The sequence below is a fragment of the Geotrypetes seraphini genome, chromosome 11 (assembly GCF_902459505.1).
Source record: "Geotrypetes seraphini chromosome 11, aGeoSer1.1, whole genome shotgun sequence".
Classification (NCBI taxonomy): domain Eukaryota; kingdom Metazoa; phylum Chordata; class Amphibia; order Gymnophiona; family Dermophiidae; genus Geotrypetes; species Geotrypetes seraphini.
In genome coordinates this window covers 102031412-102175590 of record NC_047094.1, presented here as the reverse complement: position 1 = coordinate 102175590, position 144179 = coordinate 102031412, and the positions used below count along the sequence as shown (strand labels likewise).

At 46.9% G+C, this 144179-nt stretch overlaps 1 protein-coding gene across 7 annotated transcripts; it reads right to left on the bottom strand.

The window, feature by feature from the left end:
- Positions 1 to 33794: 33794 nt before the first annotated feature.
- CTCFL (CCCTC-binding factor like) lies at positions 33795 to 131972 on the bottom strand. 7 transcript variants are annotated; one of them, XM_033915083.1, is made up of 10 exons: positions 131875 to 131972; positions 129035 to 129607; positions 120221 to 120413; positions 112953 to 113123; positions 108796 to 108929; positions 98247 to 98367; positions 88372 to 88521; positions 68355 to 68515; positions 50825 to 50930; positions 33795 to 38005 (listed from the first exon to the last, which is right to left on the bottom strand). In XM_033915083.1, the coding sequence occupies exons 2-10, from the start codon at positions 129596 to 129598 to the stop codon at positions 37851 to 37853; spliced, it is 1755 nt and encodes a 584-aa protein (XP_033770974.1). In that variant the 5' UTR covers positions 129599 to 129607; positions 131875 to 131972; the 3' UTR covers positions 33795 to 37850. The 7 variants fall into 7 exon arrangements, with proteins under 7 accessions (XP_033770974.1, XP_033770972.1, XP_033770976.1 ...); XM_033915081.1 differs by lacking the exon at positions 131875 to 131972 and adding an exon at positions 131597 to 131740; XM_033915085.1 differs by lacking the exon at positions 131875 to 131972 and adding an exon at positions 131489 to 131506.
- Positions 131973 to 144179: the final 12207 nt, after the last annotated feature.

Genomic DNA, 144179 nt, shown 5'->3' with positions numbered 1-144179 from the left:
AACATTAAGAGTAATATTTTAAAGGTGATACGGTGATTTATTGGAAGCCAGTGTGAATGGATCAGAAATGGGGTAACATGGCCATATTTTTTACCATTATGAATTAGTTTGACAGCTGTGTTTTGTATGATTTGAAGACGCTTTTTTTCCTTTTGCGTAATGTTTATTAATAATGAGTTACAGTAATCAAGTTTAGCAATGACTAGAGAGTGGATTAGAATGTTTATTGATTTTGGCTCGAGAAATTTAGAGATTGAGCGAATCATGCGTAATCTATAGAAACAAAATTTGACGGTGTTACTTATGTGTTCATGATAGGAGAGCTTATCATCGATGATGACACCTAATATTCTTAATGAAGTTACTAAATCCAGATGGAGAAACAATCCTTTGTCATTCTTTAGTGTCTATCTCAACCTCATTCCTTCCATCACAGCATTCTTCCATGCAAGGCTTGAGGGTCAGTGGTTGAGTCCAGTCATACTCTGATTCTTAGGATAATGAAGCCATTGTGATATCACTGATGAGGTTGACTCTTAGGCATTGGTGGAATGAGGCATTATGACATCACAATATCTGCTCTGGATATCAGATATTGTCATTCTCCAATGTCTATCTCAACCTCAGTCCTTCTACACCAGCATTCTTCAATGCAAGGCTTGAGGGTCAGTGGCTGAGCCCATTCATACATTGTGACATCACTGATAAGCTTGGCTCTTATTGGTGGAATGAGACATTATGACATCACAATATCTGCTCTGGATACCAGACTGTCATTTTCTAGTGTCTATCTTAACCTCAGTCCAGCAGTGAATTACAGCAGGAGCGACCTTCCTTCACCCTTGCCCTTGCAGAGCTGCTAACTGACCCAGTGCTCCTCTACCGAATATTTAATCCTCAGGCTGACTGGCAGCAACAGCGAGGTGAGCCTGTTGCCATTGGCCTGCCCCAGGAGCCTTCATACTGCAGCAACTTCCTGTTCCCATGTAGGCAGGACAGCTGCAGAATGAAGACTTCCGGGACAGACCGATGCAGCAGGCTCACTTTCCTGCTGCTGCTGCCACTGCTGGCCAGCCTGAAGATTAAATATTCGGGGGATAGGGGAGACCCGGGAGAGGCATTCATTTCTGGGTTGGGCCAGGGTTGGAGAGACAGAGAGAAGGAGAAGGAGAGAGAGAGAGAGAGAGAGAGAGAGAAGCACCTGCCAGAAGGAGTGTTGGAGGTAAAGAGAGAAAGAGAAACACCCTCATGGGAGAGGGGTGGGAAGAAGGGGGAGAGAGAGAAGCATTTGTGTGGAAAGGGGGGTCAGAGAGAGAGAGAGAAGCATTAAAAAAATACAAAGGATGGGAAGGGGGACTAAGGGGTGAAAGGTGGGGTGAGGCAGGGGCAAGACTGGTGGTAGGCAGGGATGGGGTGGAGCAAGGGCAGGGCTGGGGGAGGGGGTGTTCATGTGTCCTCTTTTTTTCACTTCATAAATATGGTAACCCTAGCAAACAGGAGATTATTATTAATAGTAATAATAATAATCACAGTTTGTAGACACTGTTTAAACACAAGGCTCAAAACAACCCAACAATGCATTTCCTGTGAGAGCACTGAGTGCAGGCTGAAGAGGAAGTTGCATTAGGGGGGGTGTGTTGCTGCTCACTGTTAGTGAGGACCTAAAGGATTAAAAAGTACTGGGGTGGAGAGAGTCAGTGGAGAGGAGTTAAGTGACCTTCCTATCTCCTGGAGAGAGAAATGCTGGGCTTATTCAACTGGTGATGTTGGGAGATCCCTGCCAGCCACATTACTGCTGTGCTACTTGTGGGTGGGTCTGAGTCCACAATGGGTGGGCCTGTGCCCACCCCGGCCCACACGGGCCTGCGCCACTGCTTAAAAAAAGATCTATAAATTATGGCCACACATCCTCCTCTCTTGCGTAAGATTTTATACCTAGAGTTCTTAAAGTAGGATAATCTTGCATTGCGAACCATGTTTCGGTCAGTGCAACAAAGCCTGGTTGATTTGTTTCTATTAAATCCCTAATGATATCTGTTTTGTTTATCACCGATCAGAGAATAGGCAGATAGGTAAGAGAAGGTACTGGTTTTCATTCACAAGGGATACAAACTCTTTCTGTACAAGATCTTTTCAAATTCTATCAAATAAACTTTCTTTTCTTATAATAACAGAGATGGAGGAAGAGGCATAGGGAGACACAGACTTACAAAGATGAAGACAGACAGCGAGAGACAAACAGACACAGTTGAAGGTATAGATGTTTATGTTTACAAAAAAAAAAAAAACTTTATATACCGCATAACAGCCTAAAAGGCTCCAAGCGGTTTACAATACAGTACTCCCCCGAGATTCGCGGGGGTTCCATTCCAGGAACCCCCGTGAATCTTGAAAAACCGCAAATACGGTTTTTACCGGGGAAGACTGGAGAGGGCAGCCGGAGAGGTAGGATAGAGCAGCCGGAGTGCTGGCGAGTGAAGGAAATCACTCGCGGTATGCTCCGACCGCCTCTTCCTGCCCTAAAGGCGGGCCTCACCAATCAGGAGCTGTGTGTCAAAGCAGGAAGAGGCGGTCGGAGCATACCACGAGTGATTTCCTTCATTCGCCGATGCTCCGGCTGCTCTCTCCTGCCTGGTCATTCGCGGTCGGAGAATACCGCGAATGACTGGGACCGCGAATCGCCGACCGTGAATGACTGGGGGAGCACGGTATATATTTCACATTCAATAAGAAAAGAACTCCATTTAAAAATAGAAAAGGAAAAAATAAAAAAGCAAAAGTTATTTTTTTTGGTTTTTTAATTTATAAATACTATAACAAAGAGAGGCAGATCTTGTAGGCAGTCAGCTGGTGCCGGCACCTCTCCTCCTACCCAGTGTGCCACAGCACATCTGAAATCTCAGGAGGCACATTAGTGTGTCACGCCACACAGTTTGCGGTACGCTGCACTAAAAGGATAAAGGCAGAGATCTTTCAGGGGATCACATTCTGTGGCTGGAAGCTGGAAGAGATCCTTAGCAGTGTGGACTGGACTAACAAGACAGACGGGAAGGGACAGACCGTTGTGCCCCAAAAACCTGCCAATATTTTGAAAAAGAGGCAAACTTCACATCCCCCACTAAAACAATACTCCCTGCTGCAGTCGGTTTTGTCCACTCTGGTGGATGTTTTCTTTTAAACGTTGTCCAAACCTTCATTTGACCTTTTGGATTCCTAGAACGGACTTTTCACAGGGCATCAGATCACAGTGTGAACAAAATGCTCACAATAACTCAGCCAAAGCTTGAACCTGGGGTCAGCCGCACAGTGTGAAATGGGTTTATTATACAGAGCAGAGTTCTTCATCCTTCAGTGTGTCATGACATGCATTAATGGGAAGTTTTTTAAAAAAAATATCACCGCACTTGGTATGAATGTCTAAAATCCGCTTCACTGCCTGACAGGCATGCACTCCACAGTTTTGCTACTGCTGGTCATACGATCATGTATGTAGCTGGAAAGGTTCTGCAAATGCTTGGCACAAGCACTTCCAGACCATATGCAAGCTCTGTGCCTATATCTCACATAATATTGCCCTACTGGGACAGACCGAAGGTCCATCAAGCCCATTATCCTGTTTCCAACAGTGGCCAACCCAGGTCCCAAGTACCTGGCAGAAACCCAAAGAGTAGCAACATTCCAGAACTCAGATTGTGATGTCACAATGCCTAAGAGCCAGTCTTACCAGTGATGTCACAAAGGCTTGATTGTCCCAATTACCTAGCTAGATCCCAAGTAGTAAAAAGAAAAATTATGTCTTACCTGTTAATTTTCTTTCCTTTAGACGCAGCAGATGAATCCAGAGCCTAGTGGGATAGCACACATCTACCAGCAGGTGGAGATAGAGAACTGATTTGCAGGAACTCCTCTTTGATGGAACCTTTCCTTGCCAATTAGTTTCGCTCCTTGCCCAAGTATCGAGAACAGCAAACTCTAAAAAACTTCTTTCCCATAATCCTAGGAATAACCAGTGGATTTCCCCAAGCCATCTCTTTTAGGAAATCATCCACACCTTTTTTAAACCCCGCAAAGCTAACTGATTTCACCACATTCTCTGGCAACGAATTCTAGAATTTAATTCCACTTTTAAGAAGCAACATCATAGATGATGGCAGAAATGCAAAATCTCACCCTTCCAGTGTGCCCAGATGTACAGTGAGACTGCTTATAGGATACTACTCCTTATTTAACTCTGCTTTTGTAGCAAAATTCCATTATCTCAGAGTAAGCAAGATTCCGGAATTCCAAATAGTTACAACATTCCATGCAGAATCCCCAAAGAGTAACAGCATTTCATGCTATCGATCCAGGGCAAGCAGTAACTTCAATTACAGACTATGGACTTTTCCTCCAGGAAGTTGTCCAAACTTTTCTTAAAACCAGCTATGCTATCCACTTTTACCACAACCTCTGGCAATGTGTTCCAGAGCTTAACTATTCTCTGGGTGAGAAAAATTTCCTCCTTTTGGTTTTAAAAGTATTTCTCTGTAACTTCATCGAGCGTCTCCTAGTCTAAGTTATGTTATGGTTTGTGAAGAGGATTCTTATTGAAAAGTGACTGTGATTCTGAAAACCATTTTATAACAAGCTTTTGAGAATACAAAGGAGGAGATAAATAGAGACGGTTGAAAGTAAATAACATAAAATAATTTTGGAGGGGGGAGGTTTTTATGCTGACGATTGAAGTAGGAGCTGTTATTGCTGTATCACCCATGGAGGTGTTAGGCTCCATTTTTCTGAGGCTTTTCCTCGCCCCCCTGTGTGTACATATATAATATTTTGCCACTGGTCAAACATGGGTGTGTTTTTTTGTGCAATAGATTGAAAGATTCATTGAATTATTATATTTACATTTTTGAAAACTAAGTGTTCATCCCCTAACTCAGTGTCTCGCAAATTTTGCGAAGCCCTGGCACACTACAAGTGGTGGTCATGCCTCAAGGCATCCAGAGGTACACAGATGTCAATGCGATGATGTCATGTGTATGTGTGATGTCATCACGCCAATGTCCCTCCAGACGGGTCCCTGAGCCGCCAGTGTGGGGGAAGGGGGTGCCAGAAAGAAAAAGGCCCAGAAAGGAGAGGTGATGATGCCGGCTGACTGCCTACATGATGTGCCTCTCGCCACGAGAGGCATGTCCTGTACGTAGTCATCCAGCGCCTCTCTTCCTCCCCGGCGTCTCATGGCACACCTGGAATCTCAGGTGGCACACTAGTGTGTCGCGGCATAGTGTGTCGCGGCACTCAGTTTGCGATACACTGCCTTAACTTATATACACAGTGGCGTAGTAAGAGAGGTGTGGGGGGGGGGTGCAGTCCGCCCCGGCGCAGTCTTTCTAGTGGCGTGGCAGCACTCCTCTTCCTCTCCACCCCTCCGCTCGCTTACTTGCCCACCCGCCCGCCCACTCACTTGCTCTCAACTCCTTGCCACGCGTTCCTCTTGCCTTCTCCCATACATTTTTTTGCACTCTATCTGACATCACTTCCGGGACCCGCACCTAGGAAGTGACATCAAAGAGGGCCGACACCAACGTGGGCAGCATGCTGCTCACGCCGAAATGTAAAAGGTACGGGGAAAGGGAAATTGGCATGCGTGCGGAAGGGGGGCAGGATAGAGGGCAGGGAGGGGTGCCGCTCACCCTTACTATGCCACTGAATATACGGTGATGGGACAAAAGTGCGCCGGACAAAGCCACGCCGACATTTTGGCACAGACAATTGCACGCGCCGCTGTAAAAGTTTTTAAAGAGCTCCGATAGGGGTGGGGGAACCCACCCACTTTACTTAATACTGTTTGTGCTGCCGTTGGGGGGGGGGGGGTGCATTATACAGAAAACTTAACTTTTTCCTAAAAAATCGGGGAAAAGTTGTTTCCTCTATAATGGGGGGGTTCCAACCTCCCAAACCCCCCCGCAACAGCAGCACGAACACTATTAAGTAAACTGGGGGTGGGGGGGTCCCCCTGTTGGATCTCTTTAAAATTAACTTTTCTGGCGGTGCGCTGGAGTCTTACACCCAACTGTCTGGGCTCAAATGTCGGCGCGGCTTTGTCCCGCGCGCGAATGACTGTGAACCGAATATACACACTGGGCAGAAGAGGCACTTTGCTCATTGACTCATTATATGATGTGCTCTTTCCTAGAACTCACTGTGTGGCGTGGAGTTTGTGTGGAGCTATGACTTAGCTGATTAACAGTGATATTCATTCTGCTAATCGGTTAAGTAGACATCTACTTGCTCTCTTAAACCAAGCAATTTGTTAAAAAATTGCTCTCCTCATCCCTGAATCTATAAACGGTGCTGCTAGGCGCCCTAATTGCAGAAAATTAATTTTGAATGGATTACATGGCATTGAGAGTGTGGCGCAGTGGTTAAAGCTGTACCCTCAGCACCCTGAGGTTGTGGGTTCAAACCCACACTGCTCCTTGTGACCCTGGCCAAGTCACTTAATCTCCCCATTACCCCAGGTACATTAGATAGATTGTGAGCCTACTGGGACAAACAGGGAAAAATGCTTGAGTACCTGAATAAATTGATGTAAACCATTTTGAGCTCCCCTAGGAGAACAGTATAGAAAACTGAATAAATAAACAGTGTGAAAAGCTTCAGCCTCTGATAACCAGAGCTGGTATTGTGACATCATAATGCCTCATTCCACCAATGCTTAAGAGCCAACCTCATCAGTGATGTCACAATGGCTAGATTGTCCTGTACTTGGCTTTTTACTACATTTTGATTTCTAGATTGGTGCAATGGTCAAAGCTACAGCCTCAGCTCCCTGAGGTTGTGTGTTGAAACCCACGCTGCTCAGAGTGACCCTGGGCAAGTCACCTAATCCCCCGTTGCCCCAGGTACATTAGAAAGATCATGAGCCCACCAGGGCAAACTGAAAGAAATGCTGGAGTACCTAATTAAATTCATGTAAACCATTCTGAGCTCCCCTGGGAGAACAATATAGAAAACTGAATAAATAATTGGCCACGTCTTTAGAAACTCATTTTAAACCCCCTCAATTATTTTTGTTGTGAATGAAGGTTAAGTGCAGATATCCAAACAGTACCTAGCAACGCTAAAGTCAAGGAGCCCTCCAACGCCTAATGAGGCGAACCTGAAAAGTAGGCGTGGTTAGGGGGTAGAGAATATGCATTCTAAACTTAGGCGTCGCTAGGCGTGCGAGTTAGGTGTCGGTAAAACCTGGCCTAATATACCAGCACCTACCTCTACAATGCCTAGCAACGCCTAAATTTGCTTAGGTGACGTTAGATGTGATTCTAAAAATGACCCTAGCAGCTGATTGACAACCGCGCGGAATGGTGCCTACGAGTTAGGCATGGTTAATCACCGTTTATACCAGGGGGTCTCCAAAGTCCCTCCTCGAGGGCCGAATCCAGTCAGGTTTTCGGGATTTCCCCAATGAATATGCATGAGATCTATGTGCATGTACTGCTTTCAATGCATATTCATTGGGGAATTCCCGAAAACCCGACTGGATTCGGCCCTCGAGGAGGGACTTCGGAGACCCCTGGTTTATACAATCAGGCCCCTCGTGTGCAGCAAAATGAACTGCTAAAAGGCCTTGTCTGAGCGTGTGCCCAGGGAAATAAATCAGGCCTCTTGAACAGAATAGGTTTTAGTGCATCATCTTTTTTTAAGGGGGGCGAGGGGGAGCGATGTCATTAGCAAGGCATGCACCAGCCTGAGTCTGAATAATAATTATTTATAAAAAGTCACAGGGGCTCTGTGATTGTACACAGGCTGCCCTGCGCATTTCCAATAAATAAGAATATATGATTTGTTTTCAGGGTTGTTATTTCTCAATAAGAAACTTTAGCAATTTCCCCAGGCCTCAGCCTCTCCACTGCTTGTATGTAAACTTGGCAGGTGCTTGAGACGTTCTTCAAAGGTTTGGCAGCAGCAGGAGCTCACACACAGAAAGAGTACATTTCACCCCATTTCTTTGAATAAGCTAGAGCTCTCCTTGTGTTTTACTCGTGCTGTTTTGTTCTCTTCCTGTCCAGACAAAGGCACTTTGGTTGGGGGGCAAATACTGAGAGAAGGCACCTAGGCTTCTTCACAAAGTTCTGTTGTAATAGCTGTGTTTTGTTCATACAATTTCATAAAACCATTTGTCTCTTATGCTGTGCCCAGGATCGACTTACCTGGAACAGCAGTATGGCAGGATTGGATAACTTGGTGGCAATTTCTATTTGTTTCCTTAGCTCTTGAGTCGGGACTTCTCTTAGGTTTGCAGCACTGTACCTTTAAAACAAGTAGGAGGAAAAAAAAAATTTTTTTTTTCACCACTCAACGAACAGTTAAGTTCTGAAACTCGTTGCGGAGGATAACAGCAGTCAGCATAGCTGGGTTTTAAAAGTTCTGGACGAGTTCCTGGAGGAAAAATCCTTAATCCCCCCTCCCCTCGTTTACAAAGGTGCGCTAAGCTTTTTAGCGCACGTAACACTAACGAGTGCGTGTTATCCTATGGATGCGGTAGCGGTTAGCGCATGCTTTGATTTAACACGTGCTATATCTGCGCTAAAATGCTTAGCGCCCCTTTGTAAAGAGAGGGCCTTAGTCTGCTACTGAGACAGATATGAGAGAAGCCACTGCTTGTCTTGGGATCGGTAGCGTGGGATGTTGCTACCATTTGGATTTCTGCCAGGTACTTGTGACCTGGATTGGCCACGGCTGGAAACAAGATACCAGTATAGCTATTCTTATGTTCCATGAACAGTCTTACAGGGACCAATATTTAAAGCAATTTAAATCTAGAAATGGCTCCTGGCTGTTCAAAATCACTTGTGCAGGGCAAACTGGACGTAATGAAAAGCACTTAGTGAAGCTGAAAACACCCAGTTAGGCTCCGATTCTGTAGTAAACAGTGCCTAAAACACTGGCACCGAGGAACGCAGCAATTAGCGCATGTCAATCTTGTTAGGCGCTGTTTTTTAAAATTGCACCTAGCAGCACCTAAAGTGGACTTAGGCGCCGGTAGGCATCTTAACCTTTACGCCTGGGTATTCTTGGCCTAAATACTGGTGCCTGAGTCCAAAACAGGCACCTACATCCCAAACTCTTCCACGATCCGACTCCTATGTTGACTTTCTAGTAGGTGCCTACATGATAGTGGTAGGTGCCTACTGAATTAGGCACCTACCATCCAATTAATGTTAATTTATGAGATGCTGATTGCTTGTTATCGGCGCTAATTAACCCTTTATTTGGCAACATGTGTTTCTATGGCTCTTATGGGAGATCTACAACTCAAAATGCCTGTTACTTGGCACTCATAAGAACATAAGAGTTGCCTCCGCTGAGGCAGACCATAGGTCCATCTTGCCCAGCGGTCCGCACCCGCGGCGGCCCATCAGGTCTATTGCCTGAACAGTGGTCCCTGACTAGTTTTATAACTTACTTCTAATCCTGTCCTTATAATTTACCTCTACTCTTATCTGTACCCCTCTATCCCTTTGTCCTCCAAGTACCTATCCAAAGCTTCTTAGAAGCCCTGTAGCGTGCTCCTGTTTATCACATCCTCCGGTAGCGCATTTCATGTATCCACCACCCTCTGGGTGAAAAATAACTTCCTAGCGTTTGTTCTAAACCTTCCCCCTTTCAATTTCTCTGAGTGCCCCCTTGTACTTATGGTTCCCCATAATTTGAAAAATCTGTCCCTGTCCACTTTTTCTATGCCCTTCATGATCTTGAAGGTTTCTATCATGTCTCCCCTGAGTCGTCGCTTTTCCAGGGAGAAAAGCCCCAGCTTTTTCAGTCTGTCAGTATATGAGAGGTCCCCCATACCCTTTATTAGCTTAGTTGCTCTTCTCTGGACTCTCTCAAGTACCGCCATGTCTTTCTTGAGGTACGGCGACCTGTACTGGACACAGTACTCCAGGTGCAGGCGCACCATTGCACGATACAGTGGCAGGATGACTTCCTTCGTCCTGGTTGTGATACCTTTCTTAATGATACCCAACATTTTGTTCGCTTTCCTTGAGGCTGTGGCGCACTGCGCCGACGCCTTTAATGTTGTGTCCACCATCACTCCCAGGTCTCTTTCAAGGTTGCTCACCCCTAGCGGTGATCCTCCCATTTTGTAAGTGAACATCAGGTTCTTTTTCCCTATATGCATGACCTTGCATTTCCCTATGTTGAAGCTCATTTGCCACTTTTTGGCCCATTTTTCCAGTGTTGTCAGATCCTTTTGGAGATCTTCACAGTCCTCCATGTTCAACATCAAGTTATGTAAAGCTAGGGTTACCAGACGTCCGGGAAAACCCAGACCCGTCTTCTTTTTAGAGGATTGTCCGGGCTGTTGGACCGGCTTTTCAAAACCCAGCGTTTGTCCGGGTTTTGGAAAGCCCTGACGAACTCCGGCCGCATATGGAGCGCCTCTGAACATGCACGGATGACATCACACACATCCGCGCATGCTCCAGGCCCTCCAGACGTGACTAGAGCTCGTTGCAGAAGAGAGGAGGCTTGCTGGGGCTGGGGGGGTGGAACTGGGCAGGGCCAGAGACAAAACTGGGCGGAATGGGGCGTGGTTATGTGTCCAGGGTTTTCCTTTGTAAAATATGGTAACCCTCCATAAAGAAGCCATTTAACCATCTGCCATAAGCTTTTAAAATATTTGTTAGGTGCCCAGATTGGCTAGGCTCACTGATAATAATAATAATAACTTTATTTTTGTATACCGCAATACCATAACAGTTCAGAGCGGTTCACAGGAGAAGAGACTGTACATATATAGCGAAGATACAGAATACCACAAAACAGATGCCTAATTTTAGGTGTCTTTCATAGAATCTGGGCCATATTGCCTAAGCCGGAACCAGCTACTTCGTGGGGGTTCCAGGATTGGAGTCATTTAGCCAGTTAAGTGTGGATATTCAGCACTTAACCTGGTGTGTCGCAAACTTTTTAAACTATTGGCACTCTAATCTAGGAGCTGCAGCTAGAGGACACCTGGAAATGCGTGGACGTCAATGTAATGACATCACGCGCATGTGTGACATCATCACGTTGATGGCTACGCATGTGCAGATGTTCTCCAACCGTGGCCCTGAGCCTATTACAAATGGTTGGAAAAGGAAAAATAAATAAATATCTGTCATGTACCTTTCCTTTTATTAGATTTCCTTACACATTCAGGGGGGGGGAGGGGAATGTATTCTGGTCTGCTGTACTAAATGATCTATATTATTGAAATTAAATATGTACTTCTTCTTCTATTAGTTATGGGGGGTGGGGGGAGAAAATTATGTGTTTTCTGAATTATTTGTGTATTTAAAGTGCGTTCTCTGTAGTGTTGATGTTTAAATTAATTGCATTGCACTGTTAACGCTTGAAAATCAATAAAGCATGAAACAATACACAATGGTTGGAAAAGACGCCCCAACCAGGAGTGTCAAAATCAGAGGACTTAGGCACTGCACCGAAGCAACAGAAAAATTTCCTTAAAAATGCTATGTCATTCAGCTTCCTGATGTAGCTCTGCGAAACAGACTGTGTTGGAGCCGAGAGACAAAGGGGTTCTTTTACTAAGGTGCGCTAGCGGTTTTAGCGCACGCCACAATGCTGCACGCATTAAGTGCTAATGCCTCCATAGAGCTTGCTAAAAACGCTAGTGCACCTTAGCAAAAGGAGTCCTAAGGCAAACTAGCCGATTTAGCACGTGCTAAACGCTAACGCGCCAATTATATTCATAAGAACATAAGAAGCGCCATCTCCGGATCAGACCTTCGGTCCATCTAGTCCGGCGATCCGCACACGCAGAGGCCCTGCCAGGTGTACACCTGGTGTAATTTTTACTCACCCATATCCTTCTATGCCTTTCGTAAGGAGATGTGCATCTAGTTTGCTTTTGAATCCTAGGACGGTCGATTCCGCAATAACCTCCTCTGGGAGAGCATTCCAGGTGTCAACCACTCTCTGAGTGAAATAGAACTTCCTGATATTAGTCCTGAACTTGTCCCCCCTTAGCTTCATTCCGTGTCCTCTTGTCTGTGTCAAATTGGACAATGTAAATGTAAAGAGGAAATTGCTGCCGTGAGCTCCCGTCGTGGGCTCGAGAGACTACGGGAGCTCACGGCAGCCATTTCCTATTGGCGATCTGCATGGGGTAGGAGCGTAGGAAGATCGCTCCTGCCCTGAAAGCCCACTAGACCACCAGGTAAGGTCCGGGGAGTGGGTCAGAGCCGGCACAAAGTTATTCACGATTTTTCACACTTCGCGGTCCGGCTCTACCCCTAACCCCCGCGAATACCGAGGGAGAAGTGTACACTTTTTTTGAACACATTATCATTTAATAAAATATGGTCACGGGTATGGAATGTGGTGAGGTGTCTCCTGCATCTCACATTTAAGTTTACCTACTTTTGCACAATTTTTCTTGCATATTGAGTAACATACTGCGTACAACATATATGATGTATTTGTTGATCTAAATGTGGAGCTAGTTTTGCATTGTTCTCACTATCTCATTGCTTCCTCCAAGCCTATTGTTTAGGCATTCTGATGTTCTTTTCTCTTCTTATGTGATAAAATAATAAAACATTACATTACATTAGTGATTTCTATTCCGCCAATACCTTGCAGTTCAAGGCGGATTACAAAAGAAGTTATCTGGCCATTTCCAGAGGAATTGAAGAGTAGAGAGATTTGCTACAGAGAATTGGGCTGAGTCTTGCGGTGTTAGTTTGTCTTGAATAGGATGGTTTTTATTTCTTTTCTAAACAATTTGTAGTCTGTAGTCGTTATCAGTAAATTGGAGAGTTGGTAGTCTAGTTTTGCTGCTTGAATGGCTAGAAGGCCGTCGTACAGATTGAACACACACACAAAAAAAGTAACCCCATTTGGTCCATAAGGAATGCAATTTTCACTGCAATGAAAGAAGGCATTCACAAAAACATGTTAGGTCAGTGAAAGGAAAGGGCATGCATACATTTGCATTTTGATATTTACATGTGGACTTCTGAAGCCAAAGTTTGCCCCCACATAAGGAGATGCAAATAGCTCTGTGCAGTCATTCAAATCTGGTGAGATTTATGTTTAAGAACATAAGAACTGACATTCTGGGCCAGACTAATGGTCCATCAAATTCAGTTTCCTGTTTCAAACAGTGGTTAATCCAGGTCACAAATACCTGGCAGAAACCAAAATAATAGCAACATTCTATGCTATCGATCCCATGGCAAGCAGTGGCTTCCCCCATGTCTGTCTCAATAGGAGACTATGGACCTTTTCTCCAGGAACTTATCCAAACTTTTTTTAAACCCATCTATATTAACCGCCATTACCACATTCTCTGGCAAAGAATTCCCAAGATTAACTATTCTTTGTGTGAAAAAAATAACTCCACCTATTTGTTTTACTCGTAAAAGTATTTCCCTGTAACTTCACAATGCCAGCTGTGGAAACCCTGAGAGAACATCTAACCTAGCTCCTACAGGGAGAGCATCCTGCCAGAGACTTTTCCACTCTATGGACTTTCACAGCAAAATTCAAATTTCTGACCAAACTGACTTTCCCGCCAAAATTCAAATTGGCGGACTGCCCTGTTCCCAATCAGGTCAGTGAACCCACAATTTCCAAAGTCACACTGCAAACTTCAGAGTAGACCCTGAAGAAAGCCACAGCACGGTGGCTGAAACATCGGCTTCTACCTGCCAAAGATGCAGCGAGACCCGGAAACCTGCAACAAATAAATTTATTGTTGAGAGGTTCAAAGATGCTGCGCTTCACCAGCCCTACTTTGCAATTCATGAAAGCTCAAATTCAAGAAAACTTTCATTCGTTGACTGCCATACCATTCATCCCTACACAGAAGCAAACTGAGGCCCATGGAATCGTGGTAGCATTGCCATTTCACCCAACCAGAGATTCCTCCAGTCCCGATTTTTCCCATGGCATGCATAGGAGCATGGTCCTATTTTGCTTAAGGAAATCAGAACTAAGATGGCACTTCTATAACTTACACAGATAGATTAGGCAGTAATATGATACTTTTCTAAGGTTATTATCCTTTTCTAAGGTTATTATCCAATATCAGAAAACACAAGCAACCTTAGATATTTTTGGTTTAATCATGTTTTAAGACCTCAGCGGTGCAGCCTGCGTATAGATTTCATTCACAGTTTCACCAGGGTCTTCATCAGTCTATTTTTTATACTTTTAGTACGAATAATTTATTCTTTTATCTAATTTATTTTTAATACTCATTTCTTTCATGAAGCATAGCAAAATGAAGAACCCCTGCTATGCTTCATGAAAGAGATGAGTATTAAAAATAAAAATAAATTAGATAAAAGAATAAATTATTCGTACTAAAAGTATAAGAAATAGACCGATGAAGACCCTGGTGAAACTGTGAATGAAATCTATACGCAGGCTGCACCGCTGAGGTCTTAAAACGGGATTAAACCAAAAATATCTAAGGTTGCTTATGCTTTCTGGAATTCTATAACTTGGCATCACAAGTTATATATTTATTTAGGTCAGATTTACTATTACACCTTTAAATGTAGTGACTGAGCAAGGCAGTGCACAATCTACTAATACATATATGAAAAGGAGCTACAATTTTTAGATAGGAGAGTATTGCTCACACTGCATTCAACCCACAAAAAGACAGAAAGTAACAACTGGGGGAAAAGGAAGAGAACAGAAGCTCAGGAACTAGCAATGGGTTTCAATGACACGTGCTGGGTGAAATTCTATAATGATTTCTTGGCACCAAGAATCCATTCTAGACTACTGGCACAAGTTTGCATAGACATGCTTACATTTAGGTGGGACCAGTGATGACAGGTCTATGACTAATGTAAGTTGACAACTAAGTGCACTATGCTGTATGTGTAATCTATAGTATTCTCTAAGTTTTGCGCATAAATTGGTGCCATGACCTAAGCCTGCCCATGCTCCATTCATGTGCATGTCGCCTCACACTTACACATCACAGCACTTACAGGCTTCCTTCCAGAATAACATGCACTGCGTTTGGGTGCATAAGTAACGTGACCATTTATATTTTTCCTCAAAAAAAGACAGGACAGGACCCCCCCCGGTACCTTTTTAAAATCCCGGCAGCGGCAGAGCGGTGAACAAGGCAGGCGCGAGCTTTTTCGCGTGCCTGCCTGGTCCCGCACCGCTCATTGAATGGCTGCCGTCAGTTCTCGCAGGACTCACGAGAACTGACGGCAGCCACTCAGTGAGTGGCGCGAGACCAGGCAGGCACACCACTCTGCCGCTGCCAGAAGACATCAGGACAGGAGGCAGCCGTCGGGATAAAAAAAAAAAAAAAAGGTACTGGGGGGCGGGGGGCCTGTATTCGCTACGGTACAGTACTTGTTTCTTCAGTGGGCCCTTGAAAACGGGACATTTTGGCATCCCGAAGCTGTGCTTGGGGACAGCAGACAGGCTAACTAAAAACATGATGGTCCCGTTCAAAATGGGATGTATGGTCACATTATGCATAAGTGATGCTTATCGGTGCAGTTATGCACGCAAGGCACATATAATTGCACACACCCTATTTTTAAAAATTGTCCTTTAAAGATGCTTGCATGCATTAGCCTCTTTGGGCTGTCCTGGAGGGAAGGAGGCAACCCTGTGTTTCAACCATGGGCAGTGCCATTGAGCGTGCCAGGCAAAATGCCCAGGGCTGCCCAGTGGTAGGAGCCACCTGCAGCCGAATCCTTCCTTCTGGCCATGTCCAGCACCTATCCCTCCAAATGTCTGGGAAAACCCGGACATGGTCTCTTTTTAGAGGACTGCCCGGGGTTCCTGGGGATATTTCACATACCTGGCAGTTTGTCTGAGTTTTGGAAGGCCCTGAGTTCAGGGCCTGAACTAATCAGGTAAGTAGTAATCATGATGGATTAGTTGCCAGTTGGTCCCTGGATGCTAAAAATGGCTTCAGTTGACAAAGAAAAATCTATTACCATTATGTTAAATAATAAACATAGCAAGACATTTTATTAAAAAAAAAAAAATAAAGAATAGCACCTACAAATTTCAATTAACATTAAACTTTATTATTATAAAAGAGCATCCCTAATTCTATATGTCATGTCTGTCTGTCCAAATTAGATTCTAAGCTCTTCTAAGCAGGGACCGTCTATTAAAATGTCAAAATGTACAGCGCTGTGTACACCTTTCAGCGCTATATAAGTGACAAACAGCAATAGGGCCACAGCTGGAGGGTCTCTTGAGCATGTGCAGCTGGGACATGAAGCCCTCCGGATGCGATGTTGAGCTTGGGGGAAAAAAGATGAAGTTTGTGTGGGGGCAGGGCTTGGGGCGTAATGGGGTGGGGTTAGGGGCAGAGCTGGGATGGAATGGGACGGGGCCACGTGCCCTCTTTTTTTACTGACCCTCCCTCCATACCCAGCTGCTTACCGCTCGCCAGGTCCTCCAAATGCCACAGAGGCAGCCTCTCTAGCCAGTGGGGCCTTTCCTTTGCCATGTCCCATTGGTCTGACGCAACTTCCTGTGGGCAGGATGTGGTAAAGGCCCCACCATCCAAAGAGGCAGCTTTTAGCGCTGTTTCTACCGCTATAGCCTTTAGAAGATCTGGCAGGTGAGCAAGCAGCTGGGCATGGGGGGGGGGGGGGAGGGAGCGACCTAGTCAGATGGCTGGCTGGAGATGCTAGACACAGGGAGTGCACATGGGAAGGGGGAACAACTTGATCCTCCAGCCCAAGGCCCACTGAGTCCCAGCTACACCACTGATCATGGGTACTATGATTCGCTTATCTAGGGCTGACTGATTTAGGGATTACATGCTGTTGAGTTTACATTTAGCTTTCTAAATGCTCAAAGATAAAATTATCAATTATAATAAGAGGCTTTTCTGGCTGCAAAGGAACATCAATGGTTTCACTGCTTTCTGTATTGTTACCCAAAGAAAGCATGCCTGGACATGCCAATAATTCCAGTGAACGTAGGCGAGAGCACGAGCAATGGAGCATTGTGTGCACAGAAGCAGGGTGAAGTACTCTATCCACTCTTTTCTTTCCCTACCAAACTACAGCAACCCAAATCAAGCTGGTATGAAGAACATGTGCTCTGAAAGCACACAGCAGACCAACGTTTGTGCACTGGGACTGCTGAAGGGCGAGACCCTTCATGTGACGAGCAAGGGCTCATTTGTAATTGTAATTTGACATTTATAATTTTAGCTTTGCTCTTGGTGCTTTATTGTCTTCATTCTCCAAGATACAGCAAGCATTACCCCACCCCCCCAAAAAAAATGTACGAAGGTTACTAAAAATTGGGCATGCAAGGGCCATTTATATGCGTAACTAAATTAGCTAATTGGTGCTAAATTAACAAAAAACATTAATATCTAGGGTTACCAGACGTCCAGATTTTCCTGGACATGTCCTCCTTTTTGAGGACATGTCCAGGGGTCCGGATGGCTTTTCAAAACCTGGCACTTTATCCGGGTTTTTACAAGCTTCTTCGAAACCGCGTCGGACAGGAGGGCATCCGCGCATGCCACACAATGACATCATGCATGCATGCATGTGACGTCATTGCATCCGGCCCTCCTACCTGAGAGCAGGGGGGGGGGGAGCAGGGCTAGGGTGTAACGGGGCAGAAATGGTTGGAACTGGGCAGGCCAGGTCTAGATTTTACTACAGGTTAATACCCGGCAGGCCCACCTCCACAGAATAGCGGGCCTTTCCCTTCCCAGTGCATTGTGGGATGCACCGAGGGGCCTAAGGTCCTGATTAGCCTAGGTGTTTAAGGCCCCTCTCATAGGAGGAATCTTAGGCACCTGGGCCAACTGAAATCTTAGACCTCTCTCCCAGTGCCTTCTGGGATACACTGGGAGTGGCCTAAGATTCTGATTGGTCAGATCCCTTAGGCCACCCCCCATGGAATCCAGAGCCTAGTGGGTTGTGTCCATCTACCAGCAGGTAGAGACAGAGACTACTAAGTTGAACTCTTGTCTTATTGGATGGAAAGCCTCCTTGCTAAAGCATAAGGAACTTGATAACCATGGAAAAGCTATTTCCCATACAGTCAGGTTTTCAGGATTTCCCCAATGAATATGCATGAGATCTATTAGCATACAATGTAAGCAGTGCATGCAAATAGATCTCATGCATATTCATTGTGGAAATCCTGAAAACCCGACTGGATTGAGGAGATACTTTGACACCCCTGCACTAGAGAATGACACAGGGAAAAAATCTGTCCCTGTCACTGCCCTGTCCCTGGACCACCGTCCCCTTCACCGCCCCGTCTTCGTCCCCGCAGCATCCGGCCCAAGAATATCACTCCCTCCTCCTTACCTTCGCAGCGCTTTAGTAAAGAAACTTACTGAAGCCGGCGAAGTCTACCTGCCTGCCTGCCTGCAGTTGCATGTGTGTGAGCGGAAGCTTCTCCTCTGACGCAACCGGAAGTTAGATTTGGCCGTAGGTAGGTAGGGAGGGAAGGGGCCGCTTGTGATCGGTGACTGCATGCCTTCCCTCCCTTAACTGTGGGGACAAGGCCGTTCACCGCTCCAGGGGGAGGTGGATGGCCTTGTCCCCGTGCCCACATTGAGTACTTCCCCCCCCCACCATTTTGGCGAGTTACTCATGGCTAGCCGCGGGTAACTGCCACCGAGTCATTCTCTAGTTGCCACCGCTCTGGTAGAATGAGCACTAAATGTTTCAGGCAACTGTTTACCTGCAAGTAGATATGCAGAAACAATAGTCTTCCAAATCCAACGCATAGCAGAAGGTTTAGAGACAGCCACTTCTTTATTGAGACTAGAAATAGAAAAAGATGATTTGTACATCAAAAATTATTGGTGGCTTGAAGTTACTGTATAAGAGCTCTATGGACATCGAGAAGTCACAGCGATCAGAACTGCGGACCACAAATCTCTTCTCTGAAGGACAGCAGTAAAAGGGACCGATTGATATGAAATGCCGAGACTACTTTAGGCAGAAAAGAAGGAACCATCCACACCTACACCCAATATGATTGTGTCTGTAACTTTGAAACTCTGTAAGCTGAAGCTAAAGCAACCAGAAACACTGTCTTTAGAGAGGGATTTTTGAGTGTTGCCTTACATAAGGGTTCGAACACTAAAGTACTAGATTAAGACTCCAATCTGAATAGAGTTTCTGAAGAGGGGGGCTTAAGCTGATTGATGCCCCTTAAGAATCACAAGACATCCGGTAGTGAGGCCAAAGAAGAATGAGAAACTTGGCCTCTAAAGCACACGATCACTGACACCTCAACCTGCAAAGAATTGTATGCCAAGCCCTTGGACAAACCAGCCTGCAAAAGAGGATCTGAGGAAGAGACACTTGGAACTGTGAGATCTTTCACTGACTACAAGACTCAAATACGTAAACTACTTCTTTACATGAAGTAAAGGATTCATAGACAAAACCGCGGAAGACAAAGGCGCGCGCCGACAACTGAGCACAAAACGGAGGCACGCGCCAAAGAAAATGACAGTTTTTAGGGGCTTGGACGGGGGGTTTTGTTGGGGAGCCCCCCCCCACTTTACTTAATACAGATCGCTGCGGCGTTGTGGGTGGTTTAGGGGGTTGTAACCCCCCTCATTATACTGTAAACTTAACTTTTTCCCTGTTGTTAGGGAAAAAGTAAAGTTTTCAGTAAAATGTGGGGGGTTACAACCCCCCAAACCCTCCCCAATGCCCCCACAACGCGGTGCGATCTGTATAAAGTAAAGTGGGGGGATTCCCCCACACACACCCCCGTCGGAGCCCCTAAAAACAGTTATTTTCTTTGGCGTGCGCCTCCGCGCTGCGCTCAGTTGTCGGTGCGCGCCTTTGTCTTCCGCGGTTTTGACCTGACATCGAAGTAAAGTGGCTATAACCTCCTCTGAGTAGCCTTTCCTTCTAAGCTTTGAGCTTTCAATAGCCACATCATAAGATCAAAGTGGGAGGGATCCTCCATCAGAATGGGACCCTGAGACAGAACATCCTGCAACTGGACATTGCAATGGCTCATCCACCGAAGGACGCATGAGATCCGCATAACATGGCCGACGTGACCAGTCTAGAGCCACCAGAATCACCCGGCCTGCATGCTATGTCACCTAATGCAACATTCTACCTATCGTTGGCCACAGCGGAAAAATGTAAAGGAAGGCCAGCTGAGCCACGGCTGAACCAGAGCATTGATGCCCTTGGAAGCCAACTCCTTGTGTCTGCCGTAGAACTGAGACACCAGGCCATTAGGTCCATGACCGGACCATCCCATTTCCATGTAATCATTCGGAATGCCACCACCAACAGCTCCCATTCTCCCAGATCCAGCACATTTCTGCTAAGAAAATCTATATGTTCAATTTTCTTGTACAATAACACACCTTTTTGTCACACTGGTGTTCTATTGTCTTCAGTGCTTGTTTCTCTGCCTGTTTTTGCCTCTGTCACTTCCACAAGAAAGCTGTTCCATGCATCCACTACTTTTTCTGTGACAAAATATTTGCGAAACACTTCTGCACTTGAATGTATAGAACCTGCACCAATACACCTTGTCGTGTGATGACTAGTAATTCCTCCCTGGGGTTATGAATGCTGCATCCCGAGGCACTTTGCATTGTACTAGGAAGCTGTCCTTTGACTTGAACCATTCACTCCCTTTTTCACTGCTGGGGAGAGTCCAGCCCACAAGAAATGAAAGGTAGGCTAAGATGTTGACAGATTAGACAGTTTACAAAACAGAAAGAAACCAGGTACTTTGTCAAATGGATCGTTCAAGATGAAAACAAATGAAACTGAAAAATCCTCAATAAGGTCGTTTGCTTTTTATTAGAGGTTCCACCCCTGAAGCTTGACAGTGTGCAGCTGTTTCAGCGGTTGGTTTTGAACAATACCAGGCCAGTGAGGAAGGAGGCAACACTTCAGCATGGGCTAATGTTTCTTTCTAAAGAGTGCATTATTGATTTACATTTAAAACCCTTTCAAACAGTATTTTTGTTTCTCTCAAAGTGAAGCATGTTGAATTATGGAAGTGTACCAGCTGGTTCCAACTGCTCACAGTTCAATCACAATTTTCAGCCAAATAATGAAGCAGCTGAGGTTTTCATAAATACTAGGGGGCAGCAGACTTATGAACAATTATTCAGACTTTGGGGTACTGGGTCTTCCCGGGTCTCGTTATTTCACAGTTTAGCTAAGAAGCTATTTCACGTAACACTGTGGTGCCATTTCAAAACTATTCTATGGCACAGAAAGGAATGCAGACCAACAGCCGCTATCTTCAGGACTAGATTCAGCTCCACACCAAGGCCCAGATGCAATAAAGTCAGCAATGTGCCATGCGCTCTAGAGCCATTCCGTAAGACCAAAGTGTTCTGGATCCTGTAGGGCAGTTGGACTCAAGTTGAGCAGCCAGGAATGACAGGGAAGTTTGAGACTTTGATCACTTTGCAGATGGACCAAGTCTGCATGCCACAGTTGCCTTGACCAGCCTGCTGCTACTACAATCACCGGCCCCTGGTGCACCATGAGTCTGTGCAGAAGTCGGCCTATCATGGGCCACAAGGGGAAGGCATAAAGAAGACCTGCCTTTGGCTAGGGTTGCACCAGGGCTTCCAAGCCTTTGCTTCCTAGCTCGTATCTTCGACTGAAGAACTGAACCACCTTCTCAGCTGCTGCTGCCATCAGATCGAATGTTGGGCATCCCCAATTCACAATGCTGGTGAAGGCTTCCTGAGACAGTGACCACTCCCCGGGATCCAGGATCTTCTGGCTGAGGAAATCTTCTTGCATCTTGTCCACTCGTGCCACATGCGCTGCTGAGAGCACTAGAAGATGGGTCTTTGCTCATCGAAATAGCATCTGGGCTCCCAAGCGTAGAGCAGCATTTTTGATGCCCCCCCCCCCTTGTGATTGACATAGGCTACAGCCATTGCCTTGTCCTAGAAAAGTTGTATCGCTTTACTTTGCAATGCACTCTTGAGCCCTTGAAGTGTCAGACAGATGGCTTGAAGTTCCAAGTGGTTGACTGACTTCTTCTGGGAAGGGGACCAGCATCCCTGAATTAGACGCCCCTCGCAATGTGCTCCCCACCCTTATAGGATGGCGTCTCCATCGTCTGAGTCATACATAAAGAGATGAGAAGGGGAACTCCTTTGGTGAGAGACTGGGGTTCCAACCACCAGGCTAGACTGTGATAAGCTTCCACTATCCAAGGCAGCTGCTGGTGAATTACATCCCTCTGCGAGCAACATCAGGATAGAAGCGCATCTTGGAATGGATGCAAGTGTGCCCTTGCCCAAGGAACTATGTCCATGGTCACAGCCATTGATCCCAGACCTGCAAATAATTCATCAGAGAAGACAGACTGCTCTAAAATTCTGAAGCTTCTCTCTGCGGGCTTCCAGGAGGAACACTTTGTTTTCCTGTATGTCAAACTGGACTCCCAGGATCGGCTGCAAGTGGTTTTTCTGAAAGTTAACCACCCAGCCCAGCTTCTGCAGCAGTTGAATTACTCTGTGAACTGCTAGTCTACCTTTGCATTCAAACTGGGTCCTAGTAGTCTAATCTTCCAGATATGAATGGACTTGTATGCCTGCTCTCTGCAACAACCACCATCACTTTGGTGAAGGTCCGTGGTGCCAGGGCCAACCTGAAGGGCAAGGCTCTGAACTGGAAGTGTTGGTTCAGCCCGTGGAATCGCAAAAACTTCCTATGTTTTGGAAATATGGGAATGTACAGATAGGCCTCCATTAAATACATCTTCCCCCCTTCATGCAACCCCAACCCTTTCTCTTCCCCCCTTTACGCAACCCCAACTCTCTTTCTGTTCTTCCTACATTTAAGTTCTTGTAAACCGTGCCGAGCTCTACATCTGTGGAGAAGATGCGGTATATAAACTTAAGGTTTAGTTTAGTTTAGGGAGGCGAGAAATTCCCCCTGCACCACTGATGCAATCACCGACTTCACCATCTCCATTTGGAAATGTGGTACCTTGAGGGTCACATTCACTGCTTTGAGATCTAGAATAGGCTTCCAGTCTTCTGAGCCTCTCCTGGGCAATATGAAGTATATAGAGTATCTGCCGTAGCCCGAGTCTTCCTCTGGTACGGGCTCTATGGCTTCCAGATCCAGCAACTTTTGAACTGATGCTCTGATTTTGGCTGCTCTTTCCTGGCCTCCCAGCCGGAGAGTCTAGAAAATGTCCGGGAGGGGACAAAAGAACTCAAGCTTGTATCCCTCTGTATAATATCCAGCACCCAGCGATCTGTGGTGATCTCCACCCACACTCCCCAATAAGACAATAACCTCCCTCTGATGCATGGAGACTTGGCTGATGGCTTGGCATCATAACCATCTTGGAAGTTGTGGCGGAGTGGAAGATTGGAGGTGCCTGCCCCCCCCCCAAAAAAAAATCTTTGTCTGGAGGTTTGAAAGGATTTCTAGCCCAAAAGCCCTCCTAAGAACTGGTGATATCGCTTGGAGTCCCAAAAATCACCTTGACCTGACCCTCTAGGGCAGGGGTAGGGAACTCCGGTCCTCGAGAGCCGTATTCCAGTCGGGTTTTCAGGATTTCCCCAATGAATATGCATTGAAAGCAGTGCATGCAAATAGATCTCATGAATATTCATTGGGGAAATCCTGAAAACCCGACTGGAATACGGCTCTCGAGGACCGGAGTTCCCTACCCCTGCTCTAAGGGCTCAAGGTCTGCTGTCCGGTAAAGACTTCGGCTTGTGATCCTGCACGTTGACCATAAGATCATCCAGACTTTTCCCAAAGAGTAAATATCCCTTAAATGATAATTTATTCAAGATTGCCTTAGAGAAGGAATCCCCTGCCTACTATCTGATCCATAGCATCCTGCGGGTGGAAATGGAATAAGCAGATTTTCTGAAAGGTCATACAGAACATTAGCTACACAATCCACTCCAGGCATTAAAAACTGGAGATCCCTCCTGACAATAGTCTCCGGATTGTGGCGCAACTTGGAGTAGTAAGCCCGGGTAACAAAAGATGCCACCGCAGCTGCTTTCAAACCTGAGGTTGTGGTCTGAAAGAGCTTATGAACAAAACCTAGCCTGCGGTCCTGGGCATCTTTAATACCATGCCACCTTTACTAGGAAGGGAGGAATGCTTTGTAAACTGTGCCACCAGTGAATCCACTTTCAGAAGAACAAAGAGCTGGTTAAATTCCGCCTTCATCAGATAGAGCTTTTCCATTGGTTTGGCCACCTGAAGGGGCACCTCTGGGACATCCAAATGGTCTTTGAGCATTTTGGGAATGTCTTGATGAGAGGGAAAACAGGAAGTCTGTGCCTTTGTGCTGCTCATAAGCGAGCACAGTGTAGCAGAGGGCTTTGGAGTCTCTATTTTTAATTCCTGGAGGCTTAAACAGCCTGTGCACAATTGGGTTCTTACCTGAGATCAGCAGCCTCCACCAGATCTGGATCCGACCTCCCTAGAGATGAAGTAGCATCTCCTGCTACAGAGGACCCTGACTGGAAGAATAAAGTGGAAGAGAGAGTGGAAAATATGAAAAAGAATCTGCAAAAGTTAGAGGAATAGTCTAATATCTGGCAACTTAATTTCAATGCAAAGAAATACAGAGTAATGCATTTGGGGATTAATAATCGGAAGAAACCGTATATGCTGGGAGGTGAGAGGCTGATATGCATGGACGTGGAGAGGGACCTTGGGGTGATAGTGTCTGAAGATCTAAAGGCGAATAAACAGTGTGACAAGGCAGTGGCTGCTGCCAGAAGGATGCTGGGCTGTATAAAGAGAGGCTTAGCCAGTAGAAGCAAGAAGGTGTTGATGCCCTTGTACAGGCCCCACTTGGGAGTATTACGTTCAGTTTTGGAGACCGTATTTGACGAAGGATGTAAGAAGACTTGAAGCAGTCCAGAGGAGGGTGACGAAAATGATAGGAGGTTTGTGCCAGAAGATGGAAATGTGGCTGCGATTGTGATCCTGCTTTGAGTAACCTATCCAGTATAGCTGCTTTTGTAATTATTGTTTGATGAAAAAACAGATGGAGCCTTCACCAATCGAGCTCCTGAAGACGCCTTAGCGGTGAAACACGGTCTCGTGTTGAGCGATATCATCGTACGCAATTTGAACAGATTGTGGAAGGAAAAATAGTATTAATCAACTGGATTTACTTCAAGAAAATGCTGGATGTTGCATGAATTGATAGAAAATTTGGGAACTTCAAGTACTTTTTATTGGTGATAGAATTGCACAAGTTTTTTTTTTAGATTGAATGGACTTGATGTATTGGTGGGCTTTGTATGTTGTTAGTTGAATTTATGTGATAATATTGATAAATTGTAGAATATGTTATTAAGAGGTTTACATCTTATATTTATAATGTAAATAGGGAGAAGACGTATGAGGAGAGACTGTAAGCCCTGAATATGTATACCCTAGAATAGGGGTAGGCAATTTCGGTCCGCGAGAGTCGGAGCCAGATCAAGTTTTCAGGATATCCACAATAAATATGCATGAGATAGATTTGAATCTCAAGGAGGCAGTGCATGCAAATCCATCTCATACATATTCATTGTGGATATCCTGAAAACCTGACCTGGCTCTGGCTCTTGAGGAACGGAATTGCCTACCCCTGCCCTAGAAGAAAGGAGAGACAGGGGAGATATGATTCAGATGTTCAAATACTTGAAAGGTATTAACGTAGAACAAAATCTTTTCCAGAGAAAGGAAAATGGTAAAACCAGAGGACAAAATTTGAGGTTGAGGGGTGATAGATTCAAGAGCAATGTTAGGAAATTCTACTTTACGGAGAGAGTGGTGAATGCCTGGAATGCGCTCGCGAGAGAGGTGGTGGAGAGGGTGATGGAGTTCAAAGAAGCGTGGGATGAACACAGAGGATCTAGAATCAGAAAATAATAGTAAATATTGAAGAACTAAGGGCAGTACTGGGCAGACTTGCACGGTATGGGTCTGTATATGGCCTTTTGGTTGAGGATGGGCTGGGGAGGGTGTAGATGGGCTGGAATGAGCTTTGACGGAGACTTCGTCAAAAAATACTGAAGGGGTAACAGACTCAACCACTATGCTGTTACTGTTGAGTGACTAAAATAAAATGCTTTGATATAAAGAAAGTCACTTCATGAAAAATAATAATCATGGATTCTTATACAATAGTTGTCAATTTACATATCTGATAGAACTCTGCTCAGAGACATGAAGGCATTATGTTCCGCCTCACCACCCAATCATTGCAGTGTTCAATGTAAATTTACTCCAGGTGTGAGTCCTCATTAACTGTTATGTTGCTAGCTACTGAAGCTATGCTTAGCCTTTTGTAAAAGTTATAAAATGTTGAAAATTTTTAACTTAACTTAGAAGCTGGTTCCGACGTGCCACGTTTCGGTCCTGCGTCAGGGAACCGACAAACAAATACAGTTAAACTGGAGGTGAAAGCTCATTAAGGATAGAATGCGGTTTGCTGAAGCCGTCCAAAACTGATTTCTTCTTAATGTGACGGAGACTTCAGCAGTTGGAGCCCAAGCACAGTACCGGGTAGAGCTTTGGATTCTTGCCCAGAAATAGCTAAGAAGAAAATTAAAAAAAAAAAAAAAATGTAAATTGAATCAGGTTGGGCAGACTGAATGGACCATTTGGGTCTTTATCTGCTGTCATCTACTATGTTACTAAGTAAAGGCACTGAAATAGAGCCCATTTTGTCCCAGTCTTCCTCAGACTGAAGTTTCCCATCTTGCACATGGCACTGTTGTTGTGGAAGTGTGCTGGGGAGGGGGAGGGAAAACCCTGGCACCAGCAGGACTATGGTCCTCAAGGATTCCATGTGGCCCTTGTTAGTTATCTAAGCTTTAAACGTCATATTGATGAATTCAGGGGGAATCCCCTGAACAAGACATCTAGACAGCCTCTGCGGATGCTCATGAGCTCCCTTCTGGGGTTTTGTGGTCGCATCATTTATTTAGATTTTTATCCCGTCCTCCCAGTAGCTCAGAACGGTCTACAAGTGAACATACACAATGGAGAGTAATTAGACATATAAGAAGTACAATAGGTTTAAATGCTTGGACATACAAGACTGTGTAGTAATTTAAATACAGGGAGTATACAGCAAATTAAGAGTAGAGTTTAAGTATAAGTAGTTTAGTTTAAGTACAAGTTATTTGAGTTTAGATACAATTTGTCAGAGTATAGACTAAGAGAGGACTATACTGAAATTTAGGGAGAAGATAGACAGGGGAGAGAGGAGAGAGGTACGGCTTAAGGGGGGGAGTAGACTGAGGGTGATCTTTAGTTGAAGAGGAGGGTCTTTACCATTTTACGGAATGTTAATAATGAGTTCTGTTGTCTGAATTGAGGGGGGAGTTGGTTCCAGAGATGTGGAATGAAGTGGCTGTAGGATCGTTTGCGGGCAGTTTCTGAGAGGAGGGACCTTCCGGGGGGAGTGCATAGGCATATCTCCGATTTTGAGCGGATGGTGCGAGTGGGGGTGTAGATGGGAAGCTTGGATTTTATGTAGGAAGGGGTGGTGGAGTAGATTCTCTTGTGGGCTATTGCCAGGGCCTTGAAAGCACAGCGTTGGCTAATTGGGAGCCAGTGTGTAGCACGGAGTGCTGGGGAGATGGGATCATGGTAGTTGAGGTTGTGTAGGAGGCAGATAGCTGCATTTTGGACCTGTTGGAGGCGTTTGAGATTATTTTTGGTTAGTCCATTAAATAGGGAGTTACAGTAATCCATTCTGGAGAGGACATATGCGTAGAGGAGTTGGGCGAGGTCAGGTGTGGAGATGTAGGGTTTGATCCTTTTCAGTTGGCGAAGGTAGTAGAAGGAGATGGAGATTACTTGGGATATGTGGGCAGATAGGGATAGGTGTCCGTCTAAGGTTACTCCTAGGCTGCGAACCTGATCTGTTGCCTTTAGTAGAGTGGAGTCCCATGCTAGTGTAGGACGTGTGTATTTGGTGCTTTTTTTTTCTGATCCATAAGAGTTCGGTTTTAGAAGCGTTCAGTTGAAGTTTGTTGTTTGACATCCAAGTTTTCATGTCAGAGAGGCAGTGTTGGAGGTTAGCAATTTGGGACGACCGGCTCTCGCCTAGTGGGAGGAGCAGCTGGATGTCATCTGCATAAGAGTGGATTTTAATGCTATATTTCTGCGCTATATCAATGACAGGCCTGATGTAGAGGTTGAATAGGAGGGGGGGGGGTAGAAGGGCGCCTTGAGGAACACCATATTTGATAGGCTTGGGGTTAGATTTGTGTGTCCCTAGTAGGACAGTCTGGGTCCTTTGATGGAGGAAGGAGGTGATCCATTGGAGGGCTGTGTCCTTGATTCCGAGGTCATAGAGTCTGGATGTGAGGAGGTGGTGGTCGACTGTGTCAAAGGCAGCGCTGAGGTCAAGTAGGACTAGTAGGGCATCACTGACTTTGTCGAGTATTGACCAGCTGTCATCAATGATATCAAGGAGTACTGACTCTGTGCTGTGGCCTTTTCGGAAGCCGGACTGGGCTGGGGATAGAGCAGCTTGTTCTTCAATGAAAGGGTGTAGTCGGTGGAGCACAATTCGTTCAAGGAGTTTGGAGACAAATGGGAGGTTGGAGACTGGGCGATAGTTGCCAGGTTCGTTAGGATCAAGGGTGGGTTTTTTGAGAGTGGGCTTGATAATAGCTGACTTCCAGCTGAGGGGAACAGTCCCAGTGGTTAGAGAGGTGTTAATGATGGGGAGGATGGATTCTACCATGGTGTCTTCTGTGGACAGCAGGAGGCTGGATGGGCAGGGATCGAGGATGGTGTTGGAGGGTTTGAGTTCTCTCAGGGTTTCGAGAACCTTGGCATGAGTGGCCATATGAAATTGGGAGAGAGCGGCGGAGGATGGGGTATTTGGAATTGGCTGGGGCTGAGTAGGAGTGGGTTTGGTGTTGGTGTCAAGATTATCTTGGATGCTTTGTACTTTGGACTGGAAGAAGTCCGAGAGAGTCTCGCTATCAAGTTCTGTTTGGTTGTTGTGACTTTTTCTTTGGGCGTTGGTGAAGAGTTGGTTTGTGAGGGTGAACAGTTGTTTGGATCTAGAAGGGGTTAGTTGTAGGAGGCGAGAGTAGTAGGTCTTTTTCGCTTCTAGAATGGCAGCTTTGTAGGTGATGGATATGTTATTCCAGTGGGCTTTGGTTTCTGAGCACGGGTGTTTGATCCAGATCCTTGCTGCGCTTTGCTGGGGACGCTCTTGTGCCACACCCTGGTTCAAATCTGGACTCTGCCAGGCTTCAGACCAAATGGGCACTAACACCCCCAAGAAACCAGAGGAGGCTAAGCCAGAGGCTCCCATCCCCCTCACATGCCACATGGCATGTGGAACACGGACGATCCTCAAATGGCCATCCACCGCACACTTGGCATGAATCCAAGGTATCCTCACCTGAGGCGGTCTATCACACCTGTTTTAAAGCAAAATTGAGATGTTTTGAGGCAGACAGAGGCTTTTATTTTCAAATCTGGAAATTGAAGATGGCTGTAGCAGCAGCGATTTTAGAACCAAAATCGGCCTGGGGGAGAGATACACTAGGGAATAAAAATTAGCAATTTTAGAGGTGAGAGAACCTAACTCCAGAACCCAAAAAACGTCAATTTTGAAGACACCCTCCCCCCTGATTTTGTTTGCCAGGCTGTTAGCCTGTTACTCACTGTGCCATGCTGTGTGCTGGGAGCTGCAAGTGTAAAAGCTGCAAACAGCTTAGAGGGAGAACCTCTGCCTCCATAAGCCTGGAATCGACTGCTTGTGTCTTCTGACTGCCTCTCAGGCCCAACGAACCGGCCGGAGACCTCAACCCCCACCAGATCACACACACACAGATGGGAGAGAAGAGCATTCAGCCCTGATCCTGGAAAAACTGCCACGGATCTACTTAGCCTGCATGCAAGTCCACTGCAGAGGAACCTGGGGTGAACCCTGCTCCCAAGGGAACGGTCCCTTTGTAGTACAGGCTGTTCAAGTGGATGCGCTACAAGGAAGTCTGCCCCTTGGAGGTAGACCCTCGACCTCAGAGTCTGCACTCTCCCAAAGGCAGAACTGTCTCAAGAGTGGGATCCTCTGCAGCACTGAAAAGCCTTGCAAATGATTCCACCCCCCCCCCCCGAATATAATTCAAAAATAGATATGAGAAGAAAAGACAGGCTTTTACTATCTCGCTTGTAGAGAGACAACTGAGGAATTGGAGAACAGCCCAGAAGGATGGGAAGTAACACAAAAGAATGCTAATGAAGCTCCCTACAAGAAGGGAATGATTACCCACACGTTCAGGAATGGAGTTGTCTGTTGAACTAGAAATATAAAAAACATAAGCAATGCCATACTGGGTAGGGGATCATAGGTTTATCTAGCCCAGTACCCCGATTTCAGTAGTGGCCAACCCGGGACACAACTATGTGCTGTTAGGCAGGAATAATCTTTTCTTTTAAATTGAAATAAACAATACATCAAAACTTAGTATTTATCCTTGATCTGAGCAACAATACATTTTTTAATGATAAAGGTTCTGCATGCATTATCTCCATTGTATGCACCTCTCTCATGCATATTCATTGTGGACATAACTGGCAGGGTATGTCTTGAGGATGGGATTAAGACCCTCTACTGTAATGCTCAATAATGCAACCTGTGACCTTAGAAACTGTCATTCTAAAATATACATAACCAATGCGAACTAAAAGGTCTGGGGTGAGACACAAACCAGCCAAAGGATGAAAACATTCCAGATACTCTTACATATTCAGCTGTTAGGTCAATTCAAGTTTCTAACAGATGTCTGCAAGCCAAGGTTGTTATATCACCCCAAGCAAGCTGAACTGGCTGATCCAGTCCTTATTTTGTTTCACTGCATGCATGGATTTGTAGTTTTGATTTTCTTGGGGAACTCACTGGAAACTACAGATCGATGCATGCACTGGGGTAGAACCAACCCTCGATTGTGTTATTCAATTAACCACAGGACCGGAGTTATTGGGGGAGCAAACAGGACAGCTGCCCCGGGCCCCATACCTCCAGGGGCCCCCGCAGACCGGGTATCATTTCCCCAGTCCATCTCCCTCCTTTCCCTGTTGGGAGCTCAAGGGAGGGGTTGTCAGGGGCCCCAGCATATCTAAACCCAGCCCTGATTAACCAGGGGGATGAGGTGGCCATTTTACTGCGAGAGCTGGATCCTTTTTCATAGTACTCCCTGATATTCTAAGGATATGGTAAGGAAATAAGGATAGTACCCAAATATGTCTGTCTACAAACGTGTGTTTACTAACTATGCAAAGCATCCCACTGTAAACCGCATCGAGCTCTACGAACGTGGAGATGATGCGGTATACAAACCTAAGGATTAGATTAGATGCTTGCTTATGCCTTTCCTCCTAAAGAAAGTCCACTGGCTACCAATCCTCAAAGAACTAACTAGGGCTGAAAGAAACAAGACCAAAGTTAAGAACCACTGCATGCATTTCTAGCTGCCCCAGTGTCCTTTAACAAAATCTCTACTTGGTACCTAGAGGGTGGGAGCCACCTGGGAAAAGAATGCTTGTCCTCTTTAGCTAGGGAATGGTCTGCCGAGTTGCATATGGAGGTCTCTCTCACTGACCTCCTTCAAATGTTTAGCACTCTCTAAGACGGTGTCCCTTCAGGAGCCACAGTTCCAGCTTCTGCACCAGGCATATCTCACCCGCCCTAAGGGGTTTGTCATGGGATTGTGGCCTGACGATAAATGTGTTAAATGTAAGCCTCAGAGAGGTACCTTTCTTCATTCATTTTTTGACTGTCCACAGTTGACTTTTTGGTCCTCCATCCACACTTGCCTTGAACGGACGCTATCCTGTTCTCTGATTTGGAACCCTCCTGCTCTGTTGTTGGGGGATGTACAGGACTTTGCACAGCAGGGCTTGGATGAGGCTTCTCAAACATTTGCGCTTCATGCTGTTCTTCTGGGAAAGAAGCTCATTCTCCACTACTCCCAACCTACCAAATTTGGCTTCCCCTGATGAGAACTCAAGCCCGATATGAATTGGATACCTACTCTGTTCGTGCTCAGGACTTATGGAAAAACTACTGTTCCTTGTGGGACAAATTTTTGTCCACTCTGTCTTCAGGACTGGACTAAATTTAGTGGTGGCTTGTGTTTATGCTATCTTTGCTTTTCTGTCCTTCCATTTCTTTTTTTTTCCAACACAAATCTGCTTTCTGCTTAGTCCTGGTTGCACATATTACCAACTGTTTTAAATTAAGATGCCTACCAGTAAGAATGGAAATTTGGGTAATGTTTACTCCTTTCTCAGTAGCAGCTCAAGGTGAGTTACATTCAGGAACAGCCCTATCCCTACAATAGCATATCGCAAACTGTGTGCTGCGAGATGCCGGCGAGGAGGAGAGGCGCTGGCTGACTACCTACAGGATGCGCCACTCATGGAAAGAGGCACGTCCTGTAGGCAGTCAGCCGGCACCCACGCCTCTTCTCCTTGCCGGTGCCTCTCCTGCTCCAGCACCCTCCACTGGCGACTCAGGGCTGCGTCTGGAGGGCCCTCACACATGCGCAGATGATGATGTCATGCATGTCTGTGATGTCATCACATCGACATCCATGCATTTCCAGGTGCCCTCCAGCCGCAGCCCAGCGTTTACTGTGCTACCGTGTAAAAAGGTTTGCAGGAAGCTGCCCTAGAGGATTCATAATCTAATTTTGATACCGGAAGGAAGCGCGAGCGTGAATCGATTTGCCCAAGATCATAAGTTGCAGCAGTGGGATTTCTTCAACCCCGATTTCTCCAGTTCGCAACCCAATACTCTAACACAGTGTCTTGCAAACTTTTTCGAGCCAGGGCAAACTAAACCTTTTATCAAGGCGCGCTAACCCCCGCGGAACGCCAAAAAGCTAACGCCTCAATGGAGGCGTTAGCGACTAGTGCGGCAGGCGGTTGAACGCGCAGTATTCCGTGCGTTAACCGTCTGCCGCGGCTTGATAAAAGGAGCCCCTAGTGTCCCCGGCTCGAGACACCCAGAAGTGTGCTGGCATCGGCATGATGACATCACGCGCAGGCAGCGCACCATCAGCGCAGGTGCAAAGGCTCTTCAAACGGGCTTTGTGCCGAGAGAAGGACATGCGCTGGAAAGAAGGGCTGGCAGAGAGAAGAGGTGCCGGCGTTGGGAGATTGCTTAGAGGACGGAAGTCATACTACCGTTATACAGATCCACGGTGAGACCTCACCTGGAGTACTGTGTCCAATTTTGGAGGCCACATTATCAAAAAAGATGTGAAGAGAATGGAGTCGATACAGAGAATGGCCACTAGGATGGTCTCAGGACTTAAAGACATCCCATATGACGAACACCTGATCAAACTGCGCTTATATTCTCTTGAAGAGCGCAGAGAAAGGGGGACATGATAGAAACATGCTCGACTTCAAGAGTCGATGGGACAAACAGGTGGGAGTACTACAGAGTTATGCTCAATTGATAGATACTCCAGGGAGGAAGGATCCTTGAGTGGGCAGACTAGTTGGAGGGAGGGTTCTCGAGTGGGCAGACTTGTTGGGCCGTCGGCCCTTTTCTGCCGTCATATTCTATGTTTCTTCCCCAGTGTACCGCAGCACACCAGGAGGCATACTGGTGTGCCACTGCACACAGTTTGCGATACACTGCTCCAACCATTAGGCTACTCCATGAGTTCTAATGGATAGCTGAGGACATCGCTCTCTCGCTGCTTGATGGAAAGAAGCATTGGACCACCAAAATGCATGAAAATAAAATCCATAGACACTTGGTAATTATCAGAATGATGCGGGGTTTAAGGAAGATAACACTGAACATTCATTCGTTGTCTGCCATGATATTGAAAAAAACCCAAACGTTTATATCTTAAAACATCCAAATATAGGGGGATTATCTCTGACAACTCTTTGGATTTCCTTTTAACACATCTCATCAGCCACGAAAGCAAACACACGGTATGAAGAAACACAGTATGAAGAAACACAGAAACTTGAAAATCCCACAGTAACCTCATGAAAATAATTTCAAATACAAACACCAGGAATAATGCTGTAATTTAGAGTGGGATGAACCTGGAAGTTACCCCAGGCACAGAACTCCAGCTGCCTCCTTATTGCTGCCGTCGCCACCACTTACCACTGCATCCTCTCACTCGCTCATAATAGGGGATGAGGAGGGACTAGTGTGCGAAATAGGCTTAACTGGCCGAGTGTTAAGTTGATTTAAGGGTTTCCTCATATGCAAAACGTATGGGATAAAGTGGCAAAATATGGTCTCTAGGATTCAGAGCATTTTGGAAGACAGTGTTCCTCATGGGTCACTACTATCTCTCTAATTTTATTTAATCTCCTAATGTCTACAGTTGGGAGGTTTTTGTCACCTTTGGGATATTTTTTTTTCATATGCAGATATTTTCTTATTAGTCAGATACGAAGAGAGAATTATCTCGCTACAGAAAGCGCAAGTCACCAAAAAAAGAGCAGCGAGTCCACAAAAGCTACAGCCCAGGATACAAATTAGAATGTATTAAATTCTAAAGACTTAACATGTTTTTTATGTAAGCACGTATATGTGTATGTACACATAAGTATTATGTATACGAATGCAGTTTTTAATTACTTTTATTTATGGACTTGAAGTCTGTCATCTAAGTCTTTTTCTTGGCAAAGAGACTTTATATGAAGATGAACATTGTTTTCAGGGTGTTGGCAGGTAGTTGTTGATGGTTTGAACTTTTAACAATTAAGATTTTAGGTAGATGTACTTTTGTGATTTGTTATATATTAACTTATTTTTTTTTTTTTAATTTTAGTGTTATGACGTACCAAACAAGTTGGATTTTGAAGTTTGAAATTTAGGGATCCTTTTACAAAGGCGCAGTGGCAGTTTAACGAGCGGAATACCGCGTGTTAAACCGCCTGCCGCGCCAATCCCTAACGCCTCCAATGATGAGGCGTTAGAATTTTAGGCTGCCGCGGGGGTTAGCGTGTGATGAAATGTCCAACGCGCTAACCCCCGTAGCGCGGCTTGATAAAAGGAGCCCTTAATATTATAGTCCGCTTAGAGCTATGAGATAATGCAGGCTATAAATATTTTAAAATTAATAAATAAATATATGTGGACTTTTGGATAATATGAATGAACGTTATTTCAGTTCATTCTTTTTCGTTATTTTTTTGATGGATCCATTGCATGATATACAGTATATATATGTATGAATATATATTTCAGAATTTAAAAAGTATTCTAATTATTATCCTGGACTGGATTTTTATGGACTCGCTGTTCTTTTATTTTTGGGGGTAAAAATTACTTTATTACCTTCTGTAGCCCTACTGCTGTTATTACAGACCATGGATACAAGTTACTCAAATAAAGGATAAGACTAAAAGGTTCACCTCCCTCATTGAGAGATGGTTTGGAAATTCAAGGGCCTGCATTCAAATTGTATTCAGTCTAAAAGGTGTTGGGAGTTCTCTTGGACTTCAATTACAAATTTCAACGCCAGACCAATAATCAGAATAATTTTCTGCAAGTTGCAACAATTAAAAGGGAAAAGGGGAGGGGAATTGATACACTGCTTCTTCTGCGTGGGGTTTACATGGGGCAATGAAGGATTAAGTGACTTGCCCAGAGTTACAAGGAGCTGCAGTGGGAATTGAACTCACGACCTCAGGGTGCTGAGGTAGTTGCTCTAATCACTAGGCCACTCCCACAGTGTTTTAGGAAGTACTTCCTTCCCCTCCATGAACACTTTAGGCTCTTGGTCTAGATATTAGCTTGGCCACATCTGGATTACTGCAATCTTTTATATGTAGTTGCTTCACAAATGGTTTTGACACGATTACAGGCCCTTCAAAATACAAGCTGCTCAACTTGTGATGAGTAAAGAAGTATGACAATGTTTCCTCCCTTTTGAGAGTACTACATTGGAACCCGGTCCATACCCAAGTTCGTTTTAAAATCTGTACAATGACCCATAGAATTACTTTTGGGATGTGCTCCTCCCTCTATGTGTCAGCTGCTCCTAATGCCTCAAAAAGGAAGGCTGACAAGACTGAAAGAATTTAGACAATCACTTTTCCCATCCGCGGTAGGAGAAAACGTGATGCTTTTTAAAATGTTTCTTTCTTATACCAAGCTGCATTGTGTTGGAACTCCCTTCCTATACAAATTAAGCATTAAAATCTTTTCTTTTGCAGGAATGTTGGAACTATGATGTTTCTTTTTTTATCGCAGTTCCTAGATTTGTCTAGTGCTTTTTATTGTGATCCACAATGGACTTATTTTAGAAGTAATGGAATGCACATTGGACTCGAGATTCAGACCATGGCGATCGGTGTTTTGCTGGGCACTGGTATTGAATTTCTGGATTTTTGGAGCTGTTTATGGGTTATTGTACAAAAACAGGATTGACTTTTATGCAGTCCTATTTATGTGGTTAACCTGGCCAGTTAAGTACTGAATGTCAGTATTTAACCAGCCAAGTGCCAACTCTGCTCCCAGAATGCCCCTCCCCCAATAGTCGGTTTTCTATTTGGAGCTAAAGGGTTACTTTCAGTGACATTAAGGGCCCCTTTTAAAAAGTATGTGCGCCAAAGCCCATTCAATTCCTATGGGCTTTGGTGCGTTTACCGCAACTTTGTTAAAGGAGCCCTAAATGGTTCATGAAAATTAGCAGGTAACCTCAAATGGATGATTTAATTAGCCAGGAGCCATTTCTGGTCAGTTAAATCGCTTTACATATCGACCCCACTGTTTCATTCATGAAGCGGACAAGGCCGTTGGGGCTGGATCCTTGGCCTAGTGCAGGGGTGTCAAAGTCCCTCCTCGAGGGCCGCAATCCAGTCGGGGTTTCAGGATTTCCCCAATGAATATGCATGGGATCTATTAGCATACAATGAAAGCTGGGCACGCAAATAGATCTAATGCATATTCATTGTGGAAATCCTGAAAACCCGACTGGATTGCGGCCCTCGAGGAGGGACTTTGACACCCCTGGCCTAGTGGCAAAGAGGGTAAGGACTGAGCCAGTTTATGCTCGCAGGTCCCGAGTCTCACACTTGTCTTTTTGCAATCCGGTAAACCCATGTGTGATGAGATAGGGTCCATTTGCTTAGGCCCTGTACTCAGCGACTGCCCCTACTGCAAAGGTCAAAACCAACAGCTTGTCTCAATTCAAGAGGTAGATAAAGCAGGTTGAGAAGTGGAGGCAACAGCAGCAGAAGGGAGAGAAGGAGGGAACTGGGACAAATTAATGAGGGAAGGGGAAATTAAGCAAAAAAGCCCAAAGGTGGTGAAAGCATACGAGAGGAGCCCAGGAGCAAAATTTTGTTATTTTGCAACTTGTCAACATTTTCATCAGGCTTGCAAAAGTTTGCATGCACTTCATGTGGTACCTTACATGAAATGGAGACTCCTCTTCAACAACCACTTCAGAATCTGTCTAAGAAATGCCTTACTCTAAGTATAACTTTCTATTTCTACAAATTCTTTGAAACCTCATTCAGTTATGCAAATGTGCTGATATTTTTTTTTTGGGGGTGGGGAGAAGAATTAATCTTCCCTGTTGGGTCAGGGTCTAAATGGTTTTGGCCCCAGCAGAATCAAGCTGAGATGTTAACTTTATCCCCCCTTAGTGGACCTAGAAAGGACCCTTAATTCGTGTGTCAGACCTGACATCTGATCTTAGCCAAAAGGAGTTGAACCATTCACCATAAGGCAGAAAGGAGAGTACGATTTAAACAGTGATAAACCAATGAACATTCTCCATCTGGCCGGTAACTTCAAGGCAAGCCCACAGAGGAGGAGTGGAGTGGGCTCCTCCAGGGTCACTTGTCCATCATGTTTAAGATCATCTCACATGTCACCTCTGCACTCTGCTTGTCTTCCGAACCCATCTCTGCCAGTTCCGCACTTGCCACAGTCCCAAAAGTCAGCTGTTCACTTTCCATGGTGCAAAAGTTGTCTTTGAGCTGACTGCTGGCTTCACAGAAAAAGACAAGACCTCAATTATGCAAAAGTTAACAGTTAAGTGTCATTCTGTTTCACTCTGCCTTTATGGAAAAACATCATAAAAATAGGTAAAAACCATACATTTTTCTTTTACTGGTGGTTTCTACTTTATTTCACCGATTATTATTATTATTTTTTATGAGCACTCTTTTTTCAATAGCAAGCATTACAAACTGAGTGCCAGCCCTGTAGGCTAAATTTGCCAAAATTGTGAAAGAAAACAGTCCACAATCCAAGAAGTCCCTATTTCACTAGTTTTGCCTCACTTCATAGTTTGCCCTATCACTGGGTCTTCAGGGCAGGAGTGAAGACCAGTAGTCCTGTCCCATGGCACCAGTGGGCCCAAGGCTGGCACTCTCATATTCTAAAATATGGAACCAATGGGATCACTTCTGCCTCTAAAGATTGTTGAATGGGGCAAGCTGAAAGGTGGGGAGCCCTGAGGCAAAGGTGTGTAAGGGGGGGGGGGGGAGAACAGGGGACGGGCTGCATTGGCCCAGAGGATTTTTCCCCTTTATATTTCCAGTAGTACAAAATTTTATGGTGGAGTGGGATCATGGGACTTGCTGCTGGTAGATGTTTTTGGCCAACTACACAAAAAGGAAATTTTACGGGGGTGGGGAGGGTTCTCTTTATTTCATTTGTAAAACAAGATGAAACAAAGCAGGGAATTTTGCTGAAATTTCTTGTTTCATTCTTAATGAGATCACTGCATTTTAAACAAATTTTTGCATGGTCACTCCTGTGTACTTTTTGGTACTAATTAATATACTGCATTGAACAAAAAAAGTACTTCAACAGTGACACCTTGAGGCAGAAAGAAGAACTTCAAACTTGCAAGGAGAGTGAGGTTCCTTAAACTTGTAAGTAAAACAGCACCACAAAAACATAATACCCAGAGACATAGATCTTGTTTAGCTGGTGTGGTGTTTGAGGAGGGACAGGGTGAACTGCTTTCAACTCTTAACTGTCAGATACCTATACCCACTATAATCTCCCCAACCCTGCTGCTGTCAGATACCTATACCCACTAACCTCCCCAACCCTGAAATGTCCTGTCTAAATTAGATTGTAAGCTCTTCTGAGAAGGGACTGTCTATTATATGTTAAAATGTACAAAGCTACGTACGCCTTTCAGCACTATAAAAATAATAAGAAGTAGTAATAATATAGATCAGCATTTAGGTATGCTAAAAGGTTGAATAAAAGGCATAGCAAATGATACAGGAAACACATTTTGGGGGCATATTTATTGAAAAACATACTAGTGGGAAAGATTATTGTCTTTTTGCTTTGGACTATCACCGTAATGCAGGTGTTCTTACCCTGGTCCTCAGGATACACCCAGTGAGTCTAGTTTTCATGAATACACATGAGATAGATTTGAATATATGCCCTTCACAGCAGTGGCATAGCGTGGGTGGGAGGTGGCTGGGGCAGTGACGCCCCCCTCACCTTCTCTTCTCCACCTCCCCACTTGCCACACACATACCCCTTTCTCTTCCCCCTAAAACCTACCTTTCTCTTTCTATATACCAATATATGGGATTTTGTGTATGTTTGAAGTAGATCAAGATCCCAAGCAGGAACCGAAGGCCAAACTGGTGGCCGGAGCAATATCGCAGCTTTCAAGAAACGAATCACATCCGGAGATGAAGCCAAACGCTTAACACACAAGAGACAGTGAAAGGAAGTGAATGAAAGCGGCAATCTGTACCCAAAGGGAGGACTAGGCAAGGCCACACTCCAGGCCATCCTGCAGAAACTCCAGGATGTTAGGCAAAGAAGCACGAAGGGGAAGGAACCATACCACGCGTGGAACACCAAAAAGATGCCAAACATGGACATAAGCCTGAGAGGTGGAAAGTCTCCGAGACCTTAAGAGAGTGGAGATCACCTTATCCAAATATCCCTTCTTCCTTAGGCAAGTCCTTTCAAGAGCAAAGCCATAAGACAAAAGGTACCTGTATTGAATATTGGAATGGGACCCTGAGTCAGATCGGGCGAGAGGGACAGGATCTGCCACTAGCAGACGAGCAAGATCCGCATACCACGGGCACCTGGGTCAGTCAGGAGCCACGCGAATCATGCGGCCTGCATGCCGGGCAATCCAAAGAAGAACTCTGTCCACCAGAGGCCATGGAGGAAAGATACAGCAGGCCGTTTGTCAGCCAAGCCTGCACTAGAGCATCCAGCCCCTCGGCCCGACAATCCCTGCGCCGACTGAAAAACCTCTGCACTTTGGCGTCGACACTCATGGCCATGAGGTCCATGATCGGCCAACCCAAGGCCTGAACAATCAACTCGAAGGCTTCTAGCCCGAGACATCAATCGCCAGGATCTAGAGCATGCCGACTGAGAAAATCCGCCAGGATATTGTCCACACCGGCAATGTGAGAAGCCGAGATGTCCCAAAGATAAGCATCCACCCATTCCATGAGCGGAGAGGTTTCCAGCGGCACTAGATGACTCTTGGTGCCCTCCTGATGACTGACATAGGCCACCGCTGTGGCATTGTCTGAGAGAACTCGAACTGACTTGCTCTCCAGCAGGGACTGGAATTCCACCAATGCTAGCCAAACATTGATCAACCAGGACGCCTCCACCAGAGAGCTGAACATTGATCGACCAGGACGCCTCCACCAGAGACCAGCAGCCATGAGCCAAACGACCGAGACATTGAGCTCCCCAAATGAGGAGACTGGCGTCCATGAGAAGCACTGTCCACTGGGGCTGATCAAGAATCACTCCTTGGAAGACTGGAGCCACCAGCGTAGGCTGTGTCGAACTAATCCCCGGAGCGGAACTGGAGAGTCCAGATCATCAATCTGTGGTAACACCACCGAAGAAGCGCATACTGAAGAGGACACACGCGAGCCCGAGCCCACCAGACCACTTCCAAAGAGGCTGCCATGGACTCTAAGTCCTGCAGGAAGTCTTGTGCCAGCGGATATCAGCAATCCATCAGAGAGTGAATCTACATCTGCAATTTGTACATCCTGGCCTCATTAAGGAAATCTCTACCCAAGCTGGTGTCAAAAAGAACACTGAAATACTCCAAGCGCTGAGACAGAGTTAACCAGCTTTTGGACAGATTTGACCATCCAACCCAGGGCCTGCAGAAACTCCACAGCCCAAGCCGTAACCCAGGAAACTCTCCTGCAATGACTTCGCTCGAATCAACCAATCGTCCACATAGGGGTGAGCCAAAATGCCCTCCTTGTGCAAGGCCGCCGCCACCACAACCATAATCTTGGTGAACGTACACCGTGCCATAGCAAGCCCAAAGGGAAGCGCACAAAACTGATAAAATGCTCTCTGAAAATTGCAAAGCGAAGGAATCATTGATGGGAGGCCTGAATAGGAACATGCAGATATGCCTCCATCAGATCAAGAGAAGTCAGAAATTCCCCAGGTTGGACAGCCAGAATTACAGACCTCAGGGTTTCCATATGAAAGGATGGAACCAGGAACGCTCTGTTGAGATCCAAAATGGGCCTAAAGACCCCTCTTTTTTGGGCACCACAAAGTAAATGGAGTACCAGCCGGTACAAATCTCCTGAGGAGGCACTGGGACTATTACTTTGAGGTCCAGCAATCTGAGCAGTGTCTGCCAAAAAGCCCTCCTCTTCCAAGTTGCCCGACAAGGAGAGGAGATAAAACGATCTGGCAAAGGTTGGGCAAACTCCAGAGCATAACCATCCCAAATCACGTCTAGGACCCATTGATCCATTGTGATCTCAGCCCACCTCCGGTAAAACTCCCGCAACCGTGCTCCAACTGGAACCGTGGGAAGGACCCGCAACAAGTGATTGGGTCAAACAGGCGGTGGATGAGTTGTGCCCTCCCCCCCCGAAATGACTGCATGCATTAGAAGAAACGTCCTCTGGAAGGAAAAGAGGTCGCACCTCAGCCACGGCAGTACCACCTTACGAATCCTGGCAAGGTAGGTCCTCCGGTAACCAAGGTACCTTAGATTCACTCAAGGCCTGAACCAGCTTATCCAACTCCTTCCTGAAGAAAAAGCAGCCCCAAAATGGAAACTTACTGAGCTTAGCCTTAGACACCGAATCAAGTCGACCGACCAACCCCGAAGCCACAAGGTCGCTACACCCAGAGCCATGGACTTAGCTGAGGCACGCAACAGATCATACATGACATCAGAGAGATAAGCTCCCAGCTCAATCTTAGCAACTTCCTGATCCACTAAGAACCAATCAGCTGTTTTGCTGTCAAGAAGTCTCTCAGACCACTAGAAACAAGCCTGGGCTACCAGACTGCCACAAATCGCTGCCTGGTCAGCTAATGACAGCCACATCAAAACTGCATTTAAGTAGAGCTTCCATCTGAGGGTCCTGAGGGTCTCTCGGGGCCGAGCCCCCTTCTACCGGCATGGTATGTCTGTGCACAATAGTCAAGAACACCGCATCTACCACAGGAGACTTAAAGGTTTCTCTACCACCATCAGGAATGGGGAAGTTTCAAGTTTATTAGGATTTTATATACCGCCTATCAAGGTTATCTAAGCGGTTTTTACAATCAGGTACTCAAACATTTTCCCTATCTGTCCCGGTGGGCTCACAATCTATCTAACGTACCTGGGGCTATGGAGGATTAAGTGACTTGCCCAGGGTCACAAGGAGCAGCGCAGGGTTTGAACCCACAACCCCAGGGTGCTGAGGCTGTAGATCCAACCACTGCGCCACACACTCCTCACTGGGAACAGTCTGGCCATGGACTGCGTCAACCAAAAAGGCATGTTCGGAACTTTCCACTGAGCTTGCACCATATCTCGAATATCCTGATGCATAGGGAAAGAGCAGGATGCTGACTGGATCCTTCTAAGAAGAGGGTCCACCACACAAGAGGGTTCCTTAGCTTCCTCTTCAAAGTGTAACACTGAAGACACCTGAAGAATGAGCTCCTGCAACTCTTCCCGATGAAATATATGCACAAAAGACACAGCCTCGCCAACCGATGCCTCTGAAAAATCACCATCCAAAACATCAGACTCTCCTTACGGGTATAGAAAATCCTCCCCAAGATCTAAGTCCTCATCTGCAGGAAATGGATCAGCCAGAAAATAATCCTCGTCCTAAGACACCTGAGGCTGCTTGGACGATGGCTGAGGTGCCTAGATAAAGGCAGCCGTAGAAGGAGACTGAACAGGGGCAGCCGTGAAAGGGAAAAACCCTCAGACGACCCCAAGACCCCTGGAACTGAAACAGGACCCCCAGCTGCATGTAAATAAGCCTTGCACATGGCTAACGTCTACCCCTTTCCATTCAAGGCATGTCCCTTTTCTGTTACACCTTCCATCTAGCGTCTACTTTCTCTCTCCCCTTCCATCTAGTGCAGGGGTGTCCAATGTCGGTCCTCGAGGGACGCAATCAATGAAAGCAGTGCATGCAAATAGACCTCATGTATATTCATTGGGGAAATCCTGAAAATCCGACTGGATTGCGGCCCTCGAGGACCGACATTGGACACCCCTGATCTAGTGCCTGCCCTCCTTATTTCCTCCCTTCCATCTATCATCTGCCCTTTATTTCGCCGAATCGATTTGAATTGCCAATTGGACAGCACTAGAAATAACATATGCACCTGACAGAAACACAGAAAAATGAAGGCAGATAAAGACCATGTGGACAATCTAGTCTGCCTATCCATGCCATCTACCATCCCTTCCTCTCCCTTACTTCACCTTCAGTCTGAATTTAGAAAAGATGAGTGATTAAAATGTGAGGAGAGTGAGGCGTAGCGGTTAGAATTACCGCCTCAGCACCCTGAGGTTGTGGGTTTAAACCCCAGGCTATTCCTTGTGACCTTGGGCACTTAATCCTCCACTGCCCCAGGTACATTAGATAAACTGTGAGCCCACCAGGATAGATAGGGAAAATGCTTGAAGTGTGTAAACAGTTAGGGAAAATGCCTGTGTGTAAATCTCTATGAGTATGGTTGTATAACTACAAAAGGTGGTATTCAAGTCCCAGTCCCTTCCCTAAATTCAAATTGTCTGTTCCTGTCACTGTGATGGCTCAGTCATCATGTGGGGGCACTGTCCCCCCTCAAAGAATTATAAAGACTCATGGGGTCAGAGCCTAAGACAATAAGGAAATTAGTTTCTGAAAGCAGTCACTGGCTGACTGGCAGAAAAAACGTCCTTTGTAACCCTACAGCTATTTGAAGAAGCACTGTAAGAAAATCAGCCAATGGTCCCCTGGTTATCTGTGGCTCTCTTCTGAGAATGGCTTTTGGGATGTATGTACAAGTTCTTATATACCACCTCCAAGTCTTAAAGCAGTGTACATTCAGTTCTCCTAGGACAAGCAGGATGAGTCAGCCACATATGGGTGTTGTCCCAACACCTCCCAATTTGCGGATAAGCTCTCCAATAGCTCAGAGAGATTTTTTTTTTTTTTTTCTCTGAGCACGTGCAGTGCCCGGGCCCCACTGGGCATGCCAGAGCCCTACCCATTTCCCCCTGCTTCCCCCTAATCCCCAGTCTTTAGTTTCCGCCCGTTCCCATCGGTCGGATTTTTCTACAGCTCTCCATTACAACTTTTCTACTCATCAACTTGAAGATGCCTGAATCATCTAAAGAAACAACTGGGATGCAGGAGGAGGATGAACACACTGGATCCTCATGAATTGTGCGCCCACTGATTGGATCCGGCGCTCGAGGTTTCTGTGTGGCTTGCATTGTGCGCACATGTCACCACGTGCACGCAAGCTAAGGAAGAGGGCACTGAGAGACTTCATGAAGAGAAGTGAGGCCCGAGAATCTTCCTCCAGCAGCCATCCTCATCGGAGCGTAGCAGCGGGGGATCCACAGACGAATCCGGTGAGGAGCCTCCAGGACATCCTGGCTCAGTCAACCCCCCCGACTGCAACTTGCCCGGTCGAGAAATCTCTCCCGGAGGTCCTGCATGCTGTCGCTAGCCGCCAGCCCCTGCAGGAAGCCGATAGGAGTCTCACTAGATCGAGAGATCTCTCCAGGAGTTCCTGCATGATGATGCTTACAGCCAGGCATGAAGAGAAGTGAGGCCCGAGAATCTTCCTCCAGCAGCCATCCTCATCAGAATGCAGCAGCGGGGGATCCACAAGCTACAGTGGCAAGGAGCCTCCAGGATGCCCTGGCTCAGCTAATCCCCCCGCCTGCACTTAGCCCGGTAGAGAAATATCTCCCGTAGTCCCTGCATGTTGCCGCTTAGAACCAGCCTCTGCAGGGCAGCCGATAGGAGTCTCGCCAGACTGAGAGATCTCTCCAGGAATCCCTGCATGTTGCCACCTACAGCCATCCTCTGCAGGGCAGCCGATAGGAGTCTTGCATGCTGCTGCGTAAATCCACAGCCTCTGCAAGCAACAGATCGGGGCTTTCACCCTCCAGACGACATGCTGCCTCTTACAGCCAGCCTCTGCAGGGAGCCGATTGGGTTCAAAGGTAAGTCCTATCTGCTTGTTTTTGGGGAAAACCTCTGATAATCTGTTGCAGCCCCGAGGGCTCTGCCCCACCCTCCTCCCAATCTGAATTTAAGGAGAAAGAATCTCCCATGCTTCTTTCCCTTGGAGGGGACCTGCAGACCTCTCCCCCCAGTAGGAGACATGCTGCCCCAGAGTTCAGCTTATAAAGGACATGCTGAAAAACAAAAAACAAAAAACAACTCGATGTTTCTTTCCCTCTTGGGGTCCTGCAGAGTCTACAATTCACACCTTTCCCACCCTGCCCCCTCCCCCTCTCATGTTGGGAACGAGGAGTCTGCCTTTCTCAGCAGGGTGCTGATATCTTCAGAGATGCGGCATGTCAGACCTTGCCTCTCCAAAGGTGGGGGTTTGAAACTCCTCAGTCTAAAAAGCTGTTTGCTCTTCATAAAACCTAGGCAGAGTGCTTTTTCAGCTAGCATGAGGGACTCTGTACTATTCATGATTTCTATAGCACTGAAAGGCATATGCAGCGCTGTACAGTTTAATATACAATAGGCAGTACAGCAGCAGAAGCCCACTCAAGAGGCATTATCACTCCTCTTTCTCTGCCTCCAGGCACAGTGGGAAACGCAGCCAGGAGCACTGGCACAGATGAAGGGGTGCATCCTGCCCCTTCTCTGCAGGCTCTCCCCCCCTCTCAAGAAAGACAGAGAAGGGCGGTGGGGTACATGGAGCCACCCAACCAGTTAAGTGGAGCAGCACATGAATCTGCGAACCACCAGGGGTGGGACCAGCAGCCACAGTTAATCCTCCTGCTGACCCACTCCTCTCAGCGGGCTACACTCCCCACAATGCCCCCCTTTAGAGGGAGCCACGCACAACAACATGGCGCGGTTCAGCGGCATGCCATGCACCCAAGCAACGGAGGAACAAGCTACACACCAGCCTCCAGCCACGCCCTGAGTCACCACCCACAAAAATAATAAATATTTACTAAAAAAAAAAAAAAAACCCACAAACGAGGACTCACCCTAAGTCCCTCCAGAAACTCACAGCCTTTCTCAAGATCCACGTGGGTGGACAACAAGTACCCAAGACAGAGTAATACAAGGCCTGAACTACCAGTACCAGTACTTCACGCAGGCAGTGGCGATTCCAGTCCACAAGAACCTCCTGGACTGCAGAGACAAGATTTGGCTGACTCCCTCCTCAGGGCAACCAACATCAAGGAGACTGGGATTGAAGTACCAGATCTTTCCAGCCAAGGGATTCGACAACCCGCAGCAGCCATACATGGACATTGTGGTAGCTTAAGAGAAACAAGGCAGCACGACCCCCCCCTCCAACCCCCGTCAGGGAAGGACCTGAAAAACCCTGGTTTCCACGGGGAAAAAGACCTTCGAGGGCGCAATGCTGAGCGCACGAATTGCTGCGCTCCAGTTCCAGATGCGGCTTTATCAGGAGGCCAGTGAGAGGAAATAAATAAATAAAATAAAATAGAGACTCCAGCTCACAACTGAGCCAGTCCACACTGGCAGCAGTCTGTGCCCCAGCGCTCGCAACAGTAACATAACTGCTACGCAAACAAGCACCGCCCGAGGGGCAGTGGCATCCAAGGGCAGCCCTCTCCCCAAGACAAAAACAGAACCTTGATCACCCTCCGGCCCAGCAGGATCAGATTGTCTGCGAAGGCTTGGCCCAGGATCACCATCGACCAGTGGGCCCTCAGCATCATCAAGCAGGGATTCCGAATTCGTCTCCACTCCCGCCCCCCCCCCCCGAGTGGGCGGGGCACCCTCCATCTGACGACCCAACTTTCCTGCAGCAAGGAGAGGACCTGCTTCGGCAGAATCAATAGAGGCGGTGACGAACAGAGGAGATCACCAAGGGGTTTCTACTCCAGGAATCCCCGCGTCACCATGGACAAGGACAATGCTCGTTCCTGGATCTCTGTAAGCTCAACAGATGCATACACAAGGTCCAGACGCACTCTCTGGGTACAGTCTTGGCCCTGTTACAGCCCGAGTATTGGCTAGTATCCCATGCACCCAGCCCACAGGAGGCATCGTCGCTTCTAAAGCCAAGACAGACGCCTCCAGTACAAGATCCTGCCCCTTGGACTCTCAACGGCTCCAAGAGCGTTCACAAAGTGCGTGGCAGTGGCACATCCTCGCCTTCAAGGGGTGCGCGTCCTATCTTATCTTGACAGCTGGCAGCCCCGTCAACCACCATAACCCTCCTCCAAGAACTGGGGTTCCTCATCAACTACATGAAATCCCACCTGATACCCACCCAGGGGATATCGTTCATCTGGGCAGTCATCAACACCACGCAGACCAAGGCCGTCCTACGGGACTACCAGATCGACGCCATGACATCCCTGGCCCAGTGCATCCCTGCCAGCAGCTCATCGTCAGCACGCTCCGGTCTTTGTTGTGCAGCACACCAGACTACTCATGTGATCCCTGAAAGGGCACCTCAGACGTCACTGGGACCAGTGTACCCAACCTCTGACTACCCACCTACTGGAGCTCAGGGCCTTAGGGAATGCCCTCAAAACCTTCAAACAGGCAGGGCAGTCCTCACCCAAACAGAAAACCAGGTGGCCTTGCACTATATCAACAAACAGGGAGGGACAGGGTCGACCTCGCTATGCAAGGAAGCTTGCCACATGTGGGAGTTCTCCAACTCCATTCAATGCCCCATCCAGGCAACTTACCTCCTGTGGGAGCAGAACGACCTGGCAGAAAGACTCAGCCACCAGCTGGATCCCGATGAGTGGTGTCTCAACCCAGCGGCGATGAAGAAGATCTTCAGCACCTGGGGCACACCAAGCATCGACCTGTTTGCAACCGAACCGAACTCAAAATACTTGACCTTCTGCGCAAAGAGATCAACCCATCACCGTCTCAGCCCCGACGGTCTGTCTGTGAGTTGGAACACCCTAAGTCCTGCAGAAGATTCTTCAGGACAGAGCAACGGTGATCATGATTGCCCTGTTCGGGCTCCTGCAACCATGGTTCCCGTTCCGGCAAGGGATAGCGGTTCACCCACCTCTCCCCGCTCCTGATCAGTGCAGTTCTCATTACACAACGCGGGAACCTTACCCTCCACCACGACCTGCGTTCCTTAGCCCTGACCGCATGGATGATGAGAGGATGAACCTACCACAACACGTGGAGCACACTCTTATGGCAGCCAGAAGACCTTCAACCAGAAAACGCTATGGGTTGAAAGGGAGAAGGTCCCGCTACCAGTGCACAGACACGCAGCGAGACCCCTACAACTGCCCCATACCGGACATCCTGCAGTACATACTGAGCTTATCTCAGGGGGACCTAAAACCCACTTCCATCAAGGTCCACCTAAGTGCAATCAAGGCATACCACGCTGGCCTAGACAGCAAACCAGTGTCGAGGCATCCAGTAATCACAAAATTTCATGAAGGGACTGTCCAATCTGCACCCACCGGCCAGACCACCACTGCCCGGATGGGACCTCAACTTGGTGCCGCATCATCTCACCTCGACCCCTTCAAACCTTTGGGGGAGGCAGATCCCGTATTCCTGGCTGGGAAAACCTTGACCATCGTGTCTACTGACACACTCCCTCATGAGAACAGGGTGGTACCCAGAACCCACCCCCGATTCTTGCCGAAGGTGGCTTCAGCGTGCCTCCCGGCACTCTACATCTCCCCACAGGGAGGCACACTGCCACCTCAGCAACACCTCCTGGACTGTGTGCGGGCCCTGACTATGCAGCAGATTAGACAAGTCTCAATTGTTCGTCTCCTACGACCAAAACAGACCAGGACTTCCGGCCACCAAATGCAGGCGCTTGCGCTGGATATAAGAGTGCATCCCCTTCATCTATAGAAAAGCGCAGCATCAACCGCAGGTGGGAGCCAACGCCCACCAGCGCAGAACCATAGCCAACACAACGGCACTTCTGCACCACACACCAATAGGGGACATCTGCGATGCAGCCACTTGGTCCTCCATGCACACCTTCACCAAGCACTACTGCCTCGACATAGCATTCCACGCTCCAAATGCATTCGGCCGAGCAGTCTTGGAAGTGGTTCTTCCCTCCCGGGAGGGACAGCAACCACTAGCACAGCCTTGACAAACACTGATCAAGTAGGGGGTTATAAATATCGACAAACACTGTTCAAGTAGGGTGTTATAGATATTGATTAAGTAGGTCTTCAAGCACTCCTTCCTAGACTGAATATGGAATAGGCAAGTATGAATTCTCACATGCAAGTACGATTTGTCACTGTTGACCAGTTGGTTTCTCACTGTTCATTGATTGTCATTGACCAATTTCACTGTTCTGTGAGTTAAGTAGGTCTTCCAGCAATCCTGTCTAGTCTGAATGTGGAATAGGCAAGTATGAATTCTCATATGCAAGTATGAATTGTCACTATTGACCAGTTATGAATTGTCACCGTTGACCAGTTGGTTTTCTCACTGTTCATTGATTGTCATTGACCAGTTTTCGCTGTTCTGTGAGTTAAGTAGGTCTTCCAGCATTCCTGTCTAGACTGAATGTGGAATAGGCAAATATGAATTCTCACATGCAAGTATGAATGGTCACTGTTGACCAGTTGGTTTCTCACTGTTCATTGATTGTCATTGACCAGTTCATTGTTCTGTGAGTATTATTGCTCAGTTAACACAGCACTTTATCTAAAACCTTGTTTCCACAACTTTACCTGCTTTGCCTGATTACCCTGCCCGGCTCGGCCTCCACAGCCAGGCGAGGGATGCACAAAGCGCTAAGGCACAGGTCCAGTCGGTACATCCCTCGGCTAGGGAGTCACCCATATGTGGCTGACTCATCCTGCTTGTCCTAGGAGAAAGTGTAGTTACTTACCTGTAACGTAGGTTCTCCGTGGACAGCAGGATAGTCAGCCACACAACCCACCCGCCTCCCCATACGGCCGACCCGGCCACAGCTAGGAACATCCTGGGGATTAGGGGGAAGCAGGGGGAAATGGGTAGGGCTCGGGCATGCCCAGTGGGGCCCGGGCACGTGCTCAGAGAAAAAAAAAAAAAAAAATCTCTCTGAGCTATTGGAGAGCTTATCCGCAAATTGGGAGGTGTTGGGACAACACCCATATGTGGCTGACTATCCTGCTGTCCACGGAGAACCTACGTTACAGGTAAGTAACTACACTGTACAGTAGTTATTTTTCTGTCCCTGGAGGGCTCACAATTTGTTTTTACCCAAGTCAAAGGAAGGTTAAGTGACTTGGTTCTGGATCACAAGGAACTACAGTGAGATTTGGACATTTCCCCCAGCTCTCAGCCTACTCGTCTAACCTACTCGTCCAACTCCAGTAACAACGCTGGCCCGTTACCTTCTTTTTCTGTCTCTCCTTTCTTTCTGCCTTTGCGTCCGGTCTCCAAGGCCTTGACCTTTCTCTGCTTCTGCCTGCATTTCTCAGAATGCTCGTGGTGACTGTTCTGTAAGCAAAGCAGATCCAAGCTTATTTAAAACTTATTATACCACTGATCGGCCAAGTCATTTGAGCCGTGTACAATCTACAAAAGATAATTAGAGGTGACATATGGAAATTCAGTAAGAAAGAGAGGAACGGAAAGACGTGAGGTAAAGGGCATGCTACATTGAACTATAATAGCAGATAGGATAGGAAAGAGGGGCAGCAAGACAGAGGGGAAAAAATTACGACTGTGTCCAAGTCTCTCTGAGGGACGTATTAGTTAGGTGTAAACATCCGCAAAATGGTATGCTTTTAACTGGGATTTGAAGTTCTGGAGGGTATCTAGTTGGCATAAGTGAAGGGAAGAGCATTCCGCATTCAGTCCAACATCATTCACACAAAGGCTTCAACGCCTACTGAAGGCAACTCAAAAGGCTTTAGCAGTGTTTTGGTTTCACTGAACTAGGTTTTGGAAATCAGTTTCAATTTCTGCTCGGTTCAGCCACCTGACCACCTCAGTTTTGTATAGTACTGTTAATGATTTTCTGTTTACAGGAAAACCTTTTAGCCCGCATTCATGCCAACATGTTCAGCATTCCTGATGTAAAACAGCTGGAATAGCAGTGGATATCCTATAATGATCCTTTTGTTCACTGCAGGACAATACAGTAAAAGGAAAAAGCTGCAAGGCAATTTGTTCTGCTAATCTGAGTAAGTTTAGTTGAGCCATGTGCCATGCTGGGTCAGACCTAAGGTTCACTGAGCCCAATATCTTACTACTACAATTAATTATTTCAATAGCATTACCAGATGTACACAGCGCTGTACAGAGACACAAAGAACCTGCTCAAAAGAGCTTACAATCTAAACAGACAAACAGGATGTCATGGATACAGTTAAGGGGAACAGTTAATCTGCTGGCTGGGTTGGAGGGCAGAGGGGAGTACAGGACAATCAAGCCATTATGACATCACTGATGAGGTTGGCTCTTATTGGTGGAATGAGCCATTATGACATCAGAGGAGTAGGGTTAAGGATTGAAGGCTATATCAAAAAGGTGGGTTTTCAGTCTGCTTTTAAACAAGGGAAGGGGCTTAGCGGACAAACCCAGGTAATTTATTACAGACACAGGGGGCAGCTACATGAAATCTGGAATTGGCAGTGGCACAGCTAAGAACAGCTTACCTGAGGAACAGAGTTCTCTGGGAGGCGTACACTTCTCCCTCATTATTCGCAGGGGATAGGGGCAGACTGCGAATGGCGAAAAACCGCGAATATCCGGCTCTGACCCACCCCCACCTCCCTTCCGCCTTTCCCTGGCATCCTGGCCTTACCTGATGGTCTAGCTGGTTTTCAGGGCAGGAGCGATCTTCCTACGCTCCTGCCCCGTGCAGATAGCCATTAAGAAATGGCTTTGGGGAGTTCCTGTGGTCTCTCGAGACACTACGGGAACTCCCCACAGCCATTTCCTAATGGCTATCTGCACGGGGCAGGAGCAAAGGAAGATCGCTCCTGCCCCGAAAACCAGCTAGACTACCAGGTAAGGCCAGGATGCCGGGGGGAAGACAAAAATATGGGGGGGGTTTTCCCTCCTCCCCCCCTAAAAAAAAATTGCGATTATGTGAAATCGTGAGTAGGGAAACCGCGAATGGGGAGGGGGAAGTGTATAAGGAAAGAGAAGAGAGGAGAGATATTGAGAGGTAGTAGAATGAACACACTTGTAGGACAGTAGGAGCTTGAACTGTATGCGAAGGCTGATAGGGAGCCAGTGAAGTGATTTAAGGAGAGGGGGGTGACATGAGTGTAGCGAGGTTGGTAGAAGATGAGTCGTGCAGCAGAGTTTTGCACAGATTGCACAGGGGAGAGGTGGCACTGCGGGAGACCAGTTAGAGGTAGATTGCATTAATCTAAGCGTGAGGTTGAGAGTCTCTTTCATTTGAAAGGAAACTGCCATTAGAGGGCATAGGATGAAGTTAAGAGGCGATAGGCCCCGGAGTAATCTAAGGAAATACTTTTTTACAGAAAGGGTGGTAGATGCATGGAACAGTCTCCCGGAAGAGGTGGTGGAGACAGAAACTGTGTCTGAATTTAAGAGGATCTGGGATAGGCACATGGGATCTCTCGGAGAGAGAAAGAGATAATGGTTACTGCGGATGGGCAGCATTTGGCCTTTATCTGCCATCATGTTACAATGTTTCTATGACTATAAAGTTCTATGACATCACAATGTAGGTGTAAAGAGTCTTAGCCAATAGGGAGAGGAGATAGTGGATGCTGCAGATGGGCAGACTAGATGGGCCGTTTGACCTTTATCTGCCATCATGTTTCTATGTTACAAGGGGGTAGTGTGCTCAGAGAGGTGGCCAGTTGCAAATTCGGAATTGTGCTGAAGCTTTCTAGTCTCCCTAGAAGCAAAATCAAGCTAGAAATTTATTTTTATTAATTGCTGATTTTTTTTTTACTTCTGAAACTGAAAGCCATCTCAATACCATAATTCCGACTGTAATATTAGAATTTCCACTAAACATTATGCTCGCTGCTCTTTCTTTGGACCATCTTTTATCCCAGGACAAGCAGGCAGGTATTCTCACTAGTGGGTGATGTGATCCAACGGAGCCCCAATGCAGACGCCTCACAAGCAGACTTGCTTGAAGGAAAACTCGAAGTTTCGAGTCGCCCGCACCGCGCATGCGCAAGTGCCTTCCCGCCCAACGCAGGGCGCGTCTCCTCAGTTCTTACTTTTCCGCGGAGCCGAGAAATCCGTCTTTGACTCTCTGCGCAAAGTTTTCTTCACTTGTGCCTTCTAAGTTCACGGTTTTGGGTTTATTTTCTCATAATCGCTGCTTTTCGTCGTGTTTTGTTGTTTTTAAAAAAAAAAAAAAAATTTCTTCCATCCGTTCGGCTGGGCAAGCCACATGGCCGCAGCCCCGCGGCTTCGATCTTGCGGCGGAGCTTTTCCGACCTATGTCCCGGCCTGCTACTGGTTTTAAAAAGTGTTCCAAGTGCCAGCACGCGATTTCACTGACGGACCCTCATCGATGCTGTCTTCGGTGTCTCAGGCCTCAACATCTCCCGAAATCGTGCCGGCCTTGCTCAACACTTACTGCCCGTGCTTTCAAGCGTTGTTGCATCTTGTGGGAGCAGCTATACAGCATGGAGTCTTCGATGGAGCGTTCGGCATCGAAGGGTGCTTCGCCTTCGGCCTCTCCCGAGGCTCCCCAGGCTTCCAAATCTTCTGCTCCGAGCCTCATCAAACCTGCTTCATTTGTTCCGGCTCTGTTTTCGACGCAGACTGCGGTGCCTTCCTCTGTCTGCTCAGGTCAGATAGCGCAGCAGCCCATTCCCCCGGTAGTGCTCAAAGTGCCCAAGGATTCTAAGTCCAAGCACTCTCACACTGCCTCGAAGGAGCACGAAGCCCGTGCAGGTGGTCCCGTTGGAGACGCGGATCCATCCTTGCCGGCTTCGTTCCAGACCTTACTTGAGAAGCAATTCATTCAGCTCTTTATCACAATGGGGCCGAAGCTTCTCTCTCAACTCCAGCCTGGGCATGCGGAGGTCTCCCACAAGGTCGAGCAGCCTCCTGTGCCTCAACCGTACGAAAACTCTCTACAGGGAGCAGAGTCTCTGCGAGTGTCTGGTCTGGCATTGATGCATGCATTGCAAGGAGCAGAGTCTTTGCCCATGCCTCCATTGGAACCGATTCACTCAATGCAAGGAGTAGAGTCTTTGCGAGTGCCTCCATTGGAACCCATCCACTCGATGCAGGGACTTGAGTCTTTGCGAGTGCATCGAGGTGCTTCCAGCCATCCACCTCTGCTTCGATCCACCGCTTCCAGCCTCATCCACTCTCTGGGGGCCTCAGCGAAGACACATTCGCCTCGTCTGTCAAGGCCTCCTTCCAGGCATAGCTCGCACCATCGATCGAGGCATTCTTCGAGGCATTCGTCCAGGCATGCCTTGCCTCATCGGAAGCAGCCTTTTCTTCAGTATTCACCACCGGCTACTTCACCTCCTCCTATGCCGGAGCTCGAGGACACGATGGGATCCTTTTCCCCGCCTAGATCCCCGTCCTCATTGGATCAGGAGGTCTCGACGTCCTTGAGCCCATCTCAAGTTCCTGCTTTGGCTGACCAGCTGTCGTTCTCTTCCTTTCTCCGTCAGATGGCAGCTGATTTGGACATTCAACTGGACACTGGGTCCAAATTCTCAAAGAAGTATCTCGAGACCATGCATCTCCCTCAACCTCCTGCTGAATCCCTCAAGCTTCCTCTTCATAAGCTGCTGGATCAGACCTTTGTCCGTTGTCTGGAGACTCCCTGTTCCATCCCCGCTGTTCCAGGCAAATTGGATGCCAGATACTGCACAGTTCATCATAAGGGGTTTGACAGTGCCCAGCTATCACATCAATCCCTTTTGGTGAAGTCTTCATTGAAGTGGTCTCACCCCTCCCAGGTATATGCCACTGTTCCACCTGGCAGGGAGGGCAAGACGATGGACAGGTTTGGCAGGCGAATTTACCAGAACTCTATGATGACATCCAGAGTTCTCAACTACAATTTTCATTTTATTACATATTTTGAATTTTTCTTGTCCGTCCTTCCCAAGTTCATGGCCTATTTGGATCCTAGGGCCCATTTTGAGTTCCAAGAAGTCCTGGCCTCATAGTCCCAACTCCGTTTGCAGCTGATGCAGTCCTCATACGATGCCTTTGAGTTGTCTGCTCGAGCTGCTTGCTCGGTGGCCATGCGACGGCTTGCGTGGCTCCGGACCATCGACATGGACCCCAATCTGCAGGACAGGCTGGCTAATGTCCCGTGTGCTGGTACTGACCTCTTCGACGAGTCCATCGAGGCGGCGACCAAGAAGCTGTCGGACCACGAGAAGTCTTTCCAATCGATTCTCCGTCCGAAGCCCAAGCCAGCTCCTCCTCGTCCTTCACGCCCAACTTTGATCTACCAGCGGCGTTTCCCACCTAAACAGGCTCCTGCCATCTCTCAACCTGTTAAGAGGCAGCATCCGCAGAAACAGCAACAAAAGCCTCAGCCATCTGCTGTCCCCAAGGCTCCTCAGCCTTTTTGACTGTCTCAGGGAGAGCATAACGTCAGTCGTTCTGCCCTTCCCCGTTTTTCCCCCTATCGGAGGTCGTATCCATCATTTTTACCACTGATGGACGACTATCACCTCCGACCTCTGGGTTCTTTCCATTGTAAGGGAGGGATACTCTCTTCAGTTCCATCAAGTTCCTCCGGAACCTCCTCCAAGAGTATCCTTCCTCCTCTGCCCAGACCTCCCTTCTTCTTCAGGAAGCTCAAGCTTTACTGCAGCTCCGGGCTGTCGAGCCATTTCCTTTGACTCAACAGAACAAGGGTTTTTACTCCCGGTACTTCCTTGTTCCGAAGAAGACGGGCGATCTGCGTCCGATTTTGGATCTCAGGGTGCTCAACAAATTTCTGGTCAAAGAAAAGTTCTGCATGCTGACCCTAGCATCTCTGTATCCCCTCCTCGAGCAGAACGACTGGTTATGCTCTCTGGATCTCAAGGAGGCCTACACACACATTCCCATTCATCTGGCCTCCCATCAATACCTCAGATTTCGGGTGGGACATCTTCATCTTCAATACCGAGTGCTCCCTTTCGGCCTGGCATCGTCACCCAGAGTCTTCACCAAGTGCCTGGTTGTGGTGGCCGCAGCGCTCAGGAATCATGGTCTTCAGGTGTTTCCCTACCTGGACGATTGGCTCATAAAGGATTCCACGTCTCAGGGAGTCGTCCTAGCGACTCAGCGCACGATCTGGTTCCTGCAGAGTCTGGGGTTCGAGATCAACTTTCCAAAATCCCATCTGCATCCCTCCCAGACTCTTCCCTTCATCGAAGCTGTTCTGGATACTGTACAACTCAGAGAGTTCCTACCTCAACAACGTCTGGAAGCTCTTCTCCATCTTTGTCATTCAGTGTCTTCTCACCCATCTCGGCGAGACACATGATGGTTCTTCTGGGCCACATGGCCTCTACAGTACACGTGACTTCTTTTGCCAGACTTCACCTCAGAATTCCTCAGTGGACCCTGGCATCTCAATGGATGCAGGTTTCCGACCCTCTGACTCGACACATCCAGGTCACTCCTGCTCTGACACAGTCTCTTCGCTGGTGGATGCTCTCTTCCAATCTATCCAGAGGCTTACTTTTTCACACGCCCCCCCATCAGAAGGTGCTCACGACCCACTCTTCGACTTACGCTTGGGGGGCTCATCTGGATGGTCTCCGTACTCAAGGCTACTGGACCATTACGGATCGACAGTGTCACATCAATCTCCTGCAACTCAGGGTGATCTTCAATGCTCTCACTGCGTTTCAGCATCTGCTTCACGACCGTGTAGTCCTTATTCGCATGGACAACCAAATCGCCATGTATTATGTCAACAAACAGGGAGGCACGGGATCAGCCTCCCTCTGTCAGGAAGCTCTGAAAGTTTGGGATTGGGCAATTCGCCACAACGCCTTCCTCAAAGCTGTCTATATTCAGGGGGCGGACAATGCCTTAGCAGACAACTTGAGCCGTTTTCTTCAACCTCACGAATGGACTCTCCATTCTACGCCCCTTCATCACATTTTCTCTCTGTGGAGAACGCCTCAGATAGACCTCTTCGCAGCCCCCCACAACTTCAAGCTGCCTCAGTTCTGCTCCATGATCTACACTCTTCGTCGTCTCGAGGTGGATGCTTTTCTGCTGGACTGGATGAATCGCTTTCTATATGCGTTTCCTCCATGTCCTCTCATTCAAAAGACTCTGGTCAAGTTGAAGTCCGAACATGCCACCATGATTCTGATCACTCCTCGGTGGCCCAGGCAACCTTGGTACTCCCTTCTACTTCAACTCAGCAGCAGGGAGCCCTTCCTTCTACCAGTGTTTCCATCGCTGCTTACGCAGCATCAGGGATCTCTGCTTCATCCCAACCTGCAGTCTCTCCACCTGACAGCTTGGTTCCTCTCAACATAGCTCCTCTCCAGTTTTCGCAAGCGGTGAGGGATGTTTTGGAAGCTTCACGGAAGCCTGCTACTAGACAATGCTATCACCAAAAATGGACTAGATTTTCTACTTGGTTTTTTCTCATCATCATTCTTCCTTATCTTCAGTTTTGGACTATCTTTTGCACCTTTCTCATTCTGGCCTCAAGTCTACATCGCTACGAGTCCATCTTAGTGCATTTGCTGCTTTCCATCAGCCGCTTCAAGGGAAATCTCTCTCTGCTCATCCTGTGGTTTCCAGATTCATGAAAGGACTTTTCCACGTCAATCCTCCTCTCAAACCGTCTCCAGTGGTTTGGGACCTCAATATTGTTCTTTCTCAGCTTATGAAACCTCCATTTGAACCTATTGACAAGGCTCATTTGAAGTATCTCACTTGGAAAGTTGTGTTTCTCATTGGCCTCACTTCTGCTTGTCGAGTTAGTGAGCTTCAAGCATTGGTTGCGGATCCACCTTTTACAGTGTTCCATCATGACAAGGTGGTCCTTCGCACTCATCCAAAATTCCTTCCTAAAGTTGTTTCGAAATTTCATCTCAATCAATCCATTGTTCTTCCAGTGTTTTTTCCAAAGCCTCATTCTCATCCCGGAGAATCAGCTCTGCATACTCTGAACTGTAAACGTGCTTTGGCTTTCTATCTGGAATGCACCAAACCGCACAGAACTGCTCCTCAACTTTTCATCTCCTTTGATCCGAATAAGTTGGGACGTCCTGTCTCTAAAAATAGAAACATAGAAACATAGAAAGATGACGGCAGAAAAGGGCCACAGCCCATCAAGTCTGCCCACTCTGTTGACCCACCCCATTGAGTCTGAGTGCTAGTGACCTAGTTCCTTAACTTGACCCTCGTAGGGATCCAACGTGGATGTCCCATTTATTCTTAAAATCGAGCACGCTGGTGGCCTTGATCACCTGCACCGGAAGTTTGTTCCAGTGATCTACCACCCTTTCCGTGAAGAAATACTTCCTGGTGTCATCACTAAATTTCCCTCCTCTGAGTTTGAGCGGGTGCCCCCTTGTGACCGAGGGTCCCTTGGGAAAGAATATATCGTTTTCCACCTCGACACGACCTGTGACGTACTTAAATGTCTTAATCATGTCACCCCTTTCCCTGCGCTCCTCTAGGGTATAGAGCTGCAGTTTGCCCAGTCTTTCTTCGTATGAGACCCTTGAGTCCAGCGACCATCCTAGTGGCCATCCGCTGGACTGACTCAGCTCGAAGCACATCTTTCCGGTAATGTAGCCTCCAGAATTGCACACAGTATTCCAGATGAGGTCTCACCATGGTTCTGTAGAGTGGCATTATGACTTCAGGTTTGCGGCTGACGAAGCTTCTATTGATACATCTCATCAATTGCCTTGCCTTAGATGAGGCCTTCTCTACTTGTTTGGCAGCCTTCATGTCTGCACTGATGATTACCCCCAAGTCCCGTTCCTCTGAAGTCCTAGCTAGCGCTTCTCCATTCAAGGAGTATGTTCTGCATGGATTTCCGCTGCCGAGATGCATGACCTTACATTTTTTAGCGTTGAAGCACAGCTGCCATGTCGAGGACCAGTTTTCCAATGTGATCAGATCCTGCATCATACTGTCCTTGAGGTTGCTTTCACTTACTATGTTACACAGTTTGGAGTCGTCGGCGAACAGTGCTACTTTACCCTGAAGCCCCCGGGTCAAGTCCCTTATGAATATGTTGAAAAGGGATGGTCCCAGGACCGAACCCTACGGCACTCCGCTAGTCACCTCCGATGTCTCAGAGAGGGTGCCGTTGACCACCATCCTCTGAAGCCTTCCACTCAGCCAATCATTGACCCATGCAGTTAGTTTCTCACCCAACCCCATCAATTTCATCTTGTTTAATAGTCTACGGTGTGGGACACTGTCGAAAGCTTTACTGAAATCCAAGTATACTATATCCAGAGCCTCTCCTGAGTCTAGCTTTCCTGTCACCCAATCAAAGAAGCTTATAAGATTGGATTGGCATGACCTGCCTCTGGTGAATCCATGTTGACAGGGATCCCTTAGATTCTCTTCATCTCCAACTGGATGGCGGCTTGTATCTCTTTCTGCTATGCCCAGGCTGGATTACCCCTTCACAGTAAAGTCACAGCCCATAAGGTCAGAGCTATGGCAGCTTCTGTGGCTTTCCTCAGATCTACACCTATTGAGGAAATTTGTAAGGCTGCCACTTGGTCCTTGGTTCATACCTTTAACTTTTCATTATTGTCTGGATACTTTCTCCAGACGGGATGGACAGTTTGGCCAAACAGTATTGCAAAATTTATTCTCCTAAGTTGCCAACTCTCCCACCATCCCACTTTGGTTAGCTTGGAGGTCACCCACTAGTGAGAATACCTGCCTGCTTATCCTGGGATAAAGCTCAGTTACTTACCGTAACAGTTGTTATCCAGGGACAGCAGGCAGCTATTCTCACATCCCACCCACCTCCCCTGGGTTGGCTTCTCTGCTAGCTATCTGAACTGAGGAGACGCGCATTGCGTGGGGCGGGAAGGCACTCGTGCATGCGCGGTGCGGGCGACTCGAAACTTCGAGTTTTCCTTTAAGCAAGTCTGCTTGTGAGGCGTCCGCATCGGGGCTCCGTTGGATCACGTCACCTACTAGTGAGAATAGCTGCCTGCTGTCCCTGGATAACAACTGTTACGGTAAGTAACTGTGCTTTTTGGTGTCTCCAAATGCTTTTATTAAAATATATCATAAAAATTTTCAGATACCGGCATCTTTTTCTGTAATATAAGCTGTGCATCTTTATTTAAAACAAATTGGAGAAAATATTGTATTTCACTCAAACTACTAATTAAGCTCTGGAATTCCTGCTGGAGAGTGCGGTAAAAGTAGTTAGTGTGAGTTTAGAAATGACAAGTTCCTGGAGGAAAAGCCCATAAACCAGTGGTTTCCAACATGCAGCTGCAGGGCCTCATGTTGCTCCCAAAGTTCTCCATTGTGGCCCTCAAACAGTTGGCTGAAATGGTTTTCAAACCCTATAAATGCATTAATTCATTTTTGCTCAATTTTGATTTAGTAACTGTAAACAATCTCTTAAGTGTGTTACTCAGGTATCTCATTTATGGAATTTGCTACTGTTGACAATCCAAATTAAATGGCGTTTTTAAAATATATCCTTGAAGTATTATAGAATTAGGTCAAGGCAGTTTACAAAATTAGTAATATGTATAACATTGAAATATTTTGGTGGCCCTCAGAGCTCTCTCGTATTCACACAGTGGCCCTTTACATGAAAAAGGTTGGAAACCAATTTCCTACTTTGATGTTCAACACCTCTTCTCTTTGATCATCAAGAAACCTTGGCAAGAATTCACACTAGGAGAGCCCAAGGACTCCACCCCAACAAGTTTGGAGGCAAAAACTGCAGTTTTGGAGAAGCAGGGAGCCTTTGATAAAAAGATTGCAAAAAAATCCAAGATGGTCTCTGCTAAGAAATTCATGCAAAAATCGAATATTTTTCACATTCAGCAAACTTTAAAAATGGTGATTTTAGAATTTTTCAGGTGGCGGAACACAGGGGGACATGCAGAAACCCTTAATGCTTTGAAATTCAGACCCCCCCCCCTGGATTTACCTCCAGGCAGACAGCCTTTACTCACTGTGACCCGTGCTGGAAATGTGCTGCAGCCTACCTCAGCTCTCTTACAGTAGCTAGAATCAGAGAATCACTGCCTCATGCTGGGAATGCTTTCTCGACTATGATCTTCAGGCTGCCAGTCAGACTCCATACCTGACTGCACTTCCACCCCCACGGACCGACAGACGCACTCAGGAATGGGCAGAGGTGAGAAATGCAGCCGGCACCCTGTGAGACATTGCCGAGTATCCTAGGTATGTCCAACAGCATGTACTCGAACCTTCATTCAGCAGGGGGAAAAAAAAAGTGTGGACGGCCCCATGCTCCTTAGAAGTAGATGGAGGTTGGCTGACAGGTACCACCAGCAATTGACCTGTCAAATGCAAACCAAAGTCTACATGTTCTCCAAGCAGACATAGCTGAAGAATCGCTCCGAACACAAGAACACCAAATAAAATAAGAAAAAAAGGAGAGAGCAGAACAAGCGTACTCCTGCTGGCACCCGTGCAGAAGGGAAAATCTACAGGTGGAGCTAGAGAGCCCAGTGAAATAGAGCAGAGTCACAGAAAAAAATCCAGAGTGGATTCCTTCTGCATATGGCATGTGGTCATTGGGACATAACCCATACATCTAGAATGTCTCACCTATTGCACTGGAAAGCACAGTTACTTACCGTAACAGGTGTTATCCAGGGACAGCAGGCAGATATTCTTAACGCATGGGTGACGTCACCGACGGAGCCCCGGTACGGACCTTTTTAACTAGAAAGTTCTAGTTGGCTGCACCGCGCATGCGCGAGTGCCTTCCCGCCCGACGGAGGACAGCGTGGTCCCCAGTTAAGATAAGCCAGCTAAGAAGCCAACCCGGGGAGGAGGGTGGGACGTAAGAATATCTGCCTGCTGTCCCTGGATAACACCTGTTACGGTAAGTAACTGTGCTTTATCCCAGGACAAGCAGGCAGCATATTCTTAACGCATGGGTGACCTCCAAGCTAACAGAGAGGGAGGAGGGATGGTTGGCCATTAGGAAAATAAATTTTGTAACACAGATTGGCCGAAGTGTCCATCCCGTCTGGAGAAGGCATCCAGACAGTAGTGAGTAGTGAACGTGTGAACTGAGGACCAAGTGGCAGCCTTGCAGATTTCCTCGATGGGCGTGGAACGGAGGAAAGCCACAGAAGCAGCCATAGCTCTGACCCTGTGGGCCGTGACAGCACCTTCCAGTGAGAGACCGGCTCGAGCATAACAGAACGCAATACAGGCAGCAAGCCAGTTGGAAAGCATCTGTTTAGAGACAGGACGACCTAGACGGTTAGGATCGAAGGTCAGAAAGAGCTGAGGGGACGAGCGGTGAGCCCTGGTACGGTCAAGGTAGTATGCAAGGGCACGCTTACAATCCAGCGTGTGCAACGCCTGTTCCCCAGGATGAGAATGGGGTTTAGGGAAAAAGACAGGCAACACAATGGACTGGTTGAGGTGAAAAGCCGAGACCACCTTGGGAAGGAATTTAGGATGGGTACGCAGAACCACCTTGTCATGGTGAAAAACAGTGAACGGTGGATCGGCGACCAGTGCATGCATCTCACTAACCCTCCTGGCAGAGGTGATGGCAATGAGGAAAAGCACCTTCCATGTGAGAAGTTTGAGCGAAGTTGTGGCAAGAGGCTCAAATGGGGGTTTCATGAGGGCTGATAAAACCACATTCAGGTCCCAGACGACAGGAGGAGGCTTCAGAGGTGGTTTGACATTGAAGAGGCCTCTCATGAACCGGGAAACCAGTGGATGAGCCGTGAGAGGTTTTCCGAGGATAGGCTCATGAAACGCAGTGATGGCACTGAGGTGGACTCTGATTGAGGTAGACTTGAGGCCAGCGTCGGACAGTTTCCACCGCTAATGAGGTGGGATCGTGATGATGCAGTAGACACCAAGAGGAGAACCTGGTCCACTTCTGATGGTAACATTGGAGGGTGGCCGGTTTCCTGGAGGCATCCAAAATGCGACGGACAGGCTGAGACATATTCTCTGGAGAGGTCAGCCCGAGAGAAACCAAGCTGTCAGGTGGAGCGAAGACAGATTGGGATGCAGTAGAGACTGACGTTGCTGCGTAAGTAGAGTAGGAAACACAGGAAGAGGAATGGGCTCCCTGGAGCTGAGCTGAAGCAGGAGGGAGAACCAGTGTTGGCGAGGCCACCGAGGAGCGATGAGAATCATGGTGGCCCTGTCCCTGTGGAGTTTGGATAACGTCCGCAACATCAGAGGTAGTGGAGGAAAGGCATAGAGGAACCGATCCGTCCAGTCGAGCAGGAATGCATCTGGGGTCAGACAATGAGGAGAGAAGAGTCTGGAACAGAACTGGGGTAGCTGATGGTTGTGAGGCGCTGCAAAGAGGTCCACCTGCGGAGTGCCCCAGTGAGCAAAGATGGAGTGGAGTGTTGAAGGATCCAGAGTCCACTCGTGAGGTTGAAGGATGCGGCTGAGATTGTCGGCCAGGGAGTTCTGTTCGCCCTGGATATAGACAGCCTTGAGGAAGAGATTGCGGGCCGTGGCCCAGGTCCAGATGCTGAGAGTCTCCTGACAAAGGAGGCGAGTTCCGGTGCCGCCTTGCTTGTTTATGTAGAACATGGCGACTTGATTGTCTGTGCACAGGAGAAGGACCTGAGGGCAGAGAAGGTGCTGGAAGGCCTTGAGAGCATAGAAAATGGCTCTGAGTTCCAGGAAATTGATGTGATGTTGACGCTCCTGAGGGGTCCAGAGTCCCTGGGTGCGTAGATCTCCCAGGTGAGCTCCCCACGCATAGGGGGAGGCATCCGTGGTTATGATCATGGAGTGAGGGGGTAGATGAAAGAGTAGACCCCTGGAAAGATTTGAGGAGTTCAACCACCATTGAAGAGATTGCTGAAGAGACGATGTCACAGAGATGGGATGAGAAAGAAGATCCGTGGTCTGTGACCATTGGTTGGCAAGAGTCCATTGAGGTGTCCTGAGGTGGAGTTGCGCCAGAGGAAGCACATGGACCGTCGAGGCCATGTGGCCCAGGAGGACCATCATCTGTCGGGCAGGAATGGAGTGATGAAGGAGCACCTGACGACAGAGGTGGAGCAGAGTCCGTTGACGGTCGGAGGGGAGAAACGCCCTCATTAGTGTGGTGTCGAGAACTGCTCCAATGAACTGAAGTCGCTGTGTGGGAAGCAGATGCGACTTGGGGTAGTTGATCTCGAACCCCAGGAGATGGAGGAAAGAGATGGTGTGATGAGTGGCTTGTAGCACAAGTGGAGACGTAGGTGCTTTCACCAACCAATCGTCCAAGTAGGGGAACACCTGGAGGTTGTGAGACCTGAGGAAGGCCGCCACCACAATAAGGCACTTGGTGAACACCCTGGGCGATGAAGCGAGGCCAAAAGGTAGCACTTTGTACTGATAGTGACGGTGCTGTATCTGAAACCGTAGGTAGCGACGTGAAGTCGGATTGATTGGGATGTGAGTGTAGGCCTCTTTGAGGTCCAGGGAACATAGCCAGTCGTGTTGAGAGAGAAGAGGGTAAAGCGTGGCAAGGGAGAGCATTCTGAACTTCTCCTTGACCAGACACTTGTTGAGGTCCCTGAGATCGAGGATGGGACGAAGGTCTCCTGTCTTCTTGGGAACCAGGAAGTAGCGGGAGTAGAATCCCTGACCCCTTTGGTCCGGAGGCACCTCTTTGATGGCATTGAGAAGAAGGAGGGAGTGGACCTCCCTCAGGAGGAGGGGGGTTTGGGAGGAGTGAGAAGCAGACTCTACGGATTGTCTGGTGGAAGAGTCTGGAAGTTGAGAGAGTAGCCGTGGCGAATGATGTTGAGGACCCATTGGTCTGATGTGATGACCTCCCAACAGCTGAGGAAGATTTGGAGGCGACCTCCGATAGGCTGAGGAAGAGGCAATGATGGTGGGAGACTGGCTATGCCCTGGAGGAAAAAGTCAAAAGGGCTGAGATGGTTTTGACGGAGGGAGAGGCTTGGCAGGTTGGTGAGACTGTGAGCGAGCCTGAGATTGATGCTGTTGACGAGGTCGGCGAGGCTGCTGTTGAGGCGGGTTGAGAGGTCTGGCCGAGAACCTGCGCTGGTATGAAGACTGCTGTCTGTAGGTGTGAGCAGGTGGAGTCTTCTTTTTAGGTTTAATCAGAGTGTCCCACCTGGTCTCATGTGCTGAGAGTTTCTGGGTTGTTGAGTCCAGGGACTCTCCGAAGAGTTCATCACCCAGACAAGGTGCATTAGCCAGGCGGTCCTGGTGGTTAATGTCCAAGTCAAAGACTCTCAGCCATGCCAAACGTCGCATGGCCACCGCCATGGCAGATGCGCGAGAGGTCAGCTCAAATGAGTCGTAGATGGAGCGAACCATGAATTTCCTGAGTTGGAGGAGGCTGGAAATATGTTGCTGGAAAAGAGGGACCTTACGTTCACGAAGGTATTTCTGCAAGGAGGAGAGCTGTTGCACCAGATGCTTCATATAGAAGGAGAAGTGGAAGGTGTAGTTGTTGGCTCTATTGGCTAGCATGGCATTTTGGAAAAGGCGCTTACCAAATTTATCCATGGTTTTTCCCTCTCTGCCAGGAGGGGTGGAGGCATATACACTGGAACCCTGAGACTTTTTCAAAGTAGATTCCACCAGGAGGGATTCGTGGGGCAATTGAGGTTTGTCAAACCCTGGGATTGGAATAACCCGGTACAAGCTATCCAATTTGCGAGGGGCCCCGGGAACAGTGAGGGGAGTCTCCCAGTTTTTATAGAAAGTTTCCCGTAAGATGTTGTGGACGGGCAACTTTAGAAATTCCTTGGGAGGTTGCTCAAAGTCTAGGGCATCGAGGAAAGCCTGAGACTTTTTAGAGTCGGGCTCTAAGGGGATGGAAAGAGCTGCTGCCATCTCCCTAAGGAATTTAGAAAAAGAGGATTGTTCTGGTTTTGAGGCGGTATCGGTCATGGAGGGTTCTTCGTCGGTTGACGAAGCGTCCTTTTCAGTACCGTGCGGGGAGTCTTCCCACAAGTCTGGGTCTCTAACGTCAGGGTGTGCACATTTGGACATCGGTGTGGAAGGCTCGGCATGGCGGGTCTTTGAGAGAGATTTGCCTGAGCACACCGAGGCGGTACCGGGAGAGGAAGACCGATGTCGTTCCTGGGACCGGGAAGGGTCGGCAGCAGTACGGGTATGCACTGTAGGTGTTTCAGCCAAGAGCACCGGCATGGAGGTATTAATCGGTACCGAGGGGGGGTCGACACCGATGGGACAGTGCGAGGCTCGGACCGGTCCCGTACCGGAAGGTGCGGTGCCAGCAACGCCGGCAACAGTTGTTGGAGTTGTTGCTGGAGCTGCTCCTGTAATTGGTTTTGGAGTATGGCCGCGATGCGGTCATCCAGGGGGGGCACCGGTACCGCTTTTTTCTTCTTCGGTACCATAGGTGCCGCTCTACGCTCCGGCGATGAGGAGGCCGATGATGAGGCACTCACCGATATCGGAGCGGAGCGTTTGCAGGGTCAGTGCGGTGCCGGGAGGGCCGGTGTCGCAACCGTGGCAGGAGGGCGCTCAAGGGAAGTGGAAGGCTTCTTAGCCGGCTTACCTGGGCCCAACGACCCCGAAGAAGGGTCAGGTGGTGTCGACGTCGTGGGTGCCGACTTTTGTGGTGCCGTCGACATCGCAGCAGGTTCCATGGCAGATCCGGTACCGAATAAAAGATTTTGCTGGATCTGCCTGTTTTTTAATGTGCGCTTTTTAAGCGTAGCACAGCGGGTGCAAGAGTCAGCCCGATGCTCTGGACCCAGGCACTGCAGGCACCAATTGTGCGGGTCGGTGACAGAGATCGGGCATGCACACCGCTGGCACTTCTTAAAGCCCGGTTGAGGGGGCATGAAGGGAAACACGGCCTCCGCAAAATCGAATCCGGAGGCCTGTATGGTGGCAACAGGCCCCGCCGGGGCCGGCCTGAAAAAATAAAGAAAACTGGACGAGTTTTTTTTTTTTTTTTGTAAGTAAAAATAGGGAATCTAAAAGGAAAAATTAGAAGAAAAACGAAAAATTACGCGAGCGGGAAGGCAGAAACTAGCTTTTCAACAGCCGTTGAAAGCACATGCGTCTTCTTTGCTCCGCGGAAACGAAGAAACTGGGGACCACGCTCTCCTCCGTCGGGCGGGAAGGCACTCGCGCATGCGCGGTGTGGCCAACTAGAACTTTCTAGTTAAAAAGGTCCGTACCGGGGCTCCGTCGGTGACGTCACCCATGCGTTAAGAATATGCTGCCTGCTTGTCCTGGGATAAACAAAGTTATAGTTGTTGATTTGTTGAGTTTTATGTCTATACCAGGGGTAGGCAATTCCGGTCCTCGAGAGCCAAAGGCAAGTCAGGTTTTCATGATATCCACAATGAATATATACAAGATGGATTTGCATGCACTGCCTCCTTGAGATGCATATTTATCTCATGCATATTTATTGTGGATATCCTGAAATCCCGACCTGCCTGTGGCTCTCGAGGACCAGAATTGCCTACCCCTGGTCTATATTATCCTCTTTCTATTTAAGGATCCTTTGTATCTATCTCAAGCATTTTTGAACTGTCACTATTTTTGCTTCCATTCCAGGCATCTACCATCCTCTCCATGAAAAAGTAATTTCCTGATGCTACCCCACTTTTTGTACCTTTCCACACGGAGGGTCACGTGAATTATTGCATAGAATGACACAAACAGAAAAAAAAAATCCCATTAACATAGTAATGATTCCTAGGGGCGCCCATGTACAGTCAGAAACCGCCCCCCTCCACTGCCCTCTCCCGGAAACAGTAGAAGGAAGGAAAGACCAACCTGTTTACAGATGTAGCTGCAATGGTCACACCTGAACTTCTTTTCGTCCCGGTGGTCACGCTGATGCTGGATGAGGGGATAGCGCTCATGAAAGATGGCGTCGCAGTAACGGCACTTCATCCCTGCATCTACGTAACTGTGCAGCTTTCGTAAATGTACTCCTGAAACATCCCCCATCCCCCAGAAAAGAACAGATTAGCTCTGGCAGATAGTTTGATGATCATCTGTGAAGAATATTATTTATTCTTAATTCATGTGTATTTTATTTTCCTCAGGCACTGATCAGAACTTATTACAACCACCATCACAAAGGGAGGTAGGTGGTGGCTTAGTTTTTACGGGTTTATTATTTATAAACTCATACCTTTTTTCCAAGGTGAATTACATTCCGATATGGTTAGTGTTTTTTCTCTCTGGTGGACTCGCCTGAGGCAACAGAAAGTTAAGCAACGTCTCAAAGTTACAAGGAGCTGCAGTTCTTAGCCTACCGTACTAACGATTAGGCAATGCCTCTATTACTTTAATGACTAGAGTAGATGGGAAACTGACTTCAATTCACACTGTGGCTCCTTGTGACCCTGGGCAAGCCTCTTAATCCTAATCCAGCTACAAAAACCTAAATTGCAAATCCACAAGGGACAAAGAAAGTACCTGTATTTAATATGTAAACCATTTGTTACATAGAAATATATGAGTTGTCATACTGCAATACATCAAAGGTCCATCAAGCCTAGAATCCTATTTCCAACAGTGGCCAATACAAATCACAAGTACCTGGCAAGATCCCAAAAGAGTAAAACAGCGTTCATGCTGCTTTATCTTAAAAATAAGCAGTGGTTTTTCCGAAATCCATCTTAATAATGGCTTATGGACTTTTCTTTTAAGAAATTATCCAAACCTTTTTAAAACCCTACTGCGCAACGAATTCCAGAGTATATCAAATCCATGACCCATTTTGCGGTTTAATATGCCTGAAACAAATACGTAGCCACCTCTGATGTGCACATCTTATGGTTGTGTATTCTTGTACTTGAACTGGTGAGTCTGGGAAAAAATTGGTTTAAACCAAAAACAAAAGGGTCCTTGTAAGATCTCCTTGTTCTAAATCTTCCTATTTCCTGAGAGAGAGAGAGAGGCACCTGTTCCACCTCTACAAGCGGCCACAGTCCCATCAGATCAAGAAGAAGAAAAAACTAGGAAGTGAACCTCGGAAATGAGCAGTGATGTTTCTGGGCTGCAGTCGGAGGGGATGGCTGCACAGTACTGATTTTTTAAATATTCAGAAGTCAGGTCGCTTCTCTCCATGTGCTAACACCACCAGCACATCTGGCATACAACTGCTCCAAACACACAGCTGGTGTGGTTTTTCCCAGCTTCAAGCTGTTGGTAACCCAGTTACTGTGTTTCTAAAATCAATGGAAATCTCATTCTCACTGCTTGTTTGCTGATTATACAATGAGATATGGAACTGAAAGCAGTGAAGCTCTATGGACTAGATTCACTAACCTGCCCGATCCGTGGGAGGCTGCGAATTCTCAACACGTCCTCATGCCCCCCACCGACCGCCTGTAGATGGTCTGCACATGCTCACCGCGAAGGAAGAGCTGGAAATTTTCACGAGCCCGTGGTTTTAACCCATGGGTTAAAACTATGGAGTCAGGGCAAGAGCAGAAGCATCGGGGCAGAGAGCAGGAGAAGCAGAATCGGGGCAGAGAGCAGGGTTTTTGCACAAGCGACTGGTCCTCAGCAGTTGCTTGTTTGTGGATCAGCCAGCCCAGTCGCTGTTCCTGAAATTGTTTTGTGGAATCGCATCCTTCCTAGTTTGCATGCTGTTCTCCCTCATTTGCATGTGTAGATCGGATCGGAGGATGATCGGCACAGAGGTTAGTGAATCGTGTCAGAGGAAAATCGGGTCGGTACACGATCGCAAACACGATCGGTGGGCTTAGTGAATCTAGCCCTATGTGCTGTGAACACAAGAGCCTTGCAAAACAGTCTTGGCAAAGGCTGTGATCCATCTCAGAGTGTAGAGAATTTTCTCCCTTGGGCTGTTGACTCCCATGTCAGGACTGGCACCTGTTTAAGTTAAAGAGCAGTTGGAGCACAGCTGGCGGGACAAAAGGATTTGGATTTAGCTCACACCTTTCTCAAGCTGAGTTACAATTCAAGTACAAAGATGTTGGCACTCCCCTGCACACCTTCCAAGAATTCCTAGCCAGGGCTCTCCTCCCACAGAGAAGTGATTTATACATTTGATGAGACAAAACCAAAAGCTGGTTTGCTTTTTACCAATGTTTCCTCTAAATTTTAAAGGAGACTGTCAACTAGGTTCTAACTGCAGGGCCTGTTTAACCAATTATACAGTCTGAACATGCAGAGCAGAGCAGGCAGGTGTCACAGAAGTCCCATTAAAGCCTCCTAAAGCAGCAGCAGCAGCGATGAACAGGCTGTTACTGGCCTGCCAGCCAGGGCCTTCCCTCTGCTGCATCACTGATGATGCGGCAGACTCAGAGGGAAGCCCTGGCGGGCAGGCCGCAAGCAGCCTGTTCACTGCTAATTTAGGAGGTCCAAAGTTGGTCTCATGGGAGAGGGTTGATCGGGAAGTGCTGCATAGGGGATGGGAGGGAGAGATGGAAAAGCACAGTTACTTACCGTAACAGGTGTTATCCAGGGACAGCAGGCAGATATTCTTTACGCATGGGTGACGTCACCGACGGAGCCCACGGTACGGACCTTTTTACTAGAAAGTTCTAGTTGGCCGCACCGCGCGTGCGCGAGTGCCTTCCCGCCCGACGGAGGAGAGCGTGGTCCCCAGTTAGTATAAGCCAGCTAAGAAGCCAACCCGGGGAGGAGGGTGGGACGTAAGAATATCTGCCTGCTGTCCCTGGATAACACCTGTTACGGTAAGTAACTGTGCTTTATCCCAGGACAAGCAGGCAGCATATTCTTTACGCATGGGTGACCTCCAAGCTAACAAAGAGGGAGGAGGGATGGTTGGCCATTAGGAAAATAAATTCTGAAGTACAGATTGGCCGAAGTGCCCATCCCGTCTGGAGAAAGCATCCAGACAGTAGTGAGTAGTGAATGTGTGAACTGAGGACCAGGTGGCCGCCTTGCAGATTTCCTCAATGGGTGTGGAACGGAGGAAAGCAACAGAAGCGGCCATAGCTCTTACCCTGTGGGCCGTGACAGCACCGTCTAGTGACAGACCGGCCCGAGCGTAACAGAACGCGATGCAAGCTGCAAGCCAGTTGGATAGCGTCCGTTTAGAGACCGGTCGACCCAAACGATTTGGGTCGAAGGTCAGGAAGAGCTGAGGGGACAAGCGGTGAGCCCTTGTACGATCAAGATAGTAAGCCAGGGCACGCTTGCAGTCAAGACTGTGCAATGCCTGTTCTCCGGGATGTGAATGAGGTTTCGGGAAGAAAACAGGCAACACAATGGACTGGTTGAGGTGAAAAGCTGAGACCACCTTAGGGAGGAACTTTGGATGGGTGCGTAGAACCACCTTGTCATGGTGAAAAATAGTGAACGGTGGATCGGCAACCAGTGCATGAAGCTCACTAACCCTCCTGGCAGAGGTGATGGCAATGAGGAAAAGAACCTTCCATGTCAGAAATTTGAGCGAAGTTGTGGCAAGCGGCTCAAAGGGAGGTTTCATGAGGGCAGATAAAACCACATTCAGGTCCCAGACGACCGGAGGAGGCTTCAGAGGTGGTTTGATGTTGAAGAGGCCCCTCATGAATCGGGAAACCAGAGGGTGAGCCGTGAGAGGTTTTCCTAAGACAGGTTCATGAAAAGCCGTGATGGCACTGAGATGGACTCTGATAGAGGTAGACTTGAGGCCTGCATTGGACAGGGAGAGCAAGTAGTCCAGAACAGTTTCCACCGCTAAAGAGGTGGGATTGTGATGATGACGGAGGCACCAAGAGGAGAACCTGGTCCACTTCTGATGGTAACATTGAAGGGTTGCCGGTTTCCTGGAGGCGTCCAAAATGAGACGGACAGGCTGAGACAGATTTCCTGAAGAGGTCAGCCCGAGAGAAACCAAGCTGTCAGGTGGAGCGAAGACAGATTGGGATGTAGTAGAGACTGATGTTGCTGTGTAAGTAGAGTAGGAAACACAGGCAGAGGAATGGGATCCCTGGAGCTGAGCTGAAGCAGGAGGGAGAACCAGTGTTGACGAGGCCACCGGGGAGCTATGAGGATCATGGTGGCTCCGTCCCTGCGGAGTTTGGATAAAGTCCGCAACATCAGAGGTAGAGGAGGAAAGGCATAGAGGAACCGATCCGTCCAGTCGAGAAGGAATGCATCCGGGGCCAGACGATGAGGAGAGAAGAGTCTGGAGCAGAACTGGGGCAGCTGATGGTTGTGAGGAGCTGCGAATAGGTCCACCTGCGGAGTGCCCCAGCGAGCAAAGATGGAGTGGAGCGTGGGAGGGTCCAAAGTCCACTCGTGAGGTTGAAGGATGCGGCTGAGATTGTCGGCCAGGGAGTTCTGTTCGCCCTGGATGTAGACAGCCTTGAGGAAGAGACTGCGGGCCGTGGCCCAGGTCCAAATGCGAAGAGCCTCCTGACAAAGGAGGCGAGATCCGGTGCCGCCCTGTTTGTTGATGTAGTACATGGCAACTTGGTTGTCCGTGCACAGGAGCAGAACCTGAGGGCAAAGAAGGTGCTGGAAGGCCTTGAGAGCATAGAACATGGCTCGTAGTTCCAGGAAATTGATGTGATGAAGACGCTCCTGCGGGGTCCAAAGACCTTGGGTGCGTAGGTCTCCCAGGTGAGCTCCCCATGCATAAGGGGAGGCATCCGTGGTGATGGTCATGGAATGCGGGGGCAGATGAAAAAGAAGGCCCCTGGAAAGATTTGAGGAGTTCAACCACCATTGTAGAGATTGCTGAAGAGACGATGTCACAGAGATGGGATGAGAAAGAAGATTCGAGGTCTGCGACCATTGGTTGGCCAGAGTCCATTGAGGTGTCCTGAGGTGGAGTCGTGCCAGGGGAAGCACATGCACCGTCGAGGCCATGTGGCCCAGGAGGACCATCATCTGTCTGGCAGAGATGGAGTGATGAAGGAGCACCTGACGACACAGGCGGAGCAGGTTCCGCTGACGGTCGGAGGGGAGAAACGCCCTCATCAGTGTGGTGTCGAGAACTGCTCCAATGAACTGAAGGCGCTGCGTGGGAAGCAGATGCGACTTGGGGTAGTTGATCTCGAACCCCAGGAGGTGGAGGAGAGAGATGGTATGATGAGTGGCCTGTAGCACAAGCGGAGACGTAGGTGCTTTCACCAACCAATCGTCCAAGTAGGGAAACACCTGGAGGGTGTGAGACCTGAGGAAGGCCGCCGCCACAATGAGGCATTTGGTGAACACCCTGGGTGATGAAGCGAGGCCAAACGGTAGCACTTTGTACTGATAATGGCGATGGTGCACCTGGAATCTTAGGTAGCGACGTGAAGCTGGATTGATTGGTATGTGAGTGTAGGCCTCTTTGAGGTCCAGGGAACATAGCCAGTCGTTCTGAGAGAGATGAGGGTAAAGCGTGGCAAGGGAGAGCATTCTGAACTTCTCCTTGACAAGACATTTGTTGAGGTCCCTGAGATCGAGAATGGGACGTAGGTCTCCTGTCTTTTTTGGAACCAGAAAGTAACGGGAGTAGAATCCCCGGCCCCTTTGTTCCAGAGGTACTTCTTCGATGGCATTGAGGAGAAGGAGGGATTGGACCTCCCTCAGGAGGAGGGGGGTTTGAGTTGAAAGAGAAGCAGACTCTACGGGAGGATTGTCTGGTGGAAGAGTCTGGAAGTTGAGAGAGTAGCCGTGGCGGATGATGTTGAGGACCCACTGGTCCGATGTGATGACCTCCCAACGGCTGAGAAAAATGTGGAGCCTGCCTCCGATTGGTTGAGGGAGAGGCAATGAGGGTGGAAGACTGGCTAAGCCCTGGAGAGAGGAGTCAAAAGGGCTGAGAAGGTTTGGCAGGAGGAAGAGGCTTGGCAGGTTGATTAGACTGTGCACGAGCCTGGTTGTGGTGTTGTTGGCGAGCCCGCCTAGGTTGCTGTGAAGGCGGGTTAAGCGGCCTAGCGGAGAACCTGCGCTGGTATGAAGACTGTGGTTTGTAAGGCCGAGCAGGAGGGGCCTTCTTTTTTGGTTTAATGAGAGTATCCCATCGGGTCTCATGGGCGGAGAGTTTTTGTGTGGTGGTATCCAGAGACTCTCCGAACAATTCGTCTCCCATACATGGGGCGTTGGCTAGTCGGTCCTGATGGTTGACATCCAGATCAGAGACCCTGAGCCAGGCCAGGCGGCGCATGGCCACAGCGATGGCAGATGCACGAGAGGTGAGCTCAAAGGAGTCATAGATGGAGCGCACCATGAATTTTCTAAGTTGGAGCAGGCTGGAGATGTGCTGCTGGAATAGTGGAACCTTGTGCTCCGGCATGTACTTTTGCATGGCGGAGAGTTGCATTACCAGATGTTTCAGGTAGAATGAAAAGTGGAAAGAGTAATTGTTTGCCCTGTTGGCAAGCATGGCATTCTGGTAGAGCCGCTTGCCAAACTTGTCCATAGTTTTGCCCTCCCTGCCAGGAGGGGTAGAGGCATATACACTGGAGCCTTGAGTCTTTTTTAAAGTGGACTCAACCAGGAGAGATTCATGGGGCAGCTGGGGTTTATCAAATCCCGGGATTGGGATAACCCTGTAAAGGCTATCCAGTTTACGGGGTGCCCCAGGGACAGTTAATGGATTTTCCCAATTTTTATAAAAAGTTTCCCGTAGGATGTCATGCACGGGTAACTTCAGGAACTCCTTAGGAGGTTGATCGAAATCTAATGCCTCAAGGAAAGCTTGTGACTTCTTGGAATCAGATTCCAGAGGCAAAGATAAGGCCCCCGATAACTCCCTGAGGAATTTTGAAAAAGAAGATTGCTCAGGTTTAGATGTGGTATCGGGGGCCGAGGGCTCTTCGTCCGACGATGATGCATCCTCCTCGGTACCGAGGGGAGATTCCTCCCAGAGGTCCGGGTCTCTGACATCGGTGTGTGCGTGCCGAGAGACTGGAGTGGAAGGTTCGGTATGATGAGCTTTAGACCGAGACTTGCCTGAGCGTACCGAGACGGCACCGGGGGATGAAGACCTGTGTCTGTCCCGGTCCCGGGAAGAACGGTGCCGGTCAGGTTCGCGGGAAGACCGGTGTTCCGCTCGGTCCCGAGGAGGATCGGATGTCGTCAGAGCTACGGCCTCGGCATGGGCATGGATATGCGGTGCCGAGAGAATGGGCATGGAGGGGTCCATAGGTACCGATGGCGTGGATACCGGTTGGACGGTGTGGGGCTCGGGCCGGTCTGGTACCGAAAGCAGCGGTGCCAGGATAGAGGGCAAGAGCTGTTTAAGTTGCTTTTGGAGTTGTTCCTGCAACTTATCCTGGAGGATGGCCGCAATGCGGTCATCCAGGGTTGGCACCGGAACCACTTTTTTCTGCTTTGGTTCCATGGGTGCCGCTCTACGCTCCGGCGATGAGGCGGCCGATGACGAGGCACTCACCGATATCGGAGCGGAGCGCTTTTTAGTTCGGCGTGGAGCCGAAAGAGCCGGTGTCGCCACCGAGGTGGGAGGGCGCTCAAGGGTGGAAGGCTTCTTAGCCGGCTTACCTGGCGCCGGTGGCGCCGATGTAATGTCAGGCGGTGTCGAGGTGGTCGGTGCCGACTTCGATGGTGCCGCAGTTGAAGAAGTCGAGTCCATAGTCGGGCCGGTGCCGAACAGCAGACTTTGCTGGATTTGGCGATTCTTCAAAGTGCGTTTTTTAAGAGTGGCACAGCGGGTGCACGAGTCCGCCCGATGCTCCGGTCCCAAACACTGTAAGCACCAATTGTGTGGGCCTTCCCTCTGCTGCATCACTGATGATGCGGCAGACTCAGAGGGAAGCCCTGGCGGGCAGGCCGCAAGCAGCCTGTTCACTGCTAATTTAGGAGGTCCAAAGTTGGTCTCATGGGAGAGGGTTGATCGGGAAGTGCTGCATAGGGGATGGGAGGGAGAGATGGAAAACTACTGCGCAGGGGGATGAGAGGGAGAAATGGAATTCCCTTTTCCCATGCAGAATCTCGCCGTGCCAACTGTGTCAGCATCGAATCTTATCATGTCACAGTTTCAGCAGCAATTCCCACACGCCGCTTGCCACTGACCCGGAAGTCTCTCCATGGCAGAGGGGAGACTTCCGGGTTAGCGGCAGGCAGCATGTGAGAATCACTGCTGATACCGTGACCCAAAGAAGCAAACCTTGGAGTACAGGGGAGGAGAGGAAGAAAAGCTGGTGCACAAGGAGAGGGAAGAGGTAAGAGTAAGGAAAGTTGGTGGCACAAGAGGAGGGGAGGGTGAGAGGAAGGAAAGATGGTGGCACAGGGGATAGAGAGGGAGACATGCATAGTGAGGAGAGAGGATGAAATTGCACATAATGGAAGGGAGGAAGAGAGAGATGGTGCATGGAGTAGGATAGAGAGATTTGATATAGGGCATAAGGAAGGGAGTGAGAGAGAGGTGTTGGACATGGGGGTAGATGAGAGGGAGAGAGAGATACACAGGAAGTAGAAGGAGATGTTGGATCCAGGAGCAGAATGGAGTGATGGAGATGCCTGGAAATGGGGGTGAGGGAAGAGAGTGAGAGAAATGCTGGACCATGGGGGAGAGTGCAGCAGGGAAGAGACAGGAAGGAAGGAAGATGCTGAGAATGCTAGAACCTTGAGGGGGAAGAGAGGGTGGTGTAGGGGTGGTTCCTTCCTCACACACCTGTAGGTTAGCCCTCTCACTGACATCATAAAGCCTCAACTATCTTTCCAGCATGAACCACGCAAGAAGAGAAAAAGAAGAAATCATCTTTGCTGCCTGCCAGATGCATTCTGGGTATGTTCAACAGAACTGTGTGTTTCTCTAGTCAAGGACATCTGACTATGCCTACATGCTCAGCCCGTGTGAAGCTGTGGGAGTCATCAACTTCCATGCTGTTCTTATCAAAAAAGGCGCCTCTTCCCAAGGCCTGTATGAGACTACACAGTAAGGCTATTCATCCAAGTTCTGTTTCTGGATTGGTTCTGAGAGGTCATCTGATGAGAGCTAAGGAGAAGGTGCCTAATTAATTATTAGTCTGTGCTGAGGTGTAAGGGAGCTTGCATCTTAACATAGGTTTCTCTGCACACCTTCTATAATAATTAAGACCTGAGAAGTTACCTCTGGTGATTAGCTCTCTTCCTGGGAGTGAAGGAACAGGACTTTTATCCAGACCTGGTGTTCATATCACTTAAGGAACTGTTGCTGACAGACATTTACAGATCACTTCAGTAAATAACGAACCCTTGCTGACCAGGAGAAATTCTACATCGTGCCATGCCAAGAAAGGACTGATTCTATCTCCCTGGAGCTTGACCTGCAGAATGGTGAGCTAGGAATCATATTTTCCTTATCAGCTGGGCTAGGTAGATCTGATTGGTTACAGGAAAGGAGTTTTTAATTACTCTGGGTGATAAACTCTAATAGATTGCTGCTAATTAGGAATTATTATTATAAGGAATTATTTAGTATGTAAGAAGTAATTCTATTTACTCATTTATTTAGCAAGTATTGTGTGATAATATGTACTGAGTTTCATGTATGTATTCGGATATTGTGTGAACAATAATTAGTTATTATTTACTGCTGGCTTATGAATTACATTTTTATATCTATAATAAAACTTTTTCATAAAGCCCTGGTCTCTATTTTTGTATAAGTTGGCAAAGAGTATAGAACCCTGGGATAAGGTGTTTATGGTTCCCCTAGCACCTAAGATACACATGATTTGTTTAGGTTGTGCTAATTAGTATACCCATAAATCTACCTACAGTGGCAAGGAAACAGATAAGAGGATAGATATTACAGAAATATGGTAATGGAGGTACATTGAAGATGAAAGGTAATAGAGGGCTGAGGAAGGAATGAGATGGGGAATAGGAGAGAAGATGGGAATTTGATAGGTAGCTAAAAAGTGGAAAAGAGGAGAAGGGTAAGAAAGAGGCACAAAAGAGTTAAAAAGGAATGATCAATATGTCTGAGGTAGGTGTAGTAGAAAAGACAAATGGATAGCAGCCACTTTAAAGAGAATTAGCAGATGACAGGAAAGCAGAAAAAAAAGAAACTGGAACCAACATGATGGAAAAATAAAATATCCAGACAACAAAGATAGAAGAAAAACATTTTAACTGTTTAACTGGAATACTGATAATAATTAGCAAAAATATTGTTTAAAGTTTTGACAAATAAACAGAGAATTTGCTAATTTTGTGCACAGAATTTAAAATTTTTTTTGCATAGAATACAGGCAGGAGTAAACAAAGAGGTAGAAAGGGATGAGGAGATATATTGCATATGGTAGAGGGAGACATGCACAGATAAGACAAAGAAACGTTGGACATAGGGTGGAGGGCAGGGAAAGATGGTGCATGGAAGAGAATAGAGAGGTTTGACCCAAGGCACAAGGCAGTGAGAGAGAGAGAAAGATGGTAGACAGTAGGAAAGAAACTTAAATGTTGGATATGGAAGTGGGAGGGAAGGTACAGAGACGAAAGATGAATGGTGAGCATGGATAAAGAAGAAAATGTCAAATGGGCAGGAGACCCTGGTGAGCAAGTTAACAACCCGAGCCTGGGCCAACATGATTTCAATAATAAGATGACCAGACAACAAAAGGTAGAAAAAAAAATTTATTTTCTATTTTGTGATTACAAAATGTCAGATTTGAAATGTGCATCCTGCCAGAGCTGATGTTAGTCAGCGAGCGTGAGCTAGGACCTCACAGAGAGAGGAAAAGTCTTTTTTGTTTTATTTTGTTTACACCATAGCGCCAGCATGGAGTTGGAGAGGGAAAAGGGTGGGTGAAAAAGCTACAAAATAAACCCGCCAGGATGTTTGAAAAAACAAAACAAAACACCCAATTGGGCAGGAAAAGTGAATCGAATTAAAAAAAATAAAATAAAAATCGATTCAATAGGCTGAATCAAATTTTAAAAATTTACCCCTAAATCGGGCAGCACTAATCTGCAGCAGAACGCCCAGAGTCCAGAGAAGACAAGTCTGCAAAGCATCCCTGTGCGGAGACCAGTGAGAGAGTAAAGCATGCTGGAGAGGACTTATGTGTGCCTGTATCCAAGGAACCACATCCAACACAGCAGCCATGGAACCCACCAAAGGAGCTAGCAGCTCCAGAAGGGGAGAAATCTGGGCATACAATTTCTGTCTGCGTGTCTCTGGAAGATAAGACATGGCCCGCAGACATAGCCCGCAGCCATCTCGAAGAGAACTCCCAGATATTCCATTAACTGCATGAGCGTCAGATTGCTTTTCCTGTAGTTCACGATCAAGCCCAAGTCCTCCAGCATCTGGATCACCTGATCCATCGTGTGCCGACCCTTGGCCAATGAGGAAGCCCTGATCAGCCAGTCATTAAAGGGTGTACCTGCAAACCCATCTTTCGAAGGTAAGTTGCTACGACCACTATCACCTTGGTGAAGGTACAGGGAGCCATTGACAGCCAAAGGGCAGAGCCGAGAACTGGTAATGCTGTTCCAGAACATGAAACCACACTAATTTGCAGTGGGCTAGAAATATCGGAATGTGCAAGTAGGCTTCCGTGAGATCCAGAGAGGCAAGGAACGCTCCTGATGCCACCGCTGCAAATGACCGATCACAATGTCTCCATTCAAAAGCGTGGAATCTTGAGAGCCGCATTCATGTGCTGAAGATCAAGAATAGACCTCCGATCTTTGAAGCCTTTCTTTGGCATGATAAAGTATATGAGTATCTGTCTGAGCTCGAGAGTTTGTGCGGCACTGACTTTCTATCCATTTGAATATCCAGCAAGTGTTGAACAGTGGCTTGAACCTCGAGCGCTTTGTCCAGCCAACCCACAGGAAAGACCACAAACCAGTCTGTTAGAGGCCGGGCAAATTCCAGCTTCTGATTAATTCTGACTAAATAATTTCCAAGACCTGCTGGTCGGACGAAATGCAAACCCAGGCAGCCAGGAATGCTGAAAGTCTGCCCCCTCTCTATAAAGGGCATCCCTCGGCCTGGCATCATTGCGCTTTTATGGTAGAGGGTGCAGAATGGGAGACAGAAGGCTGGGACTGCCAGCTCTGGGAAAATCTCTGCGACGTGGCACTTGCATATGAAAATTAGAGCGACCGGAACCTCTAGAGGTCTTAGGTTTGCTATCATGCAGAGTTTTAGGGCGACGGTCCACCACACAATTCATGAGGTTGTCCAGGCCATTGCCAAACAGTAACTGCCCCTTAAAGGGAAGTCTAGCCAAAGTAGCCTTGGAAGTAGAATATCCAGCCCATTGTCTGATCCAGAGAATCCTGCGGGCAGAAATGGAGTATGCCAACACCTGAATAAGGTCATACAAAGTGTCAGCCAAAACCAAAGAGAATTGACCCCCAAGTGTCCACAGAGAAGAAAATCCAGGAGAAACCAAAAAGACACTGTGGAGTGACGATGTTCCTCAAATGGACTTTATTAAGAAAGTCAAAGGTACAATAAAATCATCCACATAAAAATAAGGTAATCCACATAAACCTAGAGGACCTAGTCCGCTAAGGAGCATCTTCCAGAGAGTCATACTGCTCCAAGATAAGAATGCTCATATCAGGGTGCAGTGGAAGGTAGCAGACTGCGAGCGCACACCTCAGAGCCAGGAAGAAGAAGTTGGACGGAGCCAGCCGAGTGACTAAATGCAAAGTCTCCAAAATAAGATCTGGCAAATTCGCAGACTTAAATAAACGCAGAACCGTGGGATCATCTCCAGATTCCAAACCCACAGAGGGATCTGCAGATCTAGCACATAGTCCCTGAACTCCTATCCTGGGAATTACTGCACCTGTAAATAAGGGGTCAGCAAGCTTGTCATCATCATCAGGATCAGGCAGTGCAACAACAGTGGCTGACTGAGATGAGGATGTGTCCACAGAAGCGCCACCAATGAGAGATGCTTCTGAGGCGTAATGGGACCCTTTGATGACTTAACTTTGTGTTTCTTAGGTTGCGGAGGCTCCACAGCCAGGCGCATGAAACTAGCAGCCATGCCAAGCCCCGAAAATAAAGAAGGCTGCCCCACTAGGCAAGCCGAGCACTTGGTCACCTGTTTCAGAATGGGAGAGGCTAAGCTGAATGCTGCTGATTCTCTCAGCCGCGCCAAACACATGGCTCAAGGACGCTCTTGAGGCGCTAAATTTGCACAATCCTGACAAGAATTCACATTAGGAGAGTTCAAGGACACCATCCTAACACATTTTGAGGCAAGAACTGCAGTTTTGGAGAAGCAGGGAGCCTAGAAAAAAGATCGCTAAAAATCCAAGATGGCCACTGCTAAGAAACTCACACCAAAAAAAAACAATATTTTAAAACATTAAACAAACTACAAAAATGGCGATTTTAAGATTTTACAGGTGGGGAAACCCAGGGGGGACATCCAAAAACTTCAAAACTTTTAATTTCAAACCTCCCCCAATTTACTTCACAGGCAGTGACAGTCTTTACTCACTGTGACCTGTACTGAGAATATGCTGCAACCTGCCTCAGCTCTCTTACAGTAGCTGGAATCAGAAAATCAATGCCTCATGCTGGGAATGACTCTGTAACACTGATATTCGGGCTGCCAGTCAGACCCGATGCCTGACTGCACATCCACCCCTGCAAACCCACTGACACACTCAGGACAGGCAGAGGTGAGAAGACACAGCCGACAACCTGCAAGACACCGCCAAGTCTCCTACGGATGCCAAACAGCCTGCACTCAAACCTTCATTCAACAAAAGGAGAGAGCCCCAAGCCCCTGTGAAGCAAATGCAAGCTGGCTGACAGATACCACCAGGGATTGGCCTGTCTGCTGCAGACCGAAGTCTGTGTATTCTTAATGCAGGCAAAGCTGAATAAATACTCCGAGCAGCAGAAATCCCAAAAAAGGGCCGAAAAACACACTGAATAAAAACAAATTGTGGAGAGCAGGAACACACACATTCCTGCTGGCACGCGTGCAGAAGGGAAAAACTCTAGGTGGAGCTAAGGAGCCCAGTGAAATACACCCAGAGGCGCAATGAAAAAAATCCAGAGTGGATTCCTTCTGCAGATGACATGCTACCATGGGGGCACTACCCATCTATCTAGAATGTCTCACCTATTACACTGGAAATAGGGCTGTGAAGGTTTTCACCAAACACTGTTATTTTCAAGAGCTATATCCTGATTCTTTCAAACGACGTGGAGCACTACAAAGGCTTTGCAAAACCCTTTCAGAACAATTGTTTAAATATAAAACAAATTTTTATTTTTCAAATGGTTGCAGAACGCAATTTAGTAAATCCACATGTCTGGGTGCTAGAACCCTGGCAATAGATTTGATTACTGATGCTGACATGTTGCTTAAAGCTTGCAAAACAAATTTAATAAAATGGGATTAAAAAACATTATTAATAAGGTTACACTGAAATCCACTAGCTGCTATAGCAGAATTTAAGCCACAAGGTGGCTCTGCAGCCCTTCCTAGGAAGACAAGTCTGGAGTCTTTCCAAAGACCCTGTCCATCTACTGAATATTTTAAAGTTGCACCAAATATAACCTCGGAATCTCATAAATCTCTTTCTTTGCTTCTTAAATTTTTTTTTTTACATAATTTATTTAGAAGCCACTATACATTAAACCAGTATCGCAAACTGTGCCATGAGTCGCCAGTGAGGAGAGGCACCAGCGCCAGCTGCTTACAGAACGTGTCTCTCGTGGCAAGAAGCATGTCTTGTAGGCTGTCAGCCAGCACCCAGACCTCTCTTCCGTCAGTAACCCCTATTGGCGTAGAAACACATTCAGTGAAGCAGCTGGAGGCTGCATGATCTGTCAATGTCATGACATCACACATGCACGTGATGTCATTGCACTGACATCTGTGCACTTCTAGATGCCCTCCAGCTGCAGCACCGAGTTTAATGTGCTGCGGCGTAAAAATGTTTACTGGACACTGTATTAAACACTTCCAGATGCAATGAGAACTGAAATGTTATCATTGGGTGCTACATTCTTATTGGCATATCCTTGTAAATGCCTTAGAATACATATTTTAACCCAAGATATTTAATATCTGCTGGAGCAATTAAGATCATTTCTAGATTTGAAGAAATTGGGACATTAGGTGATTAGTATATTAGCCATGGAAATAGTGGGACCCTTCGTTAAGCTATATATGGTTTTACTAGCGTTTAAGCCCATTACATTAACGGGTGCTAGAGTAGATGGCTGTCTGTCTGGTTTTGTTTTTTCTTTGTCTCTCTCTCTCCTTGGATGCTGCCTGTCTGTCATTTTTTCTGTCTCTCCCTATGTCCTTAGTACCCCCAGTGACTCCTTCCCATGTCCTTAGTGCCCCCAGTGCCTCTTTCCCATGTCCTTAGTGCCCCCAGTGCCTCTGTCCTGCTTAGTGCCCCTTTCTATGTCCTTAGAGCCCCCAGTGCCTCCTTCCTATGTCCCCATCACTATCTTCCAGACTTTATCCCACCCCCCTCATGCCAGTCAGCCTGCCTGCCTGCCTCCCTCCCATCCCCCTGAGCAGCATGTTTCCATTTAACCCCCCACCCCCCGAAGCCAGCCTGCCTCCCTCCCATTCCACTGAGCAGCATGTTTCCATTTAACCCCCCCACCCCCCCGAAGCCAGCCTGCCTCCCTCCCATTCCACTGAGCAGCATGTTTCCATTTAACCCTCTCCCCCCCCCCCGTCACTACCGCCACCGTGCAGCCGACCCCAATGACCCTCCCATCAGACCCTCCCACCGCTAGACGGCCGACAAACCTCCCGGCTCCAGCAGCGTCCGAGACACAGTAAACACGCTGCTTCGCAGCCTTCTACTGCCCTAATTTTCTCTGTCGCGTCTCTGATGATGTCATTTGGGACACGGCAGAGGAAATCAGACCAGTAGAAGAACGCGAAGTAGCTGTTTACTGTGCCTCGGACGCTGCTGGAGTCGGGAGGTTTGTGTTCATCTCGCAGTGGGAGGTTCAGCTGGGAGGGTCAACGGGGGTTTCAGGTGTGCTGGGTAGGGTCAGCGCTGGGGGTGGGGGGGAGTCGCAGCGTGTTACCTGCCAGCGATCATATTTCCTAGAATAGAACCCTAAGCGCGCATGCATACTCTTATCTGCCACGGACATACAGATGCGCACTTAGCATTTTATTATAGTAGATTTAAGAATTTCATGTTAAAAAAAAGATACTCCTTTCTTTTTCCTGGAACCTCAATATTGTTTGTGGTCTGAGGTAGAAAACTATGTTGCAAATGTTTCTGTATTAGAACACAATTTTTTTCTTTAAAGACTAGATTTTTCTAGTTTTTCTTTCTGTATTTCTGGAGCAAGATTATTCTTGTGTAGATATGTTAAAAGCAATAAAATTAAAATTAAAAATTAAAAAAACAAACCCACTTCAGATCCCTTTCAACATTCTGACTTTCCTGCAAAATCTAACCTGTAGACATCCTGCAGAATGTGGTCTGTAGACACCCTAGGGTGCAGTCTAAAGAGAATTTTAGTCATCCCCCTCCTTCCCTAGCCAGCACCGACACTTCCTCATCTCATGTGTTTTCAGTGACATGTTGGACCCATGAATGCGCTGTTAGTGGTATAGAGCATGTACATTTCAAATACATCACTGAAGTATATGGGAGAAGAAACTGCTGGCACCCAGTGCAAGAAGCTGCTTTCACCTTTGTTCTGCTTCTTCGGTGCTCTGTTGCCATTTTGCACTTTTATTGCAAATTACTTCATATACTTTGAACCCATAGCAATTTTAAAAGAGTGACCTGCTCACACATTTGCTTCAAAAATCCGGTGCAAAGAAATTTGTTTGCATTTTTTTGCCACAGTGTGGATAGTTTCAGGATTGCTTTCTGACTGTGGGAGCTGTAGTGCCGGAAAACTGCCAGTCGAGGGCCAGCATGAAGAGTGAAAAGCAAACATGGCCTATTCAGCGTGGTCCCTCTTCCTGCCCCTGCAAAAACAAAGCCTATCCTTTCAAGGTCAGTATAACTAACCCATCTTATTCGCATCAGCAGGAAATCAGTGATTCTAAACTAATAAAGTACCGTATTTTCACGCATATAACGCGCGCGTTATACGCGTTTTTACCTACCGCGCATACCCCTCGCGCGTTATATGCGTGAGCGCGGTATACAAAAGTTTTAAAACATAGTTCCCACCCCGCCCGATTCACCCTCCCAGCAGGACCACTCGCACCCCCACCCCGAACGACCACTCGCACGCGCTCCCACCCGCACCCGCATCCACGATCGGAGCAAGAGGGAGCCCAAGCCCTCTTGCCCGGCCGACTCCCCGACGTCCGATACATCCCCCCCCCCGGCAGGACCACTCGCACCCCCACCCCGAACGACCGCTCGCACGCGCTCCCACCCGCACCCACGATCGGAGCAAGAGGGAGCCCAAGCCCTCTTGCCCGGCCGACTCCCCGACGTCCGATACATCCCCCCCCCCCGGCAGGACCACTCGCACCCCCACCCCGAAGGACCGCCGACTTCCCGACAATATCGGGCCAGAAGGGAGCCCAAACCCTCCTGGCCACGGCGACCCCCTAACCCCACCCCGCACTACATTACGGGCAGGAGGGATCCCAGGCCCTCCTGCCCTCAACGCAAACCCCCCTCCCCCCCAACGACCGTCCCCCCCCAAGAACCTCCGACCGCCCCCCAGCCGACCCGCGATCCCCCTGGCGACCCCCACGACCCCCCCACCCCCCTTCCCCGTACCTTTGGTAGTTGGCCGGACAGACGGGAGCCAAACCCGCCTGTCCGGCAGGCAGCCAACGAAGGAATGAGGCCGGATTGGCCCATCCATCCTAAAGCTCCGCCTACTGGTGGGGCCTAAGGCGCGTGGGCCAATCAGAATAGGCCCTGGAGCCTTAGGTCCCACCTGGGGGCGCGGCCTGAGGCACATGGGCCCAACCCGACCATGTGCCTCAGGCCGCGCCCCCAGGTGGGACCTAAGGCTCCAGGGCCTATTCTGATTGGCCCACGCGCCTTAGGCCCCACCAGTAGGCGGAGCTTTAGGATGGATGGGCCAATCCGGCCTCATTCCTTCGTTGGCTGCCTGCCGGACAGGCGGGTTTGGCTCCCGTCTGTCCGGCCAACTACCAAAGGTACGGGGAAGGGGGGTGGGGGGGGTCGTGGGGGTCGCCAGGGGGGTCGCGGGTCGGCTGGGGGGGCGGTCGGAGGTTCTTGGGGGGGGCGGTCGTTGGGGGGGGAGGGGGGTTTGCGTCGAGGGCAGGAGGGCCTGGGATCCCTCCTGCCCGTAATGTAGTGCGGGGTGGGGTTAGGGGGTCGCCGTGGCCAGGAGGGTTTGGGCTCCCTTCTGGCCCAACTACCAAAGGTACGGGGAAGGGGGGTGGGGGGGTCGTGGGGGTCGCCAGGGTGGTCGCGGGTCGGCTGGGGGGGGCGGTCGTTGGGGGGAGGGGGGTTTGCGTCGAGGGCAGGAGGGCCTGGGATCCCTCCTGCCCGTAATGTAGTGCGGGGTGGGGTTAGGGGGTCGCCGTGGCCAGGAGGATTTGGGCTCCCTCCTGGCCCGATATTGTTGGGGAATCGGCGGTCCTTCGGGGGGAGGGATGTATCGGACGTCGGGGGGGGGGGGGGCATCAGGCTTTCAGGATGGGGACAGACCTTCAAGGGGGGACAGTGCACGGAAGTCAGGGGGGGTGAACGGAGAGTCGGGACAGCGCACGGAAAGTCGGGGCAGTGCACGAAAGTCAGGGGGGGTGAACGGAGAGTCGGGACAGCGCACGGAGAGGCGGGGCAGTGCACGGAAGTCAGGGGGGTGAACGGAGAGTCGGGCAGCATGCGCGGTATAATCGTGAGCGCGTTATACCAAAGTTTTTGTGCTTATCATCGTGATTTCTGCGCGCTATACACGTGTGCGCGTTTTATACGGGTGCGTGTTATTTGCGTGAAAATACGGTAATCCTGAAACTGTTAAAGCTTTAAAACCTGAACACCAAAATCTAAATAATGCAAAAAAGGATTTTACATGCACACATTTACTTATATATATAGATAGATAGATAGATAGATAGATAGATAGATAGATAGATAGATAGAAAGAAGAGGAGCTCTCAAATTAAATATGAGTCATGCATGCAGCCCAAGAGTTACAGCTGCTGTCTAGACTCCCTTTTAAATATAATCAGAGTCCTCTTTGTGCAAATTGTGTAAATAGTGCAGCAGTGCTATAATACAAATACCAACATATAAAGCCACATTTGCTTTGTACTTTTGGTAATCCAAACAGAACAAGAAAGTATTAAGCTCATGCAATGGCTCTCATAGAAAACTGCTGATTTTAGCAGTCTTCTGCAATATCCAAACGGTCCCCAAAGCCTAACTCTCCGAGTTTCGTTAAGAATTGCATCAGGGAATAGGAAACAATGCTCCTGGTACTTATCAAACTCAGCAATCAGATATTGGCAAGACTTATTAATTTTAATGGCATTTTGGCGTTGTTACACTCCCAGTGGCAAAATGTTGCTCCATTGGGCTACAAATATTTTTTTTCCATTGTTCAGATTTTGGTTTGTTTTTTTAACTTTATGTTTAAATTATATTTATCGATTTTCAAATCAAATGAACCAAGATGTTTTTTTTACTTTAAAGTTTTGTTGTTGTTTTTTTAAATATATTTTATTATTCAAATGCACATCTGAAAAGTAGACAAAACTCACCAACAAACCACTGCCACAAACAGTGCTAAAGTACGAGAAATGCAAACCAAGAAACAAACAAGTTCAACATTTTCTCCCACTCCAAATTCCCCCACCCCAGCAATACTTTAAAATTTTAATGATCTCAGGATTGTTTATTATTGGCTATATAATTTGATCTGATTTAGGGGGTTTGTTTGTTTTTTTAGTTTGGATTCAACAAAGCAGAACTTGGGCCCTTCTGGGTCCCTGGAACTCACGCAAGTCACTTTTCCTGGCGATGGTGGCATTGCACTTCGGGCACTGAAGCTTTGGCACATTTTCTGTGTGTTTCTGTACGATATGTGTTTTCATTGTGCTGCTCTGGGTGAATCTGGCCAGGCAAATGTAGCACTCGTACGGCTTTTCGCCTACAGAAAACATAACAGGCTGAAGAAATAATTCACATGTCTACCTCAGTAGCTTTTACTTTTCCTAATGAATTTAATGCTCATTAAAGATGCAAGATTAAGAAGGCTGAAAAACAAAATCTTCCACATGTCAGACACAGCACAGGCAAATCTTTTAACTATCAGATCAAAGGAGTCTGAACTCACTTTCTGTGGAGATCCATGTTACCAAAGTGTATACAATCCTCCCTCAATATGCATGGGAGTTAGGGGCAGAGCCAGCCCGCAAATATATATATATATATATATATATATTTTTTAATCTTTATTGGATTTTCACATCTGTCAAAAAGTGCAACATAATATACATACCATAACAATAAACAAATAAGCACTTATACTCAATCAATATAAATACAACAATATACAATAAAAAAAAACCCACCTAACCAATATATCATCAATGAATCACACAAAAGATATACCCCCTCCCCCCGGATGTGCAAGTACTATATCAGCAGAAATAATGATAATCGAGAACTATAACAATTCTACAAAAGACATCAATGGACCCCATACTAATTTAATTATTTTAGAATGCCCTAGCAATTCTGCATTCCTTTTCTCATATTTATAACTTAAACATAAGTTCACCCACCAAAAAGTGAAATTAAGATGGTCCCAATTTTTCCAGTTACGGGTGACCATTTGCATAGCTATCCCTGTCATAATTAAGAAAAGCTGGCATTTATATCTGTCCATGGGGGGCTTAATATGCAATATTGTTCCACATATGACTACCTCATATGTCAATGGAATCACAGAATCCAGTTTGTTATCTTCCTACGCTCCTGCCCTGTGCAGATCACTCATCCAAAATGGCTGCCGCGAGTCCTCATAGTCTCTCGAGACTATGATGGGAACTCACGGCAGCCATTTTGGATAAGTGATCTGCACGGGGCAGGAGCATAGGAAGATCGCTCCTGCCCCTTCAGACCACTAGGTAAGGTCTGGGGAGGTGGGTGGTGGCGATTTCGGTTTTAGGAAATTGCAAATAATTGAAATCGCGAGTCCTAAAACCATGAATCGGGAGAGGGAAGTGTACTGCATTCCGTAAACATCTGAAAACATGGTTCTTCAGAAATCTCTTACAAGTATGAGAGACCAAATGTGATCTCTCATGCTGAAGGACTACTCAGTGCATTGATATCAGCAACCCACTATCTCTGAAAATGTCATTTGTAAATCATCGTTACTGAAATCTTTGTTAAGGATGTAATTAGATTTTTATCTACTGCAGTGTATCACAAAATGTGAGCTGCGGCGTGAGGCAATCAGCCGGTAGGCAGTCAGCTGGTGTCTCTTCTCCTCTCTGCACCTCTCCTCCTGGGGTTAGCAAGTTCAGGGTTGTGGCTGGAGAGCCTTTGCGCATGCGTGGGCGTCAACATAATGATGTCACACACGCACATGATGTTATCATGTCGACATCCGCACAAGCTGGATGCCCTCCAGCTGTGGCCCAGGGTTTAGTGTGTTGTGGCTTCAAGTTTCATTTAAAATTTGATTAAATCGCTTATCAAACTTCTAAGCGGGGAAAGAATTTAAGATATACAGAAATGGGGAGAGAATTTAAGATATACAGAATAATTAAGTTGGTCTGATATACAACACATAGACAGACTAAAAGGGAAAAAAGGGGAGAAATGTAAATAGGGGACAGTAAAACCTAAAAAGCACCCCACGGATCTACTATATGTAATAAGTTCTTTGTAACGTTTATGCTACCGTGTTTCCCTGAAAATAAGACCTATCCCGAAAAACAGCTCTAGCATGATTTTTTGGGGTAGGTCTTAATAAGCCCTACCCCCCAAAATAAGCCCTAGTCGCAGGCAGCAGCAGCACTTCCCCCACCCGCCGCCGTGCACTCCCCGACCCATCTCACCCTCCTATCTGAACCACGAGACAGGAATACCTTATAACAGCGTCGGCAGCAATCTACACAGGCTGCTTTGTGGCCTTCTATCTCCTGGGCATTCCTCTGCCGCATCACTGATGATGTCATCAACAAGCGGCAGAGGAACGCCCGGGAGATAGAAGGCCGTGAAGCAGCCTGTGTAAATTGCTGCTGATGCTGTTTAAGGTATTCCTGTCTCACAGTTTGGATGGGAGAAATGGGTCAGCGGGGGTGGGGGATAGAAAGATGCTAATCGGGGGGATGGGAGGAATAGAAGCTGCAAGGGTTCTGCTGCATAAGGCATGGGAGGGAGGGAGGAATACAAGCTGCAAGGGTTCTGAGCACAAGGGATTTGAGAGGGGGAGGAAAGGATAGGAGCTGCAAGGGTTTTGCTGTACAAGGGATGGGAGGGAAGAATACAAGCTGCAAAGGTTCTGCTGCACAAGGGGATGGGTGAAAGGGGAGGAAAGATGCTGCACATGTGGGGGAGAGAAAGGAAATAGGAAGAATTGGGGTGAAGGAGAGGAAGGGAGAGATGATCATTACTTGAAAAAAATAAGACATCCCAAAAAATAAGACCTAGTGCCTTTTTTGGGTTCCAAATTAATATAAAACAGTGTCTTATTTTCGGGAAAACACGGTGTTTGTAACCCACCTAGAACTCCACTCTGTGAGGATTTTGCAGGATATAATACCATATATATGAGAACATAAATGACACTCCTGGAGGGAATTCTACAAAGAAATTTTGAAAATTTTGCATTTTTAAAATGTATAAAATTTGGAAAGATTAGGTTCTTATCTTTGCTAATCTTCTTTCTTGTAAATCCACACTCTATTCCTGGGTTGTCAATCCCATCTCGCGAGATCTCTTGTGGAAAGCTTCATTTGCATATTTTGATCCTCCCCTCTTACCTCAGGACTGCCTACTGACTTCCGGTTGGTACAAAAGCAGACCGTCATACCTGTGTAGGACACAGAAAAGGGGAGAGGTACGGAGGTGCTTCTCAAACAACAAGTCTAATTTGCTATTTTAAAATTGCGTAACAATCATGAACAATTTAAAACAGGTTTTGCAAATATTATTAACTATAAAATCATAACTACAAGGAGATGCAGCCTGAACAAAGTATAGGGTACAGTAGCAAAAGAGCCCCCGGGGCAAAGTGCACAGTACTGGCAGATGTTAATCTTGGAAAGACTAGTCAAAAGAATCATAAGTCCAACTTACTAGTACTTATTGAGGGAGACAATCGGCAAATCAGCAACTCCCAGGGCAGGCTTCAGGTATAGAGTGTGTATTTACAAGAAAGAAGATTAGCAAAGGTAAGAATCTAATCTTTCCTTCTTGTACAATCCCACTCTATTCCTAAACAAGTGGGACGTAACAGAGCAGTCCCTCCAATTCATAGTGGGACTTATGAGCCTGCTGCCAGACCTGAAGATCCGAAGGCAGAATCCTGCTTGGCTGCCACATCAATCCCATAAAACTTCATAAAGGTGCACAAGGAGGACCAAGTAGCAGCTCTACAAATCTCTTCTGGGGAAACTGCCAAAAATTCTACCCACAAGGACTGAGCCTTTGCAAAAAGAGGAGTCCACTTTCCAGCTCCAATATAGGTGAATGAAATAGCCATGCGGATCCATCTAGAAATGGTGGCTTTCAAAGCCGGTTTGCCCTTACAAGCTGCACGAACAGGTGATCGGACAAATGAAACTCGTTCATGATCTCTAAATACCTCAGCAAAAGCCTACACACATCCAGCAATTTCAACACCGTCATGTTTGCTCAAAACCGAGGGTGTAAATGCCGGCAACCACACTTCCTGGTTGACTTAGAAACTAGAACCTTTGGAAGAAAAGAGGGGACAGTGTGCAGGATCATGCTCGATTTTTTGTTTACGGAAAAGGGATTTCTGCAGAACAATGCCTGAAGTTTGGAAACTCTGCAGGCTGGTAATGGCCACCAAGAATAATGTCTTGATGGCGAGATCCAAGTCTGGTCCAATGGTTCATAGGGTAAACTTGCAAGCGACCTGAGAACTAGACTGAGATTCCATGTTAGAAACAGCAGGACCAAAGCAGGAAAGCCAGGCTATTTGGACTCTCAGGGAGCCAACTTCAAGGCCATTTTCCAGGCCTTCTTGAAGAAAGGCAAGTACAATCAGGATCAACGTTGAACTCGGGTCTTTGCTCTTCCAAACGCAGCAAGGTTGAAAACACTGCCAAGCCTTAGCATATACTGCAACAGTTGACTTCTTCTTGCTGTGCAAGATGGTAGCTATCACTCCTGTTGAGTAGCCTCTACACACTAAGTCTGCGCGCTCAAGAGCCATGCCGTAAGACCAAAGCAGTCCAGATCCAGCAGTTCTATGGGACCCTTTGTGAGAAGGTGTGAGTGACAGGGAAGTTTGAGACACTGATCCAGCAAGATGAACCAGGTCAGCATATCACAGGTGCCTCGGCCAATCTGATGCCATGAGAATCACCCAACCCCCGTATGTCTTGATTCTTCTCAGCAGACTAACTATCATGGGCCATGGAAGAAAGACAGAGAAGGCCCTCCTGTGGCCATGGCTGCACCATGGCATCCAATCCTTCACTTCCTGGTTTGCGAAGGCAGCTGAAGAAACGACCGCCTTTTTGCTGGCTGCCGATGCCATCAAGTCAAACATTGGTCATCCCCCATCTTTCCACTATTTATTGGAAGGCTCTCTGGGACAGAGACCATTTCCCTGGATCCAGAGTTTGATAGCCGAGATAATTGGCTTGCTTGTTGTCTACTCCTGCTATATTCACCACAGAAAGCACCAGAAGATGATTTTCTACCCAGCAAGAGAGCATTTGAGCCTCCTGCCACAAGAGTGCACTTCTGGTGCCCCCTTGACGACCGACATCTTGGTGTAATATACAGACCCCCAAGACAACAGGATGACCTAGATATGGAATTAATCGGAGATATAGAGAATATCACCTTGCGTGAGGACACAGTATTTTTAGGTGACTTCAACATGCCTGATGTGGATTGGGACATGCTTTCCTCTGCTTCCGGCAGCAGCAGGAGGCTATTAAACTCTATGAAGGGAGCAAGACTCAGGCAACTGGTGTTGGAACCACAAGGGATCAGGCAATATTGGACCTGATACTTACCAATGGAGAAAGTGTCACAGAGGTCTCGGTGGGCGACACATTGGCCTCCAGTGACCACAACATGGTATGGTTCAATCTCAGGAAAGGTTTCACTAAATCTACCACACTGACCAAGGTCCTCAAATTCAAGGACACAAACTTCAAAGAAATGGGAGACTTCGTTCACCAGGCGCTACAAAGCCAAGCAGAAACCGATAACGTGGAAGAAATGTAGTCGACTTTGAAAGCCACCATACAAGAAGCAACAAACCGCTATGTTAAATCAGTAAGTAAACGGCGAAGGAACAATAAACCACAGTGGTTCTCTGCGGAGATTTCGGACCTCATCAAGGAGAAGAAAAAAGCATTCATCTCTTACAAACAATCAGGGAAACAGGACTCTAGGGAAGTCTATCTGGCCAAGTCAAAAGCTGTCAAAACAGCAGTTAGGGAGGCCAAATTCCGCATGGAGGAGTCTCTAGCGAAGAACATCCAGAAAGGAGATAAATCCTTCTTCAGGTATATCAGTGACAGAAATAAGAACTCAGGCGAGATAGTACGTCTTAGGAAACCAGATGGAGACTAGGTAGAAGCGGACTCGGAAAAAGCCCAACTGTTAAATGAATACTTCTGCTCAGTCTTCACCCGCGAGGTGCCAGGACTCGGCCCTCAGCTACAGACAAGGGTTGACGCAGATGACCCGTTTAGTAATTTCGAGTTTACACCCAGCGGTGTCTACTGCGAGCTGTAAAAGCTTAAGGTTAACAAGGCAATGGGGCCTGACAACCTACACCCCAGGGTGCTCAGGGAGTTGTGTGATGTCTTGGCGGAACCGCTATCCGCGCTCTTCAATCTCTCCCTTAATACGGGTAACGTCCCGTTGGACTGGAAGACGGCTAACATCATTCCACTCCACAAGAAAGGCTCCAAGATGGAGACAGCAAACTACAGACCGGTGAGTCTCACATCAATAGTGTGCAAACTAATGGAAACTCTAATCAAACGCCAATTGAATACGATCCTGAACGAGGAGAATCTACGGGATCCCCGTCAACATGGATTTACTAAGGGGAGATCCTGCCAATCCAACCTGATCAGCTTCTTTGAATGGGTGACGAGGAAGCTGGATGTTGGGGAGTCCCTGGACATCGTATACCTGGACTTCAGTAAAGCATTCGATAGCGTACCACACCGCAGGTTGCTGAGCAAGATGAGTTCTATAGGATTGGGCGACACATTGGCGAAATGGGTTGGGAACTGGCTTGGAGGTAGGCTTCAGAGGGTAGTGGTGAACGGCACCTCCTCCGAAATGACGGAGGTAATCAGTGGAGTGCCGCAGGGCTCGGTCCTGGGCCCGATCCTATTCAACATCTTTATAAGAGACTTGGCAGAAGGGCTGCGAGGTAAAATAACATTATTCGCCGATGACGCCAAACTAAGCAATGCAGTGGGCAAAAGCACAACAGACATAAATTCAATGTCCGACAACATGATGCACGACCTACTCCTACTGGAGCGTTGGTCTAGGTCCTGGCAACTCAGCTTCAATGCCAAAAAATGCAAAGTCATGCACCTGGGCAGCCAAAATCCATGCAAGACTTACACCCTTAATGGTCAGATCCTAACAAGAACAAGAACAAGATCAAGATCGTCAGAGAGAACATGAAGACTGCCAATCAAGTGGAGCAAGCTTCATCCAAGGCAAGACAAATCATAGGTTGCATACGCAGGAGTTTCATCAGCCGTAAGCCTGAAGTCATTATGTCATTGTATAGATCCATGGTGAGGCCCCACCTGGAATACTGTGTGCAATTCTGGAGGCCGCATTACCCTAAGGATGTGCTGAGACTGGAGTTGGTCCAGAGAATGGCCACCCGGATGGTCTCAGGACTCAAGGATCTCCCGTATGAGGAACGGCTGGATAAGTTGCAGCTGTACTCACTCGAGGAACGCAAAGAGAGGGGTGACATGATCGAGACATTCAAGTATCTCACGGGCCGCATAGAGGTGGAAGAAGATATCTTCTTTTTCAAGGGTCCCGCGGCAACAAGGGGGCATCCGAGGAAAATAAGGGGCGGGAAACTGCACGGGGACACCAGAAAATTCTTTTTCACTGAAAGGGTGGTTGATCGCTGGAATAGTCTTCCACTTCAGGTTATTAAGGCCAGCAGCGTGCCTGATTTTAAGGCCAAATGGGATAGACACGTGGGATCTATTCACAGAGAAAGGTAGGGGAGGGTCATTGGGGTGGGCAGACTAGATGGGCCATGGCCCTTATCTGCCGTCTATTTCTATGTTTCTATGACATAGGCTACTGCTGTGGCATTGTCCAAGAAGACTCAAACCGCCTTGTTCTGGAGCGCACTCTCAAAGTGCAGGAGAGCCAGTTGGATTGCTTAAAGCTCCAGGCAATTGATCGACCACTTTCTCTCAGGAGACTAATGTTATTGGACCGGACTGTCCATGCAAAGCACCCCCAGCCATAAAGACTGGTGGTCATTAAGATCACCCAGGTGGAAATCTAGATGGGGACTCCCCTGGAGAGAGAGATGAAGGGGGCCGATACAACTTGAGCTTGTACCCATCTCACAGAATGTCCCGCACCCAGTGATCTGTGGTGATGTCCTCCCACTCCTCCTGGAATGCAGAGAGCCTCCTTCCGATCTGCAGGTCGGCAGAGGACCTGTTATCATTACTGCTTCTTTAGGGTAGAAGAAGAGCAGGTTCCCAAATATTGTGGGCGCCTAGTTCCACTAAACCATTGTTTGGTGCTCTGATAGAATCACTGATCCAAGGAACCTCCGGAGTATTGATGATATAGCTTGGAGGAACCCAAGAGGATCTTTGACTCAAGAAACCGCCAGAGTATTGACAGTATTGCCTGGAGGGTGCAGACCTTGGGCTCGAAAGCACAACTGTGTTTCACCAGGGACACATTTGTATTGCTCCTAGCACAATTTTGGATGGTCCTCGGACTGAGCGGTAGAAACCCCCCCTAAGGGGCGGGGGGGGGCTAAAGCTGACACCCCCCCCCACATGCACATCACATAGAGCACAAATGCTCACCTGACAGTCATCCGCCCCAAATGGGGCATGAATCCGAGGTATCCTGCCCTGAGGAGTCCATCTGACCAGTTATCTTGCAAAAATGAAGTGTTTTCTGGTATTTTAATTCAAATCAGAAAAAATCCAAGATGGCTACCATGCACTAAAATGACCTGGAAATTCCACACTTAAAAATTTTTAAAAGCGGGAATTTTAGGATTTTTGGGATGGGGACCTAGGACTAACCTCCAAACCACCTAAAACTTGATTCTGGAGACCCCCCCCAAATCGATCTCACAGGCTGTCAACCTCTTACTCACTGTGCCATGCTGTGTGATGGGAGCTGCAAGATGGAAGCTGAAACAACTTACAGGGAAGATCCTCTGTCTCAACAAGCCTTGGAACCTGAACTGCCGGTCTTCTGATTGCCTCTTGGGCCCAATGCACCGGCTGGAGACCTCCACCTCACCCAGAACGCCATGCATGCAACAGGTGGAAGAACACAAATCGGCCCATATCCTGGATTCACTGCCAAGGAGCCATGCAGCCTGCACTCTAACTCACTAGCAGACGAACCTGGTGCGAGCAACGCTCCTAAGGGAACAGTCCTTGGGCCCCGACCTATTAATGCAGGCTGTCCAGGTGGGTGCACTGCAAAGCAGCCAACCCCCTGGAAACAGACTTTGCCAGTAAAATCTTCTGCAGTCAGAGCTGTACCCATGTGGAACCTCAGCAGAATGAAAGTATGTGAAGCAAACAAATACTGAAGTGAAAGAAAAAAAAAGCAGAAAATACTGAAGTGAAAAAAAAAATAAACACAAGCAGAAAAGACTAGCTCTTACTGTCTCGCTTGTAGGAAGACAGCTGGAAGTCAGAGGACAATCTTGAGGTAAGAGGGGAGGATCAAAAATATGTAAATGAAGCTTCCTAAAAGGAGATCTTGCGAGATGGGATTGACTACCCACTTGTTCAGAAATAGAATGGGATTGTGCAAGAATTTTATTTAGAATTCCCTCAACATAAAGGCCTTGTTCTCCCTGTCCCATGTCTGACACCCTTCCCCCTCCCAACTTTCTTCCTGCTTAGGAAAAACCCAACTCCCCAGCAATCTCACTCCCTAACAGCTTGAAATCCACACTAGGTTTCATTTTACTTCCCTTGAAGGTTCAACCACCTGTTTTCTCTGACCTCTCTTGAGGGTGGAAATTCACCAGCTTTCTTTCTTCCTCACACCCTCCTACCGCAATGGCAATGAATGCAAGATCTGAGTTAGCTTATGGCCTATGCTCACAGGTCCTGCCTCCTAAAGAGAAGTTCACAGTGGACAGGGATACTGAGGTGCACACAGGTGTGAGGCCACTGGCTCAGCTAGTCTTGGTCTCTCACTCACCGGCGGTTATTCACAGCACTATCAGAGAGAGGGATCAAATACAGGCATGGTCCAGAGAAAGGGATGAGAATGAAACTGCGGTGGATGTGAGCCAGACTGAAAGTCCACAGATAGTTGTAAGGGGTGAGACTGGAGGTCTGGGGGAGTGGCAAGAACTTGGCTTCCCTGGATGTGTGCCTTCTAGGCCTGTGTATACCCTGGTGATAGAGTTCGCTTGTAGTTCCATACCTGAGTGGGTTCTCATGTGTCTCTTCAGTTTGTAAGTGTCTCTGCTGGCGTAGCTACAGAAGCAACAGAGGTAGGGCCGCTCCCCTGTATGCGAACGGATGTGGCGTTTCATTTTACTGGTCTGTTTCACAGCAGAAAAACAAACATAATGACATCACCAGTGTGACCTTCAAACAAATATAGAAAAAGTTCATATTCCTCAGAAGCAGGCTGGGTTCTTAGGAAAAGCCTCCCTGCTGAAAAATGAGGGCACTCCCAAAAGACCTGGCACCCAGCAGTCCAGGACCAGAGATTTCCAAACCCTTCCTGCTGACCTCTCAGCCAGTGTCCTGAAGCTCTGCTATATACAAAGGTATCTTGTACATATTCATGTTAATACTCTAAAAGCTTGACTGGCCATAGGGTCCATCAGGATAGATTTGGGACGCTCAGCTTCAACCCCTTTATTAATAACTGGGATTTTCTCTTATTCATTTCCCAGATAAATGCTCATTGCCAATGGAATTATTCCTGGATATTCAAAGCCAAAACGCGTTTGGTCTCTGGCTTTGAATATCCAGTTATTTTTAAGCCGGTTAAGACACAGCATTCATCAGTTAAGCTCTCATAGGTTACTGCATAAAAATAGGACAGACTTTTCTATGGTCCCATTTATGCAGTAAATCTGGTCGCTTAAGGGTTGAATACTAGCATTTAAGAACATAATAACCACCTTACTGGGTCCATCTAGCCTAATATCCCGTCTTCACATTTGTCCAATCCAGGTGACCAAATGCCAACTTTGCCTCTGGAATGCCCCCAATATAACTGGCCTTGCCTTTGGCGTTAACTTTGATAGTCAGTGGCACTTAGTGGTTTAAGTGCCACTGAATACTAGTGGCTAGTTCTTAACAAGCAATTTAACTGGTCAATGGCTGGCTACATCGCTTCGCATATTAGGCACCTACATTTAGGAGGATTTTCAGTTGAATGTCAAAGGAGAAATTAGGTTTTACATTTTCTTTTTTTTTTAAATCCCTCCAGACCAGCACAGACAGACGGGTTTATGCTCCTCTGCCAGCAGGTGGAGACAGAGAGCACACTGAATTTTAACAGTACAAGTGGGCTGCGCAGTCCCTCATAGAACCACCCCAGCTAACTGACAAAAAAATAGGGGCAGATATAAAAAAGGCCACTGCTAGCCTTTCCAACAGACCCTGCTAAGGACTAAAAGAAGACTTCACAGGCTTACCACTTTCACTTGCTGGAGACTGAGAACAGACTGGTTCTATGAGGGACTGCACAGCCTACTTATACTGTTAAAATTCAGTGTGTTCTCAGTCTTCACCTGCTGGCAGAGGAGCATAAACTCATCCATCTGTGCCAGTCTGGAGGAACAATAAAAGATAATATTTTCTACTGGAAATTCCCAAAATTTAAGAATGTGGTTCATTTGCATATCTTTAAGCACCACAACCCCCTTTTGGAGCACATGTGGGTCTCCTAAATTTAGGAGCTTTGCCTTAGTTTTTGAAAGGGCCAGTTTAAATGCTCCACTGGCAAAGCAAGGGAGTAATTTGATAAAGGAGAAATTAGGTTCTTACCTGCTAATTTACTTTCTTTTAGCTTCTCCAGACCAGTAGAGGTTAACTTTACGAATGGGTATATATCTAATCATGACCAGCAGGTGGAGACTGAAAACAAAACTTTGGGACAGTATATCCTAGCCCCTCCTCTCTATTTCCCTCAGTCTGCCGAATAGCCAAGCAGAACCAAGAACTGGAAAACAACAGAGAGAAAAAACAATACTCCGAAAGGAGTAACAAATAACATACCCAAAATGCTGTTGGAAAATGCAGAGGAGAAATTCCCGAAGGAAGAATGTCCCCACAGCTCGCCAGCTAAGCCAGCCGAGCCACAGCCGCTGTTCTTCAATTCTCCCCGGCCCTAGAAAAATACTAGAACCCGCAGCAAAAACCAAAAACTGCCCGCGCAACAGCCCCAACAACAACAACAACAGACAGGGTGGGGACCTCTACTGGTCTGGAGAAGCTAAAAGAAAGTAAATTAGCAGGTAAGAACCTAATTTCTCCTTCTTTAGCACTCTCCAGACCAGTAGAGGTTAACTTTACGAATGGGACGTACCAAAGCAGTCCCTCTCACGGGCGGGACCCCCGAAGGGCCGATACCAGTACACGCTCACCGAACACCGCGTCCCGACGCGCCTGCACATCAACCCGATAATGACGAACAAAGGAATGCAAGGAAGACCAAACCGCAGCCTTACAAATATCCACTGGAGGCACGAGCGACGACTCAGCCCAAGAAGCCGCCTGACCCCGAGTGGAATGAGCCTTGAGAAACTCCGGAACAGGCTGCTGTTTCAGAAGATAAGCGGAAGCAATCGTCTCCTTGATCCAGCGCGCAATAGTAGCCTTAGAAGCGCCAGCTCCCCGACGAGGACCCGCCAGGAGGACAAAGAGATGATCGGACTTCCGGAATTCCTGGGTCCGCTGCACATAAGAGCGAAGGACCCGACCGACATCCAACTTGCGCAGCTGCCGTTGCTCAGAAGAGCCCTCCCGACCACCCAAGACCGGGAGAACCACCGATTGATTGACATGAAAAGGAGAAACAACCTTCGGCAGAAAGGAAGGAACAGGCCGCAAGACGACCCGCTCCCTAGAAAACTCCAAGAAGGGAGCCCTACAAGAGAAAGCCTGCAGCTCAGAAACACGCCTAGCAGAAGTAATGGCCACCAAAAAGACCGCCTTCAAAGTAAGGTCCTTTAAAGAACAGTCGTCCAAGGGCTCGAAAGGCGGACGCACCAAAACAGAGAGAACCAGATTAAGATCCCAAGAGGGAACCGAGGGCCGTAGGGGAGGCCTAAGCAACTTGGCCGCCCGCAAAAACCGAATCACATCAGGAAGAGCCGATAAACGCTGACCTGACACCAACCCTCGAAAAGCCGACAGGGCCGCAAGATGAACCCGGAGAGAAGACCAAGCCAGGCCTCTATCCAGGCCATCCTGCAAGAACTCCAGAATGTTAGGCAGAGAAGCGCGAAAAGAGGTCACTCCCCGCGCCCGACACCATTCCTCAAAGAGACGCCAAACCCGCACATAAGCCCGAGAGGTAGAAAGCCTCCGGGACCCCAACAGTGTAGAGATCACCTTGTCTGAATATCCCTTCTTGCTAAGGCGACCCCTTTCAAGAGCCACGCCGTAAGACAGAAGGGAGACGGGTCGAACATGGGAATGGGACCCTGCATCAGAAGGTCGTCCGAGAGAGGCAGAGGAAGAGGATCCGCTACCAGGTGCCTCACCAGATCCGCATACCACGGACGGCGAGGCCAATCCGGCGCCACCAGCACCACCAAACCCGGATGGTGAACAATGCGAAGAAGCACTCTGCCCACCAGCGGCCAAGGAGGGAACACATACAACAGCCCCTCCGTTGGCCACTGCTGGACCAGAGCATCCAGACCCTCGGCCAGACCGTCCCTGCGACGACTGAAGAAGCGGGGCACTTTGGCGTTGCCACCCGTGGCCATCAGGTCCATCAGGGGCTGCCCCCAAGCCTGCACTATCAACTGAAACGCCTCGGCGCCGAGACACCACTCTCCTGGATCTAGGAAGTGACGACTGAGGAAGTCTGCCTGAACATTTTCTACTCCGGCTATATGAGAGGCCGAGAGGTCCAGCAGATGGGATTCCGCCCAAACCATGAGCAGAGCCGCCTCCTGCGCCACCTGAGTGCTCTTGGTGCCCCCCTGACGATTGACATAAGCCACCGCCGTGGCATTGTCCGACAGCACTCTGACCGACTTGCCCAGCAACAGGGAGTGGAAAGCCAACAGCGCCAGACGGACCGCTCTGGTCTCCAACACGTTGATCGACCAGGCGGCCTCCTCCGCGGACCAGGTGCCCTGAGCTGAGTGACCCAAACACTGAGCCCCCCAACCCAGGAGACTCGCATCCGTCAGGAGCACCGTCCACTGCGGGAGATCCAGACCCACCCCCTGAACTAGGTGAGGGGTCTGGAGCCACCAACGCAGACTGCAGCGCGCCAAGCCTCGCAGGGGAACCGGAACATCCATCCCGTGCCTCTGGGGAGACCACCTCCGGAGCAGAGCATACTGGAGAGGACGCATGTGGGCCCGCGCCCACCTCACCACGTCCAGGGACGCCGCCATCGACCCCAAGACCTGGAGGAAATCTCGCGCCCGAGGACACCGGGACGCCAAAAGCAGGCGAATCTGAGATTGCAATTTGCTCACCCGGCCCTCTGGGAGGAAGACCTTCCCCAAGGAGGTGTCGAACAGCACCCCTAGGTACTCCAGACGCTGAGCCGGGACCAACCGACTCTTGGAAAGGTTGACCACCCAGCCCAGCGACCGGAGAAACTCCACCACCCGAGCAGTAACCCGGGAGCTTTCCTGCAACGACTTTGCCCGAATTAACCAGTCGTCCAGGTAGGGGTGTACCAGGATGCCCTCCGACCGCAAGGCTGCCGCGGCGACCACCATCACCTTGGTGAACGTCCGAGGAGCCGTGGCCAGCCCAAAGGGAAGCGCACAGAACTGAAAGTGCCGACCCAAGATCGCAAAGCGCAGGAAACGCTGATGAGAGGCCCGAATGGGAACATGCAAGTAGGCCTCCGTCAGATCGAGAGAAGTGAGAAACTCCCCCGGCTGAACCGCCAGAATGACCGACCGCAGAGTTTCCATACGGAAAGAGGGAATCTTGAGAGCCCTGTTGACCCCTTTTAAATCGAGGATGGGCCGAAAGGTCCCCTCCTTTTTGGGCACCACAAAGTAAATGGAGTACCTGCCCGTGCCCCACTCCGGCGGGGGCACCGGAACAACTGCCCTGAGATCTAGCAAGCGCTGAAGGGTCTGGCGAAAAGCCTGCGTCTTCCCCGGAGTCTGACACGGAGAAGCGAGGAAAAAATCCGGCAGAGAGCGGGCGAACTCCAGGGCATAACCGTCCCGCACCACCTCCAGGACCCACTGATCGGACGTGATCTCGGCCCATTTGGGGAAAAATTCGCGCAGCCGAGCCCCCACCGGAACCAAAGGGGGCGCCGGCAAGGCGTCATTGTGCAGGACGGGAAGCGGGGGAACCGGCGGAGGGATTCCCTGCCCCCCGACGGGCCCCCCGAAAGGGCTGCATGCGCTGGAAGAACCGACCCCGGGAAAATCCCGGAGACTGGAAAGAAGCAGCCCCACGCCCAGGGCGATACTTGCGAAAATCCCGCAAACGCCCCCGGGCCGCACCCCCCCGAGACGCCGGGCGGGCACGGTCCTCCGGCAGACGGGGAACTTTCGAGTCCGACAGAGTCTGAATCAACTTATCCAAGTCCTCTCCAAACAAAAACGACCCCCGAAAGGGAAATTTAGTAAGCTTAGCTTTGGACGCAGCATCCGCCGCCCAAGCGCGCAGCCACAACACACGCCTTGCGGCCACGCCAAAAGCCATAGACTTAGCCGATATCCGCACCAAGTCATATAGAGCATCTGAGAGGAATGAGGCCGCCATCTCAATCTTCGCAACCTCCTGATCCACCAGAGACCAGTCGTCAGACTCTCGATCCAAGACCCGCTCCGCCCACCGAAACACGGCGCGAGCGACCAGTCCCCCACAAATAGCCGCCTGGACCCCAAAGGCAGAGACCTGAAAATTTTGCTTAAGGATGCTCTCCAATTTGCGCTCCTCAGGGTCCCGCAAGGCAGAACCGCCCTCAACAGGCACGGTATGCCGCTTGGAAATTGCCGAGACCACCGCATCCACGACTGGCGAAGCTAACGTAGCCCGATCCCCTTCAGGAATGGGATACAGGCGAGCCATGCTGCGCGCCAGCCGAAACGGCGTCTCCGGCGTTTTCCACTGCTCCAGAATAATATCCCGAATATCCTGATGCATAGGAAAAGAGCGGGAAACGGAACGGATCCCCCGTAACAGGGGGTCCCCCACACGCGGAGTCTCCGGCGGCGCGTCCTCAAAACGCAAAACCGAAGAAACCTGTTGAATAAGGTCAGGCAGCTCATCTTTCTGAAAAAGGCGCACCACGGACGCCTCGTCACTGGAGAACGGGAAATCCGACAACCCGCCGCCAGCTTCCGTCCCCTCCAGAGAGTCCTGGAACTCCTCAGAAGGGTCCAGGTCCTCCTCCAGACCGACCCGTTCCTCCGACCACAAATTCTCGTCCCACGACACCCGCGGACGCTTGGACAAGGGAGGCGGCGGAGGGGACGTCACGCCAGACGAAAGAGGCAAAGCCGCAGGGAGCGCGGAGGAAAACCCACCCCCCGAAACCCCCTGGGCGCAACCGGGACCCCCAGCCGCCTGAAAATAGGCTCTGCATAAAGAAAAGAAAAATTCAGGAGAAAAACCCCCCGAGGGTCCCAAGGGACTCCCTGCCACAGCAGGGGACCCAGCAGAACCTTGCCCCTGCATAGTCAAAACAGGGGGAAGGTCACCTGAGGTGGAAGACAAAATGGAGGGGCCAGACAGAGAAGATGGCGGTTTTCCCGCCAAAAAAGCTCCCTCCATAGCCTGAAGCGGCTGAGAAACCTGAATAGTCTCAGCCGCTAAAGCAGGCAAGCCGGCATCAGCTGTCAAAAAATCAGCTGAGAGGGAATCCTCTAAAACCCGACCGTCGGCGGTTTGGGGAATCCCTCCGTGGGCGGACGGAGAAGACCGGGCTTCCCCACCGTTCCCTGCCGACTCGCGAGGCACCATCGGCGGGGAGCTCTGGGCGCCTGCAGCCGCTGCCGACGGAGCTCCTCCACCGCACCGGCCTAAACACCGCTTGCACAGGCCGGCCGCGAGTGCCTCGCGTCTGGAGCACAATGAGCACTTTTTCCCTTTAGAAGTGCTCATTGCTCCATACGCGACCTAGCTGCAAAAAAGTGCCGGTTAGTTGAAAAAATACAGTAAAATACAGTTTTCTTAAAGGGATACAACCCTCCAGACCAGCACTACCTCAGGATTTTTTTTTTTTTTTTTACAGAACAGACTCCACAGGCTCTCGAAGCAATATGCCTTGCTTGATTTAGGGGGCAAGGCTTACTGCTGAGGCTCCTCTAAAAAAATGTGGGGAGGTGGAGGAAGTGGGGGGAGGGACCCCGCTCGTGACCCGCCGGGTTTGACACCCCCGAGGTCGGACGAACCCCCAAACAGAGTCCGTCCAAGCTCCGTCCGGCTAAAAACAGGGACAATAAACCCCCTAAACAAATTCCAACAGCCCTACCAAGGGAGATGGGTACAGATCACTCAACACCTGCTGGAGACTGAAAGAAGACTGAGGGAAATAGAGAGGAGGGGCTAGGATATACTGTCCCAAAGTTTTGTTTTCAGTCTCCACCTGCTGGTCATGATTAGATATATACCCATTCGTAAAGTTAACCTCTACTGGTCTGGAGAGTGCTAAAGAAAGGGTGCTTATGTCAACAATCAAAACTGGCCCCTATTTTCTCCCTATTATATAAAGCCAGCATAAGCACCTAAAAGAGACACTCAGAATTACCCTGGTAGTGTACAAACTCACGCCTGCTCCAAAAGTGTAAATGTGTGCATGAACTTACACAATTTATAAAATTTCTAATCTAATTTTCTATTTGTGCATTGCGCATACCTATGCAGGCTCAAGGTGATTTACAGAGAGCAGAATGTAGAAAGAGGACAGAGCAGGGATAGGGAGGAAGGGAAAGTGTCTAACTATCAGGAAGGGTATAAATAGAGATTCATTTAAAGTTCAGGTGTCAAAGAGAAGGGTTTTCAATTTCTTCCGGAACAAGGTGTAGCTAGGCTCTGTTCTGATTCCAAGTTCTCACTTCCAGGAAGGTTAGCATGGAGTAAAATATACTCTTGTACTTGAGATTTTTTATGATTGGGAGATTTAGTTGTATCCTGTTCAGGGTTCTACGAGAGGCAGACCATGCCATTGAGAAGAGTTGGATAAGAGGAGCTGCTGAATTTCCATAGAGTATGTGATGACTGATGCATGATGTTTTGAATTTTATTCGTGATAGGATGGGTAGCCTGTGTAATTGTTTCATGAAGGTTGAAACCGAGTCATATTTTTTCAGGTTGAAAATCAGTCATACCGCTATGTTTTGAATGCGTTGCATTTTATGGATAAGAGTAGTGTTGATTCCCATGTAGTTGGAGTTACCCCTGTACTGCCCGTATTATGCCGTTGCATGCAGCATACACCTCATCTCACTGGTGCACATGCTTACATGCATGCATTTGGCTGCATGATCTTGTAAGATCCCTCTAAAGCACAGTTCTTCAACCGCCGGTCCGCCGGTCCGCGCAGGGCCGGCGAGATCAAGTCAGCAGTTAAATTTCCTGCCGACTGCGGTTCCTGCTGACTAATGTTCCTCCCAGCCTCAGGCTATCAAGACAGGCTGCCAACGTCGGGGCCTTCCCTCTCTGAGTCTCACCTGTTCGGAAACAGGAAGTTGAAACAAAATAGGTGGGACTCAGAGAGTGAAGGTCCCGATGTTGGCAGCCTGTCTTGATCGCCGCCCCTGCCGAGTTGCTGAAGAGGGCCACGGAGAAGTTGCGATTAGAACAGAGAGAGCTGCAGATTCAGGTGCAGGTGGAGGGAGATGGTCAGCATGTGCGAGCAAGATCCTGGGGAGCCTTCACAGTGGCTGTCTCCCCTCCCACCAGCTCTTCTACTTGCCAGGGCAGTGCTTTACCGGCAACTTCCTGAAGGCAAGTACTGAAAGCTGCTGGAAGGGGAGGAAGCCACTGTAGGAGGCTGGGAAGCTGCTGGATAAAGGGAGAGCTGTTACTGGACTTGAAGGGAGTTAGAAGGAGAGATGCTGCTGGGAGGGGAGGAGGGAAAGGGATGGGAAGAGAGTTAATGTTGAATAGAGGGAAGAGGGAAGGGAGAAGAAGGAGAGATGCTGCTGGGAGGGGAGAAGGGAAAGGGATGGGAAGAGAGTTAATGTTGGATAGAGGGAGGAGGGAAGGGAGAAGGAAAAAAAGGAAGGAGGGAAGGGAGAAAGAAAAAAGGAAGGAAACAGCTGGCAGGGAGATTACAGGAGGGGAAGGGGGTCAGGGTGGAATGGAGAGATCAGATGAGGGAAAGGGAAGAGAGAGGAATGAGAAAGTAGAGAGACATTAATGCTGGAAAGGGGGTCAGCAGAGAAATGAGAGAGGGATAAAGATGCTAGATCTGGTGTAGGAGAGATAAAAATGAAGAAGGCAGTGAAGCTGGAATGAATGATGTAAAAAGGAGAGAGGAGGAACAGGCTGGATGGACAGGGAAGAGGGGCATAGAAAGAAGTCAGATACATATGGAAGGGGGAGAGGGCAGACATTGGATGGAACGGGCAGATGCTGGAAGGAAAAGAATGAAAAGAAGATGAAAGCAGAAACCAGAGACAACAAAAGATAGAAAAAATAATTTTATTTCTATTTTGTCATTAGAATATATCAGATTTGAAATATATATCCTGCTGGAGACATAACTGGGGACTGCAGTATTCTGTTAGCATGATATTTCTATGTAGCATTCTATAATAACTTGGCTTGTTCAGTTTTCTTGATAGTAGAGGGGATATATGTGAAGGGGAGGGGAGACAGGGGTTTTGTTGGTCCGTGCTCTGTATATTTGTATTTATAAAATCACAATTGTTCAGAATATTGTTTCTTTTTATACTTTAATAAAATACGTTCAATATAAAATCATAATTGCGGCTTGTGCAGATGGGATCAGATGGTTTGCGGGGACCGAGCTCGCGGAGATGGGGCGTAAACGGGGTTTTTCAATTTTAGTCCTAGTAGTTTGCCGGTCCACAAAATAATTCTTTTATTTCTGCCGGTCCACGGGTGTAAAAGGTTGAAGAACACTGCTCTAAAGCATGTGAAAAATGCTTTACCTGTGATGCATGCTTTACAAAAATGCTTCTAAAAGTAAAGAAGTCTACTAAGGTGTGCTAAAGCCCTCATCCGTGTTCCAACGATCAGGGGCGCTGCATCAACATCGCGGTTTCAATCACAAGGGGCAAGAAGGTCCCCTAGAAGTCCTGCAGAATTTGCCTACCTCTTGTGACTGACCCGAGGTAATGCTGCACCGTGTGTGGAGGACTGCCATGCACCTTAGAGCAGGGGTGTCAAAGTCCCTCCTCGAGGGCCGCAATCCAGCCGGGTTTTCAGGATTTCCTCAATGAATATGCATGAGATCTATTAGCATACAATGAAAGCAGTGCATGCAAATAGATCTCATGCATATTCATTGGGGAAATCCTGAAAACCCGACTGGATTGCGGCCCTCGAGGAGGGACTTTGACACCCCTGCCTCAGAGGGAAAACTGGTCCCTTTAGCCAACAAAATACACCGCAATTATTACATTTAACTCTCCCACAAAAGCATTCAAATTACGGTGAATATATAATGTGCAAAGCTGGATTTTACCCCCTTTGCATGATGTGAAACACAATCCGGCTCTTTGCAGTCAGACTGGAACTATAATTTGATGCATGCAACAGGGAAAAAGACACCAGGCACAACATATCCTGTCCCAGGAGCCCTGCCCTGTTCTACTTACCTCCACACATGAGTATGGACACATGGAACACTTAAAGGGCTTCTCGTGCGTGTGCTTATAGCGCTGGTGTCGCATCAGCTCCCCCCTGGTAATAAAAGCCATGTCACAGTCCTTGCACTTGTGAGGCCTGAACCCTGGAGGGAGGGGAAGAGATCTCAGAAAAAGAACTAGCACAAAACATGTCACATTTTAGTGATGTTTCACGTTTTATATCACACCCTCTCTGAAGCTCTGGACAACGTACAACATAGAGCAGTTTTGAACTGTATGCTAAATAAGTAGCCTCCAAACACTGTACTACAGATAGCCTGGTTGGTCACTATCAATGCACTGTTGAACTGCAATTCCTCTGGGGTAGTATGTGTGTGTGTGTGGGGGGGGGTTGAAAATAACTTTCTAAACCAGGCATTGGCAAACTTTTTTACGCAAGTGCCATATAGGGGAAAATCCTAAAAATGACACCCAAATATAGGGGGGCCTGGAAGATCCATGCTAAATTAATAGTCTGCAAAGGGCGCTCTGTGCAGCGTATCCATTATTATCCATACCCAGGCTGTAGCTTCCTTGCACACTATGGATTTTGTATGTTATGAATATTATGCTCAGTTTGTAGAATACCAAGTAAGGTCAATTATTACAGTAACTGCAAATTAGTGCAAATTAACACCAATTATTTCCAAGGAGAAATTAGGTTCTTACCTGCTAATTTTCTTCTTTCTTTTAGACTCTCCAGTTCACTGATGGGCAATAGCTCAGTATGACCAGCAGGTAGAGACTGAGACAAAACTTTGGCTGTAATACTGCTAGCTGTGCTTTCCTCTAGTCTAGGGGTGTCAAAAGTCCCTCCTCGAGTGCCGCAATCCAATCGGGTTTTCAGGATTTCCCCAATGAATATGCATGAGATCTATTAGCATACAATGAAAGCAAATAGATCTCATGCATATTCATTGGGGAAATCCTGAAAACCCGACTGGATTGCGGCCCTCGAGGAGGGACTTTGACACCCCTGCTCTAGTTCAACCAGTCTGCCGAATAGCCAAATAGACATAAAAAGCGCTAATTATAACTGTAACAACACTCCCAACAGGAGTAACAACTAACATAGAGCAATACTTTTGGAAGTTGCATAGAAGACATCTCTTTAGCAAACTGTCCCCACAGCTCGCCAGCTGAGCCAAAGCTGCTGTTCTTTTGATCTCCCCGACCCTATAAAAATACTAGAACCTGCAGAGAAAACACACTTCACGCAAATCCCATAAGAAGAACAAACAGACAGTCAGGATGGGGACTGTACCGGTCTGGAGAGTCTAAAAGAAAGAAAATTAGCAGGTAAGAACCTAATTTCTCCTTCTTTAGCATCTTTCTAGACCAGTACAGTTCACTGATGGGACGTACCAAAGCAGTACCCATCATGGGTGGGACCCCAGGAGGGCCGCCACCAGAACACACTCACCGAACACCACATCCTAATGCACCTGGACGTCCACACGGTAGTGTCACACAAATGAATGCAAAGAAGACCAAACCGCAGTCTTATAGATATCCACTAGAGGCACCAGAGAAGACTCAGTCCAAAAAGCTGCCTGATCCCGAGTGGAATGAGCCTTAAGAAAATCCAGAAATGACTTCTTCTGAAGAAGTCAGGAAGAAGCGATAGTCTCTTTGATCCAGCGCACAATGGTAGCATTGGAACCGGTGGAGGAATCGCATCCTTCCTGTTGGGGCCCCCTCCCCATTCGGGCTCCCCGAAAGGACTGCCCTGGAGAGACCCAGAGCAATGCCACCCCGCACAGGCGGGCGGGCATGGTCTTCAGGAAGACGGGGCACCTTAGAGTCCGTTAAGGTCTGAACCAACTTGTTCAGATCCTCGCCAAACAAAAAAGACCCTCGAAAGGGAAATTTTGTCAGCTTAGCCTTAGATGCCGCATCCGCCAACCAAGCTCGAAGCCACAAGGTACGACGAGTGGCCACCCCGAGAGCCATGGATTTGGCCGACGCCCGCAACAGGTCATACATGGCATCATAGAGATAAGAAGCACCCATCTCAATTTTGGCTACTTCCTGTTCCACGAAGGACCAATCATCACACTCATAGTCAAGGACACGCTCAGCCCACCGAAAACAAGCCCTAGCCACCAGACCGCTACATATCGCCACCTGGACCGCTAGTGTAGTGACATTAAAATTCTGCTTAAGGAGCGTCTCCAATCTACATTCCACAGAGTCCCTCAAGATTGAGCCACCCTCAACTGGCACCGTATGCCGTTTCGTTATGGCCGAGACCACCGGCGACTTCAACATATCCCTAGCCCCCTCAGGGATGGGATACAGATGAGACATAGATCGCGAAAAACGAAAGGGCACCCCCGGGGCGGAAGCAGGACCCTAGGCCAAAAGAAGATAAGCCTTACACAAGGTAAAAACAAAATCAGGGGGGAAAAAACCCTGGTGGCCCAATGGGACTCACTGCCAAAGCAGAGGATCCAGCAGAAACCTGCCCCTGCCTCTCCAATACAGGGGGGAAGATCATCCGAGCCTGCAGACAAAATGGAGGTGCTTCCCACCAAAATCAGAGCAAAGACTGCTGAAAAAGACATCCCCGAGGCCTGTAGCAGCTGAGAAGCCTGGACTTTCCCAGCCGCTAAAGCAGACAAGCTGGCAGCAGCAGTAAGGGAGTCCCCAGCATCGGTGGCTGAGGAAATCCCTGCGTGGAAAGCCCGGGCTTCCCCGCTGTCAGCTGCCAGCGCGCAAGGTACTCGCAATGGGGAACCCTGCTCGCCATCACCTGAAGCCGACAAGGATTCCCCTTCGCAGCGGCCTGCACATCGCGAGCCCAAGCCGGCCTCCCTCGCATCTGGAGCATAATGAGCACTTTTCCCCTTTATAAGTGCTCATTGCTCAATATGTGACCTAGCTAAAACAAAAAGTGCTGGTTAACAATAAAAATACAAGTACACTGAATAGAGGGCTCTCTTCTGCCCAGCACTGTCTCAGGATTTTTTTTCCCCCCCAGAATAGACTCCAATGGCTCTCTAAGCCATATGCCTTGCCATTATTGGTGGTGGCAAGGCTTACAGCTGAGGCACCTCTAGAAAAATTTAGGGAAGGTGGAGGAAGGGGGGGAGGGACTCAACTCATGACCCATTGAGTATGACACCCCTAAGGTCGGACGGACTCCCAAAAGAGTTCCCCCAAGCTCAGTATGGCACCAGACAGGGACAAGGAGCACTACACAAATTCCAACAACCCTAATTAATGAAAACTGGCACAGCTCACCTACCACCTGCTGAGACTGAGAACAGACTGGTTATATAGAGGGAAGCACAGCTATTAGTACTACCATCAAAAGTTTTGTCTCAGTCTCCACCTGCTGGTCGCAATGAGCTATTACCCATCAGTGAACTGTACCGGTCTGGAGAGATGCTAAAGAAGTCACACTTTCACCCTGCATTGCAGCTTTCCTTAAAAAAATGCACTCAGTGTGCAATTCACAAACCTAGCAATGATGCCAACACCTACATGCAATGCAGGGATTTCATTCTACACCACCTACTTTCTGCAAAACATAAGAATAGCCTTACTGGGTCAGACCAAAGATCCATCAAGCCCAGTAGCCCATTCTCACAGTGGCCAATCCAGGTCACTATTACCCGGTCAAAACCAAAGGTGTAGCAATATTCCATGCTACCAATACAGGGCAAGAAGTGGCTTCCCCCATGTCTTTCTCCATAACAGACTATGGACTTTTCCTCCAGGAACTTGTCCAAACCTTTCTTAAAACCAGCTACGCTATCCGCTCTTACCACAACCTCTGGCAACGCATTCCAGAGCTTAACTATTATCCGAGTGAAAAAAAATTTCCTATTGATTTTAAAAGTGTTTCCTTGTAATTTCATTCTACCTATATTCACATCAGTAAAAGGAAAACTAACTTTTACAGTTTACAGACTCTGCTTCGGACACATACATTGGATCTCAAAGGGAAAGGAAAGCATAGTTGATGGCAAATAAGCAGACTAGAAAGGCCACATTGTTTTTAACTGCCTTCATTTTTCAATGTTTTTGTCTTGGTACAGGGAGGTCTCTGATACAACACAATTTTAAGGCAATTGAAGCAGGCACTCGGAGGGCTATGCATGTTTGCACACTTCCCCTACCTGTGTGTCCATAGATGTGGTTGCGCAGGAGGGTGATGGTACGGAAACCCTTGCTGCACAAGTGGCATTTGTGAGGTCTCTCAATGGTATGACTCTTCATGTGGCAGTTGAAGTCTGAGAGGTTGGCGGTGGTGAATTCACAGAGCCGACACTGGTGGGTGGTGCTTTGACCTGGAAGATGTAAACATGCAACAAGGAACAGACAATAGTACAGGTAATAAGGGCTACTGCCTGATCTTCCTTCCCTAGACACTAACACACACCCTGCCTGTTTTTTCTCACAGCTAAAGACCTTGTGCATCCTCTTATGACCTTCACACCAAGGGTCAGCATTTTTTTTAAATTTCCCACAGTATTCACGTGTGAGAGAGGCCAGAAAGGGAAAGGAGAAGGAATTAGAGGAGGAAAGTGATAACAGCTTTCACAGTCTATTAATCCTCAACGGGCATATCTGCTGCTATGCCAGGGGAAGTGCATAGCTTAGACGGCGAGTTGTCGCTGAGCTCACGTGGACCACACACTCCCCCAATACCTGGAGAAGCTACGATGGGGCAGACAAGTTTGGAGGACTCACAGAGTGGATCTGGAGAGGAACGTCTTGAACACATAGCAAGCCCAGATGTCAGCACGCTGCTGCCGACTCCCATCGTGGAGCCAGTGCACGTAGGGAGTTTTTTCCCCGTTGGAAGCGAGCGGTAATGAGAGCGAGGGAGCCCAGGGACAGCGTCCTCTGGAAAGAGCCAAAGTTCAGCTGGCGGAGCTTTCCCCCCTCAAGCGGTGACATTGGACTCTATCTGGACCACGATAGAAAACCTGTACACGGTATGTACGAACTTTGTTACTAATACTTTAAATTCATTGGCCAAGATAATCCACTTAGAGACATCTTTTCAACAGCAAAAGGAAGAGCTGGTTAAGTTGGAGAAAACAAAGACAGAAAAGAAGAATTTACTTGTTAACAGACTACGGATAAAATATTGTTAATGAGAAAAATAGAGAACTTGGAGAACCAGCAAAAAAAAATTTGAATTTAAGACTTTTAAATTTTCCAATAGCTAAATATATGACTCCTCTAGAATTGTTTAATAACTTTTTGGTAACAGTTTTAAAAGTTCCTGACTCAAACCTACCCCCTATACAAAGAATTTATTACTTAAAAAAGATTTTGGATGTTACTCAGGGGGAGAAGACTGAGTTAGATGTATCTGCCCTTTTAGAATCTTCAGAGATGGAGGTGTTAAGCCGTGCCACATTGTTAGTTTCTCTCATTTTCTTGCAGGATAAAGAAATGCTGTTGAAATTATACTTTACAATGAAACAAGTCTCCTATTTGGGAGAAAAGGCGTACATTTTCCCTGATGTATCTAAATGGACACAATTTCGGAGGAAAGAGTTTCTTTCTCAACTGTCCTCACCATGGTAGAAAACTGGACCACACGCTTCAAACTGAAACTCAACCCAGAAAAAACTAAGTTCTTCCTTGCAAGCCCCAACCACAAACTATCGTCCACCACCCTGCAACTTAATGGTTTAACATATCCAATCAATTCCACTATAAAAATCCTCGGAGTCATCCTGGACCGATGCCTCACTTTAGAAGATCACACTAATACCCAGGTCAAAAAATGCTTTTCCACCCTCTGGAAACTCCGTTCCATCAAACATTACTTTGATTTCCCCACCTTCAGTTTGCTGGTCCAATCCCTAATCCTAAACTCCCTGGATTACTGCAACATCATATATCTGGGCTCCTACAAGAAAACCATTAAACGACTACGACTTATCCAGAACACCGCCGTCCGCCTCATCTATGGGCTCAAAAAGTCAGACCATATTAGCCCTTTCTATAGAAAACTTCACTGGCTACCGTTCGAAGCAAGGATCATCTTCAAATTCGCCTGCCTCTGCTTCAAAACCCTAACTGGCTCAGCCCCGATATATCTGTCACGCCACTTCGCCTTCCCAGGCACTAACCGTACACGCAATGCCCACCTGTTTGCCTACCCCTCCCCAAAAGGATGCATCTACAAAAGATTTTTCGACAAGACCCTCTCTTTCCAAGCTGGCAAATGGAATGACTGCTTGTCCACTCTCATCTCTCTTGCCCCTACTTATCAATCGTTCAGGAAATCTCTCAAAACATACCTCTTTGATAAATTCCTCTAACCCCCGCCCCCCTACCAAACCAATAATCCCAACCTCGCCTCCCTCCTTTACCCTTACCCTCCCCGGTTGCACCCCCCATGCAACAATTATTGGATCATTTTGTAACTGTTCACTGGTTTATACCAAATAATTGTTAACTATTCTCTGCACCTGCAATGCATAAATTGATCTGAACTGTTTTTCTGATATGCTGTAACTTCGCTGTAAATGTACAGTCTCTTAACCTGTAAACCGCTCTGAACTGATTTGTGGTATTGCGGTATACAAAAATAAAGTTATTATTATTATTATTATTATTCCATACCGTCCAAGAGTGAATTCTTGGGGAGCGGTTTTTCAATTAAGGTTCCTTTGTAAGTGCTTTGTTTCCTATTAAGGAAATAAGTATATTTTCTTTGAACCTGCCCAATTGGGTTTCTTTTTGGAAGGTAAAGGTGTATCTACCACAGCCCAGAGTGAACCATTACAAAGTGTGGCTTTGAATAATTAGGAATGATGTATAATGCTTGTTCTTTCTTTGATATTTAGTTAGTAATTTAACCTTGTTTCCCCAAGGGTTGTTTCTTTAAAAAAACATTTTTCTCCCCCCACAGGTGGACTATGTAAGAAAATTGTTTTCCTTTTTACTTTCTTGATAGTATTCAATTGGTAATGGACTAAATGATATTTGTATTTCAGTATTTCCTGTACAATGGTGTATGAAAATAATTGAAATGATAAATAAAATTTAAAAAAAAAAAAAATGAATTAGGTCCCAAGAGGGAACCTGTGCAAAGTCTGCTTAACTATCTGGGTCAAGCTCTGGAACAAAAAAACCCAAAACAAAACACACCAGGATCTCCCCTGCAGAGGGACCCAGGGTGGGTAGAATGAAAACAGCTTGCCACATGACCAGGAATTTATTCTCCCTGTGAGTGAATTGAGAGGGAAGGGAGGATTCCAACTGCCAATTTGCCTTGGCAGGAACACTGTGAGGAGGAATGCATCCATTCAAGTTAAAAACGGGAGGGGAACAGCATGTATAAAATGCTCACAGAGAGAAAGACAGATAAAATAAGCCACATTTATCCCAAAATGTCTACCCCCCCTCCTTGTCCCACAGGAATGTCCCTCTCTATGGGGCTGAACTTGGACTTAAACAGAATCGGGAGTGTCAGTATTTATCTCAGCAAGCCCGAAAACTATGGGTTAGACACTAATATCTGTCATTTTTGAAATTTTTTAAATGTCACCCGGACATAAATTCCCTTGGGTTTTGGTTTACATTCACTTGAGGATTAACATCACACAAATTTTCAGTGTAGGCTTCACCACACCACCACAGCTGCACTTCCTTATATACTGTTAAATGACTGTGTGACATCATTCCCAAAGCTTCACACATTTGTTCAAAGCAGCTCCATCTATATATTTAAAATCGGATGAATCTATGTGTGCGACCCCCTTCCCACCCCCACAATATTTTTTCCAAGATAGTAAGTGATATGTATACCAAATTTGGTTGAATTCTCTCCATGCGTTTCAGAGTTATGCTGGAACATACATATTAGAGAATGACACGGGGAAAAAATCTGTCCCCGTCACCGCCCCGTCCCACCATCCTCTGCACCGCCCCGTCACCGCCGTTCCCTTCACCGCCCCTGCCATCCCATTCACCGCCCCGTCACCGCCCCCGCCCCATCCATATAAGCCTTAGTACTCTAATATTTAGCTTATTCCGTTCTTATAAATCAAAGTTCCTGCTGCTGAACTAGAGATGTGTAAGCAAATCAACAGCGCCACCATTATATTAATAGGCTGCCCTCGTCGTCCCTGTCTTATGAAAGAGCACAGGCTGTGTACAAATGTATGCAAGTTAAAGAACCACTCTCACTCAGGCTGATGATACCGAGGAGGGAGTGGAAAACATGAGAGAAGGGCTGTGGGAAATGCTGCTTGTAATGCAATTGAATCAAAATGTGGAGCCACCATGGTGAATCTTTTAAAAAAATATATAATCATCTTTATTAGGAGTCACTATTGACAGGGATCTTACTTTCCACGACCATATCAGTTCGGTCGTAAAAATCTGTTTCTTCAAACTTCGCATCATTCGTTCACTAATTTCAATTCTAGAGACCGACTCAATCAATATCCTTGTTCATTCTTTAGTCATCTCACATTTAGATTATTACAACTCTCTTCGCAACGGTCTTCCCCAAAAAGAAATCCGACACCTACAATTAATACAAAATACAGCAATAAAACTCATTTATAAAACAGGCAAATTTGATCATGTCACTCCACTTCTGAAAGAGGCACATTGGCTCCCCGTCACTCACCGTATCACCTATAAAATCATCTTACTCACCTTCAAAATAAAACTCTCTCACCAGCCCTCATTTCTTGATAAGCTTCTCATTCCCCAATGTTCCCCACATACTCTAAGGTCAACTGATCAAAAGCTTCTGTTTACTCCCTCCAAGACTTTTATTACACCCGGAAAATAAATTTTGCAGTAGCTGCCCCAACGTTATGGAATTCTCTGCCACAGCAACTCCGCGACGAACAACATCTAGACAAATTCAAGATAAGCCTAAAGATTTTTTTATTTCGTGACGCATTCGGCTGTGTTTAGATTTACCTTCTGCTTTCCTTTTCTTAAATTTTTATTATTTCCTTTTCTCTTTTAAGCAACCAACCACTTTAACAAAGCGACCCTACCCTATACGTTTTATCCCATTCCCACTCTCTCCTTTTCTTCTTAAATATGTAACTTTTCCCCTCCTTTCCCTTTTACCCTCACTTTCAAGTTTGTCTAGTTAATGTCATTAATGTTCACTCTATATATTTTTAAATGCCTTTTATTTTATCTTTCTCCTCCTTTTAAAATTTTATTGTTAACCGGCCAGATATTTGTTTATGGTCAGTATATTAAAAGCTAATAAACTTGAAACTTTATTGCGAGCAAACCACATAACAAACAAACAAACAAAGGCCAAATAGGAATACATCCAGTCCAAGTTACCGATTACAGAAGAATTTTATAATAAACAAAAGTAAGATAAAAATATGATAAAATACCAAAGAAGTGAACAGTAGAGGCCAATGTTTAAGAGAAAGCAGAAAGAGAAAAATAGATTTGCAAGAGAGTTTTTTTTCCCATATATTATAACATCCCTCCCCCCCCAAAAAAACTACCACCATCCCATAATCAGTACAATTCCCCTCACCCAACTTCCACCCACAGAAACCAATTATTTATTCAATATAAGGCTATGTTGTTGATGAGTGAGCGTATTCCAATAGGGCTCCTAGATCACCTGGAATGCACTCCAGCTCTTGGACTCTGCACCTGCAGACATTACAAACAAATCATTCTGCCCCAAGGCAGAGGCCTCAATATTTATTTAAGTATTTATATACTTAAATAAAGGTCCAGCAGCCCCCACCCTCCCTCCACCTCACCTTATATTCTGAGTTTGCCGGCTTCCTTTTTCCCGAGCCGCACGCATTCAAAAAGCCGTGCACGCGCAGCTGCGCGAATCAATCAAACTTCTCCTCTCCTGCAACTTCCTGTTTCCGGTTGCGTCAGAGGAGAAAATTGATTGACTCGCGCAGCCGCGCGTGCACAGCTGTGCGAACGTGTGCGGCTCGGGAAAAAGGAAGCCGGCAAACTCAAAATATAAGGTGAGGTGGAGGGAGGGAGCTGCCAAAACACTACGGGCGGGCGGGCGGGCGGGCGGGCGGGGACCGCGCGATCCTTGATACCTCACTGCGGAGACAAGACCATTCACCGCTCCACGGGGCGGTGAATGGCCTTGTCCCCGTCCCTGCAGCGACTGCTATTTTTCTTTCCCCGTTCCGGCGGGTTACCCACGGTTAAATGCGGTAGCCGCGGGTAAACCGCCACCGTGTCATTCTCCAATACATACATACATACATACACACACACACAGATACATCAAGACAGTCAGATACATAAAAATAACCTACTATCCCTGTTCAACTGCTGGCTCTGCAGACTTTGCAGCGTATGTTGGCCAGCATGCTGCAGGTATGAGCACGTTTCCATGAATGTCTTGGATTGGGGCTCAGCTGTTCTGCTGTCCCTGGCTGTCTCTGGGTACACCTAGAAGAAATCTTTACCATAGCATTAGCTCCTGAAAAAGGGAATAAAGCTAGCCAGGGCAACCGATTCTCTCTTTTTTTGGCTTATGGTTTGTTTATTTATAATCTGCCTTTTACAAAGCGAAGACCACCACCACATACATAACAGTACTTCACAAACATTTCAAACATCTTACAAAAAAATAAAAATATACATCATATTCAACATAAAATCAAGATAAATACCAGCCTGACAAAAATAGCAGCACCAATCACTTCTCCTATACCAAAAATCAATCTCAAGCAACCTAATACAACTCAGGTTTTCAATGACCAACATCTCGCACTGTGTATTTCATATGTGCTGCTATATGTGTTGAAGTGAGCATTTTTGGAAAGCCTTGGAGCCCATGTGGCGAACACATAAACAAGGTGAATGGGCAAGACAGGTGGAGGAATAGGAACTTGCACTCCTTGGTTAAGCCCCACAGGATTGGGGGCTACAGACCAAGCACGATCCTGAGACTGTGATTTGAGAGTGGCCATTAGGATCGACCGTGGCTGTGGCCAGCAGAGTGGGGAGCTAGGTCAGGGACAGGAGCACCAACAACATGACCTACCACCTGCTGAAAGTACGAGAAAAATACTGGATTGTTCCAGGGAGCACTGTAGCTTATGTTGGTGACGCCACAGGCAGAATTCAGTTTTCTCTACCTCCACCTGCTGGTAAGATGGGATAACACCCATTTCTACAGAATGGTGGAACCGAAGCTATGAAATGAATGATTTTCTTTCACAATATACCCTAAAAGATTGAGGAAGCCAGCAGATGTCACACGCAGTTGTCCCCAGGGTTCCTTCAGCACTCCCAGGAGGAGGTCACTGTCTCTGCGCAGCTCATTCATCCACCTTCCTGCCTTTCAGTACCATGCCAAACCTCTTAATGGAAGCATAGAGCAGCTAAATACTTTGTCATCTCTCTTTACCAGATGTGCATAAAGACCTCATGTTACCTTGTGCCTTCATCTGGTTTCTTCTCATTCTAGGAGCCTTTTTCTTCCTTCTCCGTCCCTCTGAAGATGCCTCACCATACCCATGGACAGGCAGGCTACTTTTTGCTACAGCATCTACTCGCTGGTTGGTTTTTCTGGCTGTTGGTGAATTCTCATTTTCTAGCACATCAGGGACAGCAGGTGCATTTCCAATCTGTAGCAATCATAAAACAAGTGATCATAGGCTCACCCTACATAAATGAATGCACATTCCTAATGAAAACAGCATATAACACAAGTATAGCTATTTCAAGTTATCTAAAAATTTGGTGCTGCTTTTGAGGACCAGAGTTTGAGAAACCCTTCAGCTAGATCTACAAAAATATTTATTAATGCATTTCCATGAATAAAACACTGCTTCACCTGTAGAAATAGGATTTTATAAAACTTCACACATGTATTCCTTGCATGCATAATGGAGATTGTACTTCAGTGGTTTCAGAATTTTGAAGAAGCGTTCATAGCAAGTTCAATGATATGGAAAGCTATCTCCAGTATGGTAAGGAGATTATGGATACCTCAGGGTTGTTCACTATCGCTCATATTGTTTAATGTATTTTTTAGGTCAGTGGTTCTCAATCCTATCCTAGGGGACCCCCAGCCAGTTGGGTTTTCAGGATATCCCTAATGAATATGCATGAGAGAGATATGCATATAATGGAGGAGACAGGCATGCAAATATGTCTTATGCATATTCATTAGGGATATCTGGAAAACCCAATTGGCTGGGGGGTCCCCCAGGACAGGATTGAGAACCACTGCTTCAGGTGTACTTTATTCCTTAAATCTTTCTTATTATGTATATACTGATGATGTGTAGCTTGTTTTCCCTACGTTTTCTTTTTTTAATGATTTGTTCTTTTTGGTTAATGATTGTGCTTTGTAACTCTCACAATAGATGCCTGTGAATAAACTTAATTGTTCAAAAAACTGTAGTGCTATGGCTAGGTTTATGTTTATTGGAAACTTATATACCACTATTAAAGACTAGGGAATCAATTCAGAGAGGTTTGCATGAGCTTCTGTAATGGTGTTACAATACACGAGCTTCAGTAATGGTGTTACATTACATGAGTTAACTATATGTACAGTAAAACCTTGGTTTGCGAGCATAATTCGTTCTGAAAACATGCTTGCAATCCAAAACACTTGTGTATCAAAGCGAATTTCCCCCATAAGAAATAATGGAAACTCCACAACCGAAAAACTTTAATACAGAATACTGTATGAATTGCAAGACCTTGCTTGTTTTAGAACAGTCACTACACACCTGCAGTGTCAGACAGAGAGAGAGAAAACCATTGGCTCAGTTGTGATGATGTGATGTGTGTATACTGTAACATAGAAACATGATGGCCGATAAAGGCCAAATGGCCCAGCCAGTCTGCCATCCGCAGTAACCACTATCTCTTTCTCTCTCTGAGAGATCCCACGTGCCTATCCCAGGTCCTCTTGAATTCAGACACAGTCTCCATTTCCACCACCTCTTCCGGGAGACTGTTCCACGCACCTACCACCCTTTCCGTAAAAAAAAATATTTCCTCAGATTACTCCGGAGCCTATCACCTCTTAACTTCATCCTATGCCCTCTCATTGCAGTTTCCTTTCAAATGACATTGCTTATATATCAAGTTAAAATTTAATCAAATGTTTTGCTCTTGCAAAACACTTGCATATCAAGTTACTTGCAATCCAAGTTTTTACTGCATATCTTACCTTTTTATACCACCTTTGTACATATAGGATTATTATAGTTTCTATGTATCAAATATTTGTCTTTGTATTATTCGTGAGTTCACCCTTTCATGTTCCAAGTGGGTTCCAACCTGTGGTTTCCTCCATGTTGTTATTCCCCCTAATTGTTCCTTTATTTGCTAAAGTGTTCTGTGAAGAGTATCATCTTTATCCCTTTCTTGAACTTTTTAGTGTCCTTTTCTAGTTTTAATTCCCTCGGGAGTTCCACCACATTGGGGCAAGACTAATGTTCTTGAACAATACAAATTACAGTTGAATGATACTTTTATTTATTTTATTTTTTTTTACATACTACTGTTTGAAATTTAACTCGGGGACTGCCTGTATCAGTACTGGCATCATATGTTTACTGGAGACAACGCTGTGGTGGAGTATGCACTTAACATGAACATTTTTGAAAATTCAAGCATATATGGACAAAGTAACCCTAAAACATTTGTGCATACCAAATGGTACATATAAATGTCAGCAGATAGGATTCATTACATTACATTAGGGATTTCTATTCCACCATTATCTTGCGGTTCAAGGCGGATTACAAATGGTTTGTCTGGAGATTAGAAGTATTTAGGGAGTAGTTTGTACATTTCTTTGAGTTGTTAAGGATTACATCTGAGTTGGCATGATATTGGAAGTTCATATGTAGTAGTTGCAGGTGATGCATGGGACATTTCTGATTGTGTTAGTTTGGTTTTATGAATAGAAGGGTTTTTTATTTCTTTTTTGAAGGTTTTGTAGTCTGTGGTCTTGGTCAATAGGTTGTAGAGTTGTGGGTCGAGTTTTGCAGTTCGAGTGGTTAGGAGGTTGTACAGTTTTTTTCTTTTGACGTTTTTGGTTGGAGGGTGTGTGAATGGTGCATGGGTTCTCCTATAATAATAATAATAATAATAATTTATTCTTGTATACCGCCATACCCATAAAGTTCTAGGCGGTTCACATCCATTAATTAATGTCCGTGATGACACACGGATTTACAAAATTTTGACAAAGTTACAGGCAATGAAGCGGGGGGGGAACTCTTTGAAGAGATTAAGCAGATGTAACAGTAATACAGAAGGAAGGGTTGTAAGGTATGATATAGCGAGAGAGAGATAAAATCGGGGGAGGGGGGAAGAGGGAGAGCCGAAGGAACGGGGTAGTGTGGGAAAGGGGAGAAAATAGGGGGCAAGGGGGATTAAAAGGCCTGTTCGCGGAAGAGGTGCGTTTTGAGAAGTTTTCTGAAACTAAGGTAAGAGGGGGCCTCGAGTATCATTTGGGCAAGCCAAGGGTTCAGCTTGGCCGCCTGGTAAGCAAAGGTTTTGTCGAGAAATCTTTTGAAATGACATAATTTTAGGGATGGGAAGACAAACAGCTGGATTCTGCGGGATTTCTTGTTGGTGAGATTCAGAGTGAAATGGTGATTGAGGTATCTAGGTAATAGGCTAAAAACTGTTTTGTAGCAGAAGCAGGCGAATTTGAATAGGACTCTGGATTCAAAAGGGAGCCAATGCAGTTGGTGGTAGAAAGGTGTGATGTGGTCCCATTTGTACAGGCCAAATATGAGGCGGACGGCAGTGTTCTGGATAATTTTAGTCTCCTAAGGGTTTTCTTTGTGGAGCTCAGATAAATGACATTGCAATAGTCTAGTACGCTGAGAACGGAGGATTGTACCAGAAGGCGGAAAGAGGAGTCGTCAAAATATTTTTTTTATGGTGCGCAGTTTCCAGACCACCGAGAAGCATTTCTTGACAGTAAGATCGGTGTGATTTTCTAGGGATAGATGTTTGTCTAGAGTGACTCCCAGTATTTAAATGTTTGTTCGAGGGGGAAGACCAAGCCTTTCACTTGGATTGTGGAGTCTTTGATTTTTTCATTGGGGGAGGCTAGGAAGAATTTTGTTTTGTCCGGGTTTAGTTTTAATCTGTAGGATAGCATCCAGAGTTCTATCTGATTAAGTATGCTTGTGATGTAGGCTAGTAGATCTGGGGAGAAGGTGATGAGTGGGATGACTATTGTGATGTCATCTGCGTAGATGAAGGATTTGAGTTTGAGGTTATGAAGGAGGTTACCCAGGGAGGCGAGGTAGATATTAAATAGTGTGGGGGACAGGGGGGAGCCCTGCGGCACCCCGCAGGAGTTAACCCAGCTAGATGAGGAGGAATCGTTTTTGCGAACTCTGTAGGATCTGTTTCGTAGGAATCCGTGAAACCAGCTGAAGACCTGGTCGGAGATGCCAATGTGGGTCAGGCATTCTAGGAGAATGTTGTGGTCTACTAGGTCGAACGCACTGCTCAAATTGAGTTGAAGGATCAAGGCGCTGGAGCCCAGGCTAAAGAGGGTATGCAAGTAGTCAAATAAGGCTGCAATGATGGTTTCAGTGCTGTGGTCTGTTCGAAAGCCCGATTGATTGTCACATAGTATATTGAATTTATCCAGATATGCGGTGAGTTCAGCATTTACTATCCCTTCAGCTATTTTGGTGAATAGAGGGATGCTAGCGATAGATCTGTAATTAGAAGGGGCGTTTGGGGGTTCTTTCGTGTTTTTTATGATTGGGGTTAACATAATATGGCCTTGCTCAGGTGGAAAGTATCCTGAGGAAAGTAGGAAGTTCACCCAGGATAGCATGTTGGCTTTTAAATGGATGGGTGCAGTTTTCATGACGTTTGGAGGGCAGGTGTCTAGTTTGCAGAAGGAGTTAGAATATTTGTTGTAGAATTTATTGAAGGTTTCCCAGTCCAGTGTTTTGAATTGGTTCCAGTATAGATCTGCTCTGGACCCTTGGTCTGGTTTGTATATGTCGGTATCAGTAAGAATGGGAAAAAGCTCAAAGGGATTAGTCGAGGTAGGTAAAGTAGATCTTAGCTTTTGAGTCTTGGAGATGAAGAAATCAGCTAAGGTGTTTGCAGTTAATGTGGAATCTTCGTGGTTGTTGGTGAGTGTCTCAGTATAGGTCATTAACCAGCTTAAAGAGATTGCTACTGTTATTTGTAAAGTCACCAATTTTGTGTGAATAGAATTTTTTACGTTTTTCTTTGGTCAGGTTTTTATAGATTTTTAGTTTGAGTCTCCAGGCATCTCTGTGTTCCTGGGATTCGGATTTTCGCCATACTCTTTCCGATTTTCTAAGGTCCCTCTTCATCTGTAATAGCTCTGCATCAAACCATCCCTCCTGCTTTGTAGTTCTGATTTGGCGGGTTTTTATGGGGGCTATTTCGTTCAAAATGTTTATGCTGTCGTTGATCCAGTCTGTCATAAGTTGTTCTGTTTCTTCGCTTAGTTTTGTGTTCTTTTCGTAGCGAGCCCAGAATTCCTCTGAGTCTATCTTTCCCCTGGTGGTGAGGGTTTTGATGTTTCTTGTTTTGCCATTTTTTGAGGGTTTTTGTTGGAAGACAATGGAAAAGTCACAGAGTCTGTGATCAGACCAAAGGGAGTCTGACCAATTGGCATGTGTCCAATTAAATTTTGGGCTGGACAGGACTTTGGAGGAGAAGGTCACCAAGTCTAATTGATGACCTCTTTGATGAGTTTTGATTGGGGGGGGGGGGGTTTGAAGAAGCCTAGTTGGGTAATGAGTGACCAGAAATCCGATACTTCTGGTTGATCTAGCTGCTCTAGGTGGATGTTGATGTCCCCACATAGAAGGTTGTATGGGCTTGTTAAGGAGTTAGTAAGTAAGGCTTCCTTTGGCTAAGTTCATAAGAACATAAGAAATGCTTCTGCTGGGTCAGACCCGAGGTCCATCGTGCCCAGCAGTCCGCTCACGCGGTGGCACAGCAGGTCCAGGACCTGTGCAGTAATCTTCTATCTATACCCCTCTATCCTCTTTTCCAGTAGGAATTTGTATAATCCTTTCTTGAACCCCAGTACCGTACTCTGCCCAATCACGTCCTCTGGAAGCGCATTCCAGGTGTCCACCACACGTTGGGTAAAAAAGAACTTCCTAGTATTTGTTTTGAATCTGTCTCCTATCAACTTTTCCGAGTGCCCTCTTGTTCTTTTATTATTCGAAAGTTTGAAGAATCTGTCCCTCTCTACTCTCTATGCCCTTCATGATCTTATAAGTCTCTATCATATCCCCTCTAAGTCTCCTCCTCTTCTCCAGGGAAAAAAGACCCAGCTTCTCCAATCTCTCAGCATATGACAGGTTTTCCATACCTTTTATCAGACGCGTCGCTCTCCTCTGAACCCTCTCGACTAACGCCATATCCTTCTTAAGGTACGGCGACCAATATTGGACACAGTACTCCAAATGCGGGCGCACCATTGCCCGATACAACGGCAGGATAACCTCTTTCGTTCTGGCTGTAATACCCTTTTTGATTATACCAAGCATTCTATTCGCTCTCTTAGCTGCACACTGTGCCGTCGGCTTCATTGTCATGTCCACCAATACCCCCAAATCCCTTTCCTGGGTACTCTTATTCAATAATATCCCTCCCATTGTATAGTTGTACCTCGAGTTTCTGCTCCCCACATGTAATACCTTACATTTCTCAAAGTTGAACTTCATCTGCCATCTCGTCGCCCAATCTTCTAGTTTGTTCAAGTCCCTTTGCAATTCTTCGCATTCCTCTGTAGTCCGAGCTCCATTAAATAGTTTAGTGTCGTCCGCAAATTTTATTATCTCGCACTTCTTCCCTGTTTCTAGATCATTTATGAAGATATTAAATAGTAGCGGCCCGAGCACCGAGCCCTGCGGGACACCACTCGTGACCCTCCTCCAGTCGGATATAGACTAGAGTGATTGTTAGGGAGGCGGACAGGGATTTGGAATTGAGAGAGCAGGCTAGTATTTCAGAGTTAGGGGAGGACTTGGTGTTCAGTAAAGAGCAATTGAGGTGGTCTCGAAAGATTATAGCTAGACCTCCTCCTCTTCCCCAGGTTCTGGCCAGGGAATCTTAAATCCTGGGGGTAGACAGTCTTTGATTATGATATCCTTGTCAGAGTGCAACCAGGTTTCAGTGAGTAGGACAAAGTCAGGGTTAGTTTCAGTCAGCCAGTCTTTGATCAGAATGGCTTTGTTCCTCAGTGATCTAATATTTAGGTAGAAACCTAGTAGGTTCTGTTGGTTGGAGTGGGCGACTGGGTAATCGTGAGAGTAGGCTAATTTTTTTAGCGACCTAGGTTTTTTTGGGAAGAGCTTGTAAGGATAGCGGGAGGGTGGAGGATTTGGGGATGAACTGGTATTAGGTTGGTTCTGTGGAGTGTGGGGTGAGACCGTAGGAACTTTTGGTTTTACCAAGCGGTATAAGGAGATGTGGACAGGAATGGGGGTTGTGGCATAAGGGTCTGCAGTGCATATCCTAAGGTTGAGGTGGATTGAACTAGTCAATTGTTCCAATAGGCTGGACTGTCTCCGTTTATTGCTTTAAATAGTAGGCAGTAAAATTTGAAGTGTATTCTCGCTTGTATTGGGAGCCAGTGTGAGTCGTGATGTGGTCGTATTTCTTCAGTGAGTAGACCAGTCTTAGGGCTGGGGTAAATGTCGAAAGTGGAAGTACACTTATGTGTTTACTTTATTCATTTATAAAAAAAATGTTTATACTCTCCTTTCTATTCAAAAGAATAACATACAAAACACATAAGAATTGCTATACTGAGATAGACCAAAAGTCCATCAAGCCCAGTATCCTGTTTCCAATAGTGGCCAATCCAGTGTCGGGTCAAAACCGCGGAAGACAAAGGCGCGCGCCGACAACTGAGCGCAGCGCGAAGGCTCGTACCGAAGAAAATAATTGTTTTTAGGGGCTCCAATGGGGGTGTGTGGGGCGGGAACCCCCCACTTTACTTTATACAGATCGCACCGCGTTGTGGGGGCATTGTGGGGGGTTTGGGGGGTTGTAACCCCCCACATTTTACTGAAAACTTCACTTTTTCCCTAAAAACAGGGAAAAAGTTAAGTTTACAGTATAATGAGGGGGGTTACAACCCCCCAAACCACCCACAACGCCGCCGCGATCTGTATTAAGTAAAGCGGGGGGGGGGGCTCCCCAACTTTACTTAATACAACTGTCGGAGCCCCTAAAAACTGTCATTTTCTTCGGCGCGCACCTCTATCTTGCGCTCAGTTGTCGGCGCGCGCCTTTGTCTTCCGTGGTTTTGTCTATGAACCGGCCAATCCAGGTCACAAGTACCTGGCAAGATCTCATGGAGTAAAACAAATAAACATTAGTCTAGGAAAAAAAACCATATAAACCTACAACAATATGAAATTAAAAATAAGTAAGATAGTTATTATATATAAATAAACAACACCCCATCCTCAGCTTATGCTACTCAACAGGCTCACATCACTGGAACAAATCAATCTTTAGACTCTTATGAAACTGACTGTGATGAAGTGCCCAATTATTCTTTTTTTTTTTATGGCTGCCTGGAGCCTGAGGGGTAGAGCACCTACTAGGGTGTAGGAGGACAGAACGGGGGAGGAAATCGAGTCCCCGATGGCAAGGGCCCCGTGGGGACTGAGTGGTGAACGTCACCGAGTTATCGCCCATGGGCAATGATTTGGGGCTGCAGAGCCACACCCCACGGCTCTACCACATCCAGCCCGTGAACAAGCACCTGGAAGCAAGACTGTTGGGCTCGAACAAGTGGTACAGCCTTAGCCTGCTCAGCTAGGAATTAGGCCAGGGTCCAAATGCACCAGCCTACCATTTGATGGCGGTACAGAAAATACTGGAGTTTTCCACAGAGCGCCAGCACTAGGTAAAGTCGAGTTTCTCTGCCTCCATAGAGGGATAGACCCAATAGTTAAGATGGTGTAGCTTAGATACTAAGGAAACATGGATTAAGCTAAATGCCGCAGCCAGTGTTGAACTTATTCTGGTAACAGCACCAGCTAAAAAAGTGGACCCTTTGTTTTTACCTCGCAGACACATGGCTAATGGAACATACATGCATGAACTATACTTGCTTGTTGTGTGCAAACATGTCTCATGCATAACTCCTCCCAAACAGAATGGCCAAATAATCCTTAAAGACTGGTTCAGAATCATCGGTTTCTATAAAGATGTTTTCATAACCATGTATGCATACCAGCTCCATTTCCACCTCATGCAGCTCATATGCCTCTTCTCCCAGGTGCATCTCTGCCGCATCCTGAAAGTCCTGTGGAAAAAGGTTTGTCAGCTCTGGATGGTCCTCTTCGCCCTGCTGTGCCTCGGCAGCTTGGGGTAGCAGATCCAACATCCTCAGATGGCTGTGGTGAATGTCCGGCTCCAGGTTCATGCCAAAGTGCTGCAGCTCCATCCCCAAAAGCTGGAAGTCCATCCTGTCCTGCCGTAGAGCCAGACAGTAATGCTCACTCAAGTGAGCTTCCTCCTCATCCTCAAAACTAACAACTGGAAGGCTTAAGATGCGTTTGCGTGAAGAGTTCTCTTCTGCAGGAGTCAGAAAGGGTTCCTGCCTTTTAAACAGTGGGGCAGACAGAGCTGTGTTTACTTCATATGAAAATGTCTGTCTTCTTTCCACAGTGGAAACCATACCCATGACATCTTTGTCATCATGTCTCCAAAACACGTTGCTACCTTTATCGCCATTGATTGTTTCCAGGTCCTTTATCTTAGTGAACACTTCGGGGTTTTGCCGACTGCCTTGCATATTTCTATTCTATAAAGAAACAGATTTAGAAAAAAAAAAAAAAAAGTTAGTCATCATAGCTATTCACCAGCCTTTTTTTTTTTTTTTTTTTTTTTTCTGTTTAAGTTTTTTTATTGAATTTTTTTTTCCATTTAACAACAAGTGTCATAAATTTTCATACAATTATCTTAACAATACACTTGATATTTTTATAATATATTTTATATATAACATTTCTTGTCTTATTTTTCTTATGGTTTTATATATCATATAATTGTAATTATTTTTCTTATAAAGTTATACAATATATATATTGTAATGATTTTATCAATTATTATTTAAATATGAACCTTTTCCCCCTCCCTTTATTACGTTATTTTCATGTAAAAATATCATCTATTATAATATTTTATTTATAATGTATGATAAAGAGAATAATTCCCTTCCCTTAACCCCTCCCCCCCTCCTTCTTTATACTATTTTCTTATCATGGGAAAATGAAATTCAAATATTGCAATATTCTGTTAATGGTCCCCAAATCTTCTTGAACTTATTCATATATCCTTTTTGTGTTGCAAATGCATGTTCCATCTTATATATATGGCAAACTGAGTTCCACCAGAAATTATAGTTCAATCTGTCCCAATTTTTCCAATTATGTGTAATTTGCTGTATTGCTATTCCAGTCATTATAAATAAAAGTTTGTTGTTATTTGATGAGATTTGACTATGGGCTCTCATTGTAGTACCAAATAGAATTCACCAGCCTAATCACCCAGGGTTGGGCACAGAAGTTCTCATATCATGACCAATGAGGATGTGCTCTGTTTCACCATTTCCCAAACCATATAGCAATCCGAGTTTCCACATTTTCCAGGCATGGCTTCTTCTTGTAGCAGAAGAGAGGCCTTGCTTTTTTACCACTGATATAAAGCAAAAAAAAAAAAAAGCTAGTTTCCATTCCCAAGTCAGTTTCCAGATCAGAAACTCCATCAGGGAGAGCACTACTCAGAAAATAAACTGCTCCCCCCACTAACCACACCCTAGAACGGGAACATCCATGTTTTTCAGCAGTTAGCATATCAGAAACCTTTTAGGGTATGCCGTATAGTCTTCAAAATCTGTAACTTTATAGACCCCCCCCCCAAAAAAAAAAATATATAATTCCACAATGCTTGCTAATGAACATAAAAATAGAAAAGAAAAAAAAAAGTTGCTAAACTTTTGTGAGACACATCCTGAGGTCAAGCAGCAATACCTCTGGATCACTAGATATCTCTACCCAGCTCTGCTCACCCTTCATGAAGGGCATAGAGAGAGTAGAGAATGACAGATTCTTCAAATTTTCGAATAATAAAAGAACAAGAAAGCATTCGTAAAAGTTGAAAGGGGACAGATTCAAAACGAATGCTAGGAAGTTCTTCTTTACCCAGCGTGTGGTGGACACCTGGAATGCGCTTTCAGAGGACGTAATAGGGCAGAATACGGTACTGGGGTTCAAGAAAGGATTGGACAATTTCCTGCTGGAAAAGGGGATAGAGGGGTATAGATAGAGGATTACTGCACAGGTCCTAGACCTGTTGGGCCGCCGCATGAGCGAACTGCTGGGCACGATGGACCTCAGGTCTGACCCAGCGGAGGCATTGCTTATGTTCTTATGCAGTTTAAAAAGTGATAAAAAGGTGCATTGCTTTGTAAGGGTGAGAAATGGCAACGTCCTCTAGAATAAGCATTATAGGCTTAGGGTTACCTTAAGGCAAAAAAAACCCCAACAACAACAACCCAGGATTGTTATTTAAATTATAAAGGCCCCAAAATCAGGTACTTGCTGCCAATGGTCCGGGAGCAATTCCTTTCCCAGGCCTCCCCCTTCCCCAGTCTGCTGCAGGGCCATAAAACCATAAACCCTACTCAATAAATAACTTCAAAGTGGCCAGCTCGACGGACACGCGTGAGGCGTCTTCAATGCAAGACCCGCGCACCTGTCCGAAGCTCTATTCCACCCCGGTACTTACTTACCCCGCTAGCTCCCCAGCGGCACTGCACGTGCTCAGTGCGCGAGCCCCGGAAGCTTCTCGCCTACGCGGGGACAGGAAACCTGTAGCCGAGGGATAGGCTTCCGGTTGAAGGCGGCGAGTTTGCTTCACTCGCGCTGCCCACGCGACCTCCCCCCGTCCCCCCCCCCCCCCCCCCCCAGAGCGAAAGCGCGGCGAGCAAGTAGCGGGCGGGGGTGTGGGTGGGTTTAGGAGATTAGAGATCGCGTGCTCCTCGAAAAAGATGACGGATCCGCCTTTTACCTTCTGCCTCTTAAGGGCTGGCCCCAGCTTCTCTTGGTCCAGAGCTGGGGTAGGGAACTCCGGTTCTCGAGAGCCGTATGCCAGTCGGGTTTTCAGGATTTCCCCAATGAATATGCATGAGATCTATTTGCATACACTGCTTTCAATGTATATTCATTGGGGAAATCCTGAAAACCCGACTGGAATTCGGCTCTCGAGGACCGGAGTTCCCTACCCCTGGTCCAGAGGTAGGCAATTCTGGTCGTTGAGAGCCAGAACGAGGACAGGTTTTCAGGATATCCACAATAAATATGCATGAGATAGATTAGCATCTTCAAGAGGCAGTGCATGCAAATCCATCTCATACATATTCATTGTGGAGATCCTGAAAACCTGACCTGGCTCCGGCTCTGGCGGACCGGAATTGCCTACCCCTGTCTTGGTCCGTTAGGCGCCGTGTTTCTCAACTTGGTCCTGGAGTACCAGTCAGATTTTCGGGATATCCACGATGAATATGCATAAACTTGATTTGCATATACTGCCTCTCCATTATATGCAAATTTTCTTGTATGCATATTCTTTGTGAACCTGACTGGCAAGTGGGTTCTCTAGGACCAAGTTGAGAATCACTGTTCTATGCTAGAGAATGACATGGGGGACAGATTTGTCCCCAATTTTCCTGTCCCCACAAGTTTTGTTGCTGTCCCTGTCCCATTTCTGTAAGTTATGCCTTAATTGCACAAGCTTCCAATATTTATTTTAGTGTTTGAGGTTTCTGCAGATGAGGACAGAGCTTGCAGGAATGGGGCAGGGACAGGAAAAGAACTCAGGGGGACGGGGTGGAAAAATGAGTTCCCGCGGGGATGGGGAAAATTTTTTTGTGACGTTCACAGCAATTTCTTGTAAGGTGCCCCACTGCTCTGTTGCCATGTCCAGGTGGCCAGTCCATTTTGGTTGAAAATGTGGTATAAAGATTGTCTGGACGAACAAAAAAATTCTACACATATTTTTCGAGAATGGGCTTTTTCCCAAGGCCAACTTTGGACATCTAGCGCCATATGACCAAATTCAACTTAGACATTTGTTTTGATTATGCTCCTCCACTTGTGTGGAGTAACCCGGTGAAAAATGGGAGAAACTGTCCCTAGTGCCAACTCAGAAGAGTAATTGCTAGGCACAGCTCCTCCTGCCGTTTCCCCCTCTGCCCAGGTGGTGGCGGCTCTGGAGCTGAGATCAGCTGAGAGCTGGCAGAGGGGAGAGCGGTGGCTGGTGGCTCAGCTGATTTGCAGCTTCCCCTGCTGGCTCTGGAGCTGTGATCAGCTGATCGGGGTTTCCTCTGCCGCTCCAGATTTGGGATTAGCTGATTGGGGCTTCCCTAGGGCAGATGCAATTCAGCTGAGCCAGCAGCTACTGCTCTCCCCTCTGCCAGCTCTTAGCTGATAATGGTTTCAGAGCCACCATCAGCTGGACAAAGGAGAAGAAAGGTAGCTGCAAGCTTAAAGTTTTGTTTTTTTATTTATTTATTTTTGGGGGTTTTTTTGGGGGGGGGGGTGCAGCTGTTGTGCATATGGTGTGTGCTTGCACAACAGCTACCAGCAGCTCCAGAGCTGCCAGAAATGTTCCCCCGTAAAAAGGGGGGCTTTTCCTTTGTGCATCAAGAGCTCATTGTAATGCATTTGCATAGTGTTTCGGTGGCTGCTACGAGGATCGGTAATAACCCCTGAGAACCATTTTGAGCATCAGTAAGACAGCTTTAATGAGTCTTACCAGCACGGAAAGCTTTTGAGCATCGGGGCCTGAGTGCCACCAGCTGAATATCAACCCCTTTATGAGCATCCATATAGGGCTTGAGAGGGGAGATATGATAGAGACATTTATATACCTACGTGGCATAAATATGCATTCAATGCAAGTCTCATTTGAAAGGAAGCTCCGGAATGAGAAGGAAAAGAATGAAGTTAAGAGTAATCTATGGAAATACGTTTTTACAGAAAGGGTGGTAAATGTTGGAATATTCTCCTGCTAGAAGTGGTGGAGACAAAGACTGTAAATTCAAGAAAGCTTGGGACAGGCACGTGAGATCTCTTAGGGAGAGGAGAAGATAGTGGATGCTGCAGATAGGCAGACTGGATGGCCTATTTGGCCTTTATCTGCCGTCATGTTTCTATGTTTCAGTTATATGCTGGCAGATTTTTATTCCACAGCGCAATCATATCCACCTAGTGATAGCCTCTTTTCACACATAAAAAAATTGGCAAGGAGTTTTCAAGAGACCACTTAGCACATTACTTCTATATATGCAAGGGAATCACTTCCCTGATCTGTTTTGGTTTGTGCGAATGTTCAGTCTCAAATAAAATGTCATTTCTGCATTCTGTTAACAATTTGTGTTGTGTTACTGGCTGTTGCTTCCTCGAGATGTGAACTGATTCTTACCTTGTGTTATGAAATTTAGTCTGAGTAATTCAGCCAGGATTTCATGATTGGATTTAAAAAGTTCTTAGACATGAGTCCCACAAATTTCCACTGTACAGTTTTCTGTTTCCCAAGAGCTCCTGACCTTTCTAGTTTTGGACTCTGTGCTTCCACATGCCTGTGTCCTAATTGATATGAGCAGTTGTGAACCAAGTGGATAACGGAAGCATGTGCAATGACCACCAGGTTAGAGAATAATCGAAGGTCTGCATTCTTCATCCATTTGTTTTTTGCTAAAAAAAATGAGAAAACATCCTGCTGCCCTGCGGACATGCATATTTTATAAGCAGGGGCAGGCAGTGAACATTAATTTGTAACTGACAAAGGTGCCATATTTCAAGGATTTTTAATGTTTCTTTGGCTCAGTCCTAGTGTTAATCTTTAAACCTGAGACCAAGTTGAGAGAAGAAAGTTGTTAGGTTTTTTTTTATTATTAAATTTTGTGCATATAACATGAATTATAAAGCACAGGAAAAAGAGGAAAATAATTACAATAGCAAACTAAACAATCTTCAAGTCCACATCAAGAGAACAATTTATAAAACTTGGAGGCAGAAATTATAACATAACAATACAAAAATAATCATGTGCAGGCATAAAATTAAATCATCATACTCTCTTATCTCCCCCCAGCACATCAAGAAGCAATGGTTTCACCCTTCAGCTGGGAAATCTGAATTAAATTCAGAAACCGATAGGTGAAAGAAAATCTTTAAAATGAATAGATTCTATTAGGAATTATTATTTAGGACTGTGTATACCAATATTTAGTACATAACTGGAACCATTATTTCTCCTACACATTATTCTGACAGAAATAATTGATATATTTCTATCTAACAATGTACACTTGATTTGCCCCTAGGCAGCTAAGCGTAGCTTTGACCTAAGGATTTTAAAATGACACATGACCATTAGAATTACTTTATGGTACATAGATATATTGGCTATGTACCATAAAAATGCTTCACTTTGCATTTTTAAAAAAACTTATATCTACAATAAGTAACAGGAATAGTATTGTCTGGGAGAAGGACCTGAAATGCTCCCAAGGAAAACCATTTAAAGAGGTCTGCGGCATGCCTGAAGTCTAAGAAAGCCTTAGGAATGGGCACACGCACCTCCATATTCTGCAGTCAAGTTTCAGGAATTCTAGCACCTTCTTCCTCTATCCCTAACAGCACACTAGCCAGAAGGAACAGGGAACTCTAATAAATCTAGAAAAGCTGAAGCTAGAGGAAGAGAGAGTCAAGGTATTTAAAGACTACAAGCAGCAGTAACAAATATCACTGTCACCATAGACACTCAGACTACTGCATTCTGCCCCCACCACTAAAGGAAAGATTACCGAAGTGAGTTCTGAGAGTTTCACCATGAGAGATTTACCAAGATTCAGATTAGAGAGTTGCACGGGGACAGAAATCCCACCCATCCCCACCCGTCCCCGCAAGGATCCTCTCCGTCCCCACCCGTCCCCATCAGGATCCTCTCCATCCCCACCCGTCCCTGTCAGGATCCTCTCTGTCCCCTCCCATTCCCGTCAGGATCCTCTCCGTCCCCACCCGTCCCCATCAGGATCCTCTCTGTCCCCACCCGTCCCCGCCAGGATCCTCTCCGTCCCCACCCGTCCCCGTCAGTATCCTCTCCGTCCCCACCCATCCCCGCAAGGAATTACCTCCATCCCCGCCCGTCCCCATAAAAAGCAGCAATTACTTCTGACAGGATCATCAATTCCACAGTTTCTTTTGTGTTTACGCTGCTGTTTTCCTTGTGGAATCTCTTTGGTGGAACCCTTTTTTTGTTTTCTGTTCAGGTAATTAACTTATAAACCCCCTCTTTTACTAAGGCTGACGTGTCCATTATATTATATGGACAAACCCTGCTTCCAAAGCCTTCCATCCCCATGGGAGTCCCGATGGCTAGAGGGGGGTCCCCGTGGGACTCCCCATGGGAGTCCCGTGGGTTAGGGGGGATTCCCGCGGGACCCATGGGAACCCCACGATCCCTGTTCCCGTGCAGACCTCTAATTCAGATCCACGAGTCTGTGTGTTAGATCAGGCAGACTTGCAGCTAAGCCATGTGGCATCAACCTAGCTTCCAAGGGCTCCTTTTACGAAGGTGCGCTAGTGTTTTAGCGCGCGCTGCATTACCCCACACGCTAACCCCGCGCTACGCTTCAAGAACTAATGCTAGCTCAATGCTGGTGAAAACCACTAGCAGCTTAGTAAAAGGAGCCCCAAGATTATTAAAAATTTGAGCTAATCACTTATCGTAGAATTACTTTCGAACTGGCGCTTTAAACATTCAAAATCCGTCAGTCAAAACAACCAATTCTTCTTGATAAACCACTCATCCCTTACGCTCCCTTAAGGAACGCTAAGATCTGCTGATCAAAATCTCTTGACCATTCCCTCTTTGACAATCATCAGCATGAGAAGAGCAGAAATTTTCTCCGTAAACGCACCGCCAACATGGAACCATTTGCCGTCCTTTATTAGAGCAGAAGCACGATTAGATAAATTCAAAAGTTCCCTCAAAAGTTTCCTTTTTAACGACGCATTCTTTATTTTTTTTAAATTAATCTTTATTAATTTTTCAAAGCTGACAACAGTGCAAAACAATATACATACATATAATTATAATCATAATAAGCACTTATAATCAATCAATAACAATACAAAAAAATAAACCCCCCATTCCATCCAATTCTTCCATTAGGGAACCAAAAACAAACCCTCCCTCCCTCCCACCCTCCCCTGGATGTGTGTGAGCTAAACAACGAAAAATAAAAACAACTATAACGAACCCACAAAAGACGTCAAAGGACCCCACACTAATTTAAATAACTTATTGTGCCCCAGCATATCAGCGTTCATCTTTTCATACTTATAACATAAGCTTCAGCAAGGGCTAGACAAATGCTGGGCTGCATCAGAAGGAGCTTTATCAGCTGAAAGCCTGAAGTCATACTACTGTTATACAGATCCATGGTGAAACCTCACCTGGAGTACTGTATCCAGCTTTGGAGGCCACATTATCAAAAAGATGTGAAGAGAATGGAGTCGATCCAGAGAATGGCCACTGGGATGATCTCAGGACTTAAAGACATCACATATGAAGAACGTCTAACCAAACTGCACCTATATTCTCTCGAGAAGCGCAGAGAAAGAGGGGATATGATAGAAACATTCAAATACATTACGGGTCGCATTGAAGTGGAGGAAGAATTATTTTTCTTAAGGGCCCCACGGCAACAAGAGGGCATCCGTTAAAACTTAGGGGGGGGGAGATTTCTTGGTGACACCAGGAAGTACTTCTTCACCGAACGGGTGATTGGTCAATGGAATAAACTTCCACGCCATGTGGTCGAGGCTAGTAGCGTGCTCGACTTCAAAAGTTGATGGGACAAACAGGTGGGGGAGCTACAGAGTTATGCATAAAGGATGGGTACACCAGAGAGGGAAGGTTCTCAAGTGGGTACACCAGGGAGGGAGGGTTCTCGAGTGGGCAGACTTGTTGGGCCAATGGCCCTCTTCTGCCGTCTTATTCTCTGTTTCTATGTTTCTAGATTCGCCCACCAAAAAGTAAAACTAAGGCAATTGCAATGTTTCCAATTGTGAGTAACCATTTGCATGGCTATCCCGGTCATAATAAGGAAAAGCCAACATTTATATCGGTGCAATGGGGGTTTAATATGCAATATCATCCCACACACAACTACATCATATGTCATCATATGATGCATTCGAGAGCTGAATTTAGAGACAAACATTAGATCCGTAAAGTAATTAATATTTCCACAGTTATAACCTGCCTTTTTAGACTACGATTTAACCCTCACTTATGTGTTTACCTATCTATTTGACCGATAGATTCCTTATAGCATCCTATAAATTTAGAAGAGGATCACACGCTTTGTTTAATTTTCCATCGGCTCAAGGATGTAAGAGTAAGAAATCTTTGGAGCATACACTAGTATTTCAGGCTGCTTTCTACGATGGGGAATTTTGACAATTGTTGCATAGTGCTTGTTCTTATAAACACTTTAGAACTCAATTGAAAACGTATCTTTTTTCAAAGTATCTGGAGAATTACGCTAAATGATCCCTAGGTTGTGTTATTATTAATCTTTTGTTAACCGCGTTGAACTTATGGTTACGCGGTTTATAAGTACGATGTTATGTTATGTTCATTGTTGCTTTTCTATCACATTTGTAGTTCTCTCCTCCTTCCTATTTTTGTTCCTGTTAGTGAATGTCTTGTTTTTGGTTTGGTATGATTTAAATTTGTGTGTGTGTGTTTTTTTACCTTGGTTCTTTTAATTGTAAATTGCTTAGAAATGTTTATAAGCGTTTTATCAAATTTTAAATTAGACTTGGGAAACTTGGAAACTTGGATCATGATTTCTAAGCGAGATACAAATTTAAATTGGGTACATAAAAGAGATATAACATAAAATAAAACCATAACATTCGAATCTGTAGAGACTGACTGGTACAAAAGGAAAAAAAGGGGGAGGGGGCAGAATGCCCATCCTCTGGAGGAGCCCAGTAAGAGTTCGGTCTAATCAGTAATCATATATGAGGAGAGTTGGCAGGTGACCAAGATGGCATTGGGAGCAGGCATGTGAGAGACACTGCTCCTGTGTTGACATCTAACATTTCTATTCCTTGAGGTTATGGGAAAACAAAAAGGGATGACCTGTCTCTCCAAGCACCAGACCTTCTTAATGTATGGCACAGAAAAGTCTATCTGGTACTGGTGTTCTCCACAGAGCTGTAGCTGCAGATTCAGGGATACTGTGGTGCAAGTGTTGACTTGATCTTGTTGCACCAATGCAAAGGCTAACTCCCTTGTGACTCAGAAGCGACGGGAGCGCAACAGAGGGCTCAGGGGCAACAGTGGTAGTGATTGCTGACTCTGGAGGAACAGCAGCACTTGATCCTACCATGGCAGGGGAGAGAGACCCTTACTGTAAAAGGAAATCTGGTTCAAGATATAGCAAAGGTGGGTGACAGCACTTCTGTGCAAGAAGTTCCAACATTTGGGAGCATTGTAGCAGTAGCTGATTTGGCCACCCTTTGGGACACTATTATGACTTGATACATCTCTGAAGGCATCTCTTCAAACTCTACAAGTTAATCATGGAGAGATTGTGCTTAACATGGAGGCAAATGGAAGATTGTTGGTTCGCCATGATGGCTGATTGAGGAATAACTGGGAAAGGCTAAAAGGCTGGTCTTGTCTCTGGTGAAGGAAAGGGACATGATGAAGTGCAAGTTAGAGCATATGGAAATCAGTAACCTGAGGCTTTTGAATTTCCCAAAATCTCCAGTGGGGATGATTTGGAAATACTTTCAAGGGATTTTATTGACCAATGCCTCTTATAATATGAATTCTTAATGGCTAGAGAAGACCCTGGAGTCCCGATAGGCAGTAATCCTCCAGGGATATGACACATAATTGGCTTTAGCTAGCACACAGCGTCATTCTACTCTTGTGGTTTATTTGTTTCTAGATACATTTATTTTGTTACTGTTGTATTTTCTTGTTCTTGGCCCTTTTTATATTGTAGGCTAATGGTTCTTCTTGTTTCCTTGATGAATTATATTCCTCTTTATCTTTCTTTCCAATTCTTTTTTCAAGTAATGCTACTTGACTATTGTAAACGTGCTTTGAATAAAACATGAAAACGCGCACGCTCTCTCTCTTTCGCCCAGCCTGTCCAGCAACTCTTTACTGCCTAGTAGACAGTTGTACTACTGTGCTTATTTCTAGCTCCTGCTCTTCCTCTACTTTCTGCTTCCCGTCTGGTTTCTGTACCATTCCTGCACTGCTCCACTCCACCCTCTGCCTCTCCATCTAAGCTTCTGCCCAGGGGAGATCTTGACATACAAGGAGGGAACAAAGAAGAAAATGGTTTTACATCCCACTGCTCCTGACATATGTAGTTCTTCCAGAACTCTGTAGTCATAGGCGTGTTATCTTTAAGCAATAAGAACATACGAAAAGCCATTCAGTGTCAAATCAAGGTCTATTGAACCCAGGATCCTGTCTCTAATGGTAGCTAGTCTGGGTTGCATGTATCGAGCAGATCACAAAAAGTGGAAGTATTTCTAGGGATGAGAAATAGCTCTCCATGTCTAACTGGCTATCTATTTTTTATGTTTGAATCCAAATGAGTCTCTCCCCATTCTGCTACATCCCCAACTGACATGAGAAGCAGAGGACCAGACTTGAGGATCAAACCAGGGATCTTTTATGTGACCACAGTCCAGACACAGCATTTAGCACCCAAGTCATCAGGCTGGTCTTTGTGAAGGCTTGTACAGCGATTCTCAAACTTTCATGGTTCATGGTACACCTAGGCCAGACATTTCCTCTCAGGTCTTCTCTCACCCCAACCATCAGCATCAAGGTCAGCATAGGCATTGATGTCGTAGAGTTCTACCTTTGCTTGTGGCAAAGACAAGCCCTGCCAACTACAGTGGTCCGCTGCCCGAGCCCCAAACTCCATGCTGCCTGAGCAGCAAGGAAGTTGCATGCGTCCATCCAATGTATGCCATCTTTTCCCCCTTCCATGCAGTATGCATCCTTTTTCTCTCCCTCTTCCATCCAGCGTCTGCCTCCTCTCTCCTCCCCACTTCGTTTCAGCATCTGACTCTCTCTCCTGGCCACTTCTGTCCAGCATGTGCCCTCTCTCCTCCCCACTTCCATTCAGCATCTGCCCTACTTCTCCTCATTTTCTTCCAGCATCTCACCTCCCTACTTCCATCCAGTTCTGTCCCTGCTCCCACCCCCACCCCTGACAAGCAGGGGCAAAACAAAATATAGCCATTATGTGGCCACAGTGTACAAACCCATGGTTGCTGGCTCATCCCCAGAACAAGAAGTGAAATCAGAGGAGGCAGGACCAGTAGCAGGACCAATAGCCACAGGTTTGTACAGTGTGACCCAGTGATGGTTGGATTTTGTTTTGTCGCTGCTGCTACTAATCTAGAAAAGCAGAAGTGGGGGGTAGATGGGACACCTTTAAAATATGCCATGGCTTCCCTGTGAGTTCTGTGCAGCACTCCAGGGCACTGCAGTGCACAGTTTGTGACCTGCTGGGTTAGTATATTTTGTAATGGCCTTTCAGCTTTGCGTGTTTTCTGCCTCTTCCTCCTCCTCCTCCTCCCCTTTTCCCATTTATTTTTATGCTGGTACAGTCTACACCTGTGAAACAGCCAAATGTTTGCACCAATTTGGATGACGTGAGACAACGAGGTATCAGCTGGCATAAGCCGAGAAAGCATTAACAGAAAGGTAAAGAGAAAGTCCAAGAGAGGTGGCAGAAAGAAACATGAAACCAGAGGACAGAAAGACACTGAGTTTAAAAAAAGATAAATGGGTGCCTAAATGTAAGATATACTGATACTGGGTTATGCTAGTTTTCTATAATGGATTCTGGGCACCTAGATGCCATTATAGAATAGGTTTTCACTGCATGGCATTTGAGCACTTAAAAAGAGGCAGCCACGTATAGAAATGTCACCATACTGTTCAGGGGCTGGTGTTAGATATGTTGAGGCCCAGGGCAGAAATTAAGGAAAGAGTCCCTAATTATTCTCCTCTCTGCTTCTCCCCCAATTTCCCTATCCACCTAATATCCTCCCTTCCAGCATCTCTCCCTTCCTCCTCCCCTCTCTCCCCCCACCCCTGGATCCAGCACATGCCCTTCCATCTAGCATTCCTTCATTTTAAAATCAGCTGCTGCAGGAATGCCCTTCCCTCCTCCCCACCCTGTTCTGGGCCCTCTCATTGGCGCACAGTAATTCTCTAGCGCTCCACGCGGCTTTCTCGGTGCTGTTCTGCCCAAGTGGAAACAGGAAGTTGTATCAGGGGAAGCAGACCGCAGCAGAGGAACAGTGTCAAGGAAGCTGCAATGAGTGCTGGAGAATCACTGCCGTGCCGGTGATCCCTTTGCATTTTAAAAAGTGAAGGGGGCTTTGGAACAGGCTGGGGAGAAGGGAAGGACACTGAGCCCTCGGGGGCCCCCTGGAGCTATGGGGGCCCCCAAGGGCAGCTCCAGGGGGTTCCACAGAGCTGTGGGGGCCCATGAAGCTGCCCTATTTGCCCCCTGATTCTGCTCACTTCCTGCCAGCACCTCAGAAGGATGGAGCTTTTACTGTGTGCAGTGCATTTGCTTTCCACGTTCCTGCCCTTTCACCCACTTTCAGTGCCCAGAAGTGTCAACAACCAACCAGTCTTCCACAGCACTCATGAAAGCTGGATGTGGTCTCGGTAAAGAAAAGCACAATGTCCACACACAGAGTTCCTAGAGCAAGTTTAGGTGATCTGGAATTTTTACAATAACTTTGCATGTCCTCATCTCCCACCTCCGATGTTATTATTAAAATTTCAAAGTTAATCACAGTGTTTTGTTTCTGATCTAGAGCTGTTTTCTTGCAAGAAAATCTGTCATTTCCCTGTTTTTGTTCTACCAAAGACTTCTGCCACTAATTAACCTGACCGTAAGTTTGCTTTGGCTATTTAATCTGCTTTTCATTCTAATCAAACATGATTTTAAATGTATTAACAATCTATTAACAAGCCCATAATTGAAATAAAAAAATGAATCAGGTGATATCTTTTTAGGTGTGATTCTATAAAAGGTAGGCACCTATCACATAGTGCCTAATGCCAAAGAAGGGGTGCTTACAGATGGAGAAGAACTTAAGTGCCTCTAGGTACGATTCTCTAAAGGACTTAAGCACCTATAATGTAGGCCTTTAAAACCCTGGCCTACATTTCAGGCACCTAAGTTTTAAGGTGTGATTAGGATTACCAGATATTTCTGAAGGAAAATCCAGACCCATGGCCACGTGGTTATTCACTCAACCATTTGAGACTCAGTAACATCCTAGGGTGTAATTGCATTATTTTAACTTATGGTTAAGGGCATTCTCTAAAGTTGAAAGGGGATAGATTCTGTACGAACGTAAGGAAGTTCTTCTTCACCCAGAGAGTGGTAGAAAACTGGAACGCTCTTCCGGAGGCTGTTATAGGGGAAAACACCCTTCAGGGATTCAAGACAAAGTTAGACAAGTTCCTGCTGAACAAGAACGGGCGCTGGTAGGCTAGTCTCGGTTAGGATGTTGGTCTTTGACCAGAGGGCCGCCGCGTGAACGGACTGCTGGGCATGATGGACCGCTGGTCTGACCCAGCAGCGGCAATTCTTATGTTCTTATTAGATTGTGGGTTGTTGTAGCAGTACTAGAAACTAGTGATATTATTACATTTTTTGTAATTGCTGGTTGGGCACCACTTGTGTTTGGCTATCTTGTGACTTGTAAATTGATGTGGGCCCTAGGAGACCCCTTATTTGTGTATGGTTGATAGCACTACAGTGTTTCCCCATGAATTTGTGGTTCATGGTCTCCCTCATTCGCGGTTTTCTGTGACCGCCTCTTCCTGTAGTAAAGTCAGGCTACACCAATCAGGAGCTGCGTGTCAAAGCAGCTCCTGATTGGTGTAGCCTGACTTTACTACAGGAAGAGGTGGTCGGAGCAGACCACGAGTAATTTTCTTCACCCCTCCCCTCCCCACCGGCGCTCCAGCTGCCCTCTCTTGCCTCTCCTGCCTTTTGAAAGGCTAAAAACCGCATGGGTCTGGATTTTAGTGAACTAAAATCTGGTAACCCTAACTTTGGGTGAATCTCTTCATGAAAAGGCAGTTAATAAATCCACAAAAAAATTAATCAGAGCTAGCCTATAGCCTTGCTGCCCTGGGTAGGCCCAGCCTTGCTATCAGAAGCTAGGCAGAGTCAGGCCTGGCTAGTACCTGAAGCAAATGGTTAGGGGCAGCCTGAG

Bases quoted from the DNA above. Each gene is read 5' to 3' on its own strand.
- CTCFL (XM_033915080.1), bottom strand. From the start codon at position 131,471: ATGGCCCTGCAGCAGACTGGGGAAGGGGGAGGCCTGGGAAAGGAATTG. The intron at 120,414-129,034 runs GTATGCATACAT...TGATTGCTACAG, and splicing joins ATGAGGTGGAAATGGAGCTG to ATTGGAAATGCACCTGCTGT. The intron at 50,931-68,354 runs GTTGGTCTTTCC...CTTTGCTTACAG, and splicing joins GCAGCTACATCTGTAAACAG to AACAGTCACCACGAGCATTC.